The sequence below is a fragment of the Gymnogyps californianus genome, chromosome 1 (genome assembly GCF_018139145.2).
Source record: "Gymnogyps californianus isolate 813 chromosome 1, ASM1813914v2, whole genome shotgun sequence".
Classification (NCBI taxonomy): domain Eukaryota; kingdom Metazoa; phylum Chordata; class Aves; order Accipitriformes; family Cathartidae; genus Gymnogyps; species Gymnogyps californianus.
In genome coordinates, this window is record NC_059471.1 from 100,417,769 (window position 1) to 100,555,682 (window position 137,914).

At 38.8% G+C, this 137,914-nt stretch overlaps 1 protein-coding gene across 2 annotated transcripts; it reads right to left on the bottom strand.

Annotated features, from left to right (window-relative positions):
- Positions 1-39,892: 39,892 nt before the first annotated feature.
- Positions 39,893-99,659, bottom strand: DYRK1A (dual specificity tyrosine phosphorylation regulated kinase 1A). Of its 2 annotated transcripts, XM_050915191.1 has the most exons (11): positions 99,621-99,659; positions 61,807-62,012; positions 51,845-51,937; positions 50,787-50,975; positions 49,885-50,032; positions 46,166-46,452; positions 43,601-43,747; positions 43,088-43,228; positions 42,494-42,800; positions 42,023-42,147; positions 39,893-40,960 (listed from the first exon to the last, which is right to left on the bottom strand). In XM_050915191.1, the coding sequence occupies exons 1-11, from the start codon at positions 99,628-99,630 to the stop codon at positions 40,337-40,339; spliced, it is 2,277 nt and encodes a 758-aa protein (XP_050771148.1). In that variant the 5' UTR covers positions 99,631-99,659; the 3' UTR covers positions 39,893-40,336. The 2 variants fall into 2 exon arrangements, with proteins under 2 accessions (XP_050771148.1, XP_050771157.1); XM_050915200.1 differs by lacking the exon at positions 99,621-99,659 and having other exon boundaries at positions 51,845-51,978; positions 61,803-62,007.
- Positions 99,660-137,914: the final 38,255 nt, after the last annotated feature.

Genomic DNA, 137,914 nt, shown 5'->3' on the forward strand with positions numbered 1-137,914 from the left:
AACCAAAAGCAATGGGAATATATACAAGGGATTTAAAAGGAAAGACTAATTAACGCTTATCAAAGTAATGGGCCTTGGCTCCAGTTTTTATGTATTTCAGGACAGTTTCACAAACTGGGTGACAAGCCCCTATGAAATGGGCCTTGCAGCTTTAAGATGAAGGTGAGCAGAGGGATCTTCAATCCAACACGATAGTGTACATATGCCTTATGTAATTACTTTCTCTTTACATTTAGTAATAAACACCGCATGTACAAAAGTACTGTAGTAAAGAACTTCTAAATAATGTACATAGATGTGTAATTAAAGTAGGTTTAGAAACAGAGTTCTAGAAATACTGGGATGCAAAAACCAACTACCCATCGAGTAGGCATTTCTCTTCAAATATTTGGAGTGTAATATTGATTTTTTTCCCCCTATATCTATGGCTCTTCTAGTGCATGACATTTTCTTCAGTGTACCAGACTGGCAGCTATTTAGAGTACCTCACTGTTTGCCAAACAGATCGTTTCACTGACTCTAAAAAGCCATAAGTCTGGGAGAGGGCAGGGTAGAGAAATTGTAACATAATTACTGATATACTGTGAAAATGTTTACAAATAAGGCAAACTGTTCCTGGTTATTTTTTTGGCAATTCAACCTAAAATTTAGGCTGTGGCAAAGTCATGGCAAACCAGAATTTCCTGTATACTTTTAATATAGCGAGCATGTTTCATGTGGAGGTATTATCCTTTATGTGCAATATCTAGGGAAACTTCTCCCTTCTCCCCCCCCAACCCATGGGATTTCAGCAGAGTAGTTTGCTACACAAACAGCACAAGCCATTGAAAACCAAAAGTTGCACCTTAGCGAGTAGATTCTAGCTACTCAGCTGGGAAAGAAACAGCTGAATTTCATCTGAAGCCGTAATCAATGAAATTCATTTGTTGACAGCGCCAGTTCTTGGCCGGTCCAGCAAAGTCACGGATGGTGCAACATCCCTGGGTATATGCTTCAACAGAGTTTCTCAGCTAAACACACGGTTCCTGCCACCCGTGCTCAGGGGAGTGGTTCCCTAACGACTTTCTTCACCTTAGGTTAGCCCCTTGGCTGTTGTAAATCAGTGCAAATCCTGTACCTTCCGACTTGACAACTTTAAAATTAACGGGGCAGTGACAACTTGCATAGCTTACATGGCAACACTCACGCGAGTAGGGGAGCTGGTGTGTACAGTCGCAGTTTCACGGACATGCTCCGTAAGGGGCTGGTCACACGGTGCGGCATTGCTCAGTGCTAAGAACCACTCAGTCAGGCCCAGCGTGCATAAAATACTACCTGTTGAAAAAAGCGTTGCTTTCGGTGGGCTTTCGCTCAGGCCCATCAAGAACAGCATTTCTGTCAGCAAAGGAGGAGAAGCTGCAGCCTTAATTTTGCTTTTTTATACCTGCCTACTCCGGAAAGAAAGAATACACTGAAGAGAATCCGAAGCATTTTTGTACAGAAACATTTACGTTAAAATAGAAGAGAAAAAAAAAATAACCTCAGGAGAAACTTAGTGGGCAGGTGGAAATTTTGCACTGTGATATAGCTTTCACATTAAATTCACACCTATTTTCCATTTTTTTTGCTGAAACAACTGCCCCTTGCTAATCTTCATGGAGTGCAGCTAATCGGTGGGGGTTTCTGCAGGTCCTCTAGCTGTGCTTCATGCTGAGGTGGGCAGAGTAGGGTGTGGGGAAAGGGGTGCACACCAGGGACTGGCAGATCAGGCTGGATGGAAAGAGTTTTTTGCTTCAGCTCTGAACTTTTTCCCTAAAAGGCTTTCACAAAGCAGCCTGAGGTAAGGAATGGTGCAGAACACGGATTTTTGTTCCCTCCAGCCGGGATGGCTGATTCTGCCAACTCGGTAAAGGTTACTTACACTTAACTTTTGTGAAATAACACTCGTTTTGCTACAGACCTTTCAAAGTTCGTTCTTCTGCCCCAGCATCAGCTGCTGCCGAGTGCTCCAGTTCATCCATCCCAACCCACCTGTAAGGCTACCCATGAGAGGCACTGAGCGTTTTTAAGGAAGGGCGGCTCCACAGCTCCCCTGGAAGACAGAAGCCTTACAGCAGAGGAGCCGGGGGGAGCGCGGCATTGGTAGCGACGAGCCGCCCGCGCGTGTCAGTCCCAGCGAAAGGTGCAGGAGCTGAAAGCAAACCATTCCTCTGAGGATAAACCTGCTTTTTGCTCTTGTAATTTACTGGGCCGCTCTAGAATTCATTGCTGCAGTTTAACAAAAGTTTGCGTTAATTAGGACAGCAGCTCAGGGCCCTAATTAAACCTTTTTTGTGTCCTTTAGCACAAAAAAATAGACTTTTCGCCACTGGGGCATGCGCATGTGTAAGCTATATTTTTGTGAATAGGGCACTTAAAGCTTAAGATGTGTGTGTGTTCGTCCTTTCTCTCTCTCCCTCTGTATTTTATTGTCTTTGGTATTAATGTAGTATGGACTGTAAAGTTTATGAAATCTCATTTTTGTAACATAAGCTTAAAAAAAAAATAGAAGCCTCCAAAGCTTTCAACGGGGAAGCTTCACGTAAACTTTGTACTAGAATGTCCCTATCAAACACCTCTATTTTTCTACAATGATTGATTAAGCAGTTTAACAATGTATTTTGTGTCAATTATTTCAACTGAACTGGTAAAAAAACAATTAAGAATTGAATGCTGTTAATTAACAATGGATTTTCAAGCCGTATATACTGAGTGGTGTTTTCATTAACAGTAAATAACTTAACCTGGGAAATTCATCTCCCAATCCTAAACAATATACTATGAAGTAACAGTGCCCTATGGGAATATTTTTAGCAAATCACATTTAAGGAACATGAATAATGCAACATTTTAATATAATTGACTACATAATTAATCAAGACCCATTACATCTCTATATACTCCACTAATACATTTTGATGTCTTTTTCTCAGAGTATCTTGTGGTTTCCAGGAGCAAAAGAATTTACAGAGATAAATGTGAGCTCTCAGTAATCTACTGCAGCTCTCAATTCCTTCTTCCAATGAACAGAAATGCGGCAGAGGTGCTTTGTACAGACTTCATGCACAGAGTTGCACAGGCCTCTCTGGCTCCTTCTCACTTTTTTTTTCTTTCCTTTTTTTTTTTTTTAATAACACACTAATTGTTTCTCCCCCGCCCAAGTTTCCAAACCAGATCTTTCAGGTGTTGATAATAGACACAGACATACTGCTTTTAATGGAGCAACACAAATTTATGCTGGGTGAGAATCTGACCTTCAGCAAATACTTGAAGCTCTGGCTTATTATTTAGCAATAAATACCATCGTACCAGCATCAAAATAAATTTCAGAAATTATTTCAAAATAGGCACCAAAAAAAGCAAGCATTCTCTTAGCAGTATATAGCTGTTATGATCTAGATCTTTGCCCTACAAAACCACAGTCATTGGCATTGATGTGAGCCACCCCAACAAATTTAACTTCTGTGATCAAAGTTGAACATCTGCTTCTACGAAGGGCCTTGCTGCAAGAGTGCAGGCAGAGAGGATTGCACAGCCCTGAGTCAGAGCTCTGCGCGTCCCTTGCAAGGCGGAGGAAGGAGGTGACGTGCCAGAGAAGGGTCCCCAGCAGGCAGCTGCTGAACCAGGTGGGACAAGGTGCTGGCAAATGCAAGAGGAAAATGCTTGACGGATGGTTTGAAGTTAACTTCAAGACAGGCTCTGGATTTAACCGTGGTGCACGGAGGTGCTCAGATCTGGGGCTGCCCATGTTCCTCTCCTGGAGTTAAAGAGGAAACTCAGGCCTTTCAAAACCAGGGAAGAAATCCCTCGTCTCTTTTCAGCCACAGGGTAGAAGTTCCCATTTTGCTCAGCTGCACAGTATTGGGCTGCTTAGGAGAGGGAAGACCTGGATTCAGTGCTCTCTTCAGCCCAGGAGGTTCAAAGCCATATCCCACTTCTCCCAAGAAACTAACCCTGCCATAACAGTAATGACAGAGCCCCAGCCCCTATGCCAAGGGCTGACTGGCTCTTGAGTTCTCCCGCTAGCCCAAAGAAACTTTAAATCCTTGTGTTTTTAATGGAAGAATGGAAAATTCCTCATGCCCTAGGTCCATAGCAGCCTCCATCTTATCGATCAGGGTGCTCCCTGGCTAACTGGCAGACCTCAGGCTGAGGAAAGCATGCACGGTGCCCAGGTTTCTCACCTCCTGAGCCAGCACGGCCAGCAGTCAGCTGCTATCTGCAGAGGTGCAGCACCACGGCCTTTGCCTATGTTTCTGAACGCAACCAGCTACCATGTCTCCTAGGAGGGCAAATCCTGCAAGGCCTGGGTTTGAAGTGCTCTGAACAGCACCCACCAGACCAGCCTCGCCGGGAGGTGGAGGGAAGCCAGGTCGTTTTATCTCACCCCAGCTTCGCTGTCAGACGGGTACAGCAGCGCGCAGCCCCAGGAGGATGCACAATGTTATTCCCAGAAACCGTGGCTGGCAGGAGGAAGGGGTATCTGGGACTCCAGTCTTCTGCAGATTTGAGTTTAAGCAAGTGGTGAATTTATACCACTTCCTCCAGCTATTTAATGTGGATGTGAATTAGAGGCTCAGCGCTAAAAATGTAATTTGTCTATATGGCAATGGGAGGGTTGGTCACCTCGGGTAGGACATTTCTTAGCAGCTACCACCAGAGCTTCTGACCGTGAAACATAAACTTTTTACTATTATGGTACTCTCTGTCCATCAAAATATCTTTCTTTTCAGAATATCAGCCTCCTTAACAGCCACATTACCTCACTCAGACACTTTTTAGGCTATAAATCAGACCTAATAAAACAAGAACAAAAGTTGGCTTCTCTTAGACTCTTGTTCCTTCAGCTCGTAAACATGCTGTTTAGAAACACACACTTGGAAAGCAAGCATAAATTTGGGCTTTGTGCTATAAATAATTCTTAAAGGCAAGACCTGAAAGCTGTTATTTATTATTCATATTAAAAGATGCTTTTTTATGCTTCTTGAGTGAATTTTAAACTTCTAGGATTTGGCTTTTTGGAGGGGAGGAGTGGGGTTAGATATTCCAGGGCATACTTCATTTTGTGCGTTAGGTTCAAGCTTACTTCTACCGATTTTCATTTTTTCTGATCCTCTGGATTTCAAGAAATTATAATCTACTGGCAACTTCAGTGTCATGGCGTACTTATTTTACCACTTGCCATTCTCCCATTTATTGTCTGGATACTGATGCTCTAATACAGTTTCACACAGCACACAGACATCATATCTAAAGACAGCATTCTAAAGAGACCTGAATATCTTGCTATTTCATCTCAAGTGTGAAATCTGTTTTCTATTCCAAGCAAATTCACAAGTATAAACCACAGTTCTTCCCTCATCCTCCCTAACTTGTGTGTCATCCACACGGAATAAAAACTTAAGTTTCAAATAATACCAGCTGGTTTGAGGTTTTTTTCTCAGACGGCAGGACTGGGGAGAGCCCTCCCCACTTTTTTTCTTTTTTTTTTTTTTAAATCAAAGGCGTCAGCTCCAAACTCACAGCTGCAGCTCATGGGCAGTCCTCTGGAAGCTACAGGCACCATCCTGCTACCGGCTTGCTTTGAAGTCTGTATCAGCCACTCTTCCAAGCCATAGAGCTGTTTTCCCTCAAATGATTATAGGCAGTCACTTGCATTAACTTTTCTGGAAGGTTTAAACTGGGAGAACTGGTGGAGAACTGTTACCCACCACACTTTCCTCCACATGCTTTTCACAGTCTGTTGAACTGGAGTCTTCTGGACTTCTTCCAGATCAGGTAAGGAGGATGCCTGGCACACAAGCACGAATCCTCGCAGCCACCCTCCCTGGCCGCTTCCCCATCATCATGACCAGGAGGACCCAAATTCCTCACTGAAATATCTGCACTAAAGGATGTGTGATGTGGTGCTTGAGACGGCACCATTCTAGTTCAGAAAGCATGGCAATGCGACGTACAGCGTTCGATCCACTTCACGTGCACAGCACATCATACGCAGCCTTCTGCTGAGCTGAGGAAATGGAGTTGGAGCATAGCACTGCTAGCAGAGCTCTTTAAATGCCTAAGAAATCTTCCCAAGAATGTAACTCTAATCAAATTAAACTCAAAATAAAAAGGACCTTTTCTAAAAAAGATTATGATATCTTAATGAGAAATCTCTAATCTGAAAATATCAGTAAGATTGGGGGTGAGGAACCCAAACTGTTACACTTTTAAGTCATTATAATAAATCTTGTTCAGACAGTGATGGAAGTTATTTCCTTTCCACAGCAACACTTTTGGTTTAGATGGATGGGATGCTAGAGCTAACCTCCTAAACCCCTGCTTGTGATCTTCAGAAATGCTGAACATTTGCCAGCTCTTACCAAGATCAGTAGGAATTAGGAGGCATTTCTGTGAAGAGAGACCATCTGCTCAGATGACGACGTAAGAACTTGGTGCTGCCTTTTGCTCCTGCTTTTAGGCTTCCTGGGAGACGATGGGAGTCAGGAGAGGTCTCCACCTCACTGAAATACCATCCACATCAAATACATGCCAAACCCCTAAAGAACCCACACATGTTGCAGTAGGTTTTAGGCACACATTTTTAGGCACCCTAGGGATCACTAAAGGCACTGTCAAATGTGCTAAAGAGGCTACCAAACAAGAGCGAAAAATGACTTGACTCTCTTAATGGCATTTTATTGAAATCAGGTTAAGGCATGGCAGTGGGACAAGAAGAGGAAGCTGCACAGCTTGCACTTGTGCTGTAGCTTCTGTAGGAAAAAATGGAAGCCATCACTTAGCAGAGAAACCAGTAATCTTCATTTCTCATAAGCTCAATACTTAAAACACGGGAAAACAAGATAACGCACTTCTTAATCAAAAGGTAAAAAGGTTCATAGCAAATACAAAATATCTCTGGAAAGGGAAAGGAAGGAATACAAATAAGTGCAAAGACTACAGATGAAACCCAACAAAAGTCTTGGCCAAAGGGCAGGGCTACTGGAATAAAGAGTTCAAAGCTAAGCCATGCTACTGGCCATTTTTTACTTTTTATACACAAGTATCATTTCTTTGACATGCACAAAATTACTATTAATAAATATAATGAAGTAAAGCATGACCAAAACTATTGCTTAAAAAAGTTGGCTAGCCAAATCATCAAAATGATATCTGTATAATTAGAAGAGACAAGGGAGAGAATTCATCACTTAAACCCCATTCAGCACTTCCCCCCCCGCCCCGTGAAATGCATTAAAGTAATACCAGCAAGAGATGGCATTGTTTTTAAACTTACTGAATTCAAAAGAAAGGGGGAAAATGTTCAGTGCACAAAAACCATTGTGCCTCTTCAAGACTCCATCTTTAGGGCCTTTTGCCACCATCTACATGACAAGGAAGAAATTAGCTGCATGCTAGTTAGTACCTACAGTACTGATCGTAGAAAAGCTTTTATCCCTTGAGAGGCACAAATTCAAAACGAACTTGAAGAAAAATCACAGCAAGATCACCTAATATGACAACTAATACATGTAAAAGGAGTTAAGCTTCTGCTTAGCTTCATTTCCCAGAGAGGAAACAGCAGAACAGAAACAGAAAAAGAAAACTACACAGAAATTTTCCTGAAAAATGGCAGAGAAAAATGTGGCTTTATTTTATAAATTTAAATAACAATTTCCTTTTTCTTTTTTAATGACAGTGTTTGTTCTCTCTTTGTGTCAACACTCTGATTTGCTAACAATCTGCATGGCCATAAAAATATGACCTTTCAAAAGTAATTCTAGTTTTGTAAAGAAATAATTTATTTGGGGTCTTTAGTTATTAATTATTGAGTAATCTGTGGATTAGTACTGATAATTAGAACAAGATCAATATAGTGAACTGCTTCAGAGAAAAAATTCACAAAAATTAAAATACATCACTTTACAAATCAGAAGGGAATATTCCATTCACAGTTTTTCCCCTCACATTTCCAAAATAAAGTAATGAAGCATTTTGATATTAGAACAAAACGTTTTGTTCAGCTGGACACTTTCTTGAAATAGGCTGAAAAATCCATTTTTGCTTATCTTTGCAGATAATGAACAAATTCACACCGTTGAATTAATGTCAGTTTACCTACTGTAAAAATGAATAGGTATTAATTATTTTTTTAATAAAATACACTGCTGGAGATATCTAGCAGTGAAGAAATCTGTCACCAAGCTCACCCTTACAATATGAGTCAGTCATTGCCATGACTCTCATTACAGCTAAAATTAAACTATTCCCAATATGACATTCTGTACATTTTCAGAAAAATGGACTTGTGAAGGCTTTGGACCAAAATGTCAAGGACCCACCTGGGATTTGGGAAGTGTAGGCTCAACTTCCTGCTGTAACTGCCTCAGACAGAAATTTTTAATCTTAGATCATCTTAAATACGGAGTTGCAGAAGCTCAAGCCAGATCTCCTTCCTCCCCTGGCAGTTTCTGCCCATCAGGTTAGCAATTATCAGTCAATCTGTTGCAATCTCTGAAGAGCTATCCAGAAAAAAAAAAAAAAAATTGGGACTAAGTTGAAAAATTCTAAGCAGATCTACCATAAAATTCACAGTGAGACACAAAGACTTTCTCTAGTCACTGGCTGAAACTGGAGCTGTACCTCTAAAGGCTGAAAGGCAATACTCTATCCTGGTCTACCTGGAACAAGTGGATAGCCATCTAAGAAACGAATGATTAAAAAATGATCATAGCTGACAGCCTGTGAGCAGCAGGAGAAATGGGAAGGGTTACACGAGCACAGGGATGGAAATGCCAGCGTGTTCCAGCAACAGCGCCTCCGAGTTGCATCCGAAACACTGAGGAAGAACGGACTGCATTTTTTCTGCATTGTGGCTGTCCCACGATGGAAAAAATCCATTGTGGGACAAAAAAAGCAAAAAAAAAAGGAAAAAAAGGAGGAAAAAAAATGGGGGGTGGGGGGGTGGGGGGTGGAGAAAAAGGGGAAAAAGGGGGAAGAGGGGAAAAAAGGGGGGAAAAGGGGGGAAGAGGGGGAGAGGGGGAAGGGGGGAAGAGGGGGAAGAGGGGGAAGAGGGGGAAAAAGGGGGGAAAAGGGGGAAAAAGGGGGGAAAAAGGGGGGAAAAAGGGGGAAAGGGCTTGCTCCCACTTCTCCAAATGATGCTCTGAATGTCTCACTAACTTGTATCCTTTGGGTTTTGTTTGCTGGGGATTTTTTTTGTTTGGTTTTGGGGTTTTTTTTACCACCTCAGCCTGATAACTGTGTTCTTAATGTTGCTCTTGATAAATGCTGTGAGAAGCCCGCTTTTCCTAAGGAACAGGCACCTGTCTGATGGTGAATGCTGCTGTGACCTCAGAGTACCTTCAGCAATAATAAACTAAAACTTGTTATCAAGGTTTTTTTCTTGACAATTCAAGTAAGTAGTAGCAAATAATTGACACTTTTCTTGGAAGCCCTGGGTAGAGCCCTCAAAACAGGGAACTTTTTCCTCTCGGCTCGCTGGCCCTTCGGTAATCTGCGCTGCAGGCAGCCAGCGGGTAACAAGTCCTCGACGTTGCCTTCCTCTCAACTTTTTCCGTGTGGCACAGAATGAACCTCACATGGGTACAGTAAGGATGAAGGCAAACATCTTCAAAATGATGCGCCCAAAAATCTTCGTGGTATGGATCAACAACGTCCACTTGACACACAAAACCACCTGAAAACACTTTTCTGTTGTTTAGTATGGTCATTTTACAAAAATTAACTATGAAAGTTAATTTTTAATATCAAAATGGTAAGTACTTTAACTGCTGATCAAACCACCAAATGACAGTATTTTAATGGTCTGCGACAGTATTTTAAAGTTTCCTGTAAGTAACATGGCATTTTAATATCACCAATGGCTACAGTCAGAGCCTGAAAGGCAATTACTATCATCTTTTCTTCCATTTAATCCAGCAAATGGACAAACAGAAATTAAAGCAACTACTTTAGATAAACTTGAATAAAGATTTTGACTTTAGTTTAGAAACCACTTTATCCGTAGTCACAAATTCCAAATTTTTCAAAGCCTGAAGTCTGCTATATCATTCCCAGTAGAGTAAGAAATAATAATTTAAGCAGAACTTCAGCTTTATGGTGTTGGTGGAAATTTTATTCAGTTAAAAGTGAAACCTTTCCCACACCTCTTCATTTTGAGACATGTTTGTAACCTTTAGAAGCTTTTTACTGATAAGCAAAACATGCAGGTAAAGACCTTTTTTCAAAACCACTTCAACGCACAGTCCCCTTTCTTTTTATTCAAATATCAAACACATTTTGTCTGCATTTCTGCATAAATCTCAGGAGTTGAATGTTAACACAATTAGGTTAGCAAATTAGGAAATTGTATCTACCCTAAAATACTTACATAGAAGTTTATGAATAAAATGGTAAAACTGCACATGCACATGAACAAATCATCTTAGTCAGTAAATAAGGAGGAACCAGAAAAAAATTTCTTTGGAAGATGCAGTTACCTAATTGCTCATAGCAGTGTCTATATCATTATTCTGTCAGATAAGAGAAGATATGAGGTAGGTACGCAAAAGTAATCGTTTTGCTATTAACCTACCTTTGCATGCTTTTGTCTTTCCCTAGAAACAATTTCAATACACCTGTGAAAGGGTAATGATGAAAGCATACTTATTAAGAAAGCACAAGAAAATCATGTATTTAGACAACTAATTAAACTTTAAATAAAATATATATGAAACGGCTGTTCTAGGAAAACAGTTCACCCACTTTAAAAAAGGGGATACTAATAAATAAATTATTTCCTCTGGAACAATAAACAGCTTTGGACACTGTCTTGATTTAATTTGCTTATGTTTAATCTACTGAAATACCAGTGTGCTATTAACAGAAGGGACGGCTATAGGTGAGATCTGAGAATGAAGATCTGCTTTCCTTAGTTCATAGCCTAGAGTTCAGGCTCCCTTTTTCGCATCTTCGATTTTCCAGAGTATTTCTTACAATTCCAGGACCTAGGGGGAAAATTCACACACGTATTTTGAATACAATTTTTCACTGGACTTTGATTCATTGCAGTATTAATTAAACTTGGAGCCAAGTACGACTGGAGCTGGGTTTTCTTCCCGTATCACAGACCAACCAGTGGCATTGTGAGCCTGCGTTCACCTGCAGGTGGTGTACCTACAAGGCTCCACATTTTGAGAAATGATGGATATTGCAGCAGGTGTGGGTGAACAAGGACCTCGTTGCAGCCTCAGGTCTGGAAGTGGGCCGCATCTATCATTGACTCCCATTCTACCCACCTTAGCCCAAGGCAAGCTATGTTCCTCCTCAGTACATCACGTTTCACTCTTGGTTGATTTGGTAATTGTTTTATCGGAAAATTAGCAAAATGCTATCTGAGTTAACGTGCCCAGTTTGCCTGCAAACTCACTTTCATCTGGCCCACAAATGCTAGCGGCGTGCATGGCTTAAACACAGGCTGCGCGGCTCCAGAGGTCTCCGAGGGCCTGTTCCTGTGGGTCTGTTCCTGTGGGTACCCTGCTGGGACTTGAACTAGCCAGTTTAAAGCTGGTGCAACATCAGTCACTGCTTTTATGGCACTACAGGAATATGCACCAACGTTAGCCTGAAAACAGAGGATACTCGGTCACAGAAATTATCTGTCAGGAATCTACGTGTGGTCAAAACTAATGAGGTTTGTGTGTTGTGCTTCCAGGTCACGTTTCTTCTATAAACGTAGTTCTTCGTTGTTAGCCATTGGGGGTTGTATTGTTTCACATAAATACTAATAATTTGCTGAAAGAAAAGAAACAAGGGAGAAAGAAAGGGAGAAAAAAAAGTGTCACTCTCCCCCTAACACTTAAATAACCTTCTAGTAGCTGAAATACCACCTCTGTTGGTTGGTGCTTTTTCAATTATCCAGTATTACAAACTCCAGTGTTTAAAAAGGTAAAAAGTTACATGATTATCTTAACAGGCATAATATTTAAAATGGTAAGATACTTTTCAATAGGTCTTGTGCTCCTAAATTGGTAAGATGGCTATGAAAGATCAGCCTCCAAGCACTGTCCTAGTAAGAGCTTCATTATTGCTACTAGGATACGTGAAATTTAATAATGCTTCATTAGTTTATAGGACAATAGGATAAAGATATTTTCTACAGCCCATATGTCTGTGGAGTTCTGCTTTGCTTTATATGGGAAAAACAGCTAATTAACTGTAAATACAAAGTTTTAAATAATGAGTTTTGGTGGGTAATGGTCTCGGTCTCTGAGACATTTTGAAACTGCTTTTCAACAGTTTCAGGTAGCGCTTTCTCACATTACGTCAAAGTATATTTCCCTTTATACTTTCTCTAAATGTTACAACATGAGATTATCACGTAACATACTATAATCAGATTTCAAATGAACAGATATTTCTTTAAATATGCTTTATACTTAAGCAAATTTGAATTTACCAGAACTCAGTTTTCTCAGTGAGACCTCAGCTTTCTATTCTGTACCCTGTCCCTTGCCTCATCAGTCATTTTGCTATACTAAATCCTGGCCACCCATTGCACCACATCTCAAGGCAAATCTCTGCCTCTCGTTGCTCAGGTTCTTTAGAATTTGCTTCTTCTGAAAAGCCCATAAGAATTAACTCTAACTCAACCTTGTTTGATCATTATTTGGAGATTGGAATAAACGGAATCAAATTAAAGCCATTTAAATTTTGAGTAAGTGCCACAAACTGATTCTGTGCAATCAAACTAATCCACTTCAAATTATACCATTAGCTAATTTAGATTCATTTCCTAAGTAGACAAGTCTCAGTTATAAAGCTAGAGACAACAGATAAATATGAAGAGAAAAGGAAGTGATGCAGCATTATTGTTAAGTTGGGTAAGGCTTCAATATCAGTAAACATGTGGACTAACCAGTATTAAGGTTTTTGTAACTGTCACAAAAAAAATAGAAGCTACAAGGAGGAAAATTAAAGCTATACATGAAACTATTGTGTTACTATTTAGGGAGAGTTATTCTCAAATGCAAAAGAGAAACACAAGGAAGATGAGAAGACTTTTGATAATTTACACTTAAATTTATAATATAGAAATTTGCATTTAAATATAAATTTGATTTAAATTTTTGGGCCATAAACCTGAATTTTAGCTAAGTTGACCCTAGGGACAGACAAGGCAGGACTGGAGCAGAGAGGCAGATTACAGAGTTTTCCACACAGATGGCTGCTAATTTTTTGTCAAAGGATGGGATGGGACAGAAATGGGGATGGATAGGGAGAAGAGAAGGGGTCCAAGAGACCCGATAAATTCCCACAACAAGTTCTAGAGGGACTGAGGCATACCTTTGCAGAAATGCTAAAGAAGCAACTCTAGAGAGCTGATCTCTAGGAGACCCCACAGAAGAAAGCCAGCAGGAGGGAGAATTCAAGGTGACAGTGGTTTGGTGTTTCAAAGGCCACAACGTGCCTCCAGCGCGAAGGCTGCAGGCAGATGGAGCACCCTTCCGAGATTTGCCTGCAGAGCAACCTGCCCACATCCCTGCAAGGGTGCTTCAGCCTGAGGGAGAGGGTGGGACAAGGGACAGCACGGAAGGAGAAGGACGACAGTGACTACAAACAGCACACTCAGCGAGCTGAGAGATGAACAGAAGGAGAAAGGTGGGCAAGAGCGCTCGTGCTGTGACAAAATGTCAAAAAAAATGCGGTTAGGAAGAAAAAGGGGAAGATGGAATAAAAACATGTCTGAGAGATCAGAGACAGGAGCCCTTTTGGGGGGAAGGGAAGGAAGAGAACAAAAGCAAAGGTCTTTCTACCTTTCTATAAGCTGTTTCTTCTGTTCCCCAAAGTTCCAGCTGGTTTTCACCTTTTTTGCAAATATTTGGTTCACATTTGCTTTCCATATGACAGGGGAGTGGACTTCAAACTACTTGATAGCATCATATCCCCTCTAAACTGTATATTCAGATTGAATGATTGGATTCAACTATTTTTTATAAAAATCATGAAAAGTAGGTAAGAATTTAAGCAAATTCAATGTACCAAAATGAATGGAGAAGCAAAAAAAAAAAAAGCTGTGACTATGAATCATTAAAATACATACCAACTCTCACACCTGACTTCTAATACACATGTTTTCTTAAGTTGGTAAATAACTGAAAATCAGTTTCTATTATTTTATTTTGTTATGGAAACAAAGAAGAGGAGAAACAGCCTTAACCATGATTCAGTTCCCTGTTGGTATTAAAAAACTGAGTATACTCAGATATAGTATTATAAGCTATTGATAGATTATTACTCCCCTCATGCCAGATTTTACATCGTTAGATAACTTCTAGCAAAGGATATCCTAATGAGGGTAGCAAAAAAATTAGCTAACTCTTCAGAGAAAATTATGTTGCACAAACCCAAGAGAACAGTTGCTGTTAGACAAACTAACCACAAGCCTACACCCTCTAAACAACACGCATATTTTATTAGCGTAACATGCAGCAATAATGCTGTTTGTGTTTTGCTAAAATGTGCTGGAAGAAGAGCAAGACAGTCACATTTTCATCAACATTTTCATTTCAGTTCTGTGAATTGTGACACCAATTGAGGAAATTTCATCTGTAAGCACAGGAACAGAGCTGTGCGCTTAAGGTCATGGGTGTGCACAAATGCCTTTCCCAAATTAGAGCCTATGAACGTTATAGGAGCTACTCAGCACATTGCAGGATCATCTTAAAACCATTTGGTTTTGTAAATGACACATCATTGAATTCCATTTAACACAGTGAGCTGCAAAGCTGTTATATTTACTCCTCATTGAACAATAATAACCAGGGCGTGCAAGTTACCGGTCTAATTCCAGAGACACGCTCAACCTGCTGCCTATGTGTAGGTGTATGCTATCCAAGAGATCAGCGAGGGAAGCCACATCTCCCTCCCAGGGAGGGATGCTCTTATGCAATGACCAGCAGCCATCAGCAGAGCTGGCTGAAATCTTTCTAGGCAGATTTGCTTCATTTGGAACTGAAAAAAAACAAAAAAAAAAATCTTGCCGGTTTGGTAAGGCTCTCCTGGTTCTCAGTGAACAGAAGCAAATACAAGGAGTATTTATGTGAAATAAAAGGAGTATTTATGTGAAATAATCCATTTCATAGGGGGATTTTTTATTTTGCCTTGGTCTTGTCATGATCCATGAAAACTGATGCTTTCCTTTAAATTTCTTAAGACTCAGGTTACTTGGAAGCTGAAGGTCCAAGGGACATGGAGGAAGGCCTCTGTGCCATTTGGTACTTTATGCCAAATGGTCATGCTATCGCTGGTTAACAGTTTACCATAATGACATCCTGTATTTTTATATTAATGCTGAAAAGGAGAGGAATGATAATTTCTTTTGGTAAATGTTTCTCCTATAAACTGCAAATCAGGTCAGAGCTGCTCAAATGCATGCAAACAGATTTCTTTAACTTTCACTGTGAAGAAAAGAGGGAGCTATCAGCCAGACAGCTCTTCCTTCATTTGTACTTCATGGAAAAAAACCCGTTATCACTCAAGCCAGCCGGTACAGTACCTTTTCCGCTGAGCCTGCACTATTTTTTTTTTCCCTCCATATTCTTGTCCAGACTCAATGACTGGAAAAAAATGGTTCCTGCCCATTGAAAATTATAATTGCATCAGAAGAGTAGATGGATTTCATAGAAGTTTTATTTCTTTCTCTTTTTTCTTTTTTTTTTTTTTTGCTAGCTTAAATTCTTTACTTTCTTTGAGCTTTATCCACTCTGCTTTCTTCCTGTCACGTTCCACTTTGACTGACGTGTACAAGTGTTTCTGCTTTCCATGCTATATCAAATGTAGTCTCGCTGCGGTCATCTGATACAGCAGTTCAGCTATTTCTGTAAGGTTTTTCCTCTGGCGTGGATTTTGGTTAGCTCCAGAAATCTAACTTGCTTATGGAACTCCAATGCACCAGCTCTAGAAACTTGCATTTTATATTCCATTACTCCACCGACATGACTGAGAAACATCCCCTGCAAACATATCTTACTATTTTTACAAATCCTTCTAATAGCATTACGTTCTCAGATTTCTTCCATCGACGGCTCCGGGATTTTTTCAATGTCTCATTATTATTAATAGCTGTTCATCCTTCATATCTCTTACCTCAAATTCACTTTCAGTTATTTCTGTGTTGACAGTTGCAGCCTCTGCACTTTATCTAATCTACTGCATACGCCTTCCCTTTCTTGAATTATGTTCTCCTGAAGCATCATAGACTGAGTGAGCACTTTTGCCTTTCTGCCCCCAGAAATACAGCACAAATTCCACCTTCACTACTCTGTAGCAAATGGCTTTTTAAATTCCTTAATGAATGTCAAAATATCCTTTTAGTTTTCCCAAGTGGAGGAATTCAGCCTTCTGAGGTTTTTTTGCTCATGGTATACCTAGACAAAGTACAGAACTGCTGGACTCAAGTGCACTTTCACCGTTTTTCTCGTTTCCTCAGCAGACAGAGTATTGTAAGCTTTTGCTTTGCCTCTTTACTTGAGACTAGTCACAAACTACACAGTGCTTTTCCTCCATTTCCAGAGTGAATGAACAGAGATACCCATTCAGGAGAAGTATAATATTTTGCCTTATTTGCCATGTCATTTTGTGCCCAAAAGAGAAATTATTCAAACTTCATGAAGAAATCATAACCAAAAAGATGCAAGACTGAAACAATCTTTTACAAAAAGCTCCATTATTACAGATTTTTGCAGGGTGCATAACTCAGAGACAGAAGAAGTGATGTAGCTTGTCTAAAGCTACGCTGAAAATCTGGCACAGAGCTGGGTAGAGTGCTTAATTTTCAAGAATCAGCTTAGTGCCTTAACCCTCATCCTACACACACAAAGAATAACCAGGGGTCAACATCGCTTCAGGGCAGGTGGGAAGGGGGCTGCACACACATGCATTTACTCTCCCGTCTCATGCCCAGAGGCAGGTACTGCTCCAGCCACTGTTATTGGGAGAATGAAGAGAGTACTTGTCTGAAGACATTTCCTTCCCTCCTCTTCAAACCCATGTTTAAGAAATATTGGCTCCTTCTTCTAAATTAATACTTGAGGGGAAATCACATCCAATGTATGAGAGGTGTACTAGATTAAAAAAAATAGGCCTGTTCAATAAATGCATCTTCAGTGTACCATACCAAAATAAATTTCATTAAAAATTTCCCTTAAGAGAAAATCTTAAAATGGAGTTTAAAAAAAAAAAAAAATCAAATGCTGAGGCACTTGTTTTAATTGGCTTTAACTTCTGCAGTCTAAATGCAAAGTATGAGGCCCATTATAATTTGGATGGCTGGTGCTTCTAAACATAGTGTCAGAATTCAGTGAATGAAGAACAGGGGTGACAGGCCAGCACACACGCTGCCAAGCGAAACAGCTACTCCAGCAGCGCTGCAAAAATCAGATGCACACACAGAACAGTAGCTATAATTAGACATGAACAAACCATGTCAGATGTGTTAAGAACCCACTTTAATTCAAATATTTCTTAAGGTTTTTCAAGTAAGCCCTTCTACTGAACTGGACTGAAATCTATTTCAGATAACGATGAAGAGTTACCTTGTCAGGGATTTCTTTCCAAACTAGAGGAAAAACAAGTTGGTAGAAATGTGCATGCTTAGATCTACTTTTTCCTGGTTCTCCTATTACCCCTCCTAAATCCTTCTCTCTCTTGTTCGGATTTTAAAGCATGCCTTCTTGAACTCACAGCTGTGTGAGTTTGGCCAACATTCAAAAAAAAGGGACAAGGAGCTTTTTATGTAATACAACTGAAGCTGAATGTGGATTCGGTGATGAAGGAGAAGGTTGCAGGACAGACAGGCTTTGATAAAGCCCTTACGTGGCCACAGAAAAGATCTTCAGTATCTTCTCCCCAACTACAGCAAGCACCCATGTTTCAAAGAGAGTAGCTACAGTAGAAAGCAGCACAGGCAGCTTTTTGTACCAATAAGCAGCAAGGAAGTTTTCTCCTAACTTTCAATAATTAGAACTGATTAATGCCCCTAAGATTGAGGGTGCTTGTTCTCTTCAGTATCTGTAATTCATTTTGATCAAGCATTATCCATACAGTCTCTAATGCTTTCTTTTTAGTCCTTGGTTCCAATGAGAGTTACGGGAATGAGTTACATTGGCTTAGCAGAGCAAAGCATAGAAAAGCTTTGACCTTGTCACTTTCAACTTCAATTCAATTTCAATTTTTCAAGCAAAACAATTCCACAATATTTCACCTCATGAATAAAAAGGTGAGTAGAAGGTTTCACTGCGCTATACCGGGGTATATTTTTAAGTTCCTCTACACGCTTTTTGTCCCTTCTCATTAAATAAACAGCCTGAGTCTTTTCAGTCTCCCTCCATGAGAACTTTTCCATTCCCTTCATCTTTTCTTCTCGCTCCTCTCCGAGTCCTTCCCCCTGGACCTTTTCACTGAGCTGCAGATATCCAACTGCAGGCAGCGTGCCGTTCACTGAATTCCCCAGCTTGGTGAGGTGCCTCTCATGTTTCTCACAGCTTTCATGAACTTTGCCCAAGTTTACCACCCCGTGTCATTTACGGGATTTGCCATTGTGTTCCTCACCCTCTTTCCAAATGTCTAGTAAGGATACAGGTCCTAATCCAGGACCTTTTGCTTGTCACTTCAAATATTGTTATTGCTTTCATTTGCACTGTGGTAACTTCTACCCTCTAAACCAGAGTCCTGCTGTCCCTCCCTGCCCCCCAGGCTCCCATGGAGCGCCTCCTCAAGAGCAGAAACCATTTATGCAGGTGGCTTCAAGCCTTCTGTACACAGCCAGAGCTACGCAGACAGGGCAGGAATCATCCCATTCCTTTTGCTTTCCAGATGATGGAGCAGAATAAAAGACATACACTCCTCTGTCAAGAATAATGTTTGCTTGCTTTTCATTTAAATAAAAAATATGGTGATTACGGCTCAACTTTCTATTAGTTGGAGAAGTTCAGAGCACTTTTATTATTATTTGTTCTGTTATCAGACGCTATAATTTGCTTTGCCATTTATCTCCTCAGCATCACTTTGGGTGTTGTTTTTTTTTAACTTGTACCACACTCTGGTTTCTTTCCCCAACCAACCGCACCTTTACTAAGGAAGTCGAGAGGACATGTCAAGATTTTGATAGCTCTTGAAGCAAGCTGACCCAAACAAACAGGGGCTCAAGGTTTCTGGTCTGAATTTACACAGCAATGAAGTAAATGTCTAGTAAAATGATTTAGAGCATTAATCTTACTTTCCTTTTCCATGGTACACACTGCTTTGGCCACATACAAAATGAGTTTAAATGGGCCTTACTTCATCTTCAACAAGCATTTGCATCATGTCACAGGGAAAGTACCACTTATTACCTGAAGGCAGGAACAGGGAACGTTTTTGAGCAAGAGGCCCAAAACCTGCTTACACTGCAGATGATAATTGGTCAGCTCATAATGGAAATACATTGGGTTCAAGACAGTAATTACAAGACCAGTCATCAGTGCTAAGGACATACTATATTCTTTTTGCCTTGGACATAAATATATTTCAGCTGAGAAGAGTCACAGAAAAATGAGAATAGTCTGGACTTCAGCCCTTCCTAGGTCAGACAATTACAGACAGCTCTACTTTGGACCACAATGGATTGTGTATCCCGAGTTTTTCCCTGGGCAACATTGGCCTTTTGCTCAGGGAAGTTCAATATCAGTTCTCTGGGAACAGAGTTCTCTCAGCCTTTTACACGTCTGTAAAACAAAATGCTATAAAGACAAAACTGAACAGAAAACAGGGAAATATTTGAAAGAGAACTGGCAAGTATTAATGAAGTTTTTACAGTGCTCAGAAATGGACCTGAAATATGCCTGCATTGGCAAAATTGACAACACATGGAGGACCAAAGTCTCACCATTCCCAATCACCCAGCAGTAAAATTAGGTTCTTCTCTAGCTAAGACATCTTTACCAGATCTGCTTTCACATAACACCCTGTCAGACAGGAAAGTGGAACTATCTCCACTTCACAGGGGAAACAAAGGCGTGGAAAGTTTGTCGTAACATAAGCCCAATGCCTTAGACCTTAGGATGCTGCCTGATTGTTTAACCATTCCTCCCTCGGGGAAGGAAACTGGGTCCTTTTTGTCTTCCAATACTTACTGTATTAGTTGTCCTTGTTCAAATTACAGCCAGCTATGGAGGTCATGAGCTAGTTGTTCATACGCTTGAAAATTTTTATTTTCAGAGCAGAAAATAGATAGACAGGGCCAAGAAGAGGGATGAGCTCAGGGTAGCATCAGCACTCACCCACAAAAGAGGATGTTCCCTCCTTCCTCAGAAGAAATGAGAATTAAGGAAAGGGGTTTTAGATAGATGTCAAAACTTGTTTTCTTGTTACAATTTCCTGAGAAACAAGATTTTTAGTATAGTAATCTTCAAAGTTTCATGATAAAAGATTAGTATGCAAGCTATTAATAATTACTTTTATTTCTGACTGTGATGAAATGGGGTGATTGTTATCAATCCAGACATGCCTTCCAGAAATTACTTGTGCCTTTGCTTATCTTCTAAGCCTGCAGTTTTGAGTGACAGACAACTACTTTTAATAGTAATCTACAGAATTTCAAGAAGCCTTACAGAAATGGCACACGCGTACAATGAGTAGTGTATGCAGAAGGAAGCCAGTGCACAACGGCAATAACACACAGCGCATGCAATATAGTCAGTCTTTGCTTAAGTCACTCCTTGCCGACCTGAGGCATTCTGGATGCCCCCAGCTCTACTGGGCATGCAGAAATAACCGCACACCACACAAAAGCAAATGAACCTGTACAGCTGCAGCAAATCTGATGTGCACAGCATGGGCAACAGGACGAAGACACATGTTGTAACCTGACTCACTGACTCTTTACCGGCTACTTGGGCAACTTTTTGTACCAAATCACAAGGCATATAGTTTTAATATACGCCTTCCACCAAACTCCATCCTGGAGGCTTGAGTTTCTTTTTCAGAAACATTCAGAAAAGAAACAACCAGCAAAACATAAGTTGAGCAAGGCAAGGAGCCTTCCCAGCCAGACTCCCCTGTGTACTAGCCACATCTGCCTGTGACTATCATAACAAAAAAGGAAATTATGTACCTTATACGACAATTGTCACAATGAATTTTTCTTTACTTAGCAAAATAAAATGTTACCTCAACAGAAGTGGTAATAAATGATATTTTGGATTACATTCTTGTCTATTTTTCTAACTTTAAACACTGATGAATGATATGCTTGTCCCTTTTGTTCCCCTATTTCTTTTCCTATTCTCTCCTCCTCTTTTTAAAAGTCTTAAAAAGACAGTTCAGTGGTTGTACTTATGCTTGGAAATTATGAATACGTTTAAAAAGAAACCATTTATTTTACTTGATAATCCAATTTTTCTAAAGACTGATTGGTTGGAAGTATTTTGTACCATTTGAAAGATTCAACATTTATTCCAGAATTCTTATTTTATTATAGTTGCTGGCAATGATCTCGTTAAAAAGCAAAGTTATTGTTGGTGTCATCCATAAGAAAGACCACTTTAAGAAATGTAAATTAATTTCCTGCTGGTAAAAAAGATTTTAAAACTTGAAGTGGACTTTTACTCTTCAAGATAAACGGCTTACAAGGACACTGAATGGCTCCAACTGTCATATGTATCTTACAGCAGGATCGAAACTATTTTATTACTCCTTATTTGAGATTCCCATCTAAGTACGGTCACAGATAGCAACACAGTGAGCTGTTCTGGACTTCACAGTTGTAAAGCCAGAAGTACTAGCTTAAAAGCTGCTTCTCCATTTACAGTCATTCCTAACATATTTCTAAATAGCTCACTAAAAATTTCGTGGAGAAAAAATGCAAATTATCATATAAAGCTCCTCTGGAAATGCTGCTCCCATATAGACCTATTAGCTTTGATGGATAATCTCTGGAGAATCTCACACCAGCAACTAAGCACCTTTGTTGCAGCTGTCTGTCATAATGCTGCCAAAGCAGGCATGGCAGAAGGCAATATGTGCCTACATCTCTCTTACAGTTTACTGCCCAGTATCTTCATTTAAACATGACTGCATTAGCAGTGTGAGCACAGGTCCAAGGTTTGCTCTGGAAGAAATCTCCCCTTTGCTCAGTTCTGGTCCAGGAGCGACCAATATCTGGCATATCCTGTGGAAGTACCACCTAAAGATAGTATAACAACTGCTACAAGACTCACACTAGCAGACTTTCATCAGAGCTCTTAGGTTTTCACATACTGCTCACCCGCACGCTATAACATTTATTTCCACAGGCTGAAGAAACCTGTTCACTAATCTGCCAAAGGAGTGCTTAGTGCTGCAAGAAACCCAACAGGGAGTCTCAAGAGAGCCTTACCTCAAGATGGCCCTTTCACACCAGATTGAAAGTTGCCCAGTGCTCTATTTCCAGGGAGAAGAGTTACGCAAAAGCAGACCATCCAGACAGGAGCCATGCAAAAGTTTCCTGGGAACCTTTCACAAGACGAATGGGGCGAGGAGGGACCTCTTGGCAATAAAACAGGTAGAGTGACAGTCCAGGGGACTGCAGAGATTCTCAGAGGCGTTGGCTGGTTTGGAGGGCTCCCTAAACTACCCTAAGGACCACTAATATCTACCTGACCTACCTTTTCCCCTTCTGTAATGATCGTCTGCAGGTGCATCAGTCAGTCTCTTCACAATTTCTACCGCAATGAGTTCATAATCTTGGACACAGATGGTGCGACACAGACACAGTACCACAGGAGGCAGGTAGATGGATAAACTTTAATGTAATTAATTAATAACTGCTTGGTTTCTTCCTCCTTTCCTCTGCTCCTGCTTTCCTCTTTAGCTCTTCAGAACTCGGGTTCTGCGATGACTCCTCCCTGAAAACGAAAGTGGAGCACTCTGGTAAGTAGATTCATTGTGTCCCCCCATTTCTTGTCTTCTGCCAGAACTAGAAAATCTTGAGAAGAGGAATCCTTTGTAGAAAGGGAACAAAAGCAGTGGGCAGACAGCGCAGAAAGACTTCTAAGGTTATAGTAATGAGGAAGAAGATGTGAAGGCAGAAATATGATCCAAGTAGAGCATAGTTTTTCTGAGGGTGATCATGATAGTTAATTACATTTTCTTCTCTGTGTTTCTTCTCTTTGTTACCATTCTTAATCCATGAGAAGCATCAGTGATTATAAGCAGCTACATGAGGGCATAAGTTTTGCATCATAGTTAAAGCAAAAAATATATGCATTTCCTTGTTTCTCAACCACATTTTTGATTGTACAGCTGAAAGAAGGAAAGAATCAAATTACTACTTCTGCTCATGGAAATCATTACATTACCTCCTCAAGGTATTTTAGACTGTTCCACCAAAGCAACCTCTAGATGGCACATATGAGAATATTAGAACAGCTATCAGAAAAGGAAAGCAAGCTTGCTTAAATAAAAATCTCTTCAAGTGTTGAGAGGTATATTGTGAACACACAGTTACAAGTTGCAGTTGTATTACCAATATGTGCTAAAAATCACATCATTCTCGATCGTGTTCTTCTAAGCCAATGACTTCTGTTTACAGAAACTTTTTTGTATCTTTCTGAATTTAATTGTAATATTTGATAAGATAAAAAGTGACTAAACAAAACAGAAAACAAGATGCTATAAAGATTATTTCATTTTATGGCAAGATGATTAATTATATACAAGGCTACATAAATTACCTCTATCCTGAGTTCCTATTTTCAGTCATTTATTCAAATCATCAATAACTACTACATTTAGCAACTAAACCACTCAAATCATTTCCACTTAGAATGACTAAAATCCCAAGGTTTTCTGCTATGAGAAAAACATTTTCTCTAAGCATATGCTTTGCATCATTTTTAAAACACCCAAACAGCCAAAAAGTCTAGAGCCAAAAAACTTTTGAATATTTGAACAGGAAACATTTTGACATTTGAACCAGGAAAAGCCCTTACTGAAATTAAATTGCCCATGCTGTACTTCATGAAAGAGGCAATGAAGAGCAAGGCATAAAAATCACGACATCAGTTCTCTTGTCAAGGGAAACTCATGTCAAACTGGCAGAGATTTGAGCAAACAAAAGTCTTCTTTACCTTCTATAGGTCAAAACCACAAGCAAAATCAGCCCGGAAAGTGGGAGACAATGTTAAACTCGCTACAGCCATGGCCCATGCAACTGGTACTTGGATGAGAGTAACACGTCTTCCACAGGTTAACCTCTAAAACTGAATACTTTGGTTTTACAGCTGATTTCCATGTGGTATAAAGTGGCTAGAGTAAGAACTTTGGCACGACAAGCCTTTCACCGTTACAAAGAAAAACTACTAAAACTTTTTATTATTAAAAACATCAACAAGAAGAAATAGTGAACAGACAGATTCATTTTCAGAAAGACAAGACTAGATATGTTCACCTGAACGCACAGAAAGATGAGAGAAAGATAAAACAAAATGCATTTACCATAGATGCCAAAAGCCCTTGATGAGAGATACAGCACATAAAAAATATCAGAATAATTAGAACTGTGTAAATGCCAAAGAGTCTTTTCCACAATGATTGTTAGATCAGAGCAGAAAATTTGTTTCAGATGAGTTCGTGTCTGCTCTTCTTGAACATCCAAGCAATCAAACTTCATTCCAAATGTGCTCCTGGAAAGCAAGTTTTACGGACATATGCTCAACTTGTGTGAATACTCATCTTATGGAAAATATCTCATCCTCCTCAGGGATGAGATATTGTTGCAGAGGCAGGACTGAAGTCTTCAAGCACTTCAAGTAGAGACAAAGACTGAAATTCTGCGCTGCATCACAGGGGTAGAGAAGAAAGGCATGGGCAGGGGAAGGACTGTCTCCACTTTAAATCTCATTAATTCATAGGCTGCCTCAGCTCTTCAAGGTTAAGTAAGCTGTGGTGACTTCTCTACACTGGGTATGGGCCATAAAATTCTACACAATCTCTGTATCTCCCTTATACATTTTACTAGAAGCTGCACGTTTCATTGAAAGACTGGTACCAGGGGAGGATGCTGGAAGGCACAGAGTACTAATCAGACGCATACCATAAACCACAATTTGAACAAATACTGTCTTGCGCTGTCAAATCGTAATATATACATGAAAACTACCTTTAAAATAATCTTACAAATCTACCTAAATAATGGATTTTCTCAGGGTCTTCATGCTTCATTGGTAGATATCCTATAAGGAAAAAAAATGCAGGATAGCGTTGTAATATAGATAAATGTTGACTGGAAATATGACAGGGTCCTCCAGCATATTTTACTGGTAATTCAGATTATAAATCTGAACTTCAAGGGCAGAAAGCTAGTGTAATAATTCAACCACCATTTAGCAGTGCTCATTTCCAATTAAACCCAATATAATGAAACTTAATCAACAAATGATTTTATTTCAAGAATTAAAGTTGAAGTTCTCAAATTCATCTCATGTTCCCATCTCGCATTGCAAAAATCATGGTGACCAGGTCCTGAATTTAGGTTTTTGTTGTTACTATCTCCTATCATGCTTTGCTCCAGTTCCCGGTACTTTCTGCAGCCTAGAAAAAGCAAATTTCAACCTACTGACAATAGACTTGCTTCCCATGGTTAACTTTACAAACTTTTAAGTAGTTCAGTTCCAGGCGTCCACAGGTTGCAAATCTTTTATTTTAAACACATCAGCCTTATTGACAAACCTCTTTTGCTCCTTTTGCCTTTCTTTAGGTGACAAAGACGACAATGAGAAAAATGGTAGAAGATTGAATAAAGTCAAAACTTTTCTGCCCTTTTCCCTTTATTCTTTGCCCCTTTTTTAAAGACTAAATTAATAAATGAGTAAAAAAATCAATGAGCCTCAGGAATTAAGGTGGAAACAAGTTCTCTCAGTCATTCTCCCTTGTACTTTATCATTAATGTTCCTTTATGTATAATTACTCTCCTTTGAAAGTCTTTCCCTTCTTTTCTGCTGCATCCTGTCTCAAATTTTCATTTTGTTGTGGTGCTGTGTGTGACATATTCCTTCCCCAACAGTGTTTTCTATTTTTAAAAAACAAATTACGCTATATTTTTAATTCATTTCATGTTGCTTCTTTACTTCTTTGTACTACCTTTAGTTTTCTTTATTCCATCTCTCTCATTCTTCTTCCTTTAACTATATGGTTTAAATTCAAGTGTTTGCTTTCAAACTGTAACTAATATCATTTAGGGCCTATATCATGTTTATACTTTGATTCCTAATAAAAATACATTTTAAAAAATGTATAAGCAAATGTTATCTTCTGGCTGTTTTATTGGTGCTAGTTTTTGCAATTTGTTGTAAAATATACCTAGAAGCCTTGGGTTAATGTCTTTCTCCTTCCTTTCCCCCGAAGAAATTATAACTCAGAGAACATGACATTAGGTGTATTGTAAATATCGTGTGACGCTCAAATACTGTCATAACATGGTCGCTACAAAAAGTTAGCAATCCAGTAGTTCATGATGATATCATGATGACAGCCAAATAGCATGAGGTTAATGTTTCAGCATGTCTGAAAGGGTTTTTTTATTACCATTGTATTATTTCATTCTTTAACTAATAACTTGGATGCCTACTGCATTTATAGAAAAAGCAGCGAAAATGAAAGTTGCCGGTAAGTCTTCATGAAACGAACACCCACCAACATAAAACCGGTACGTGTCCATAGTCCCCACAGAGATGAGATTCATGCATGAATTCATGATGAGATTCATGAGATGCACATAAGCATCTGCACCATTTTGCCTGCGACCTAGACATTTGAAAGCATGAAGTGCTACTATAGAGAATACCTGGACATTTTCCCTCCCTTCACTGACCTAGACCCCTGCATTAACTCCCCACTTGAGCTTTTATCTCTTTGCTTTCCCTGCCCTTGTGCTAGCCTTCTGTTGTTTTCAGCTTAATAGAACATACTTGACACCCATTTCACATCACTCCTTTGTACAAATGGTCTTAATCCTAATCCCTCTCCTTTTCTAGGAACTGCTTCAATGCCACAAGGCTACACACTTCTCCTTTTGGATTCTCTGCCTGTCTCAATGAATATTGAGCCCTTAGCCCTCAATAAGATAATTTTAAGAGGTGGGGTGCACAGTGCCGCCTCTTCCTTTCCTTTCACCTTCTCTTCTATTCTGAAATCACATGAAAGAAGTGATGCCCCTACGGTGGTATGGGAGTATCTCTTCGAACCCCTTTGGACAGGCAAGATTAGAATCCCACATCTCTCAAATCTCAGCCAAATGCTTTATTCAAGGATGAAATGTTCAGTCGTTACATCAGACCTTTTCTCCACCGTGTGCCTGTCTGCTAATCCATAAGTATAAACATTACCATTATATTGTATCAGCAAACAACAGTATGCATTCTGACTCCTGAAAGGATCAACTGCTTACTACAGTCAAGTGATTGGAATGGATCTAACTGAAGAGAAAAACATGGCAATAGCTTTGAGGGATCAAAGTGACAAAGTAAGACTAGAAGTTTTCACCATTATTAGCACTTTATTTTTGCCTATATACTTTATGTGTGTATTTTATTTCCTTTTCCATGTACTGAAGCCAACAAGAGAGGTTGACTGGAATGCTGATGAGGACAGGAGAGATGTGAAAAGGGGGAAAAAAGAAGGGAGACAAGGAAGCGGAGGGAAAGGTGATAAGGGGAAAGAGAGGGGAAGGAAGCAAAAAGAAAGGAAGAGATGTGAAAAGTAGTGAAAAATGTGAAAATAATTTACAGACATTAAAAATAGTGAAAAGTGGTGAAAAGAAAAAACGTGAAAGAAAAGAAGTGAAAGAAGATACAGAAGTCAAAGTGAGAAAATGAGACATGAAAGAGAATGGGAAAAAAAAACCTGAAAGGTGCAAACATTTGAAAAGAGAAGTGAAAACAAAGAAAGGACATGAAAAGAAAAAGAAGTGATAAGGAGTGAAAGAAGAAAGAACTGCCAAAGAAAAAGTGGAAAAAAAAGAAGAAAGAAATGAAAAAAATAGAACTGAAGAGGAAAAAAGAGAAACAACAATTGAAAGAAGCAAAGCAAGAAAGGAGTGAGGTGAAGTCAAAACAGTAACAAGCAGGAAAAGAAAAGAAAATAAAAGAAGGGAGGAAAAGGAAGAGACCTGAAAGGCAGTGAAAAGAAATCAAAGCAGTGTGTATCTTGGACAAGCACCAAAAAATTGAGGAAAGCAGCAAAAAGGCTGGGAGAAGTGGGGAGTAGAAGGGAAGGGAAAAGCAGAAAAGGAAGAGAAGGGGTGAAAGAAGTCAAGGAGCAGTGAAAAGAAGTCAAAGCCATGACAAGCAGGGGAGAGCAGGAAGAAGAACGGAAGGGAAAATCAGAGGGGAAAAGACAAGATGTGAGAATTGGCAACATGAAGTCAAAGCAGGGAAAAGCAGTGAAAAGCAGGGAGGGAAAGGGGAAGCGGAAGGAGGAGGAAGAGGGAGATGGAGAAAGACTAAGAGGAAGGGGGAAGGGGAGCACAGGAAGAGGGAAAGAAGAAAAACAGGGAAGAGAAAAGAAGGGAGGTGAGGGGGGAGATAAAAGACCTGAAAAGCAGTGATAAGAAGCCAAAGCGGGGAAAAAGAGAGTAAGGGAAGGAAAGAGAAAGGTAGGAAAAGGAAGGGAGGAGGGGAGACCTGAAAAGCAGCAAAGCAGTGAAAAGCAGCAAAAAGCATTCAAAATACTGTAAAGCATGTATGAAAAGCAGTCAAAGCAGGGAAAAACAGAGAAAAGAAGTGAGGTGAGGGGAAAAAAACCTCACAAGACATGAAAAGCAAGGACAAGCAGTCAAAGCAGTGACAGCAGGGAAAACCAGAGACCAGAAAAGCAGCCTAAAGAAGTTACAGCAGTGAAAAGCAGGAAAAGGAAAAGGAAAAGGGGGGTGGGGGTGGGATGGGACGGGACAGACACAAAATGCAAAACGAAAACCACCTGAGAAAAGTGGCAAAAAGGAGCGCATAAAGTGAAAGCAGGACAAAGCAGCCAAAGGCAGCCAAAAGCAGGGAGAAGCAGTGAAAAACAGGGAAGGGTCAAGCAGGGAAAGGAAGCAAAGAAAGGAGGGGAAAGAGAAAAGATCTAAAAAGCAGCAAGAAGGTCAAAGCAGCAAAGCGAATGGGGGGGGGGGGGGGGGAGGGAACAGCCTGAAAAGCAGTGGAAAGAAGTCAAAGCAGTAACAAGTAATGAAAAGAAAGGAAAACACCAGACAAGCAGTTGAAAAAAGTCAAAGCAGTGAAGAGGCTGAGAAGCAGGGGGAAGAAGACGAGGGAAAACAGGGAAAAAGAGGGAAACCACCCCCCCATCCCCCAAACTAAAAAGCAGTGGAAAGCAGGGAAAAGAAGGAAAAAAGCAGGGGGAAGACCAGAAAATAAGTGAAGTCAAAGCAGTGATAAACAGGGAAAAGAAGGGGAGGGGGGAGACTTGAAAAGCAATGAAAAGAAATCAGAGTAGTTACTAGCAGGGAAAATAGTCAAAGCAGTGAACAGCAGGGAATAGGAAGGCAAAAGCCAGGGGGCAGCGGGCTGGGAAGCAGGAAAAGACCTGAAAAGCAGCCACAAGAAGTCAAAGCACTGAGAAGCAGCGAAAACAAGCCAAAGCAGTGACAAGCGGGGAAAAAAGGGAAAAGAAGGAAAGACCTGAAAAGCAGAGAAGTCAAAGCAGCATAAAGCTGGGAGAAGGGGGAAAAGTAAAACAGGGAAAAGAAGTCAAGCCAGTGAAAAGCAGGGAAGAGAAGGAAAAAGCTGGGAAAAGAATCAAAGCAATGAAAAGCAGGGAACGAAGGAGCAGGGAGTGGATGAAAGACCAGAAGAGCAGGGAATAGAAGTCAAAGCAGTAACTAGCAGGGAAAGGAAGGGAAAAGAAGTTAAAAGATCTGAAGGGCAGTGACAAATAGTCAAAGCAGTAAAAAGCAGTGAAAAATAGCCAACTGAAGAGAAGGGAAAAATGGGGGGGGGAGAGGGAGAGAAAAAACCTGTAGTGAAGATAAGTCAAAACAGTGACAAGCATTGAAAAGAAGAGAGGGGGAAAAGAAGTAAAAGCAAGGAAAGCAGAGAAAGATTGAGAAGCAATAACCAGGGAGAAGAGGAGGGGAAAAAGAAAGAAAAGACCTGAGAATCAGTGAAAAGGAAGTCAAAGCAGTGGCAAGCAGAGGCGGTGGGGAAGGAAGGGAAAAGTATGTAAAAGAGAAGAAGGGAAAAGCAAGGAACAGACCTGAAAAGCAGAGAAAAGTCTGTAAGTGCTGAAAAGCAGGGAGGGGGTGGGAATAACAGCATGAAAAGGAAGGAAAAGATGAGAATAGAAAAGCAAGGAGAAGACAAGGAGGGAAAAGCAGAGGAAAAAACTCAAGCTAATGAAAAGCAGGGAAAATGATGGAAGGTATCTGAAAAGCAGGGGAAAGGAGGTCAAAGCAATAAATAATAAAAAAAAAAAAGGCAGGGGAAAGCAGTGAAAAAAGTATCAAAACAGTGAAGAGAAAGGGAAGGGGGGGGGGGGGGCAGGCGAGATTAAAATCCCTGAAAAGCAGGGAAAAGACAAGGAGGGAAAGGCAGGGGAAAGGTAAGAAGGGAGAAGTAAGGAAAAGATGAGAGAAGAGAAGCGGGTAAAAGACAAAGCAGTGCCAAGCAAGGAAGAAACCTGAAAAGCAGGGAAAAGGCCAGAGAAGACCACAAAAGCAGTGAAAACAAGTCAAAAGAGGGAAAAGATGGGAGAGGAAAAACAAGTGAATGGGAAAGAAGAGAAGTCAAAGCAGGGAAAAGCAGGGAGGGGATGGGAAAATGAGTGAGGGGAAGAATAAATACACCTGAAAAGTATTTGAAACAAAGTGGAGAAGGAAGGGGGAAGAAACCTGAAAAGCACTGAAGTGAGGAAAGGAAAGGAAAGCAAACACCCGAGCAGCATTCAAAAGAATGGGAAAAAAGAAGGGGAAGACACAGAAAGCATTGAAAAGAAGGGGGGAAAGACCTGAAAAGCATTAGAAAGAACAGAAAAACAGTGAAAGTCAGTGAAGGGAAAGCAATGCAAAGCAATGGTGGAAAAGGAAGTGGGAAAGACAGGCAGGAAAAAACAAGCAGGAAAGATAGGAAGTGAAAAGAAGTCAACATAGTGAAGAGCAGTGAAGGGGGCCGGGGGGGAGAAACAACCTGAAAAAAAAGAATGGAAAAGAACAGAAGTCAAAGCAAGGTGGAAAAGTCAAAGCAGGGAAAAGAAGAGAACAGAAAGCACCAAAAAGAAGAGGAGGGGGGAACCTGAAAGACCTGAGAGGAAGCCAAAAGCGCAACAAGCAGGGAGAGGAAGGGAAAAGCAGAGGAGGGGAGTGAAAGACCTGAAAAGTATTGAAAAGAAGGGGCGGGGGGAGCAAGGCAAATGGGGAAAGCATGGCAGGAAGAACAGGCAGAAAAACAAAAGCAGGGAAGACAAGCATTGACAAGACAGGAAAAGATGTGAAAAGACAGGAAGAGAGCAAGCATGAAAAGGAAAGAAATACAGTGAACAGCAGAAAGACTGGAAAAGCAACAGAGGAAAGCAGGGAAAAGCAGTGGGAACAGCAGGGAAAAGACAGACACAGAAAAAGCAGGGAAACAAAAGAAAAGCAGGGGGGGAAAAAGGCTGAAAGATGGGAAGAGGAGAGAAAAGCAAAAGATGAAAAGTGTAGGGGAGTGGGGAGAAGGGTCAGAGTGGAAAGTAGGGAAGGGGAGGGGAGTGAGAAGCAGTGAGAAAGGACGGGAACATGGAGGGGGGAGAAAAGGCCATGCAATGTTATTGTTTCTGAAGAGGGAAATGAACTACAGTTTCTACTGAAAACAAAAAGGGTATTAAAATTATTTTAGCCAAAGTTACTATGTTTGACTTTTTCTTCAGACAAAAAGCTCTCATTGTCCCCATGAAAGAACTCTGAATATGACACTTCTGATTTTCAAAGCTCTGGCTCCTGAGATTCCTGGATTTGTCTTCCCAGGTCACTGAGGTTGTCAGGACACGAACCTTCGTACTGCCACTATATCAAAGTGACCTCTATGGACACACTTCATTTCAAGGCACTGCCACTGTAATGTTTCTACTTGTAGCTTGTTTTGTCTACAGAGCAAACGCCCCTTTACGTAGAACAGTATTAGCTCTGTGTACTGAATTTACCAGACTCATGTAAGATAGCATATATAGAGAAGAGTACAACAATAAAGTGAGTTATTCCAGTATAGAATAAACTTATGTACCTCATTTTTCTTGGAAGAAATACTAACTTAGCTAGCATACAAAAAAGTGATCATATATCCTCATACACAAGGCAAACATTTTGTAGGGACAGGAGACCAATTCAGATGAAAATAAAAATGCACGAGTGCTCTGGCGCATTGCAGCAAAGAGGAGGAATCCCACTAGTACTAAACTGCGCTAGCCCTGCATTGGGAAAGAAGGTAAGTGAGACTGAAGCTTTGAAAACTAAATTCCCTCAGCTTATTCTTGACTCAAAGGTCTCCAAATGGTTTCCTTCAAGTGCAAATTATGAAAGGGTGTGCTGCACTGAAAACGCAGTATAGCTCAGAATGTGCTCCATTCAGGACTAGCCTTTCTTCCTGCTTTAGGTAAAGAGAACTCCTCATCATCATCATCCTTGCGGTCTCAAAAAGATTTAACTCGATCTACCAACTGCTGACATTTGATGCTGGGAAGGAGTCATGAAGGGAGTCCTGAACGAGCTACAGGTTGGCAGGAAAATCTGAAGGAAAAGAAATGCTTTGGAACACTGCAGCAAGTGGTACAGGAAAGACCTCTTCTACTGGTGAGGGGGAAGAGAGATCCTGAAGAAGGCAGTCTGACTGGAGAGGTTTGCTGCTTGGTATCTTCAATTAGCTTCTTTAGAACAAAGTAACTCAGTTTTTATTTTTTCATATATCATTTTCCAATCACTAACCAACTAATTGTCTTTTGACAGTCAACATCTGTCAAATTAATCTTTCCTCCCACTTCTCATGTGGAGACCTACAGGAGGTGGATTTGCTTATTAATTTCTATTGTCTTATCTATGGTACTGTTCTTTTTATTAGTCAAGACCATATGGAATACCTGTAAGACCTGAAGTTTCAAGAAATTCTTAAAATCCATGAGATTTTCCAAGAGATTCATAAGCTAGTGCTCAGCAGGACTCATCTCTGTGATGATGACACAAAACTGGATTTGAGAAGCAATGTTTCTAACCCTTTCCTCCTCTTGCAGTTATTTTTTTAGTGACCAATCTGTGGATTGCCTTGAAAATTAAGTCAAATTTCTTTATATACACACTGCAGAAAGTCAGCACAGCAGTAGGAAAGCCAGAGTTCTTTTCGAAAAACCTAGAAGAAAGCTACCAAGCCAGATCTTCAAAATTATAAACTACTGCCATAGCACTGCCTTAAGCAGTGAGAACTGGCTGACACTATGCAGAAAAATTAATGGGAAAATGCACTGCAAACACGTTACGACAACAAGCGTGTCCTACAGTCAAACATACCAACTTTCAACACCCTTTAACAAATAAATGCTTTGAATTAAAACGTTGGTACGTGTACAAATCGTAAACAGCAATGCATACCTGATTAACAAAAATAATTAAGCAATGCTTTAGACTCAAATTGGTTTTTCTAGAAGGAATAAAACTGCTCATCTGTTGCTCCGCTAGCAAAACAATGTTTTCCCAGAAAGTTCTCATGATAGACTCTACCAGGAGGCTGCAACAACTTAGAATCCAAATGGCTCATGTGTTCAAGAGAACATTGCATATATTATAAAAGCATTCATATTGGAGACCAACATGTTTCTAGGAGACGCTGCAACACTGCCTTACGGTACACAATTGCATGAGATTTGTCCGTTTGCATGCAAAACAATGACGGAAGCAAAACGTCAAAACATTTTTGTACTTTCTTTGTTAACTGAACAGCTTTAAACTAAATTTGACATGTAAGATGCAGTGTTCAAGAAAATATAATGCCCTTATAACCAATATGCCAAGACATCATGACAATTCTATTCCAGGACGCTGGAGCTTGCAGCAGTGGGAAGCAGAAATTTCTGTTGAAGCTGTTCCTACGGAGTACTTGGAGACTAAGAGCTGGGCTGCACAACTTACCAGAGATGAGAAATGCCTCTCGCGAAGATGTACAGGGAAGAGAAACAGAAGAAAATTCCAGTGTACTACACAAGAAGTTTAATTGCATTGCCTTCTTTACCTAAAGCCACATTACGTTCTGTTGTCCAAAAAACATGATCTACGTGCGGGTTTCGCAGTACTGGCTCTACTGAAATTCAGACCAACTTGCCCCAGCCCAGGATGCATCTGCTCTTAAGGATTATTACAATTTGGTTTAGAAAGCCAAATCTGGTCCATACACTCCTCCTGAAAGGATTTATGACATTTTTACAATAATAGTAGTTCTGTCTTACCAGTAAGAATATTACTAGCCTTAATTTTCAAAAAATAGTGGATGCTTTTTGTTATTTAGACTGAAAACACTGGGGCTGTTTTCCTTACATGCCAGTTTTCTATTTGAGGTTTAGCAGCTTGTCACCGTAACACTGTTTAGCATTACTTAGCTGGGTTACTTTTCACTGTTGCTCACTGAGGAAAAATTGCTTGTTGTGAAACAGAGGAGATCCTGCCTTAGGAATGAGGACCTAAGGTGGATCCACAATAAAACACCTTTCAGGATATAGAGATCCTGTGCCCTTTCTACTCAATTTTTTAAAATTACATTAATTAAAAACAATTTTTTTTAAGGATGTCTTTGGTCAGTCTCACTTCCATTCTCATCCTACTAAACACATGTACAACTTTTAATAGATAATCACTCATTCAGTAACATACACTGCTTGGGTTTTGGGGTTTTTTTATTCCTACAGTTCTAAAACTCCATTTATAACATCTACTGTGGTTTGCCTCTTTTAAGGTCTCACTAGGCTCTGCTTTCAGCCCATTTTAACCTATACATCTCATCCCTAGTTAGTAAATAAATTAAAATCCCTTCAATTGCCTACACGCTGACAATCCACTCTATCCATTACTGCTGCTTCTGCCAGGCTGACCTCTCCAGCACATCCTCGTTTGGTCAGCTGTCAGAAATCAAATCCTCCTTCTTCAATTTAGCCTTTCTAAATTGCCATAAAATCATCCCAACTTTCATTTCTGGTCTCTTGCAAACTTCCAGATTTGACCGAAGTCTTGCCACTTGATAAAGTCTGGATTCAAATCTACCTTGGAACAAAACACAGAGCTACGTTCTAGACATCTCTCACATTAATTACTGGAATCCAACCTTCTGTGAAAAACATATTTTCCGCTCAAAGTAGAACTGTTAAGCCTCATTCAACATGGCCATGGAGTTTTTCATTTAGCTTCCTTCACATGCTTTCCTAGGACCAGGACCACATAAAAAAATTTCTCAGTCTCACTTTCAATTAAGGTCTGCACAATTCCACTCCAGCTAAGGGTATTTCTCTCCCCTCCCTATACTATCATTCACATTGGTTAGACTCCCTCCCACCCACAACATCCTTTCAATTCCAACACTTATCCTCTTCTAAATCTTCTATCCTCACTTTCCCTCTAGAATCTATCAACATTGCTTAAAGTGAATTAAATTTTCTCTCTGCCATTCAGCAGAGGAGCCTGAAGTTTAGAATTTTAACTACCACCTTTGTTGGGCTTAAGAAGTGTATCACATTCTCATATCATTCAGGTCCTCAAGGATAGTCACAGTGACCGTCTTGTGATCGAACTCTGTGATGGTCTGTAACAACTGGCATAAAACAAACAACAGAAACTACAAATCCTCCCAGGTCTAGGCAGATCATATATATTTGATAGGGCTAGTATGGAGAACTGTTGAAATAAAAACAAGGCATCTTAATCAGTAAGGAAAAAATAGTTCAACTATCATTATGAGGTGGAGAAATAAATACCAATTGCAAACTTTTCAGCATGAGGTTGCTTCTGTGGAACCCCACAAAACCAGGGATATATAACAGAAAACTACAATTTGGCAAGCTATCTTTCTTTGCTTGACAGATGTAAGATATTGTGCAATTCTAATATCCATCCTTCTAAGTAAAATAAATCACTTGCCAAAGTCATGCTGGATCACATACAAACTATCCTCATGAGATCAACACTCAGCAATAACTCTACTTTGCAGTCAGTTACTTGTGTAATTTTGACTAGAAAGATACTTCCATACTATTCAGAAGTTCCATATAATGATCTTATTGCAATATATTTGTTCTATAAATCAACACAACATATTTCCACTGTGCCAGAAGGTTAGAGTTTTAGATTACTTCCTCATTAAAAAAGGATGTTTCTGATGGGTTTCAACAGGAATTATCTTCAAAAGTATTTAAGATTTTTCAGTTGTCAAGAATAAAATATAAGCACATTGATGGTTTAATGAAAATAACGATGGTAGAGTGACAGACAATGAAGACAAGTCACATCTATAGGTGAATCCAACCCTTCTGTAAACCAGTCCCATTCAGACATCATTATACTTACAGGATGGAAGACTACATCCTGGAAGAGCAGCAGTTCTGAAAAGGACTTAGGAATCATGATGGATAATCATCTAAATTTACAATCTTTTAATGCAAATAACTGAGACTGAAAGATTTAAAAATGCAATCCTTGGAGGTATAAACAAACAAGCAAAGATATAAACTGAAAGGTTCAAGAATGTACCTGCACATACTACACGCACACAGCAATACTGAAATCACTACCAGATGCTGTATGCAGTTCTTACGTCCATGCTTTAGAATGGATTTTAAAACATCTGAAGTTTCAGAAGAGCCGTAAAAGCTTTACAGTTAGAGATTTAAGGAACTCCATCTATATAGGTTATTAAAGTTAACATATTTTTATGTGAATAAAGCGAAATAGTTTAAAACTAGAGTAGTTATTTGTTATTCTAATAGGCAGCTAGCTATCTGATGGCCAGCAGCTGTAACTAAACAGTCCTAAAACTGAAGGAGGACTAGGAGTATGGAAAATAAACTAGCTGAATCACTCAAGAGACACAGAAAAATCCTCACACTTGAAGAAGCTATATGAAAATCAGCTATCTTTTTCAAAAGTCTGTTCTACTGCACCCAAAAGATACGGACTTCATGAGGCAGAAATAACTAGATTGAATTCTAGGGATAATGGCATGCCAGTCAGATTATTTCATTACCATGGTCACTTCTGGCCTTAAAATCAGCTAGTCTGTAATAGGTAGAAAGCTGCAGTGCATATAAGAACAGTCAAACTAACAGATGATAATATAAAGAACTCAAACTACAAGTACAGTCCATCAGAATCAAGCAGAGCTGTGTTCATACATCAATGATTTGTATACCTTGCTGTTTCAATTAAAAACTCAAAATTATCTGTTATGCCTCCAACTTTTACTTCCATATTTTTAAGTCTGTTTCAATGTATCTGATATTTACATATTATAGTATAATTATACCTACCATACCATGGCTTGGAGTAGGTTAATTGCATAGGAAGATTTACTATGTTTACATTTTTTCTTAAATTACTCTTTTTTTAAAAAGCACAGTAAAGAGTCTGAGGACAAATTATTCAACTGTTTATCATACATAAGACTGCATGACTATAATACAAAGGGCTTGTCTTTTCATTTAACGTTACAATATACACAGCAAGTCCGGACTAGATCTTACAATCTGAACACAGGTATTTAACCTTTTCCATGCTGTTTATGTTTACAATGCACAGAAGTCCTGTAACCAAACTGTGTAGTAAAGCACACAAAACTGGACTGTAACATAACACAGTATGCAGAAGCACTGGATTTTATGATTTCTTCTTTATGTAGATTTTAACTGTTTCATTTTTTGGCGCTTGCTAAGGTGTGGCAACCTGCGCACACAAAAATTACCCAGATTTCATATTACCCTTATATTCCTAGACAGCAGTAAGTACTGGATTCCTTTTCATATTGCTAAACTCAGCACCCTGTTTCTAAGGTGACAGCCTTCCAAATCCCATAAACTTCTCTGAATTACTGAGTTTAAAAATAAAACCAAAAACAAAACAGAAAAAAATCCCACTTTCTTCCACAGGGTTGACGTGTCAATACAAAAGAAATATCCATCGCTTGATTAAAAAAAATGATGATTTACAAAAAAATGGTAATCCCAAGTATTCACTCCCATTTACATGGTAGTCAGCTGCTGCGTTGCCACTGTTAAGTATAAAAAATTTCACCTTTTAGTCTGAAAAAATGACTTAGCCGCATGGAATTGGCCAGTATGAACTCTGAATTTGCTGCTAAATTAACTTTTGAAAGGGCTTACTGGCAGAGGTAGATCACTGCTTCTGTAATATGTAACGGGCAAACAACGTTAATCTGGGATGGGCAATTAATGAATTACCCTTATTCTTTCAAATGTTTTTCACGAAGCTTTTACTTTTCATACAAATAAATCTCTGAATGGGCCCGTAAATTTTGCAACTGCCAAGCTGACTGTGTTATATTAAGGCAGCATTACCCAAAAATTAGGCACCTGTTAAATACAGCCTGCTAACCTCAGGTCTCATGTGAGTGTTTTGCTTTACTCAGACTATTATTTTGGACCTGTTCATGCAATCAAGGTCTTGCCTTCAAGTTTACAATTATGTTAATAAGGAATACAAGAATCAACTGCTGGTTTCATAGCTTCTGGATCTAGTGTCCCTTTTACCTTCAGAAGCCTGAACACATTTATAATGTAACAGATGTTATAGTTTCGAAGTAGATGTCAATCTATTATGTTCAGTACACAGATTGCTGTAAATGTATTGGCTATGAATTCAACAACAGTTCCAGTTTTGTTTAAGCAATAGTACAGCCATAATTTTCAACTGACATTTAAAAATGGTCTAGTTACACCTTGTGTCAAAGTGCAGAACTGCTACATTATTGGTTACAGACATCTATGTGCTATAAAAACAGCTTTGGTACAATAAATTATCAAAAAAGAAAATAAATTTTTGTAAAATTCACAGCATAATTGTGAGGCAAAAAAGCAGTCACATAAAATTCTGCATTTTTAAAAATGTTCAGGATGAACAGAAGACGTCTTTGTGCAGAAGTAATGGTGGAGAAACCACGTGCCGAGAAAAAGCAAAAGAAAAAAGTAAAAAGCAGGAAGGGACACAGTTGTAGCTATTTCCATCAAACGCAAACCACTACTCCTGTGACCTTCAACCAATAAGGAAGTCAACTTTATGACACACGCAAAGTGACCTTGCAATACCTTACAATAAGTGGGTCACAAAAGTCTATTTTAAAAGAAAGGCCTCTTGAATTACCCATTCTCTGTGTTTTCAGCATTAAGGACTGTCTGCAAAAGCATGTCCAAAAGTGATTGCATCTGAAATGGTAGGCTCTTCTAACTTAAGAGTCCAAATCCATAAGGCCAAAGGTTATCCCAAAGACCACCACTTAGACCTCCCCAGGACTGGCCAGGACCGACCCGTTGATTGCTTCTCAGTGCACCTCAGTTATGAAACCAGTCATATTTCAATACTAACTGACTGTGGTCTCCAAAATATGAGACCCACAGAATCCCATTACAATTGCTGCTTTGATCCTCAGTAGATTCAGAAAAGGAGAGTTCTGATCACCGCCACTTAGCATGCTTAATGTGCCTGACAAACTCCATGACAACCGTCCCTTTTTACAGCTGAAGAATATATATTTGTGTAATCTGAAGGTCCCTCTTTCTTACAGTACTGCATTTCTGTGCCCATGTTTGTTTGGGGAACTAAAAAAAAAAAAAAAAATTATATATATATTACTCACTCCCCTCCCACCCAAAAACTTCAAAGGGCCTTTTTATAAATCATGTGCAATGCCTTTAAAAAGAAACTAGTTTGCAACTACAACTAACATTTGAACACCAATCCCTGTTGAATGAGACCAAAAAAAAAAAAAACCCTCCCCCAAAAAACCAAACTATGACTAGGTTGCGGCAAGTTAAAATGGGGAAGCAAAAGGTGAACACCACTAAGCTATCCATTAAGGTGGGTCCAGACATGGCTCTTAGAAAAAAAAAACCAACCAAAAAAACCCCCCAAAAAACCAACAAAAAAACTTCATTGTCCCTTTGCAATCTTTTCAAGTTTAAAAAAATAGTCAGCTTTGCCCTCCTGTAGCGGTTCAGTGAGTTTATCTCCTTCTGATTCAAGCAGCTTTGCACTTTGTTTTTGGAAAAACACCACTTCTATAAAAACACACAAGAAACAAACTTAGTTTCAGTTTAGTCACGAGCTAGCCACAGGACTTTGCTGAACACAAACTCCTGTCATGGGAGACTCTTCTCTATCAATTCCTTGCCTCATTGCAAGGTGTCCTTCAGTCATGTAATGAGCAGGACCTGTATTAGCAGAAAACTGGTATGTTGGATGTCCAGCTATGCCAGTTTCTTGGCGCGGATTAGAGTAGACTGTTAAATTCATGTCCATAGCTCCATTTTGTCCAAAGTCCAAGGTATTAGCAGCCACTGGGCGGTTCTGATAGGCCTGATTGCCTTGGTTACCAGTAGAGGAGGAAGATGTAGAGGAAGAAGTAGTTGAGGAAGACAGGGATGTCATGGAGTGGTGACTGTGGCCCACCTCCATAGAATCCTGGGTGGAGGAGCTGTTTGTTGGAGAATTGTAGACTCTCGGCCTGGTCCGGCTACCCAAGGCTTGCTGTCCATGATGGTGGTGGTGGTGATGGTGGTGGTGGTGGTGGTGAGAGCTATTTCCGTGATGATGATGTAATGCATTCTGTTGTTGAGGGGTTACATGGAAGGTGGTTTCTTGAACTGGATGGTTTTCAACAGTGACCTGTGTAGGAGCTTCAGTGGCTGTCCAACCGATTGGAGGAGGAAACTGTTGTCGAACCTATGTTAATAAGCAAAATAAAAATTAAAATGCTTATTCAAATCTGTCCATTTGCAATATATGAGAGATTAAGTTATTAATGTTTATGCTTTTTAAAAAGTTAACCAAACCTTGCAGTTGCAAAATTACTCTAGAAATGTAAGCATGTAGTTAAGAAGCATTTCTAATACACTTTTCTAAATATACCTTAAGAAAAACGAGTTGACATTCTGGATGCTTTTTTCAAACAAACAGTTAATTAAGTCCAATATGTGACCTTACTGTCAAAATTACAGAAGCAGCTTTACATAATAGTAGTAATAAACAACATAGTATTTGTACAACACCTAGAACAATAAGGCCCTGATCTCTGACTCAGGCCTCTGGATACAATAAGCATACTAAACTAAATTAATATGTTGTAATTCATGTCTTGAATGGTGTCAACAGCATTAAAGTACTACCCACACCTCTGGAAGAACACAGCTGATTAAAGATTACTAAGATAGCAAGATCTAGCTACACACCAATTTGTTGCATAAACTAAATTGTCTACTTGGGAGAATTTATATTTTTATCTGCTCTGTACTAAAATAAAAGTATCACTGAATTATTTGTAGTTAATGAATGAGTTGTTGCTTCTTTCCAAGAAGTAGTATTCAATAAACACTAATTCATCAATGATAATGTTGGTGAAGCACCTGAACACCATAAAATGGAAGAACTCCAGCAGGAGTCCACTGAAGTACAAGCTAGGATGCATAGTTCTGTGTACCCTTATGCCCTGTGTAAGGTGAAGCACTGACAGCTCCACCTGACTTACTGCTACTAATACAAAACCTTCACCTCTGCAGAATCTATGGAAATTTTTACAGCTACCTGCAGTACTTTTGCCTAAGTGACTGACCTAACGTACAAAGGACTATGCAAGAGCTATTTATACAAAAATAAACCAAATCTGATGGCTAGTCCCACGTCTAAACCACTTCAATCTTGAAATGAAAGTGTTAATTAGTTTTAGGGATTTAATATTCGCAGAAAATTCATATAAATCAAACAGACAAAAGCTCTACTTAAGCATACCTGTGGGCTGTGTGTTTCACAGTCCATAGCCTGAACAGCAGCAGTGAAGTGTCCACCACTATGTCGATGCTGGTGTGTGGGGTCTGACCGTGCCCTTCCACTGTTGCTTGTTCCAGAAGATCCACCTATAAAATCATAACATGCACAATAACTAAAGAGACACAAAATTTAAAGCAAGCTGTAAAACAACAACAGCATGAAAATATTTAAACTGCTTCAAGGTAAAAATACAAGGCCTATGATAATCACCCACATTTGTGCCTATCTACTTTTTATTTTTTGTTGGAGCGGTTACCTGTTCCAGCTGATTACAATAATTGTTTTGATGAGCATGACTGACATATTTGTTTTAAAAAAACAAAACAAACAAACAAAAAAAACCAAGAGAGAGAGAGAACACTGATCTGGGAAAGACTCCTTTCATGTGATTAGGAAATACAATTTTGTTATTTGTTGACAAGAAAAACTTACCTGAGCTTGAAGATGTACTAGAGGTGGTTCCTGAAGACTGTGACTGCTCCATGGCAGGACTTGTAGACACACTGTTACTTGTGTTTGTACCTTCGTCTGCTGTTTTCTTAAAGAAACTATGCTGTAGGGCATAATAAGGTTGAATTCGTGTCTTAGGGTCATAATCAAGCATCCTTAAGATGAGGTCTTTGAACTTCAAGTAGTCAGCTACAGTATGACCCGATTCCCCAGCACGACGTCCACCTGGTCCTCCTGTTTCAACTCCTAGTATATTGTGAAGTTTACGAGTTCCGGGCGGTTTGTATTCCTGTTGGGAAGTCAGAAATTGCTTGAAATCAAGTTATATATTAAGCCTTGGATGAGCACAGTTTAAACATGCCATAAAAGGAAGTAAGTCAAATAAAAGTAAGAAACTATTCAACACTACCAGAAGTGTTGTTTAATCAACCTGTCTTACAACATGGAACAATAATAAGCAACAATAAAGCTACATTTTCAGTAAGGAAAGCTGTAAAACAAAGTAACATCTCACCATTTTTTATAGTTTTTTTTTAAAGAAACAGTCCATATTATCATCCTAGTTATGTAACCTACCCTTTTTCCATCTTTGGTCTTCTTCAAGTTCCAAGTGCCATCTGGCAACTTCTCAAAGAACTTTCTTGCTTTTGGTGCTTGGTCAAGGATGTGGGTAGGTGGTATCCCCAAAACTTCCACTATTTTGTTCATTTGATCCACCTGTTCCAAACAAAGAGTATTGGTGAAGAACATGTGACAGAGCGCTGACCAGTGTGACAGAGTGAGATTCTAGTCACATGGGATGCAAATGTTAACTACCCAGACAAGTTCCAAATTAATTGTGAGTTTAAGAAAAATCCAATACGTACAAAACAAATTAGTGAATAAGGAGTAAGAGCGAGGACTCAGAAAATTATCAACAGTCAATTTAGAGTTCTGACAAAAGACACTGCTGTCATTGATGTTTATGCATTTTAGAATTACTTGACTTTCCTAATTTATGCACTACAATTAAACAGATGAAAGTCATGATGAGAATGAACAAAAAAAATAAAATAATCAAATTACTTGTACCGTAATATAGCTGCATACCTCATTTGCCCCACTAAAAAGAGGCTCTCCAGTGTGCATCTCAACTAAAATACACCCAAGGGACCACATATCAATTGCAAGATCATAAGGCATTCCCAGTAGCACCTCTGGTGATCGATAAAAACGACTCTGGATATATTGGTATATCTGAAATAAAAGCATCTAAAGGTAATACACAGCATCCAACAAGCACTATTGTGATTCTGTATTACAAAACAGAACTACAGTGAAATACATTTTTGGTGTAGGGAAAGCCAAGGTATCAGTGATACTAAAAAGTATCTAAACATTACATTAATAAAAAGATGTAAATGTTAATTCTTAAGAAAATACTGCATTCACACTCTCTTGGGGAAAAAAAAAAGAAAAAAGTGCAGATTCACTCACGATGTCAGTATTTTACACTTTAGGATTGATGACTGTAATCTCATGCAATTACAGGTAATCATACAACAAAATTTTAGTCTGATATCACCCTAAGAAAAACTATTCCACAAGCCACATCAGAATCACATAACACTTCATACAAAACCAACAGTAAAAGATCAAAAGCCACAATTACAACGTGATGAAATGAGGTGAAATTATCAGGTGATTCCAGGAACTAGAAAACAACACATGGGAAAAAGCAACCTCCTTCCACCCCGAACTATCCTGCTCATTTCACAAGACAGATAACTCTCTTGATTCTAAACCTGGAGATTGGCTTAAATACAGGCATATTAAAAACCAAAACAACCCAACAACTTAACAGAAAACCCCCCAAAAAACTCCAAAACCCTTAACAAAAAACAACCAAACAAAAAAATACCCAAAACAGAACTGTACTTTCTATTCTAAGTAACATGCAATTTCATCCAGCACTTTCGACAAAGGTACTGATACTTCCTTACTGCTTTTTAAGTTAACTTTAATAACTAATCACACTAGGTTTTTGTATTTGTGCTTCTTAACATCTCAAAATTATCTTATTATTGACCTAAACAATCTAGATCTCATTTCACGTCCTGGTGTCTTCCTTCACTCCTGGCTGAAAAGTTTCTAGTTTATAGCAAAAAGTCCTTTTATTAATCTAAATATATGTCTCTAGTGCTTTCAATACAATATTCAATATTCTGACCTGCTCTTCCCAAACTTATTACGGGAAAAGGTGACAGGGTGCTACTGGCCAGTGCCAACTCCTCAAGAGAGAATTGGGGGACTTCTGTTAAAGTTAGTCCATGAAGTTTCTTAATTCTTCTCATACAATGATCCCATCTTCAGTATTACTAGTCATACTTCTGAAACGTCATCTCTTTTGCAAATGTTGCATACTTTTGGGAGGTTTTCTGGTTGGTTGGTTTGGTTTTTTTAACATCCAGCTTTCTCAAAGCAAAAAGGTATCATTCACAAATTTATAGGTAAAACTGCCAAAGGTACACGATGGACCTGGAAAGGCTCAAAATCCTTCTTTCAAAGAAACTAAAGTCTAACTTCTATCTATAGAAGTCTTCCTCACCTCTCCAGCTAACAATTTGTTTTCAGCGCAAACAACTAAAGCAAAGGTACCCTAAACAGAGGTGGTCACTTGCTCAGCCAAATATAATTCTTTCAACCAGGAAAGAGTCCATTTGTACTAGGACTATAAGGTGCACGTTGAACAGGACATCCTGATAAACTTTTCAGTGAGCAAATTGTCAGTACAAACCAAACACTTGAGGAATATGATTCAAAGCTCTTCCTAAAGAAAACAGGCTTTGGCATCCAAGCAGAATTATTATGATCTTAATATCTTAATAGTTATTGTATATATTTTAACATTTCTTAAAGCAAATATAGAACTAATTGGCTATGCTGGACAGACTATGCTCAACAGATTCTAACAGCTCAAATAAAAAAATGCACTCATCTTCAAAGTACATGAACAACAGCACACAACTGCAAGTTTTTGGACAAGTATTTAATAGTACAGTTCTATCCTAATCTGAAGAACTGTCGACAGAAAGCAATTCGGCCCTTTGTCCCGGAAACGCTTTGTACATAAGCATCTTTACTCATAGTAATATCACCACTAAACTCAATTTAGTCTTTCCACAGTTGCTAAAGTGTTTGTAAAAACGGATTAGTTATAACCAGTATCTTTAAAAGCCAGCTACTGCACTGTCTCGACCCTCAAATATCTTATCTCCAAGGCACACTAAATAGAGGACACGCTAAAGTGGAAGGAGTAATACATATGGAATAAGAAAATAATAAAAGAGTATTCTATTTAATAGTACTGCAGACTTCTACAATCAAGTGCTGATGCATTCTGCATTAACATAGCATAAAAACATAACCAAGGAGAAAAGAAAGATGGAAAGTTTATCACTAAGGTGAAAGTTTATCTACTATGACACTAAAATTCATTTTTAAAGCTCCTATGGACTGTTGATCTCTAACACCCTATGTAAAAATTAGTTACTATTTCATTTAAGTCATCATTAATAAAGTTTAAATTAGCTATCTAGGTATTATGACTTAAAAATATTAAATTTTTCATATGTATCCAACAGTAGCATAAATAGAATTTTTACTAATACTCACCCTCTGTCCAAGTTGACACGAACTGCCAAAATCAACAATCTTGATAGCGCTTCGTTTGGGGTTACAGAGCAGGATATTCTCTGGTTTTAGGTCACAGTGAATGATACTAAGTTCAGGAGTCGCCAGAAAAAGCAGTGCAGTGCACATCTGCTGTGCAAATTTTCGTGTCAGGTTCAATGAGACACCTCTGAAGTTGGTGTTCCGCAACAGATCATAGAGATTGTAGGACAGCATTTCAAAGACTAAGCAGAGATGGTTTCGGAACATGAAGTGGCGCTTCAAATGCACTTTAAAAAGAGGAAGAAAATATTTAACATGTATCCTGTGTGGTAAATGTTAAATACTAATTACAACACAATGCTTAAATTTTTTAATCAATATGTAGGAAGCTGACCTGTGAGTAAGATAATACAGTGTTACTTTTTTTTTTCCCTACATCTATGGTTATTTACAGAATATCGCTGCCATGCCTAGGGTACGGGGGGACATTTTGCACCTCTGAAGTGTCCTCAGGTGTACCCCAGTAAAGCTATGTTAACCAAAACATGATTTAAAAGATAGAAGGGATATTTTTTCAAAATAAGCTATCACTCCCCATTAGCAAAGGCAAACACATTTGTGGGTAAATAAAAATGTCAGCAAAAAGGACAAGCAGCGCAAACTGTGTGTAACACAACCTTTGTCACAACACTTCTGATCTTCTTCAGGGGAGAGTTCATTTTTCCACCCTCCTAAAGCTAAAATTGCATTCAATCCCAAGCAGATTGGAAAAAAGTGCACATACAGCGGCATTCTCAACAGTGAAGCAGATATTGCACTTTAGACTGAATTATTTATTAGGAATTTCCCTTACATTTACAGAGAAAATATTTGACTGTCAGATTCATTTAAAATATACTAAGACATTACTGCAATTTATAAGCTGTGACTTCAGCTGATTACTTCAATTAATAAAACTGATCAATATCCCAAAGGCATTATATTCATTTCAATCAGGCATCATCTCAATTTATGAAAGCAACCAATCCAGTCCAAATCCAATCAATTTTTTTCATTAAATACGTGAAAAATTCATCACATTAATCTGTTTAGAGGCAAGCAGGGGCTACCAGTCTGTCAATCATTCAGGTTGGTTACCACAAGTAAAAGAAAACTGAAATAGGAAAAATACTTCAGCCCTCAGATAAAAAGCAACACACTCCCCTTTCGTCATAATAAAATCTTGAACCAATATTAGCACAATGAGAATTCAGACTTCCAATTAAGGTCATTACTTGGTGTCCTATGGATTTTTTTTCCCTCCATTACCATAAGCCAGTTCTTCATGTGTCCCTTACAACTTACCTGTAGCAATATCATTTCCTTCCACCCTGATGTCAGTTCCTGCAATACATCATTGTCTAGACCTTTCGTATTTTCTCATCTTTGCCACATTTCCACTATCCTCCCACCATGAAATCACCAGCACCTTTTCATGTCCTTGTGGTCTTCCTACACTTGATTCCAATTCCTCCCCACAACACCTAAGCTTGCTGGGACCTGCCAACTTGGCAAGAATCACCACTTACTTCAACAGATTTGTAACTACCAGCATGCTACTGGCCAGCTAGTACCACTTGCAGCCGCCACACAGCTCAAATAGTTTGGATAAGAGCTGAACTTGCCACATCTTTCCTTCAGTGAAGACATGACATTTGAACATTTCTCCTCCACTCTGCCACCACTTCTCACAAAACTTGAAGACCTTAATGCATTCTTACACTTGTGTTAGATCTCAAGGAGACCAGTCAGAGGTTTGAAGGTACTAGAGGAGATCTGACAGAAGTGTAAGCAGTTAAACTTTATGTCTTTAAAAATCAGGCTACTGTGTATTTAACCATGTTCTCCCTGAAGTCTACATTTTACATCACACAGTATATTGTAATACTTGAAATGCTTTCAGCTTTATTCAGCTATTCTCAGCGTCATGTACCTGAAAGCCTATGCAAGGGTGAATTGTCCACATGTTCTACAGACAACTTATTTTTTACATTAATATGCTGAATGCTTCAATTAAGTCTTGTTGCAAAAGTATGTTCATAAGCAACTGTTCCTATACTTGTAAGTATTTTCCAGCGAAGTGCCTGGAGATCTCAGTTTTCCATGGTCAGTTTTTGCACAGCATCCAATACAAGGTATTCATTCAAAACATTATTTATTTGGTATTTTTGATCTTTACTGATGCTGTCATGTTCATTAAATACTGCATTAAATAAAAGGGGAACGATTCAAATACACCCTAAGAGATTTGGAAATCAGCTTGAAACAAGCCTAAAACAAGCCTAAAATTACCTGCCTAAGCAAAGGCAGTATATATTATTTCTCCACTGTTCAAAATTATCAGAACTTTTTTTCCTTTTTGTGTTTCGGTACTGCTCTTTATATAAAGCCATCCTGCCTTAACTCACAGAGGGAGGTTATACGATGTTTTGCTCTGTTCTACCTGATGTTACAAACAGACTCTCTAAAAATTTAAAATTCCAAGAGCTTATTTGATTATGCCTATAGTGTCTTTATTTGCTGCATATTAATCTGAAATTGGTCATGTCTCTAACGTTCCCAAAACATCTTTTGACGTAGTATGCTGTCAAGTTTAGTTTTTATTTTATGTAAACATGTTATTAATAAATTTAAGTTAAAAAATCTTAAAAACTTTTACACTGAATACATAAAATGTATTCTAAAGATAACATTCTATAAAACAAGTTAAAATGTAACTGAATACTCATCAGATAATTTAATACCAATGTAAATTAACATTATGTCAAAGGTTTCTTTCTAAACTACAGAAAGAAAAATTCGTAATCCAATATATACAGGCAAATCAGAAAAGCATAGCCGTTAGTATTTCAGCCTCTACAAACTAAAGGATGCTTAAAACCAGTTTCATTTTCCTTAATCACTCTTTTTCATACTTCTCCATCTCTCTTTACAACATGCTGTTGCTTTCCTTCCATCATCTTTTTGCCCAATTCTCCACTCCAGAGGATAGACAGGATTTAATAAACTTTTTCGAGGAGCTGACTTAATTTCATCATTATTATGAAGTTCAAGTAGCATTATAATAATAAGTCAAGGGAACAGCATTCCAATCTACAGGAACCACCAAAATTATAAGCTTTAAAATATCTTCTGAGCTATAAATGGGCAAGTCTTAACCTTTACACAAGTCTTATCTCAGTTCTGTTATACATAATTTTGAGCTTTTTAAACACACACGATCAAAAAAAATGATTAAGCTAGCCATAAAACTACTGTATGATGCTGGTTTACATTAAATATGCATGCTCTTATCCATGACAGTTCTGAGATAATTTAAGATACACTCAAAGTAGTGACAGAGATGCAAACTACCACAGATCACAGCTTCTGTGGAAAAGCCGGTCCATGGCAACTTCTTCAGGTGTCCATATCATTAACTGGAAAAAAAAAATTCTACAAAAGATCTCAACGCTACAAAGTAACAAGTCTGTTATCCCAAATAATTTTATATATTCTTCTTCTGGATCTGGTCCTGTTGCAAAGCAAACTGGAAAATTTGCACTAAATAGGATTAATAATTTTAAAAGTTGTATTATTCTTTTCATTTCTTTAGCACCAGAAGCATCCTACACTATACAGCAAGATCCAAAATATTCATAATTTGATTAAATAAAAATGAAGAATAACTATTCAAATACCTATGTAGTACTTCATCTCAGTGTCATGTTTGTTCATAAGCTCAAGCAGTCGCACTTCAATCTGGGCTTGGTTTAAGAAAGCCTTCTTGTTTTTTATTATTTTGATAGCCACCCACTCCTGTTCCACTCGATCATAAGCCTTTACAACCTGAAAAAGTCAAATACATCAGTAAAATCTCTCGAGTTTTCAAAATACAGCAAAACTCACTTTCTAAACTGTCTTCACTTTCTGAATTCAGAGAAAGCATTTTTAGAACTTTTGTTCTTTCCAGTTAAATTTCTTTTCTTAAATTTCTTCTCTTACTTGATACCACAATAAAGCCACAATTGATCATGTGACATTTATTGCAGTGATGTCACAAAATAGAACTGAGGCTCCACTGAGCTTCACTGAGGCTTCACTACGGCAAGCATCATATCCAAATGCAATTACCAAATCATCAAAAACAATACCGTAAAACGACCAGCAAAATCTGAGAAAAACTAACAAAAACAACAAAAGAAAAGCTCCATCCTCCTTCCAGCCTTTTTCTTAAGCCTTGGCTACAGCTACAAACAGTCAAAACAAATGTTACTAAGTAACATCTGTAATAGGTGAAGCCTAGCACTAGACTATTGTTTTAATTTAAAAACCCAAGCCAAACAGCTAAAAATGTGAACTGACTGCAAAAGGCTGAGGATCTGCTCGTTGCAAAATGCTTTACCAGATCTACATACTGAAGTATATTCAAATGTTATCTGTAGTAACAAGAAACAGCACAATACGAGTGTCTTGAGGAGGCACTCAGTATAATATGATTAAGAAAAAAGTGTAATTTCAAAATGAAACAGGAATACCACTTCAAATGAAATGCATATTATGATTCACATGAATTGTAGGTTGCTCAGCTGATACACATTACCTGCCCAAAGGATCCTTTGCCTATTAAAGAGTCAATTTCATAACGATCCATCCACTTCTCCCCATTTTTTACAATATAGTCATAGTTGTCATCATCATAGCCATCATTGTAAACTTTTCTCTCCTTTTTGTGACTGGAATCATCTCCTTGGCCCTGCTGATGCCGCCGTTTTTTTTTTGCATAGTAAACCTAAATGTGGAAAGTATATTGCTTAAGAGCACTTCTTAGAACATCAGTTCAATAAAGAATAGAATCACCTTTTATAATCATCGTACCTAATCCTGTGATTTTAAAATGCAACTTCTACTACTGGAAAAACAAACAATCCTCTCCTGCTATTTGAAGTCAAGTCATTATACCAAAGCAAAGTCTTGATGAATAATTTAAAAACTCAGAAAGCAGATCTAAATAAATGTACTAATAACACTGATCCCTAGAGTTCATAGGTGCAAAAAGAAAAGATACATCACAGTACACTATACACACAGCAAAATTAAAAATTGTAAGTAGCCTGGAAACAAGAGTTATCAGTTGCTCTTTCCCCAAGATTGGAAAAGAAGAATTCCAAGGAAGTCAGTAATCACTGCAGAAATCCCTTCACATTCCCTACAACTGCCAAAGAGTTAGAAACTAACTGATGTTTTCCTATATTAACCACATAATTTTTATATTTTACTTTTGCCAATAATATTTAGTTAAATAATTTAGGGAAAACACTTTACTATTTTCCTTAAAAGTCCTTAGATACATTCATAGAGGTTTATAGCATGAGCTAAAAGAGTGTTTGTGCCACTCATATTTCCTTATCATGCAACAGAAAAGCTCAACATTTGTTTACAAAACAACAGAAAATAAATTCCAGGATAAAAAATTTCTTATGTGCTGGACAGAAAGCAGGACCATGACATCAATGATCTCAAACAAGATGTGAGCAACAGACAGAAAGCTTGATTTTTCTTATCTCTTCACGAGATTATTCGTAGAAAATATACTTAATAATGTATTGTAAACAAAAACTTCACATCGATACACATTACAAAGATAGCCGGAGCCATTACCTCATTAATATGCTTGTATGTTTTGATCAAATCTACGGAGAGTTTCCTCAATGGAGCAGTGGCTGGATCACGGAAAGTTTGGGGCATCCGCCTCTGTAACACAACCACATCATAACTTAGAAAAAAAGCTAGGACTTTAATGATATAATTACTACACCAAATCATGACATTCCTCATAGAATTTGCAACTTTTTGTTATTGTTATTTCATTGCAACTTTTTTTAAGCTGACATTAAAAAAAGAAAAACAAATATAGGAATCAAAAGACATTAACAGTTTAGTTAAGTTACTTTTTAATATATTTAATTAATAATTTAAAAAAAGAACTAAATCCCAAGATTCCTACTTCTCCTCCTATTGTGCCTAACAGGTTTCATCCCAATAAACAGTTTTTTCCCTCAGTTAAAAATACAGCTCCTTTGACAATAGAGATTCCTGCTGACATTACTCCTCTACCTCATGACTGATACATGAACTGTAACCATATTTAATGTGTAACTGCATTAAAACCACAAATGGAAGTTAACAGTAATAACTACTGGAGAACTGGGGCAGTTTGCCACATTTAAACTGTATTAAATTCCAAATAAAAAAACCTCAGGTCTACCATGCTTTAAAATATCCAGGCCTAAATCTAAATCCTGAAGAAAAGCTAAAGAAATCTAAAGCATGCACATGAACACCATACCTACTTTCAAAGTTTTAAAACAACGTCCCTGAAAAGGTAGTTATGTTCCTCATTTGTGTTTCCTAAAATTGACTACATTTCGAACAAAACCATCTTCAACAGCAGGCCATTTTTCTAATTGGTTGCCTGAAGAAACAAGACTTATGTGTGGTAAAATTATCTGTGTGCCTCTTTTATTCTTTGCACACATATGCCATGTAAATTCTGGATCTACCAATCAACTTCTATTCCTCCTTAAGATTTGTTTGAAATCTCAGAAGATAAAGTTTCTGAAAAGGTAAAGTTCCAAGTGGCAAGCTGGAGGTGAGTAGTATCCCCATTAAAGAGAAGGCAGAAAAAACTAAGTCACAAACCATTTCATTTGGCTAAAGCTGACTATCTGCTCAGCAGACACTTAAAAGCACAATTGTACCACCAGACAAGCCCTGGCAACTTCTCTGTCTCACTCAGTGAGTGTCAGATGGGGAGTTAGGAGAGAGTGGTGAGGTTAGTGTGACTGGTCCCCTAGCCTGCCTCTTTCTATTCCCTCTCTTCCCAATGGCAGAAAACCACAGAGCAAGTTTAAGCAATTCCATTGGAGCAAAGCTTGTTAAAGCTTTTTCTACTTCCTTACTCATTATTAAGAGGGTTAGGTGACTGAGCGCCACTACAGTCAGCCTTACAACTCTCATCTCCCATTATCGCATCTCATGCCATCAAATATGCTCATGCCCATAACTCTCTTCACTTCCAAGTGTTTCATCTCATCTGCTGCCTCCTGTTACAACTAAACTGATACGCAGCCTCCTGCAGAGCTGAGGAAAGAGCATAAGCCATCAACAAAAACAATGAAACTGATTTTTATATCAGTATTGCTGAACTAATAAACGAACTGGAAAAGCGTAACTGCTCCTCTATCTTTTATGGTACTACTTAATACAATGGTGGCTGTGCAAAGAGCTCATTTCTTTTGCTCAATGACCAAATAAAAAAAAATCACGCTGAAGTGACCCAAAAAAGTTCTCATAAACAGAAGCGATAAAGAGAATTTGTGCTTCTGAAATTGGACCTAAACTCAGGTACTCAAGCAACCATACCAGAAAGCTAAGCTCAGGCTCTCCTCCAGTGGATGCACAGACTGCAGGGCGGGGGGGGGGGGGGGGGGGGGGGGGCGGCGGTGAGAAGAGAGTGTGAGCAAGAGTGAGAGAGCAAGACAGAGCGAGAACAAGTGAGAGCACTAAAGAGAGGGGGAAAAGGCAAGACACTTCCAGTAAGCTTACTGCATCTGCGTGAGGCCAGGACTCCCAACAGGTACAAAACTCAGTGGAGCTGAAGGCTCTCAAGAAATGGCAATTCAAAGCTTTGATGCACACCACTCCAAATATGCTCATATAACATTTTTACACCCTTGCAAGACGGCTGACTTGTGGTCTTTTTGATAGGGAATGTTTCCCGGAAGATGATGCAATACAGTTAAACTTCCCTCAGGGAATTTTAACCCAAGTCAGGCCCCAAGTGTTTGTTCCAGTCAATTCACTTTTGGATATGCCTACTACCATCAATTTCCCTCAAGCAGGTTTACCAAATTAATTCCTTAATTCTTTTTTATTACAAGCATGACCATTTTGTAAACATCAGGAAAGTCTGTTTTAAAGTTTCCTAAACAAACTATTTGACATTTACAAAACATTTTTGTTCCTTCCTTTCACCTGTCAAACAAATGTGAACCATTAAACAAATCACACCTAAATATGATCTGTTTTGGTTCTCTCCCACAGCGCCGTTAAACAACTAAACGGCATCTAGTCCTTATCCCAACTGTCGCTGTTACAGGCTTTTCAAATGCAAGTATTTCCTTTAAATTTCTTAATCTGACTTAGATTATTGGAACATGTGAACACTGGTAGATTTTGCTGGTGAAAGAAACCATGCTGTGGTGCACAAATACTGGCAGGGACTAGTCTCTGTCCTAGGCTGACATGACAAGCATAGGGTCTCTGTTACACAGGTTACGAGTTTTGAGGAAAGAGTCTCAGTGTAGAAGAACTCCACAGTTCAGATCAAATATTCAGACATAAGGTTGCTCTAATTTGGAAAGGGAATTTGTAGGACAAGTATTCATGTTTATTTTCTAATTTATAAGTCAAATTTGCTTGCTTGCTTAAAAAAAAAATCTTCTAATTTCAACTCTGACATAAGCAGCCTGGTAAAAAAAAAAAAAAATAAAAAAAAAAAATCTAATATGTAGCTGTTCCCTAATCATAAATAACTAAAATTCTGCAGGCTATCCCTATGTTGCTTGCAGCCAGTACCTTATTTGAAAATTGTGCTTTTAATTGTGCATTTAGACAGTCACACATTTCTGAGGACACACTTTAACCTGTATGAACTTTTTAACAGGTACTATTTTGCTATCCTGGGTTCATAAAATTTTGGGTGGGAGAGGAGAAAGAATTGACCTTTTCTTTCTCCCCCTGTTATATTGCAAAATTTGTAACATTCTCTTCTTTTTCCAAGAACCTTCTGGAGACTCTTGCTCCCTTCTTCCTGATGATGGAAGATTATGAAACAAAGTGGTCATTATCCATTTTATACAGTAACACTCTCAAATTCTTTATCATTGGGGTAATACTGATTTCCCTCTTGGCTTCAAAGAATGCTCAATCACAAAAGGAAGAAGAAAAAAGGAAAGAAAAAGAAAAATCCTATTGCACAAGCTTCAGTCTCTATCTGGTGGCCAGACAGCAACACTGCAACCTCAGATCTTCCTAAAGATAGAACACAAATCAAAAGATATGCTTGTATTTCAAGACTGAGAGACAGGAAACTACTTTCATTACAATTATGTATGTCAGTAAATACCCATCACATTCTGACTGGTCCACACCTATGCCTCAGTGGAACAGTATAGCTACCTGGGATGGTACGATGATGAAAATTACATTACAAGTAAGGAACTGAAATTTTATTTTCTTACCTATTAACCAAACACACATGACATAGTGCTGAGAAGCAACCTATAACTAGTCTAAACAAAGAAGAATCAAATAAACACAAAAAAAAGCAACGAAGAGCCCCACTTACGTGTACACTTACATGGACTCAATACATTTGAGACAAACCATGTTTTAAGGAACTATGACTTTCAACTCAGGTATGTTACTTTAACTAACATAGTTTTGGAGGTTTAATGAATGAAGAGACAGACAACATATTTCTCTCTCTTTGGACATATGCTTTGTTATCTAAAAAATAGATGGCACTGTTCCTTACTAAATGGATTTTATTTTGATTACAGGAAATTCTGAGCAGATATATATATTCTGTTAATGGAATGCTTTAATTCAGATTTTTTAAAAGAAAGATCCATCACCATCCACATTCATTAAAAAAAAGAAAGAAAAAGAAAGATAAATTCTGCTTGCATATTGTACACGTTCCATTTTACAAATAGAATAAATAATGAAGATTTTATATTATAAGGGTAACTTTTAGCAAGAATTCCAATTGTAATGACCTATTTAATGGACTCCCATATTAAAGAACTGAATGCACTAGTCTCATCTCCTACGCCACTTGCTATTCAAAACCCTTCTTGCATTAGAATAATATAGGATAAGAAGTCAATGCTAATCCCATATTGTGGTGGGCAGCCACATAATAGATGGTGTCTCCAGAGGGTCAACAAAACAGATGTTTAATTGCTATAACCACAAGTCACAGTAACACTTCCCCATAATATACAGCAAACTTCAGATTTTTAGAAAAATGACCAAAGAGAAAAAAGCATATGTGCCAGAGAACGGAACACGAGAAATCCAAGACTATTCTTCAAACTGACTGTACTCAGAGCCAGAACTGTATGCAGGTAGGGACAGAATTTAAGTCCAATTACTTTAATCATTGACTTGTGTTCTGTATTTCCCTCCTATTCTGGCTTCCTTTCCCAACTAAATAAGGTTGCTGAATAAAAATAATGGTTTAAAGTTAAAATAAGTTTAAATAAATAAATAAAACCAGCAAGGAAAGAAGGGTCATTTGCCAAGATTTTATCCTGCCTGATTCAGCTCAACCGTTTTAAAAAAAAGCAGTGGGGAGCAGGGGGAGTAAGAGAAAGGGAACAAAAAACCCCACTCTGAAATTCTTGTTGCCAGAGCATAAACATATTTTTCTAAAAAATGTCTGAGATAGATGGAAAGTGAGAGAAATGCTTTTACTAAAATGAATTGCATGCTCACATTCATGACAGAGTCTGGTGAAGTCTGATCATCACTAATAATAATGTTGCTGATTAGGTAGCCGAAGTAACTGAACTGAGGATTTGCTACTGCCTGCTAGAACACATTAACTTTGCAATGATTAGTTGCAATCAATAAAATCTCTGGCCAACACCTGGTCAGTAAAACGTAGAATTTTGCAGGTGATAAGTGATCTTGGATACATAAGGTAAGAAAGATGTTTAGCAGTCAGCCTGACCTTTGAATTCCAGGTGCTTCGTGAAAGCTAAACCGTTGGAATTTGTTACCAAAATCTGCCCAGGAATCTCACCCCAACTTCTTTATCAGGTAAATCAATTTTCTCATCTTTTGTACTTAACTGAAAAACGTTTCAGGCAATCTGAGGATCTACGATGAAGATAAACATTAGCACAGCACAAAAGAAATGCTTGTTTAAAGTTGTGAAAACTTTTAAGCTCTTATCTTATATTCACATCAGCCTATGTTGAACTCTCAAGATGCAACCAGTTGAAACTGGACGAAGAAATATTACTGTTTCTTACTGCTAAAGGAGAAAGGTCCCTCATCTTTTCTATTCATTCTAGGCCACACACTCTTACTGCTTTCCTGAAGCTGGCTCTGGCACTCATCAGAGAGGTAAGACCACACAACCAAGAGCAGGACCCCATTCTGCCAGCAGGCCCGGCACTTGGTGAATCACAGATTTAAAGTAAACCCTTACAATCCAGCAGTTTTCTGGAAATAAATGCCTTAAGCCTAACCACTGAAGAAAAAAAAATAAAAAAGGACAGAGCTGGAAGTTTTTAACTGTAATTTAAAACCTCATAAATAAGTGAAAAACAAAGCAATCTGGCTGGCTTTGAAGTATCTTCCTATTATTTGTTCCTTCCAATGATGAGATGAGTAGGTTTTGGCGACCACAGCCATAAAGCAATAGGTACAAGAGAAGATTATGTAAATAATATTTTAAGGGTAACGTATAATATAAATACACATAATTTATATAACTTTAATATAAATTGTCATTACTGTTTCCTAACCTTTAATCTGCAACTGTGAATGATTCACGAAATACCAGAGTATGGTCTGCAAGCCATTACAAATCAAAAAACAAGCAGGACAGAGTGGGAATAAAGACAATAAATTAACATTCAAGGCCTAGCTTCCCCATTATTTGGTTATGAATTAAAATCATTACAGGAACTTGAACAAGACAATACTCCTCCAAAAAAGGAGTCAGTCCTCAGCAAGACGACACAAAAATAAGCTGAAAAAACACAAGGCGGCAGATCATCTTTGCTATTTATCAAAGTGACATCATTTACAGAAAATGCTGCTGTTCTACATGCTAAAACTTAACAGCTACTCTTAGCAATTGACAAATAGTATCCTTATGTACCTTGCTGCAGCCTGAAGAAATTTACTTTCAGAGAGGAACTACTTGGTATCTATTATTTCTATCAGAAATCCCAGCATTATTTCTATCGGCATCCCAAAAGCTGACACTTCATCCCGGGTTTTATTTTCAAGCAAGTCAATTTTGTCTGGATTTGGACAAAACACTCTGTTTACGAAGTTCAGCAAATGTAGCAATCAAGAAAGTAACCTTTGTAACATTTGTATTCTCAATTCCTTCAAGGAAAGATTCACTCAAAGATATGCTAAGCTGCTCCGCAAATTATTTCACAGAAGTGAGTTTATTCAAACGACGGAATATTTCGGAGAGGAGAGGGCAGACCTTCCTAGCAAAAGGCAATCTGGCTAGGCAGAGCACCGCCTTGCAGTAAGGCAGGCAATGCAGTGCGGCACTCTGGCCAGCAGATGGTGGCTGGAGCTCGGGAAAGAATTTTGCCGGGCGGTCCCGGCACAACCACCGCCGGCCCTGGGAGACTCCCGCTACACCGACCCATCTGGCTACTGAATCAGCAAGGTAATGGAGCAGTCTCAGGAGCAAAGGGACTGGCAACTCTCTACTAATCAACTGTTGGACGCTTGCACCCAAACGGGCTACTTTTAAGCTGTGGAAACCGGTAGCACCACAGCTGACCCAATCGTCTAGGCTGCTGATGACCGCTGTTGCATTAGGGAATTCTGGGAAACTGAAGCTCAGAGACCTAACTTCTTGTCTGTTTGACTGAATGCAAGACATTGCATTAAAAGGATCTACCCTTCAAGAATTACACTTCCTGCATCTGCCAAAAGTCACCTTTTTCTTCCTCCTATTTTTTATGGCTATATTAGATCAATCTATCAAGCCTTCTACAACAGACATTCAGCCTATTCCTTTTGCTGCCCAGGTTAAAAACATGATCTTCTTAACTGTATGTACTTGAAAACACAGAAGTATGTCACCTTCTCTGACTGAAGAGAGTTTGCCATTACTAAAAGGTTAGTCCGGTGTTAGACGCTTTAGTAACAGACAAGCACATAACAACAGAAAGAACCAGTGGTGGGATTCCAACAGAGGAATGAAACAACCGCACAAGGACGGTTCAGAAAATGATCTCTGCAAGAGTTTTTCAGAATTGACATATACAGGACAGACCTGCTTTTATCAAGGACAGAGAGAAACAAGTTGCAGCATATTCAAGGCAATACCTTGAATAAAAAGGATTCCTGTAGAAATGTCATAAAGAAAGAATCTGTAAGATGTATGTATTATTTAGACATGAAAACCTAGATGGTATGCAGATTACATCTGGAGCGAGAGGCAAGATGGTAGCCCACAGCAATGGAGAAATGTAAGACAGCACAAAGCCTTCAACAACAGAGGGTCACGGCTTTTGTAAGAAGAAAAAAGTAAGAGTTGTGTTTTAATCAAGATGAACTAGAGCTGACAAAAGGGCTATTGAAAGAGAAAAAACAAGAAAATTTTTTTGCACAGAGACAAGGTCTAGAGCGGATGATCTGACTCACTAGCATAAAGATGTTAGCTGGATTTGGTTTTGCAGATAAGATTAACCAGAAGTGCAGTGCAAAGGCAAAAAGCCATTGAGACTCCCCAACAGAGGCTCATATAGAACCTCCATACCAACCTGGAATCTGGTGAGGAGAACTCCTTATGGGACTTGTTGATGGGAGAAGCACAAGAACTCAAAGGAGGAAAGAGTCATGAAAGGCAAGTATTCAGAAGACTTCAAAAAGTTGCCCACCACCAAAGTCAAGGGTGCTGAAAGCAGCTCACAAAGGATAAGGGAGTAACAATTCTGAGCTGCTTAGGCAGAGGACTATAAAGACTTCAACAATGCAATTACAGTAAAAGAGGAAGACAGAAGCTACAACACAGAAAAAAAGATGGAACTGGAAAAATAAAAACATTGATTCTATAAAATAGTGTTAGTGGTGCAAAGACAGGTTGATTTCCATTACCAAGGTGGCCAGCTGATCATTTCTTCATATGGATAACTTCCTGGAGCCAACCACAGCTTTTTCCCTACATTTACATCCTCATCTCAGCGGGCTACATTCTTGGCTCAACAATTCTTGGCTATTCTCCGAAAACTATTCTTCAGCTTTCTATTATTCAGCTACCATTTTAAAGCCATTGTGACCACAAACAGCAATGGATGGTGATACATCCTAAAGTTCCTTGATTTTGCTTTTTGGTTTGAAAACATGAACAACTAAGCACTAATGTACACTAAAGTTCACAAATGTGATGCCAGATTGTAGCGCTTAGATAAGTACCTTGAAAGGTTTAAGGAACACAGCAACTTTTCTTAATTGGCAGACTGATTCACTAACCTCATTATGGAGGTTTTAGGGGACCTTTAACCTAAAAAAAGTCACATAAAATACCTTTGTAGATTTCTCAAGCTAAATACTATTATATATGAGCAGATTTACTCTCCCTACTGAGTGGCTCTCATGAAAGTAAAAACATCCTTTGTCAGCTCCATTCACTTTGCCATTCTTCACAGAGCCCTACTGATTACAGATCTCCAAATCCTTGTATCAAATATCCTGGCACTTAGTTTGACCATTCTCATCCTCTCTAATCCTTCCCTCTTTCTGCGTAAGTGCCTTCCTACAGAGCAATGCCAACAGAGTATCTCTTGATGGTACTGTAGAATTTTCTACTGAAGCCATCTTGAACACAAGAACAGACCTGAATCTGGTAGCAGCAAAAGACTTCACTCTCCATCCTCTTTAAGTGGAACACAGCTTCATCAGTCTGCACCAAATTCTGAAGCTCTGACTTACAGACCTCTGGATTTTAAGCTTTGAAACCTATCTGCGTTCACATCTCCACAACTGGGCTGTACCATTTTTAAGAAAGCAACAGAATTATCTCTTACACAGGGCAATACTAGCTCGTGAGGCTAGCAACCTAGCACTATTAGTTAGGAAGCTACTTCAGCAGTTCTAGCAACTCAAAAGGAGTACGGAAGAAACACTGATCTTGACAGCTCAAAAGCATCCATAATCATCATCATTCCTCTGTTCATTTTACATCCTTGCAACAGTAAGTAGTAAATCAGTAGCAGTAAACCCACAATGATAGCATAGCTTTAGATTTTGCTTTTTTTTTTAAACAAAAGCATATCTTCCTTAATAAAATGTGTCTTTTGTGCAAACCTCTCTATTCCAAATACACTAACCAGTGACTCTGCATTAAAACACTGTCCGTTAGAACAAGTAATAAAGCAATCACATTCTAACATCAAACAGCCCTAAAAAAAAAAAAAAAAGCTATTATTAAACTCTCTTTCCAACTCTCCACTTGGACAATCTTTCTCCACTTGGACAATCTTTCTCCCCTTTCATTTCAAAAAATGTTAGAAGTAGAATAATCACAGTAAATATGTACCAGATGTTTAAAAACAACTTCCAGAAACTTATTCATCCACCCATCCTTGAAGAGTCAGGAGTTAATTAGTTAAAAAAAAAAAAAAAAACCAAACAAAAAAAACCAAACCAAAAAAAACCACCACCAAAACCAAACAAAAAAAAACCAAACCACAAAAACATATGCCCTGATCCTGTAATTTATGGGTGTGTAATATATTTAGAAAAAGAATTATTACATCTAAAATAACTTTTTTGTTATCACTTACCTGGTTTGTTAATGTTAGAGGTTGCTGAATCTGGTCAGCATATGATAAGGCAGAAACCTGTTGGTCGTTTATGTTCTGCTGCCGACGATCACTGTACTGCTGATGCGAATGGGACATCTGTCCAGCCATCTGAAGGCCAGCAGCATGGAATGAAAACGATGGTGCAAGCCGAACAGATGAAGGTTTGCATGCTGAAGTCTCTCCTCCTGCAAAGACAATGTGAGTTTTTAATGCAGGTAATGGCTTGAAAATATTTACCTCAGTTAGCCTCAGTCTCCTAGCTTACAGAGCTTATGAACACTAATAGTTTCACCGTTGCAGCATACACAAGAGTTTTCATACACAATGAACCCAGAAATCATCCTCATGTAAAGATTACCTAGCTGAAGTGATTCTTCCCATTTCATTGTGACAAATTATTCATTAATCATTTATTCCTATTTAGCCTTAACATCCCTTTTCTAACATCTTCACGTATGTATCATAATGGAATCGGAATTTGACAGGGGTTATTTTCAAATATATGAATTTTGTGTACGGATTCCATGAAAGCCAGAAAAACACACAAGTTCTGCCTTTCAAGGTTGCTCACAGCAACTTTCTGGACTGACTGTACCAAAAGAAAAGAAAAGCTAGTGCTCGGCCTCAGCAGCTCATCTTCCCTGGCCTCAATGGTTATGCCTTCCTACAAACTGCCTAGCTCACTAGCCTACATTTTTAACTTCCACCCTTCTTCCGATGCACACTACACTTCAACTCAGCTTCCTGACTCCTACTGCTGAGTTTCATCAAGCTATAGGTAGCAAGCACTGTAACTTGAATTAATTCCTTTTTGGGAAGGTGAAATCAGACTGCAAGAAGCAACTGCAAAGCAAGAGACAAACAAAACACTTGGTGTCAAGTTGCAGGAGAATGGGAAACCATATGGCCAAAGTACTAGATTCCGTAACATCCTGAAATGCCAAATTCCACAGGCACAGAATCTGCCTCTAACCAGGACAGATCCCGCACCTCTCAACTCTCATTTCAGACATCTGTCAGATGGCATTTAATTGGTTCATAGTCTACTCGTATCTTCAACGTCCTCTAACAGTGGAGGACAGATTGAAGTACAATTTGGTTTTCTTTGTTTGCTAATGAATGTTTAGCATGTTCCACATTTAACATCCATCCTTTTGCTTTTTGCTGACTATGCCAGAGGGGGAAATTCTCTAAATGGTTGCCATGTTGGCACAACATAAGAGACAGAGCAGGATGGGACAAGCAGCCAGGCACACTGAAGCCAACATTGCCACTGAAGGAATACGTGTGGAATCAGAAGCTGAAATCTGGAAGCACAATTATTGGTAAAGATTAAATTTCGAAAGAAGATGTGAAATAATCAAGCACCTAACCAGCAAGGGAAATCCCCATTTCCTTTACAATCAAAACCTTGCAAGAAAACATAATCAGTAGAAAACAGTAGATGAACACCAACCATCAATTTGACTTTCTTAAAAATAACTGACTGCTCAATTCGCCACCTATTCTAAGTTAAGAAAAAATAAAATATTGAAAATGATACTGCATCATTGACTCAGCACCTATCAGGGCAGCAGCAGAACTGCATGGGATGAAATCAAACACCCTTTTACATTAAGATCATTTTAGAAAAATATATTCAATAAAAAAAGTCAAAATAATATTCAAACAGCTGTAAATAACAAAGCCTATATATAGTATAGTCACTATTACTTTAAAAGGGGTGAAGTAAAATTGTACAGTGAAATACCCACTGACAGACCACTGGTATTCTCCAGTGTTACAATTCAGTACTACTAACAGAACAAACTGCTCCAGAAAATGAACTGGTTGCCCACAAGCACCCACGTATTTTCATAATGTTTCATTAAATCTTCAAACATTTTACTTAAAAACAACAACAATCACCACCACACAAACACAAAAAACCCCCCAAACCTTCATGAAATAACTATGATATATGAAAACACCTTTTTTTGTGTGCATTATGGTGCCTCTGGTAACATGATAAATAATCAAGATGGCCTTACAAATAGAAATAAAATAAATTCCTGACCTAAAACCATTATAAGCTAAGACAACTTAACATTGCACAGCAAATTGCTCTAACTCTTCTGTAAAATGTCCATTAAAAACTGCTTTGTGATTTTTAACACAAATACAGCTCCTAGTAAGCTCTGAAACTGTCCTCCAACATTTAAAGATACAGTGAAAATATTAAATATCCCACTGTAAACTTTTTAAAATATTTGCATCTTTTTCTGTTTTCATTCCAAGTAACATCTTATGTTCACCTATGAATTGGGAAACAGATTGTTGCCTTCTTTTTAAAATTTAAAATTATGTATTATGAACTTCACAAGTTCACATGTAAATACAGGAGGGAAATATGTGCAAAGATTCTAATGCATCAGCTGATCTCTCTCAAAGATATCATGGTTCCTTTATATATTAATGCACCTGTCACTTAGATCATGTAAAAACTGTACATAATATTTTTTTCTCACTACTGTGTTTTCTTAATATCTAAACTCCATTTTTACTAGAGAATCAGAGTTAATCTTCCATCTGTACAATTTGGTAAATTTAGTGTACGTTTACTTTTCAAGATATACTGAAAACTCCTCTAAGAATGGGTGAACACATGTAAGACATTATTTGGTATGTCTACTTTCTGCTTAATTTCTGCTGATTTTCTGCTTAACCTGGAGAAAAAAAAGAAAAATCTCACTTAGCAACATCATGGTGACTGAATTAAAAGTCAAAACAATATCTAAATCAGATAGTCAACAAATACCGTTAATTCTAAATTGCAGAGCCAATCACTTTAAAACTTTTAATTTCTTGTATTTTTTTTACCCTAGGCCAGTTTCCCAATAGCATACTAAATATCTAGCAAATTAGATAACTTAATAAAACCAAATTTTATTTTAAAAAAATTCTACACTTGTATGTGTCCCTAAAAAGGCAGAAAGCTCACATACATACACACAAAAATCTTGGTAGCATGGAGTTCTCATTTACAATTTGACTTCATAGTATCTTCTGACACTCAAAAGATCACAACAAATCTGAGGATAAACTGAATAATGCACTATACACACTTTTAAAAAAAAGTAGAAAAAAAGTAGAAAAGGATTAGAAGTATAATTATCCTACAAAAGAACAGTTGTAATACCAATGTTTCAGTTCAGCTTTAAACTTTTCAGGCTTGCACACCCTTTGTCTTGCGAGTCCACTAGCAGGACAATGAGGCTGTAAGCTTTCCTGGTCTTCCAAACCGACGATGGTCAGTTGGACCAACTCAGTTAATTCAACAGCAATGCCCCAGAAAAGACAGCTTCATAATTTATAACAAGGCAACTGGACTGCAGAATCACAAAGAAACCTTCTCTAAGAACCACAGTTTGACAAATAACTTATTTTATTCATTCAATTTAAAATTTTTTGGAGACTCAGTGTTTGCGATTAACCAGCAGTTACCTATTTGCTTGGAGGGAAGTCATACACAACCTATGATGTCAACATACATGAATCAAAACTGTATCCGACAAGAAACTTTTTATAAACCATTGTTCTTTGGTAGAAATGTAAACCGGTTTCACAGAGCAGCACTGAATCTCAGAAAAAGGGACATTATTAAACACAAGAGCCTGACTAGAGTGTCATGACGTGAAGTCTGTTACAAGTAGATGGATAGAAATTGGCTCTCTCATACAGCCTGTTCTTATACCAAATAGAAAGGCATTTTAATAGTCTCTGTGAAGATGGTGGTATCAACCCTCAACCATGTTAGCAATAAGCAAGAACTACCTGGGCAAAAAGTTCAAGAACTGTAACTACAAGGCTCTGAAAGATCAGTAGCCAAGTAATTTTCATCTTTATGATTTCTTACTGTCACTGAAACAGAGACGCAAGAGTTCACAGACTTCTGTTGCTGAAAGCAGTCCTAGTTATCAACAAAAATAAGTAATGTTCAGGATATGGCTCCTGATGAAATACCTGCCCTTGCCACATTTCACACTTTGTTCCATGATACCTGCAATCTTACCTCTGTACATCTAATTCCAAGAGAATACTCATAACTTACTATTATGAGCCAAGAAACACCTAACGACACGTTAGGAAGAAATGAGGGGAGAAAGAAGAATTGGCTAGAACAGCAATCTTGACCTCCTTTAGTTTTAGGCCGAGAAGTCAGTCAGCTATAGAAATAGGAACATTTGTGTACATCCATTAATTGACGTTCACAAAACCCCTGGTGGCTGAAGTTCATTTGGAGAGCTCTAAACATTCAAAAAACTAAGTGATGTACTGACCACCATGGGAGTACTAAAATCCACAGAAGCTTGTTACCACACCACATCCATAACTTCTACAGGATAGAAATATCTAAGGAACAAGGTCTAGTCAATCATCAATCTTCCTTTCTAACCACTTAAGTTCAAATGATTACATGTGAATCACCTTGGGAAGGAAACAAAGTGACAGAAAACAAAAGGTATGCCAAGATCTCTACGCATGAAGTACATTAAGGGAAGAGATTACAGACTGGGAGTGGGCAGAATTATCTTACGAATGGGACTTACCTAATGTGTTAGTTCAGGGAATGGCATAAAAATATACACCTTTATGTATATTTGCAGCTTAAGTTGTTACAGTTTACAACAAATATTTATTTGCCTGTGACGAGACTAAATCAGAACTTGTCATAAAGAAGGTCCAGCTACAGAAGGCATCCCTTATTTCAGCCTTGAAAGCGTATGTCCCTTTTCGCCTACAGTCATGAACCTAACAGCTCTTTTGAAGTGAAGCTGTACAGAATACTCTATTTCATTAGTGACATTCCATACACCATAATATAAGCAAAATATAATTGATAACAATAGTAACCTGACTTTTGTAAATTTACTGTCTCTGGAAAGTAACAAGTGAGGAAGAAGCGAGCATTAATAAAATGCTACACTACTGTATGAGCAAACCACTGTTAACTATAACTGTAAGAAAATGTTTAAAAGGGGACCAATAGTATAAATGTGATGATAGAGAAAACTTAAATTATAACCTCAAAAGAGGTTCATAACTCAGAACTATCTGAAAATACAGATACTTCAAAAATTGATTGCCTTACCACATGGAAGAAGATAGGGTTTATTTCTTTAAAGCATCATCTTAACACAGTGGAAGAGTATGAGCTCAAGAATATATTTCTTTATTTGGTGAGGATGGGAAATACTTCCCTCATTCAAAATAACTTTGTTTTAAATGACTTTTCCAAGTATCAAAGAAATTAGTAACTCAAAGTAGAAAAATACTTGAGATGGTAGTTATTGAATAGCCTATAAATGAACTACAGATGGTTTAATATAGGAAAATTTTTGTATGATTTTGCATAGATTTTTAAAAACTCAATGCAGTTTCAAAATTCAATTTCCTACCTCATCCATTTTAGATTCTGTTATTCCCATTTTGTCATCAGTCTACATAATTGATTTAGACATTACCTCCTCCCCCAAAAAAGTATCATAAGGTAACCAAGTGATGCAAGGCATTGCTGGCCTTCTCCTTTCAACATAAAGCAAGGCACAAATATGCACCGACTGACTGTAAAGAGTTGCAGGTGACTGTGTGCCACCCCAAGAGTGGATCACTGTTTCTGAAAAAAATCTGTGTATTGTGCTCATTTAAATTTGGTATCTAAGAATATGAAAATTTCAACTAATGTTTTCCCCAAAGCTGGGCCACTGTAAAGTCTATTCTCTGGACAAGACTGACTGATGTCTAATAAAATTGGAAGCCATGCTACAGCCTTTCCCAAAGTCACTGACTGAGCACTGGCACAGCTTGCCCAGAGAAGCTGTGGATAACACATCCTGGGAGATACTCAAAACCCAACTGGTCACAGTACTGGGCAACTGGCTCTAGGTGGCCCTGCTGGAGCAGGGGGAGGCTGGACCAGGTGACCTCCAGAGGTCTCTTCCAGCCTCAATGGTTCTGTGATTCTGTGCCACAAATGTGAGCACGAAGCAAGTGACAGGATTTCTCTCTTTGAATCAAGTTGTTAGATCAGCTCCTCTGCCATGTGGGACTGCATCTGAAAATCCCCATACCAATTAGATAGTTTCTTTGCATTTCTGTCACCCAGCTCATTAAATATATACTCTGCTTCTCTAGGTATGTATGTGACTCTCTTTGTCCCTCTGTCACAGTTCTACCAAAGTATTTTATTTAGGTATACTCATAGTGAAGGATAAAAAAAGGACACAAACTCAGACATTAAAATCATTAGAACATTAAAAGAAGTGACATTTCCTTAATATTTCTTCACACCTACTTACCTCACAATTAAAAATTAAAACCAAAAAAGAACCACTGTAACACTTCTGACCCTGAGTTATACAAGCTTGCCTTCAAGACTGACGAAAGCATCTTCCAGTGCAGCAGCTGATCTTGATTTCATGACACCAGGAGATAGAGAGTTCTCTACTTGATAACATAACCTTTGCAACAGCCTTAAAAATACTTCACTGTCTATTGACTGTTGTGCAAGATGAAGTAGGTAAAAGCAGTGAAAGTCACACCAGCATTCTATTTCATACTTTTAAAAGTTCAAATGTAGTCATTCCCCATGTTTGAGAACTTAACCTGCTATCTTGGTAACTGATTTCTTTTAAAATTGTAACAACTTCATAGCCCCTTCTGTACCTAAGTCCTCTGCATCTGGCTTCCAGGCAGTGACTACTACTTCCGCAGAATGCTTTGGCTGTTTCCTAATAACATCACTGTCCCCATTTTCCCCATCTCTTTGTTCAACTCAGCTCAAAGAAGAGGCAGAATTTCTTATCACATCCATAAATTAAAGACCTGTAAAGCATGGCACAACAGCATTTAACTGGCAGAAATAATGCAGAACTAAATTGGAATCAGTGGCAATATTCCTTGGGGTTTTATCCTGGACTGTGGGGTCATCTCATTTTGAAGTATGAAACTTTCTCCTCTGCACAACTCATCTTTCTCTCATTCTCTTTGCATTGCTAGAACTCTTCTTCCTGTTCTGCAACATTTTCCCTACAAAGATCATTGCTTTGACCCTTAATGTTTTGAGATTCCTTTCACCTCCTCTCCCTCCTGCCCCATCCTCCCTTTCCCTATTCTATCTCTGCTATCTACTATTTGGGTCATTCAGCAATGTGCAGAGGTGTTCCATCTCAGTGATATGTTTGCAGCTGAACGAGAACCTGCCAGAAAACACGACCAAAGAATGAAAGTGTGAACTGTGTCATTCACCACAACGAGTATTCTCATTTCCACACTCAGAGTTCAAGAGCTTGTGGGCCTATACCACAGACCAAGTATGGTAGTTCTTAGTACTGCATATGACTGGTTCAGACTTCAAATCTTTTTATTTCCAGTCCCTGCTACACCACCACAGATGAAGGCATCCACCTTCTTGGTTTTGGTTGGGTTTTTTTCTGTATTGAAATTACTGAATGTGAAAACAGCCAAATGTCTCCTCAAAGAAAATCCTTTATTAGTTGAGGAACTGTACAGCCCTCTTCCTTCACATAAGATCCACTTTTTTTTGCAAAGTTAATCGTTTTTCAGAGTTCTAGTCAACCTTGTTTTTCAAAATCCATGCTTGGAAATGTTCTCAGTACCAATGAGCATTATGATACCTCAGCTGTTACATTGAGTGTACTTCTAAGAAACGAGTCTGGAAAAGTCAGAAGACTAATCTCTGCATTGCTTTAATATCCGACCACCTCTGCATTGTATTAGCACATCCTAAAACAGACAGTGAGCAATTAGTAACAGAGACAAACACTTGTATCTTGAGAACTCTCTGTTCAAATAAACCCACATTTAAGACAAGTTACACCAACACGAGTTCTGCCTAAGTATAATAAATGTCAAGCACTTGGGATTTTTGAGTTTAGAACAATCATCTTTTAACCAATAAGCAAATGCCAACCTGAACTCTAAGTGAACTACTGCTCTCCTGAAACATTGCTTTGCCTATTGTCCTCATGCACTGCATTTAAAATGACTGCATGAGAATGTGAAGGTACATGGACTTCACTCAACTTGCTCTGGAATGAGGAAAGCGGTAAGAGAATCCAGGGAACAAAGGGAAATTACCTGCAGCAGCTACTGTAGAACAAACAACTCCGTTATTAATATCCCACGCTAGTTCCTCCTCTGGAGGAACTGTATTATTGTGAAGGAATTATATTATTAAGAATGGCTACTTCAGAAGCTATTCTACAATAACTATTCAGTCAACTTCCCTGTACAGAAATGCCAAACACTACCTTCTCTCAAAGCAAAATTAAGCCCTAAACTTAGAAACAACCACACTCTCAAGTCCTGTTCACCAGACCAATACACCCAGCCCACAGAATCCTCCTGCTTGTGCTCTTTCCTAGTTGGAGTAAGCTGAGAAGACGAAGTGCTTAGGAGGTGACATGAAATTACTTCTGGGTGCCATCTTTCCCAACAGTTTGCAGACCTTTGACATGACTTGTCTGTCACATGTCCAGTCATATGGCTGAGACAGAGCAAGATAACCTGGAGAAAAGACAGGCCAAGAGCAGGCTTCATTAACTGTTCTGACAGCATTGTGCCTGTCTTGGCTATCCTCTTCCCTGGATGAGCTGCAGCCAGGAGGAGGACTTTGGACAGGACTTGCATGCATGCACTTTATTGCTTTTGTGTAGTAAGGCCTGTACACAGGGGACACTACTTCCCTCTACTGTAGAAATACAGTGGCTAAAACTTGTGATGGGGAGAGATTGTGGTACGTATCTCTCCCTAGTCACTTCAAAAATCTGGTACCAAAAAGACTAAACACCACTGCTCACTATAATCCTCCCACAACAAGAGAAGGAAATTTCTAAAACTCATGAGCAATTTATGATTTAATCCACTGGCAACACTATATAAATCTGTATTTCCTTAACATATAAATATTACTTTGAGTATACTCTGGAGAATCTTAGAACTAAGAAAATTTTGTGAAAGTGAAACTACTTTTTTTATAAATGAAGCCCAAGATTGCCAAAATTCTCAGCTAAAACCTACAGGAAACACAAGTACTCTAACTTTCAAAGTCAAAATCTTAAGCTCTATGAGAACTCTGCTTTCACATTTCTATTCTTGAGAAGCAGGCTGCCTAAGAGCACATCTGAAAAAAATCTACAACCCCACAAATAAACAGTGAGAACTGAACCTATGTACAGGCCTTCACATAGACCAGAAGCCTTCACCTAGGTATACGGTGGACTGAAAGAACATTAAAATTGAAGAGTACTGTGCACAGAAGTTAGGAAACACCAGAATACTTCCACAGTTTTAATTTAGTGCCTCTATGTAAATAAATTATGATACTATTTAGTTACATGAATACCCTATTTATTTTAAGGGACAGAATGGAAGTAGCGCTCACTGAATAGGCTGCCATACAATAGATCTTTTTATTTTCATTGTATTTAACATAATATCCCTTAACACTTATCAGATTGTGCTCCAAATAAAATTATTACTGTCTGCATATAAATTCTATAGACTAGTCGTTGGTTTTATACCCATATAATTCACAAACAACAATTTTCTTCTGCAATATTCTTACAAGACTGGATGTTATTCTGTCCTGTAGAAAAACAGGGAGACACAGGTTAAACACAAAAGAGTTCCATGATTTTAAATTTCTAATTTTGTATATACAGAATTTGAAAGACTTCAAAAAGACAAGGAACACACACTAGTAGGTAAATCTCTGTTTTAGAGGGCCATAGAAGAACAGCTTTACAGAAGGTTAGGTTTCAAGAATTTGGGAAAAGTAAACCAAATGAAAGACGTCTGAAATGCATGTTCATTTCTGCTCGCAAACAAAATCAAACAAGAAGGGGTAACTTGATTCATGTTGGACTAAGAACTGAAAAGTGGCAGAGTTCTTTCAAGCAACAGGGCACTAACGTAGGGATTACTCGTATATCAAACCAACGATCCATTCAAATCAGTGTCCTGCCTCTGAAAGTGGCCAACAGCAGTCATCTTGGAAGAGAACAAGGCAAGCATATAGCAGTAGGTGCCAGGCCTATTCGTTTAGCGTCCAGTCCAGGAATTACATGACACAGTCTTTGTGATTAACGTGTATATATACACATATATCATGCATCCTTTTCTTCCATGGACTTGCTGAACCACTTTTTGCATTTCAGCTTTTAGCATTCAGAAGATTACATGGCAAAAGACTCCACAGCTTACTCACAGGCTGCATCAAGCACCACCTCCTTTTGTTTGTTGTGAATGTGCAGTTTTCATCTGATGGCCTCTGCTGAATAGTAACAAAAATTAAGGCTGCCCTCCTGGAAAGAGGCAACGATACTGACATGAAGAAATGAATGAGAGGCTTCACATCAGCAACTTTGTTTATTGTACTATTGGGGGTTGTTTTTTTTTTTTTTAAGCTCCCTTTTGACATACTGCCTTCCTGTGATCCTCCAGGAGAGGATAATCAAGTATTTAGAGAAGAAGAAACATTCTCAACTGTGCAACTGTATACACGCCAACATATTTATTATTGAAGGTTTTATCTTTTTCTAATACACATTTAATCTTCTTCAGAAGTTTCCTACCACATTGTAATTCTGTCCAACTCTTCATCATAAACCTGTTGCTTGAGAAACACTGGTCAAATTCAAGTAGTTTGGCTGATAATTCAGCCCAACATGGTATTTATATTATGCCAAATGAATAAGTGAAACCGAATAGCTGAGCAATCAATACTTACTTATTGAATATTTAATAAACCATATTTAAAGAAGAGAACAAACATGTGCTTTAAAACTGAAAAAAAAAATTAAAATATTCAAGAGAATAACACACTCATTTTTCAGAGGACACCAATGCTGGTGAAAATGTGCCAAGACCAGAGTTCTGATACTTCTTTTTTTGCTCCCCCTACAAATTTATGTTTATTTTATTATTTTATGTGATTATGTCTAAGGTTATACGGTTTATAATTTTTCTAATTTAATGAAAATCCTGTCATTTAAAAAGAGGGAACATAAAGACAAGGGAAAACGGAGATCTACTTTTCTTATGATCATGGTGAAAGTTCATAACAGCTCTTAAAATAGAAACAAAGACTGAAGTGTGAATATTATTCCAAACAAAGGTTTAAAAACAACTACTTAGTTGGAACTATGTAAGTATATTTAATCTAGGTGAAAGGCCCACACCTGTCCTTCAGTTCCCAGTGCAACCTGTGAAAAACACAAACACAAATAGAAAACAGTGTTTATAGAGAAAGTTCTGTCAAATTCAGTAAGTGAAAAAACATAAAAGAGAAAAATACTTTCTGTTTATAAGTCATGGTAACTTCATAATACAGACAACAGAAATTTAGTGACATAAAGTTCAAATTGACATGATTTTATGAAAGTTGTTCCATTAAACACGCTATAAAAGAATCTCTGCACTCACTTTTCAGAAGGCTTCCAGCAAACTCCACTTCAAGTGCACACAAATTATATTTTACCTTAGTTTTTTAGCTTCTAAAAAGCACTAGAGATCACCAAGTTTCCCTATTAAGAGGAAATGTCTGCTTTATTCAAGAGCAATTGGATTTACCTCTGCTGCCAGTTTTCTGAAGGTTTACAAAACAGTCGAAAAATTAAAATTCCAAAGTAAAAATCACATTTAATCATGGGCTGCTCTTTAACAGTAAGCTTTGGTCTTCATGGTGAGAGCAACTTGTAAACAGCTGCCAACTATCGCTCATCTGAACTAATATGCTCCAATGTTTAGTTTAAAAACCAAAACTTTTTTAGTCCTAAAGTACAAGCATTAAATCATGAGAATGCTGTCTGTTCTCTTGGTATTAAAGTAGCAGTTAATCCAGATTTGTAAAAATTAAAAGAACGTTTTGTGCACAAAATATAAATAAACCAAGAATATTTTGTGTTTTCAAAAAAATATTTCACAAAAAAATAGTTGTCAAATGGGACCTCTTTTACCAAATTTCAGTTCCAACTGAATTCAAAGGATTCCAAATCTGCTGACACTAAGGTTATACCTGGTCAAAAATATGCCAGTGAAGCAATGTCCACCGTTACTAGTAAATGCTAGGTAGTATCAAACCTCAGACATATATTGATACCTATGCGAAGGGGAAGGGGGAGGGGGAGGAAGAACACAGAACCTATGTAGATGGATTTACTCAGTTAAATAATTCATTAACCCTACAATCAGTTTTACTGAATTGGACAGAAAGCCCACAATTTGGACAGCTAAGGAAGAGAGAGGGAGGGACTGGGGAAGAGGAGGACTGAAGAAGGTAAACTAATCCACGATTGAACAGGAGAAAAAGCAGGTTTGGAAATCAGCAAAAAAGAAACAGACACAGATTTAAGCAACAAAAATATTTTAAGATCAGATTTCTCAATATTCTTAGGCAGGAATGATATATAGGACAGAAAAAAATTCAGACTCAACTGTTATAGCTGAGGTGGGGTTTGCTTTTCGGTTGGTGGTGAGGTTTTTTTTTTTTGGCTGGGGGGGACGGGGGCGGGGAGAACATGTGAATACACCATTTTTAAAAGGCAAGTGTGTGTTCTAGAAATAGATTATTCTATATTCACACCAGCTACAGATACTTATCTCAGATACAGAGGTTATTGCATTTTAGGAAGTACTGATATTAAAGCTGACTGTATTAACGTTCCATAGCCACGCTTTCTGCATAAATCTGGTTACTTCAATATAAGGCACTTTAAATTTAAAAAAAAAAAAGAAAAAAGAAAGAAAAATTAAGTGTGGAAAGAGCGAGAACAGTCCTCTTCCATCTACGCAGCACTCCTTCCTGGTTTCAAGCTATTCCAGTGATGATTTTTTTTAATTAACGTGGCGTATATATACACATATTTTTGAATACACATATACACACATACGTACACGCACACACATATGCACACACACGGCCCATGCAGAGAGAGGGCGAGATTGAACAGCAATTAAATCCTCCTTTCGCTTCGGTTCTAAAACCTGTGCCTGCCCCTTCTGCTGCTGCAGATCATTAACTGCTCATTTATCAACGCCGCTCACCAGGCAACACAATGCAGCAGAACGGCGCGCGGAAACCACCCCGAACCCCAGCAACAGCGGGTAATTAGCATAGCCTACCACTAAAACCCCGCCGCCTGATTGGGCGAGTTCGTCAGCCAAGTGGCCAATCAAAGGGGGCTATGCAAATCACAGCCCTCAGTTGCCAGGGTAGAGCTGCTGCCTATTGTCCAATCGGAAAACAAGCAATAAACAAGAAATGCAATTGAGCTTTGTCACATTTTCAAGTTGTTGTTAACACTTTCAAGTTTAAAGCAAAATTAGCTCCATCTACCGAGGATTAGACTCATGTTCTACATTTCACCCCCACAGCAAGGGCAGGGCAATGCAGTAATGATACACGGGGATTACAGCTAAGCGCTGCATTAGGATTTAAACTTCCCTTCCCGCAAAATAGCTCTGCTCCGGGACAGCCTGAAGAACGCATTTTGAAGGGCTGAGATGCTAAAATAGCCGAAGATGATCGTATGCGAACACTCTCAAGTCTGATATCTCTCTGCTAAAATTCTTCAGAGGCTTTTACACAACAGTTAAGGGCAGGGAAGTTCCCTCTCACTGGCTTAGTTAGATCACCTTATAAAATTACGTGGGCTGCTATACTGTATCAGATAGTACGTGCTACTTACAATAAATGTATCATTCCCTTTTTCACAGGTACTAAATTTCTGTTTGTTTGTTTTTAAGGAAGAGGAAAAACACTAAAGAAAGACCATCCTTTATTATTTACACCACTGACAGATTTTAAGTAAATGAATTTCAGTTCATTTGACCAAACTGAACCACCAGTAAAGACTGAACATAAGAAATTGAAGGATCGTATGAGAAATAAACAATTTTTTTCCCACCAATTTAAAAAATTAAGATTATCTGAAAGAATATTTGTCATTAAGTGTCTCTGCCTGTGACAGTGTGAATACATAGGGGAGTACAGCAGCTACTGACCATCACCACTTCCAACACTCCTCAAGAGGTTCCCTTCCCACACACACAGATGTGTATTTTGAAAACCGGCATCGCTCAGCCCCCTTCAAATGAAGTCTCTAAATGCAAAGACTGACAGACTTACTCTGGAAGCAATTGCCTCTCTCTTCAAAAGCAGAACGCAGCTGCACAGCTTCCCTCTACACCGTGGCGGACGCAAGTGATCCTGTGCATGTTTTACTTCACTTTCCACAGCCCGACAGCAAGGTGAAAGTGCTACTGCAATTCACTCACCTGGGAGATGGGTGTTCGTGTGTTTCCTGTTCTCGAGTGCTCGTGGAAGGTGCCTGACACTGGCAACCGACATCTCCTGTCCCGGTACACACCAGGTACAGGATATAAAGCGACGGCAGCAGCAGCAGCAGCCCCTGTGTCTCAAACCCTCAAAGGATCGTGACACTATTCTGCCCGCCGGTCGGCTAAAGGAGGGCTATGACTTTCTGTCAGCCACTAACCTGGGTCATTGCTGAAGAGGAGAGAGGATCTGTATTTCTTTATCAACCCCTAAGACACTCAAAACTTTTCAGATCTGAGTCACAGAATCTGCTTTTTAAAGGTGCCCAAAATGTCAGTTCCACTGCCTGATGCTAACAGAAATTGAAGTTTTACTGGCTCCCTCGTTCAGCAAATTCAACAACTTCATTTTGGAAATTTTATCGGTAGTAAAACTACTAAAATATTTCCTTATGTGTCCTAAAATACATACAATTATCTTAGTATGTGCACTAGCCCCTCTAACACATACAAAAAATCAATTCCATCTATTCTTTATCTCATGTTAGCTTTTTAAACTAAATTACTGCTTTTTGATTTATGCTCATCTAGCAAACCCTAGAACAGCGCAGCAGCAACAGCAGTAAGCAGCAGCAGAGTGTTATCTGACCATGGGCTTACAAGATTTTCCAAGCAATCCAGCCTGGGCCAGTACTTTGCAGCACTAATCCTTCTCCTAGTCTGCTCAGCTGTCCTCTCAAAGTAATACTTTTATCAGCAGTTAAGTAAGAGTTTCTTGTATAGGTGCAGTGCCTTCTCTTCCCCCCACCTCCAAAGAGAATATAAATAACATTACTTACAATTTTCAGTTTATAGTGCAAAACTAATTAAAGACTGAATACAAATTACCTGCTGCATGGCAACACATCAAACCATACGATCTGTACAAGAGGTGAAAAACACCAAATATTTTGCACCTAATCAATACCCGTGGCTAACAGCTAGCCTAACGTCTAAACTTCACTTTTCAGATTCCACATGCATTTCCAGCTGAACATAAGGTTAGCATAAATACCTGAATGATTTTTAAAGCTCTCCTTTAATCTATTGTACAAATACATATATACTAAAAAAGGAATCTTTTCCTATGCATAAAAACCATCAAGAGAAATAGAATAATTCAAGTCATTTCCCATTTGTAGTTACTGAGGCACAAGATATATTTAAACAGTTGGTACAGAAAAAATGGAAAGCATCTACCATATCAATGTACAGCTAGCATGCCAAACCATTAATGTAAGAGCTAAATAAGGGATGAATACATCATGTGCAATAGTCTCACATGATATAAATTATTCAATACCTGACCAAAGAAAACAGCTTTCAGGAGAGAGGGGGAGGATCTGGAAGTACTTTTGTAGTTTGAATAAATACAGTATTATGAATTGATGCAAAATCTTTCTAACTCTACACCACAGTTAAATAATCACATGTATTTTCAAACTATTTCACTATGCTACGTCAATCCAACTTGCATTCTGATGTTTACCGTAAAGGTAGATTTCGTCTGATACAGTGCTGAAAATTTTAAAATAAAACCAACTGTAAAAATGAAATTACTTGGTACATAGGCAAGCATGTATTTTCAGAATTTATGCTATGTCCCCTCCTTCCACTTGCAGGATTTGGATAATGCACAGCCCTATTGATAGCGCAAGTCCTTTTGCTTTACTAATTTCAAATTGGCTATACAACACTTTATTTGGGATTGCTATGCTGGCAAAAAATTAATATCATACACTTAATTCATGTCAAACAGAAGCCTTTTGTAGACTTCGATAAACAGACAGAAGGCTTTTTAAGTGACAAACTGAACAACAATAAAAAACCTACCATTATAAATTATACCTCAATTATGGGAATCTGCTGGTGTGATGACTCCAGGGAATGCCTTCAATGGCTGATTTCATATATGATCTTAAAATGGTTAATTTCACTCAAACAGAAGTTTATAGTACATAGTTTTGGCAACTAACAGAGCACTTATGTTGCATTTGGAGCCAGTACACTGTTTTTATACTCTGTATTAATAACAGAAATTCTGATATAGTTTCTAAAAAACAGAATACTTAGAAACTCCTAGGCATGCTGTCCTTATTAATCCATATTATAGATCATAAAAATAATAACATTCAAAAAGGTTTTTTCCTCACTCCATAGCAGACTGGAAGCACCAGAACTATTTTCTTCTATAAAATATTCACAAGCTGTAAATTGTAACTAAATCATTTTTCTGCTGTGTTCTCAACAATTTGATAACTGATATTCTGACACCAGCATTTTACAATAGATGTCTCAAACCAGTCCTTACTTCCTGACAAACTGCATTCAGACTTCTTAAGTCATTAAACAAAAAGTCATTCCCCAGTAAAGTTATAACATTTCCATATCTAGCTACTGCTAATCAGAGAACTCCAACTAAAATCAGAAATAAAACCAAGCTTTCACAAGTACAGTGAAACCTCACAATTCCAAAGCACTTATTTGAAAGACCAGTTTCCTGCCTTTGTAATAATTTCTGTATTTAGTATATGCACTTTTAAGTTTAAGTAATTACTTCTTTTGATTTGTTTAATTTTGAAGTACTAGCTTTCAATGAGAAAAAAAACTTAGGTATGGTTGAATACGTACTTACAACTAGCAACCACCAAAAGACAGTGATGCCAGGTTTCATTAATCCAAACAACGACACGACCCCAAAGCGGGCCTCACTGTAAATTGCATTCATTTCTCTCAAGTAGCACAAATTTAAAAACAGAAGAATTTAAAACAAAACAAAAACAAAACAAAACAAAAAACATCCACAAAACAAAACAAAAAACTGTATCACTATTCCTTTAGGATAATACTATGAGCTAAGAAAATTATTTTTGAAGTGTAACACATACATTTCCTTCAAAGGCTTTACTGTTTCTAGTATAAACTAAGCAGTATGTATTAAAAAATTACAGCTAACTATTAAAATTGGTTTTTTCTCCACACCGATAATAATGATGAGAGCAACACCATTCAAGTACCAGAGTTGTGCAAATTTAAAACCTTTAAATTTTGTCTACATCTTCAGCTACATGCATCTATAAATCTTACTCCTCAGTTACGAAAACTCTGTAAGCAGAGACTGGAGTTCACGTTTGCCATGACTGGGCTCCTCCTTTCCAAAAAGTGCCACATCTGTCCTCTAGGGACATTATGGAAGATGCGTAAACCAAAGACAATGTGTTCCAATTGCCATGCTTAAACTGTAACCTTTAAGCCTCTCTTTCCATCAGTCTCTGGTTTTACATGCCAATTCTCAGAGCAAGCTACTGAGAGAGTTGCCTGTCACATGCATCTGCAGCATCAATATGGGGAGCAATGCAGCGATAGCGAGGTACACTCTGGCCACCAGAAAAGACAGGTTATTTCAAAGGGGGTGCAGAAATGGGGCAGGGAGGGAAGAAATCTTTCCACCATTCCCTGAAGGATATATAAACTATGCCAAGTAAATCTGATGAGATGGTTAGACATGGTTTGGGGTTTGGGTTGGGTTTTCTTGCCTCCACAGAGGTGCAGAGGGAGAATAACATTCCACCTAAGGAAAGAGACTTGAATGTTTTTAAGAAAAAGGGATTATGTAAAAATATTAATGGGATCCAAACACTAAACAGACAAGCAATTCTTCCAGGTTCAGCTAACAACTGTGTTCTGTGAAAAAAATCATCACAAGTTCAGTTCATAGCATAAACGCTAACAAAGTTTAACCCCTGCAGGCTTTTAATTCTTACAGAGTTTCAAACACAACTGTGCCAGTGGTCTGGTCAGAGTATACTTCGAGTTCACGAGCACATACTGAACATTACATTTATAGGCACCAGACACAACTGTACTGTAATGCAAAAGAACCACGATCTCCTAACATGACATATTACCAAGAGTCTAGGCATTGCAAGTCAAGTGAAACAATTAAAACACCATCGCTTTATCTTAAAAGGTTAGGTATCAATGCATTTCAAAGCTTCAGCATTACGGTAAATTTTAGAAGTGTGTTCCCAGTGAAGTAAGAGAATGAAACATAATTTTACCTGACTTAGAAATAACAAAAGTGCTCATTACTTTTTTTTTTTAAAAGGGAAAAAAAAAAAAGAATATACAGAACAGGAAGCTTTCTAATCCAAGCATTATTGTAATAAGGCACGTTAATCTCTTCAGCCCTATGGAACTAATGGGCATATATAGCCAACACTTATGAAACACCCTGCTTCATGTATGGGAGGCAGCTACCACAGTAAGGACTCTGGCAAACATACACTTGAAGATGTGCATTTTAACAGCATGACTCTTCTCTAGCAAGTAGATGCTAAGATAAGAGGGAAGAAGTTTGAAGTGCCCTCCTCCCCATGACTGAAAAAGCAGACATATTAGACTGAGGGCTATGTTAAGCTATTGTGGGAAAAGATGCTTGAAAAGGGGTACAGAAGGAATGTTACCAACGGCAGGGCATAAACTAGAGTGGTTATAAAACAATCTTCAAAGTAATAGGACTTTCTGTTACTACAGTGACGAATTGGGGGGGGGGGGGGGGAGTATAAAACATACATAGTATCTGTCACCTGTAAGATGTCTGTAAAAGAAAATGAGAGCTGAGTAACTTAGTATCCTCATCCAGTAGGCTGCCATTGAGCCCAACTTTTTACCAAGTGCATCTAAGAGTTTAAATCCTTACCAGAAAAAAAGAGCAATATTGTTTATCATGCTCCAAAGCCATTGCAAAAAATAGGGACTTGGTGCAGAATGAGCAGAAAAAAATCCAAACCACCTGCTACTGCTTTGTAGCATCAGTCATTATGCCAAGCAGTGGCAACACATGAAGCTGCTATTTGCCAAAGCATCTGGGTTGAAAGCAATACGGTGTTGTTCGCTGGCATTGCTGTACCAGCTAGCACAAAACTGTTTCAAAATGTCACTCAGACAGGCTCTTCAAGACTTCTATAGGAATTTGCAGAAATGCTACAATTCTTAGCAACTTCAGAGAGCCCTATCATGTACAAACAGAAGGTGCCATAGACGACTTCCCCTCTTTTTCTTTTTCCCTCCCAAAAGGGAGTGAACAGAAACGGAAAAATGGCCTTTGCCATTATTTGCGAGAAGGAAGCATGGTAGACTCTTGAGAGTGTCATGGTACTGGCCACCTTTAGCCAATAATCCAATGTTTCAAAATGTCAGCAATGATTAAACTTTATGCTACCAAATGGGAATCATATGGTAGAGCTGCACAGAGACTAAGGATGAACAAACAAGTATTAAAAGGACTCAAGTCAGAGACAGCCTTCTTCATGTGCTGATAATTATTTCATTGTGGGTTCCACAACTGTAGAGAATAACCTGATCTGTCTTCCTACATAAGCCTGTCCCAAAGGCCATGGAGGGATTTCTCTGAAATGCACATGGTATCAAATAGAGAAAGCAAGCCAAACCATCTTCTTGGCTATGAGAAACAAGTTTGTAGTAGCAATGAAGTCCCCAATCAGCTCCACTTCAACCTCCATAGATTTTCCAAGGGAAGCGAAGTCCTCAGTAGTGAGCCACTAAGCACATTCATATTTGGCCATAGCACTGTGTTTTCTATAGACACGGAAACTGTCACAAGGTTGGCCCAGAGTTTAACTGCAGAGACTGTGGTTTTGGTTGCATATGCTCTGTTTTTCTTACAACTTTTCTAAATGGTCTGTCTCTACCGTACTCATAGGTAAGACATTATGGTGATGTCATGGTTTAGGCCCAGCTGGCAACAAAGCACCACGCAGCTGCTCACTCACTCCTCCCCCCTGGTGGGATGGGGAGGAGAAAATACAATGAAAAGGCTCCTGAGTCGAGACAAGGACAGGGAGGGCTCACTCACCAATTACGGTCACAGGCAAAACAGACTCGACTTGGGGAAAAAATAAATCAATTTAATTTGTTACCAATCAAATCAGAGTAGGATAATGAGAAATAGAACCATATTTTAAAAACACACCTTCCCCCCACCCCTCCTTTCTTCCTGGGCTCAGCTTTGCTCCCAATTCCTTTACCTCCTCCCCCCCAGCAGCACAGGGGGACAGGGAATGGGGGTTGTGGTCAGTTTGTCACACACTGTTTCTGCCGCTCCTTCCTCCTCAGGGGTGGAATCCTCACACTCTTCCCCTGCTCTAGCGTGGGGTCCCTCCCACAGGGGGTCAGCCCTCCACGAGCTTCTCCAGTGTGAGTCCTTTCCACGGGCTGCGGTCCTCCACGAACTGCTCCAGCGTGGGCTTTCCCACAGAGTCACGGCCTCCTCCGGGCCCAGCCACCTGCTCCGGTGTGGGGTCCTCCACGGGCTGCAGGGGAATCTCTGCTCCGGTGCACCTCCTCCCTCTCCTTCTTTACTGACCTCGGTGTCTGCATGGTTGTTTCTCTCACATCCCACTCCTCCCTCCACTGTCACTCTTTTTTTTAGCAGTCTTTCCCCATCTTAAATATGCTATCCCAGAGGCACTACCACCATCGCTGATTGGCTCGGCCTTGGCCAGAGGCAGGTCCGACTTGGAGCCGGAGAAGTTTCTAGCAGCTTCTCACAGGAGCCACCCCTGTAGCCCCTCCCCTGCTACACAAACCCCACCACACAAACCCAACACAGATGAACATCTCTGAATTCTCAGTAGGCCTGAAAAACTTGGGAGACACCTCACAGGAGAAAGGGAGATTATTCTTCTGACCACAAAGCAAATCAAAGGCCTGCACCTGGGCACACTCCAGACTAATGATGAGGAGCCAACTACCCCTTCTCAAAAGGCACAGGATTCAAGACACTCATCTATCTGCTTGGTTCTGAGACTGAAAAAAGTTATCTGTGGAGAGAATCTTAAAACTTGCTGGTGCTCCTGTCTTGCCTAGGGTTTAAAGCTCCAATAAATAGAAGACTGAACTAGATTGTGCTCATCATCCAAAAAGAGGCAGCGTATCTTCCTGTCATGGGGAGAACCCTTCCACACAAGAATGTGACCTGATAGGTTCCTACAGCCTTGTTTAGTCTATGTTGAAGCATTTCTCTTCACATTTTCTCTTCAAAGTTTCCAATATCCTATTTGAAGAGGGAATAGGAAAGAATTCTGCTGTGGGAAGCTACAATTATTTTATTTACAGAAATGCAGGGTCAAAAAATTTCAGTATACTGGCTTAGTGATGACAAAGGAAAAACACTCGACTAACCTTTGACATGTTAAAGAAATAACAAAGTAAGTGAAGATGTCTAGGCTAATGTGTGCCAAGTAAGAATGTAAACTTTGTATTAAATACTATTACAAGGAAATGGGGGCGCGGGGGGGGGGGCACGACACACGACACCAAAACACAACACCAAAAACAAACCCCCCAAAATCACAGACCAACTAAAGTCCCCCAAATGAAAAGAAATGGTTATACTTCCAATTTGCCCTTTGCACTTTTATCTCTCACTGGACAGTCTCCTGTCTCTCTCTTTCTTTACCAAGGACAATATAGCTATCATCATTTTTAAAGAAATCATGCAAACATGTTTCTGCATATGGAACAGAATTTTTAGAAGTTCTCAACACTGACCAAAATTCCTACTGATATAATGTGGAGCTTTATCATTTGGTTATCACAGATGTATAGCTGGGCAAACAAAGCTTTTGAAAAGCTCTTAAATAAGAATACAAATTTATGCATATATGTCCCAATCTGTTTCTACTTGCCTTTGGTGTAACTGAATATGCTGCCAAGAGTTAATCTATTTACTACTACCAAATATTTTGAATAGCTATCTGTGCATATAATCTGTAAAGTCTGCAGAGCTACTCTAAAAACTAAACTCAATTCCAAAACTGGGGAAAGACAGAGGCCTTCCCACCTTCTTTCATTTTATATGTTAGCTTGAGTTTCCCCAGCAAAGTTCAGCTAGTTTTTGACAACTCTGATAAAAGAAGCTAATATTTCTTAATGGTGCTGCTTCATACTCCACTCTACTCTGTTCAAACAAATAAGAAGACTTCAAACAAACACTAGAAGACTTTCCATCCTTCTTCAGTTTACGTGTATCCAAAATGGTGGATATCTGAGTTCAGCTCATCCATTGGGAACAATTCATCCAAACTATCTTCTCTGTGTTCATCAGCAGAAGGGGCAATTTGCCTGGAAGAAACGTGTGTGCATGTGGGTGCGCGCCTACTACTTTATTTCTGAATTCTGAAGGAATGATCACAGAGTCTCAAAGAATAACGTTGAGAATCAAGGAATGTAACTTGAAGAAAGATCAATAGTCAGTGGACCCATGCACACAACCCCCTTCTGTAATCAAGCAGGTTAAATGCTACAGTCATTCTGTCTACTCAGATGACGCACTAGACAGACAAGATTTAATTACTGAAGACCAGAAGCATGTTACACATACAGATTCATACTTAGAAGTTAACATGCTTGTCCTTTCCCCTGTAACTGTACTGAGGACCCCAGAATGAGCCAGAGAAAAGAGACTCCCTGGCTCTTCAAAAATGAGCATATTGATGCTTCTCCATGGAGCATCTTACACAGATGCTTCTAATAACTTTCTAAGGCATTTATTATTTTCAAAAACTGATCAACTCTTGCAGATAGTTCATATCTTTCAACAAGGAAAGACAGAAAGGAAAGACAGACCTCTGTCAGAGGTCCCATTAATTCAAAAGCTGCAATAACTGTCTAAACTGGTCTTTGATGAAATTCAGCTGATTCATTAGATAAATAACCATGAAGCTAATCTTGAAAGGAGACCAAATCACTTTAAGTAGCCCGCTACATAGACTTGCTTATAAGACACCAATTCACTTTTCTCTAAATTGATCAAAAGGCTTAGATAAGAGGGAGATTAACCATCTTCCTAATGGTTTACTGCAGCTTCTTGGAAAGATGAAGCTACTGCTAATCTGTTATCGAGGATAATGTGGATTTTTGATGGCAAAAAGATACTGCTAATAAACTCAGATCTTTGGAAAAAAGTGTGATACAAAGTAAAACAACAAAATACTGTATTAAAATACTCTTAAACTATAACCAAGCTGTAAATCATGAGCAAGTGTATTTGTGCAAAGCAAGAATTCCATTCTCTTCTCTACCAACCCCTTCCTCTCCTTCCCCCCAAAAATGGTGAAGTAGATTTTTCATTCATATTATATAGGCTATAGATCACAGAGTTACAGGACAAATTATTCCTCAGCTGTCTTAACATACATTGAGTGTTTACATGCATCTGAGTTGAATACCTGTAGCCAGAGTGAAAGACTTCAAGAAAAAAGATGGCACTATAGATCTGGCAGTGTTTTTAACCCAAATCATTGCTCTAGACGAAGTTAGCTCCCAAATTCTATTTAAGGAAACTGCCTTCTATTGAAAAAGTGGAGTATTCAGCTAGCTATGTTTTGGTGGCACTTTTTCTGAACAGAGAGTGTCAGAATTTTTGCATTTGGACGGCAGCCTATAGAGTCTGGATTTCTCCCAAGAAAAAATGAAGTTTCGCTTCTTGCCTTCCCCTGGAGCTCCACATGCCTCCAGACATAGATGAAAACACCAAACAAACAAAAAACACAACAACTACTTTTTGCCTTTCTCAAGATTCAAACAGTTGTTGCCTGGGGCCTTTTGCTACCAGTATCTTTGTAGGAATACAAAGCTGAACACAGCATTCTAAACTGAAGTTGCAGAATCCTCACTTGAAAATTGACCAATTGATTTGGGTGTGAAACAGCCTCTTTTTCTGAGGAAAATCTCTTTTCTTCAGAACAGAAGTCGTGAAGACCCATAAAGTCCATAAACTCAGCCTAAGCCAGAGGACAAGAACAACTTTACAGATATAATTTGTTAGAAGATGGAAGAAAAGAGAACTTTCGAAGAAATCCTACAGGAAAACAACACAAAATTCTCTCGGGCTTTGTAAGTGAGAAGGAAGCAAAGGAATATTCCTGCAGCTCCAGGTCAGGGAAAAAAGTTACATACACACACATATATATTTATATATATATTATGTATACATAACAAAAGGTAAAACAACAGTGTTTTCTTTGTTTTGACCAGGAAGAAAAATAACAATCTTCTTCCAAGACAACAGTAAGTCCAAAGGGAAAGGAAAAAGGATTCTACCAGTCCTCCTTCAAGGACTAGTAGACAACAGCGGACTTAATAGTTCAGTAAACATGGAACTAGCAGCTCTGTACATTTATACTAACAGATTCAGCTGGGCAGAGGAAGGTTCCTAAACACAGAACTATGATCCACTGTGTTCGTAAAACGTTAGAGCATTCATAGCATCCGTTCCAACTAGCACTCTTCCCCAGTAACTCCTGGGAATGTGTGGCAGTCAGCATGTTCCAGGAATCCTTCCCAATAGGCAGCTTTCAGGCAGCCACCCAGTTTTACAGGCTAGGACAGTTAACTAGCACAGATGTGTGCTGTTCCATGTGATCAGATTCAGTGGCTAGGAACATTCAATTTACTAACAGAGAAGTGGGCCTTTTTGTCTGTGAAATTTTATTCTTAAATCTCTTCTGACTACACCTGCTCTTGCAGCTCTCTTTTGGCATATTTTCCAAATAGTGTCTTCTACTTATCATGAGAAAATCTCCTTCCAAATAGTGAAAATGGCAAAACAGAAAAGGTTCAATTGTGAATGCATTTTTTGTAAAATACCGGGGTGCAAAGAAAGAGGAAGGAAGACGTCAAAAGCTATCATCTAAAAACTGCACTGCTTGCTTGAAGATTTTGGCCTGGTGAATCTGTTTCTTTGCTAGGTGCTTGGTTTAAAAGAAGCTAGTGCTCTAATCAGACAACTGCACAGTAAGATCAAAGGACAGGAACAATTAGTTGGTATTGAAGATCACCAAGTACAAAACATACACACACAAAGATCTTCACAAACTAGTCTAAACTGAAGTACGCAAGACTACCTTATATTTTTTCAGTTATTTACTTATCAGAATCATCTTAATGCTAGAATCAAAGTTTTCCTTCAACACCTCAACATGCCAATTTTGAAAAACTGAATTTTGGAGAAAACTCCAGAGATGTGAACATTTAGCTTAAAAGAAACACTAGCTTTTGTACACCACCTTCTGAGACTAAGCACCAGAAATACACTTAAACTATATGCTCTGAATACATCATCCTCCTCAGGTAAGTCTCCAAGAATTACTCAGTACTGTAAAATGATTACTTAATTTTACAGCAGAAAGTTTTAGAAATGTATAACTTAATATTAAGAAAAAAGAGTAAATCAATTAATCGATTACTGCTTTTTTACAATCTTTAAGGAGTTAACACATACCCACTTAAAGCATCATCTTAACATAAAAATATGGAACACTACCTAAAACAAAGTTGTAAATGAAAGTATGATGGACACCCATTGCTTTTCACAGATATTTTGATAAACTTTAGTAAGTTAAATATTTCAAAGGGCAAACTCCCCCTTTCATTCCAAGCTAGCACAAAGCCTCCGTATTACTCGAAGGTACAAAACTTGGTAAACATACTTGTTTCTTTTTTTTTTTTTGTATTTTTTTAATAAGCTGATCTAATACATGTAAGCCAATATTCCATCCTTACATGAAGATATCACTTACCAGTTTTATATTCAATTCAACTCACAGAGAAGGATCTGATCTACTTCTGAGAGACATTACTAGCAAGTCAGAACTCATATTAATATGACAAGCGAAATCATATATACTTTTACTAATAGATAAAAAATTGCAGTCTCAGTTCAAGCCATCTAGGCATATTCACTGACCTTGGAGGAGCATGAAGATGGATGAAATTCCTACTACAGATAAACTAGCATTTAAAAAAGAATCCATCAAAATATGGTTGTATTCATTCCACTTCTTGGGCTTCTGTCGCTGCTGTCTGTACAGGGATCTTCACGTATTGCCAGAAACGGTTATTTATTCCTCTGGAACAGTGAGACAGCCCTGAGGAACTGTCGACTATAATCACAATATTACAATGCTGCTTCTCTATTCAAATGCCTTACTACCTACATAACCAGGTAACACATCACTTGTGTCCACAAACCAGGCAAGAATGAAATCATCTTCACCCACCTTTGCAAACACGATCCTTCTACTTCATTTCCTGGCAGAGCACATCTATCGATCCTTCTACATTACATTTCAGAGGCAGTGCAAACAAGTGGCAAGTTCACTCCAAGATATTGACCTCAAATAGCCAAGATGCACAAATATGAAAATTCTCTGTGATGTTAGTAAAGACACTGCCAGACAAGGTAACACTGTTGGGTGGTGTACCAAACTTTAGGTTGGATTCTCTGTTCGCACATAAAGTGGATTCAATAAGACAATGAAATAGAAGTCAGGAGTATGCAAAAAAGAAAGCAGTTAGAAGAACCAGAACTAACCAGTACAAGTAGAACTTAATACTATGCTTGTATCCTCAGTTTTTTAAGGGACCCTTAATAACCAATTTGTTAGGAAAACGCAGGCACCAATAGATTTCCATGGGAGAGGAGGAAATCAAGAACAAATCTCTCTGCTGTGTCTGGAATGAAACTGCTGCCACGTGTTCCACCTTTATAGCAAATATGTTCAACAGCTGTCTCTATCTGCAATATACTAAAATCTAGATCTTCGAAAGATGTTTAGGTACTTAACTCAGCAAAATGTCAACAGGAGTTAGATGTAAGTATCAACGCAGTGCTGGGCCTCAGAAACAATGGTTCAGAATATCACTTTGGTTGATCAGTTTATGTTGTGCTGCGTATTACCCACTGTTGCCAGGATAACTGAAAGGTCAAAACTGCAAATTTGATGTCTCACCACCACTCATAAAAACAAATGATTGTTTCTTGCTCTCTAATCTAATCATTGTCCATAACAGCTTATCAACAAATACGTATTTTTGAGAATAGAGTGTCAAGATGAAAATCTGAGAACTGAAACATTCTCAGTTTTACGACATTTTCCAAGCTTAATTATGTTCCTTAGTGCAGAAGATTTTAACTAGACCCACTTAGATTATGTCTGAACTGCATCTAGTGACATAAAACAGCTGACAAGTATGTCCTTAAGTTGTCTTATGGAAATATCCAAGCTAATAAGCATGGATAGTTGATTGCATATTAAGACATGCAAACTATCGTAAAACCTGGTGAGAGGAACATTTACTCCCCTACGTATAATTACGCAAAAAACTCCGTCATCAAGTCTTAGCGTATTGTATGTTGCTTTGACAAGCTGGTAATATACCGGCTTGGCATACCAGTTAGGCATCAAGGTAACAGAACATGTGGTCACCACTGTCTGGAACAGCATTTAATATAAACGTATTAAAAACCATATATCAAGGGATGAATTGAACTGAATAGGAAACAGCAGGCTGACTAGAAACAGAGAAATAACAGTTTTTAAGAAGTCACAATGTTCAATTTCAGCAAAATTTATGAACAATATTTGCATAGTTCTTGCACCCCACCTACCTGATAAAGTATTATCAACAGAATTCCTACCAAGAACTATCAAGAACTGGCTGTTAAGAGAGTGTTCTGGTTTCGGTTGGGATAGAGTTAATTTTCTTCCTAGTAGCTGGTACAGTGTGCTTTGGATTTAGTGTGAGAATAATGTTGATGACACACTGATGTTGTAGTTGTTGCTAAGTAGCGCTTATCATAAGTTAAGGATTTTTCAGGTTCCCATGCGCTGCCAGCAAGCAGGTGCACAAGAAGCTGGGAGGGAGAATAACCAGGACAGCTGACCCGAACTAGCCAAACAGAATGTCATTCCCAGTATATAAACAGGGGGGAGTTGGCCGGGAGGGGCAGATTCCTGCTCGGGCATTGGTCAGCGGGTGGTGAGCAACTGCATTGTGCATCACTTGTCTTTTCTTGGGTTTTATTTATGTCTTTTTTTTTGTTATATTCCTTTTCATTACAATTATTATATTTTATTATTATTATTAGTTAGTATTATATTTTATTTTACTTTAGTTATTAAACCGTTATCTCAACCCACGAGATTTACTTTTTTTCCCCGATCCTCCCCATGCCACTGGGAGGGGGGTGGGGGGAGCGGCTGCATGGTGCTTAGTTGCTGGCTGGGGTTAAACCATGACAGAGAGCCATCCTATGGCCTCTCTCTCTCTCTGTATCTTAAAACCTAACCCCAAAAGAATATAACTGTTGAGGGATGGAGGGAGAGGTCATTTACATCTGACTGCATGATTTATAAAATAGGATGCCTCCTACAAACATTATTCCCCTGCTTATGGATTCTACATAGGATATGCTAAGGAACTAGAGTGGTGCATGTTTAAGTTAAGCCATTATTAAGCTTGTTTAGTGCTAGGGCTGGTCAAAACTGATGAATTTAGGGTATTCTGTCTCCACAGATAGCAAATCCAAATAAAGCTATTGCTGTGTGCAATGAAAGATTTGCACCCTAGGATGTACTTTAGGAATGCAAGACTTCAGATGTGATTCTTAGAAAGCTGTAAAGGGCAAGCTCCTGAACTAGTGTTGCCTGTTGCTGAGTTCAAGGGAAGAAGCTTCCTCTAGATATAAACCCATGGCCTTCCCCCAAGAGGCATAAGGCTAAGATTCACTTCAAAGCCCATCTCCGCTCCTAACTTCACTCAAAAATCTCCCAACCCAGGCAAACAGTATCACTCTGTGAACGCAGTTTGCTACTAAAAGCACACGAAACAGGACAATAAAAGCTGTCTGCAATATGATGCACAAGATAGGAACGCTCACACTAGCAAACACCCGAGCCAGTAAGTCAACATTATATAGCACAATGCCGAGACTATATTAGCAGCTCTAAATGCAGTCTAGCCATTCTATTACTGCGTTACCCAAGAGAACCTTTACTTTTCATTCACAGACTGAACACTCTGACACCACAGGGGCTTTTTCATTACAGCTGCTCATTTGATGACTTTAAGGGCTATAAGAAAGACTCTATATTTGTAGTGTTACGTCATTGTAGACCTTGGGCATTCTCAGTGGACTGACCAATAATTCTGGAAATGTATAATATATTTTATAATAGTTAAGATTTTAATTCTTGATCTGATTTTGATTTTTTTGTTCAAAATCAAATTTTTCTCAAGTCTAAGTGAGTCTTTGCTCTTAGAAATAGGTAACAAATAAATTTCAGCCTCGCAATATAGCTGCTGGAGCTCTACTGTTCATTAAAAAGAAATGTCCTCATCACTTAATACTTCGTTGAAAGTTACCTCAAAAAAAAGTTTTGGAAAGAGGACCACATAAATCAGGATACAAAACGAATAGAAATTACTTTTCCAAAATATTAAAACTAGAGATGCGTACCTTTAAGGTACTTTTATTTCAAGCATTATGCAGCAACGTAATGCTTTTGAAAGTGCAAAGCTCCTCTGAATCTCCTATCTCGATGGTCCCCTGAGCTGACATCATCTCAACTCTGCCAACACAGGAGAGGGAGACTCGGCTGCAGTGGCTGGAGCTCTGCGTCCCTCACCTCTCCCTGCCCTCCTAAAGAAACAAGCTGCTGTCGACTACTGCCACCCAATGCCCCTGTGAGCCCCACTGAGCACTCTTATGAACAGCCTCAGAAAGAATATTTCAATTACTTTTGCTGCAAAACACAAGTGAAGCTTCCAGACATGAAAAAAACCTAGACAACTACTAAGAGGGCTTTCTACAGGAATTCACACCTATCTCTCTTAAGAGGAGGAGAGTTGCTCTTTCTTAAGAGGAAGCAAATTAAATAAAAACAGAGGCCTCTCAAGATTTTCTGGTTTAGATGTTTCAGTCTGTTCCTGAATAAGAAAAGTAGCATTCTCCACGAGGCTATACTTCCATGCCAAAACCCTGGAACAGAATTTTTGTCATTTGTTTCCTCTGACTGAGGTTGAAAACTTAAAACTTCAATATCACAAGTATTAAGCAATTTCAGAGGAGGGGAAAAAAAATCCCTTTTCTTTTAAATAGGCAACTTCTTTTTAAATATGGATGCATGAATCTAACTTTAGCTGTCCAGGTTTTCACATTTCTGATCTCAAATACAGAAAGTAGAGCATTAATCTAGTCTCTTGACTTCAAGGTTATCATTCATTGAGGTCAAAGACTCCATCTCTGAAAAGCAGAACTTCCCCTTTCAATATGGTAACTGTTGCCCTTCAGTAAGCAACTGTGTTCAACTCGTTCCTGACTGCTTTCTCACAACTGCTGACAAAAAACTAACAGGCAGAAAGACAGCACGAACAACTCCTGCAAAGGGAGTTATCTATGTAAAAATAGTGGTTAACCCTAAAAGCATTCTTATTCATGTGAAGTGCTCATTAGCTATCTATATTTAAAAGTTCCACTACTAATGAGCAACTCTGTCTCTTACGTTATTTTCTTGGTATCTTCTGTTTATGTTAAACTTCTGTTTATCCACCCAGCCAAGACCTGAATATCCAACAAAAACTGCCTGTAACGACACAGTCAAATATGTGAACAAGTTACTGACAGAATCAGTCTAACTGGAATGAAAGTCACCAACCAGAAACAAAACCGGAACCAGCCCATACCGTGCTTCAGTACGGAATTAGCACACGGGCCAAACGTCTGCTCCTTTACAACCCAGTTCTGGTTTTATGCCAACAACATACATCTCTCAAAAGACACTCCAGGTATGCAGTTACTTAAGTGGAACCATAGATAGTACAGTCATCATTTCCACAAGAAGATACAGGTAAGTAATAAAAAGGTGATGCCCCAGTAAGTTTCTGGAATTCCCTGGTAAAACTTAAAGTAGCTCTCAACCAACTAGTTCAAAAGCATATCAATAGATCTGGTATAACGTAATACAGATGAACTTAAAAATGCAGAGCAGCAATATTGGACACAGTTTTTTCTGACTACAGAATAACAGTGGGGCTTTTTTGCTTTGGTTTGGTTTTTTACTACTGACACATAAAAACATTCTTCAAAATAGCTACAGGATCAATGAAATCAGTAGCTAAAATATGAGGAATGAGATGTAAGAGACATGGCCCAATTCTAAATTTTCATTCTACTCTTACATAAAACTAACACCTGAACACTTGCAAGACTATAAACTCAACCCAATCCAAGAACTTCCCAGAAGTCTTTACTCTGCATGCTATATTTTAATAAGCAATGCAGCTGGCGGGGGGGGGGGGGAAGGCAAGTATCTATGCAAGTATTTATTATTTCATTATTCTTGCACTATTCTTATTGAGTAGTATTAAAATGGCTTTTTTTCCTTTTCCGAACATGAACAATATTTTTTTAAAGTTGAGAGCAATATGATCACTTCCAATGTTTTATCAAACTTGAATATATCATTTTCACATTTTATATCAGTTGCTTGATTCTCAACATCTCTGGTACATTCAACATATTTTCATGATGAAGAGAAGAATTTGATATACTTATTATTTTGATCTGTTTTCTACATTCAAATCTACCCATGAAAATGTGAATGTGTTAAAAAACATAAAGTTAATACCTGATAAATTCTACTGCACAATTAAAGATAAAATAACCACCCTACACTTCTTTTTAATGATTTTACATGATCAAACCTCTAAATCAGTTTATATAGGCATAAGAGTTGGACAAAAATACTATAAAATTTATGTACTATATATGTCTATTTAAGACGTAACTGGTAACAGTTATGGCTGCAGTGAACATGAAATGGTGGTGTTCAAGATCCTTAGGGCAGCAAGGAGGGCGCGCAGCAAGCTCACTACCCTGGCCTTCAGGAGAGCAGACTTTGGCGTCTTCAGGGGTCTGCTTGGTAGAGTACCATGGGATACGGCCCTGGAGGGAAGAGGGGCCCAAGAAAGCTGGTTAATATTCAAGGATCACCTCCTCCAAGCTCAGGAGCGATGCATCCCAACAAAGAGGAAGTCAGGCAAAAACACCAGGAGGCCTGCATGGATGAACAAGGAGCTCCTGGACAAACTCAAACACAAAAAGGAAGCCTACAAAGGGTGGAAGCAAGGACAGGTAGCCTGGGAGGAATACAGACAAATTGTCCAAGCAGCCAGGGATCAGGTTCAGAAAGCCAAAGCCCTGACAGAATTAAATCTGGCCAGGGACATCAAGGGCAACAAGAAAAGCTTCTATAGGTATGTCGGTGATAAAAGGAAGACTAGGGAAAATGTTGGGCCCTCTCCAGAAGGAAACGGCAGACCTGGTTACCTGGGACATGGAGAAGGCTGAGGTACTCAATGACTTTTTTGCCTCAGCAGAAAGTGCTTCACCACAGTCTTCACCAGCAAGTGCTCCAGCCACACCGCCCAAGTCACAGAAGGCAAAGGCAGGGACTGGGAGAATGAAGAACCGCCCACTGTAGGAGAAGATCAGGTTCGAGACCATCTAAGGAACCTGAAGGTGCACAAGTCCATGGGACCTGATGAGATGCATCCGCAGGTCCTGAGGGAACTGGCAGATGAAGTGGCTAAGCCACTATCCATCATATTTGAGAAGTCGTGGCAGTCCAGGGAAGTTCCCACTGACGGGAAAAGGGGAAACATAACCGCCATTTCTAAAAAGGGAAAAAAGGAAGACCCAGGGAAGTACAGGCCAGTCATTCTCACCTCTGTGCCCAGCAAGATCATGGAGTGGATCCTCCTGGAAACTATGCTAAGGCACATGGAAAGTAAGGAGGTGATTGGTAACAGCCAACATGGCTTCACTAAGGGCAAATCGTGCCTGATAAATTTGGTGGCCTTCTACAATGGGGTTACAGCATTGGCGGATAAGGGAAGAGCAATGGACGTCATTTACCTGGACTTGTGCAAAGCATCTGACACTGTCCCGCATGACATCCTTGTCTCTAAGTTGGAGAGACATGGATTTGATGGATGGACCACTCAGTGGATAAGGAATTGGCTGGACGGTTGCACTCAAAGAGTTGCGGTCAACGGCTCAATGTCCGAGTGGAGACCAGTGACGAGCGGCGTTCCTCAGGGGTCGGTATTGGGAACAGCGCTGTTTAACATCTTTGTCGGTGACATGGACAGTGGGATTGAGTGCACCCTCAGCAAGTTTGCCGACGACACCAAGCTGTGTGGTGCGGTCAACATGCTGGAGGGAAGGGATGTTATCCAGAGGGACCTTGACAGGCTTGAGAGGTGGGCCCATGCAAACCTCATGAAGTTAAACAAGATAAAGTGCAAGGTCCTGCACATGGGTTGGGGCAATCCCAAGCACAAACACAGGCTGGGCAATGAGCGGACTGAGAGCAGCCCTGCAGAGAAGGACGCGGGGGTATTAGTGGATGAAAAACTGAATATGAGCCAGCAATGTGCGCTCATAGGTCAGAAAGCCAATCACATCCTGGGCTGCATCAAAAGAAGTGTGGCTAGCAGGTCGAGGGAGGTGGTTCTCCCCCTCTACTCCGCTCTCATCAGACCCCACCTGGAGTACTGTGTTTAGCTCTGGGGCCCCCAGCGTAAGAAAGACAGGGACCTGCTCGAGTGGGTCTAGCAGAGGGCCATGAAGATGATCAGGGGAGTGGAGCACCTCCCCTATGAGGATAGGCTGAGAGAGTTGGAGTTGTTTAGCCTGGAGAAGAGAAGGCTCAGGGAGACCTTATAGCAGCCTTCTAGTACTTAAAAGGAGCCTACAGAAAAGATGGGGAGGGACTCTATCAGGGAGTGTAGCGATAGGACAAGGGGTAATGGCTTTAAACTGAAAGAGGGTAGATTTAGATTAGATGTAAGGAAGAAATTCTTTACTGTGAGGGTGGTGAGGCACTGGAACAGGTTGCCCAGAGAAGTTGTGGATGCCCCATCCACGGAAGTGTTCAAGGCCAGGCTGGATGGGGCTTTGAGCAACCTGCCCTAGTGGAAGGTGTCCCTGCCCATGGCAGGGGGGTTGGATCTAGATGATCTTTAAGGTCTCTTCCAACCCAAGCCATTCTATGATTCTATGAACAGTTACCCTGTTTCCATGCTGCCCTTAGTATGCAGAAATGTCCCAAACAATTTGTTCAATGGTCTTGTGGGAGATCTAAAGCAGGAAGAGATATCTGTTGTGCTTTCATATAAAGTGCATCATCATCAAAAAGCAGTTCAGAACATGCAGACTCTTCTTCCTTCCTTTCTGCTTTCAAGAACAATACTTCAACAATAACTGCTACCAGTTAATCTCCTCTGAGAGGATCAGCATGTGATGTTAAGGAATGGATCCTTCTGGAACTTGTACTTTTGGTTTAGTTGATCTATACTGGTCCCTTATACTCTCAACTGAGATATAAGTCCTTTTCTTACAAAGGTTAAGAAAAGACAAGAAGCTTTAAGCTCTTCAAAAGCTCAAAGATCAGACAACTAATTTTTTTTAGTTACATATTCCTAGGCTGCAGCTGACTAGAAAAATCAAAGCCAAAACTAGGAAGTTCTTTGTTATAGAACCGATCTGTTTTTATTAGGTAGCCTCCACAAAGAGGAGGGAAAAAAGTAACAACCAACCACACAGTTATACTCTGTTTAACAGGTACAGAACAAGATGTAGCAATCACTTTGAAAACATGAACTTTTAAACACAAGATGAATCCTTGCTTGTAAGTACACAGCACAATCCCAAATGATGCTACTACACCATAAAAAGTAAACTCTTGCTAGTATGATTATCAGCGTAACAACTACAACCATAATGGTAGTAATAGCATTGGCACTTATGGTTCCTTCCTTTCACAAAATGTCCTGGAGAGACTGACTTTCAAAGTACAAAGAAGTTAAAAAGAAAAATTCACATTCTGAAAATATTTTTTTTAATCAGAAACCACATTTTAAGGCATTAACTTTGTTATCACAACATGCATTTGTAATGCACAAGCATGTCCGAAATATAAATTCAGCTCTTCCTATAATGAGCTGAACCCCCATCTTTGGTTTTTGCAGTGTTTCACAGAAAAGCAGTATAGATCCTATAAAATCTACAAGTTAACAAGATTGACAAAAAGCAATTATTGAAAATCTTTCAGTTCTCCAAACAGTATCTTAAAGTGCCCTTCTCTATATATGTCCTACATATCATAAGTGCTAAGAACAGGGCAAAAAGAGAAGTCAAACATGCTGCAAATCTGTTTTCCTGGTTAGCAAATTGGAAAATAAGATTCAATATCACCATTTCTTCATATTTTCACTTTTTTTTTTTAAACAGTGGACCTTAATACATTTCTGTGTTTTCAGCTTAAGTGGTGATCTAAAATTCAAGTATTCCAAGACAGAAAAAGTGAAAAAATCCTCTTCCTCAAGAGAATTGTTTCCCCCAGTTATGCTGTGGTTAATTTTAGGGTTTTAGAGTCGTTCAGTTTCCAGTGAAATGAAATGATGCCCATTATAACAAAGAATTTATTTACCCTATACAAGCTTTCATCCTTTAGCCAAAGGTAGTTTAGACATTAGCAGGCATCTCTGATCAGTCACCCTCAGAAGCCAAGCCTTGTTGAAAATGCAAAAGAACCATCCTCAATAACCACAAAACCTTTCAATTTCTGGCCTGAGCTCTCACTAGCTACTTTGAACTTGAGAAAGATATCAGCAGAGTCATCATATGACTCTTGCTGTTACGGCATTACAAAATAATTACAGTACATTTTTTCATTTTAAGGCATCCAAATTGTGTTTATTCTCAGAACCTCAGCATACTAATATTGGCTCTCCTAATAAACAGAAAACTGCAAATAAATCTTACTTGTCTAACTTCCGACTTATATGACACGACAGAAACCTGAAAGTCTTTGTCAAGGTACCACTGTTCTTCACTCTGTATTTATCATGGGACTTCTAAATAAAGAACTGGGGCTTTAGAAGATAGAATTACTACTTAAAATTCAAAATCTTGTATACATTTCCATTCTTTAAGGTCGTAATTCTACAAGCCTACCATCATCAGAAATCCTGACCAAAACTGAAAGTGCTTAAGTTTTAAATCAGATTAACATATTACAATATAAAAATTTTCTCAAACAGTGTAAGATACATAAGGTACTATTTAATAATATTCTCTCTCCTTTCAGTTGTGGGATGAATACTTTTAAAGCTTTCAAACCATTTTCTCAATATTTAAGTTGGGCTACATTTTAATCTGTACCGCAACAAGCAAATGACCTACAATGTTATCAATTGCAATGACTGCCTACTAGACAGAGCTCCACAAATTTGACAGGACATCGAAAGATTCAATTTTGAGACTTTAAATGCTATTCCTCTAGATTTATATATTTAAAACAAATGAAATATCCCTTTGGAATATTTTTTTCTTTCTCCTCTTCTTTGCTCCACCTAATTTTAGAATTCTTTAGATCCAGTTTTACTTGAGCTATCAACATACAACTTACAAACATTCAACTGAAATGAACGAACGTTTAGTTTTCACAGAATGAAATATCCACTTACAGCATCTTGGTCTTAATCCAACATGCTCCATGTAAATATACCCTCTAAAGCTGTTTATGCATGAACAGCTGATGCAACTGAAAACTGTCGATCAGGAGATGATCTGCATGCATACGTAAATCTATCTAGCTTTTTTCCCAGCCCCAAGGATTCATGGGTTTTAAAGCTGAACAAGCAAATGAAAGATCTGTCTTATGTGTACCTCACTGCTGTAGGCCTCAAAATGTAAGTCACAGAACTGTTCATTGCTTTAATAAGGGCATTTGGGTATAAAGAACTACCCCAATGCTCCTGTACAACCTAAATTTTATTCTACTTCTGCTGGTCATGATTTTTCATGTCAAAATATTAACCATATTTCCAGCAAAACAGTATCACTAAAAATAAGCTAATTAATCTGCAAATACCCTTGGCACTTAGAGTATTTGATTAGCAAAAAATGGAAAAACTACCTAAAACATCAATTTTAAGAATAGCTAGTGACTTTCAAAGATGTTCAAAGATTCTACCCTCAGTTCTTGAGAAATCTTACAGTAACTGGACATAAGCACGTAATAAGGCATAGTGAACTCTTAGCTATTGATTTGTTATGCTCTTTTTCAGATGGATCCATAACATTTCTTTAAAAGAAAGTTAATGAATGACTGAAATAGTGTGTCACTAAACAGGTGACATACATCTGTTGGCAAGTGGGGGGCATTAAAAGAGGATAATAACAAACAAGACAAGACTAAAAGCAGTACATTTAGTTAGTATCTTTAAAAGCAAGCCCTTTTTTTGCGTAAGACTTTGGAAACAATATTTCCATTCAGGGAAACCATTTTCTTCCTGGACAGTTGCAAAAGAATTTTAAAGGGCAAAGAAAGATTTAAAAATTCTGAAAGTTCTTAAACATTCTACTGAGGTTGGAATGACTTAATTTTGGGGATACACAGAATGGAATAGAAACAAAAAGTACATCAAGAACATCAAAGATTTTCCCTTCTAAAAGCCCTTGAAAATAAGATCACCTGTATGCATCGTCTTCTTTCAAATCTCATATCATCCTGCAGGGGTGTGGGGGGCGGGGGGAGTCCAGCAGCAAACAACACTGCAAAATGAAGAAAAAAAGTAGTAAATGTAAACACCACCTAATAAGATACCTAAAAAAATGCAAACCTCCATTCTACTAGATCCACATAGTGCTTAGTTCAACCCTAGCTCTCAGGTATAACCACAGAGCTAAACCAAGGAAGTTCCAACAGAAAATTAAGTCTTCCAACAGTAGAGACAGACATTACAAAGACTATCTTCCACTGTCATCTATTTTTAGAAAAAATTATCTAAGTGTCAAAATTTCAGGGATTAACTTAAATTTCAACTCGTCATTGAACAATTCTGAAAATTAAGGTCATCCCAAAAAAGCTCTTCTCAAACCTGCAAAAGTGAAATTATTGATAGTTACCCATCTTTGCAAAGCCCTTAAATATGTGGATTTTTACAGAAACTCAGGACAATATTTATAAAACACGACTGAACTTCTGTGGGATTTTACCAAATCAACAAAACTATAGAACTATAAGTGCACATAAATCCATAAATCTCACATGAAATTGAATTAGGTTCACCTTACACCAAATTAAAATATGCTCTGAAAAATAAAATTATAACTTTCTACAAGACAAAGAGATATAAAGACATGAGTTTCTAGGAAGAAATCTCTAACAAAAGTTAAAAAGAATGGTGGGATTATGCAAAGAAAAAAAAACAAACCCAAAAACACAACCAACCAAAAAACCCAAACCACAACACCCAACGACTAACCAACCCCTGGTCAAAGTATTTTTCAAGTATTTGCTTATCACTTATTCTCCAACAAAATATCATTGGTACTGTACAACCTATGAAAATATCAAACCCACTTACAAATTACTGAGAATTTTAGAGAACCTCTGCAAATTACCTAACAGCTCAAACTGTAGAGTCTAGATTATTACACCTCCCAATACATGTGACTCCAAGAAAGTGTGTCTAGCCTAAAATGCACTTAGCTACTGCAACTTGAGCAGAAAACGTTGCAGTTCACTCCATTTCTTCATCAACAATGACTGTTCAAGCACTGCGTATACCCTAAGCCCAGCCAGCTTTGCTGCCACCACACTGGCTTCTTCCTTGTGCCATGGAAATGTGACATGCACGCACAGACACACACACACAAAAGGGGGTGGCGGGAAGACAAGGAAGAATTCTCTTTTTTGATACATGTAAAAGCATATGTTGCAGCGGTTCTATTGTTATTTTACGAGCAGGTGAATTCTTGCTGTCATGCCTCCAAAAGATGGAGCGGGCAAATAAAAACTGGCCATCCCACATCATGAATCAACAGCCTTAGTTTTTTACTGCTGAAGTTCCACAGAGACCTAGAATGTCACTGCGACATCCACAGTAGCCATGAACTTGGCAAGGCTGATGAGTACTGCTGACGGCTACACAGGATCCTACAAACTAGGCACTCTCATGCCTAAATCACTTCAATTTGGATAACAGATTCAGTCTGGTACATATGCTAAGTGTATACATCACACAGACAGACACAGTGTCTTGCACTGAGCTTAGTCCCACTAAACTTAGCAGAGGCAGTCACCTGCATTCAAGAATAAGAAAAAAGGAAGGAAGAGCACACTCTTCTCTTCTTACACTAAATAGTCCCTGGATTTAAACAAATAAACAATAAAAGGCCTGGAGCACCAGATATGTCCAGCCTACATGGGTGTCTTAACGCTACAGAGCTATAGTCTCATTTTTGAAAGCTCTCTCTGGCCAAGATACTGCAGTTTTTAAAAAAAAAAAAAAGTATCTATGGACACTAAGATTATAAAAAGCCTTTTCCAGTAGTAGCTGCAAGGACTGAAAGCATCACTCTTTTGTCTTTACCACCTTGTAGCTCAAATACAGCAAGGATCACCTCTCATTTGCATCAGTACAAGGCCAGTTTCAATACTAAGCCAGCTTAGTTCAAACTATCAACAAACATTGTTTGAGCAAAGCTAGCTGATTTTCAGCCAAAATAGATTGTAGAGTGTTCATACATTGTCTTCTGCCAGTTCTACAATGGGAATGGTAAGCTCCAAAAGCAGCACATTAGCACATCTCTGGCGCTTTACAACAGCTTAATGTCGTATCAAACTGACTGCAACGCTAGCAACATACAGCACCGTCATGGGCAACAGACTGCCAACTCTATTCCAAACCATAAGAAGAGGAAATCCGTTGGTAAGAACATACTATCCAATAAACACAGAGACTACCAACCTATAGCTACAGAACTTGAAATCACACAGCTGATTTGGTCAAAGCAGTAAAGCAACTTCATACATACGGGAAGCTATGCTTTTTGCTGATTGGAAATTAATCTAGAATATTTTAAGATCACTTATAATACTAACTCTGAAAAAGTATTTATCTTGCAAAGAATTCACAAAGGTATAAGAAAGGAGAAACCAAACTGGAAAGGTAACACACAGACCTGAATTATTTTAGAATTTAGAAGATGACATTAGAGCTAACGACAATAAGGAAGAGTTGCTGATGTAACTAGAAAGTCATTAACAGTTTATTAACAGGGAATCAATACATCCGCCCACTTCGTAGCCAACCAGCAAAACATATCCATCACTAACCAATGCGTTTCTTCAGTCTCCTTACAACTCTCCAACAATTATCACATTCTGAAGAGCTGGACAACTAGCATGGAATTAAGACCCAGAGTGGAAAGGCAGGTTTCTACGGTAGCGCTGTATTCTAAGAAGCGATCCACAACATAAAAAGTAATTTTAAAACATTAGCGGAGAAGAAAGACAATGAGTTACTGTGATGGTAACACACAGACACACAACATAAAAGGGTAACAACTTTTTTTTTTTTTTTTTAAAGTAGATACAACCAAATCACATATAATAGCTGCAGGGGCAACACATTAAACTCAATAACTGAGTGTCTTCTGTTGTGCCTCTGCATTGCCAAGTTCTGAAAACCAAAAGGCCTTTTACACAGCCTGTACAAGGGCCTTCTGGTTTAGATAATAAATTGATGATAAGAGGAGGCAAGAACAAGTCCCACTCATCGCACAGTCTGTAAGATCATTACTAGAAGAATCCCCGTAGTAATAACATTTACTGGGCTTCAAGAACCCAGTTTGATCTACTTACTGGTATAGAACAGAAGTGAATTGGAAATAAAGGAGCAAAGGGAAGAAGAGACGACTAGAAAGGTGTTGAAAAGCAAATTATTGAAAGTGGAACAGCAAACAAAAGAATAAAAGCTGAAGTCTTTCATTTAAACAAAGAGAGCAGTTCTTAGAAATCAACTGTGTATGAAGCTACCATGCTAAAACTTTACTTCATGCTTTTCCTCTTTTAATTACTGTTGCTTTCTACTCTTCATCTTTCCTACCCACACAACGCTCCTCTGATCTACTCAAAATACAGATAATGGGATTACCTATCCAAAGCCACTCCATATTCATGAATAATTTCAAGTGTAGAGTTCAGCTTTACTACAAAATGTTTAGTTAGATAAGCCACAGATGCTGAGCACATTTTATCCCAGGTTATACTCCACCACGTTATAAAGATGGTGACTGTGAAAAACATATAGCTTTCACATGTCTCTGACTTTTCCTTATACCATAAGCCTAGTTTGCCTGTTAGCCTCTGAGGACTAATGTTTTATTCCACTGTATTCCTTAAGAGCATCCACTCCTTCCTTCAAAACACTCAATACCCAACTTATGTCAATAGGTTCACTATAAATCAAAGTTGGTTTCAGAGCAATCATACTTCTAAAACCCTAAAAGTTAAAGTGCAAAAACCATTACTAACATCTCTCTGAAGAAGTTTCATCATCCTCTCCTATTTTTCTTTTTTGTGTTTGCCTGGATATCCATCAGATTGTGAGTTTTTGCAAATGGGGACAATTTTATTACATATGAGCACAGTAGGAAGCCAGTTCAGCTGAATCTAGATGCATCAGAGCAGTAAGACTAATTTTTTTTAAACTATATTATTTCATAAACTTAAGAATGTACGTAAGTCATATGACTTAATATGAATGTACGTAAGTCATATTTAGTCTGTATAACAGACATTAATTTAAAGCATCTAGAGTTAGAAGATTCTATACAATTCTATCCAATGCAAGTTTGCAAAGTGTTAAAGGCAACTATCATGAACATCTTTAAAGAAAGGCCACATTTTCACTACAATTTTGCTTTAATTTTAAGCATATATGAAGAATTCTTTCCATGACAAATTTAAATAACAATTGTCAGAATATCAACAATAGCACACCCAAGAGCTTGAATTAAAAGAAAAGTTTGCTGGGAACGGTTTTACTTTTTACATTTTACTAATTAAAACTCTTTGTATATAGATTTATTTTCCTTATTCTGTATCACTGTATAATAAGATTCAATATGACACCTTTCGTAAACTAATCACAACGAAGTTCTTGAAGTTCTTCCTCTGTGAAAAGGTTATTTTGTAATTTCTAAAGTCATATTCATTAAGTACCAGAGAAATCTCTGCATATCTCATGACTACACACACTGTTGTCAGAGATGAACATAATTCAGGTCACTGACCTTCGGTAAATGCAGGCAGGCCTGTTGCTAGCAACATAAAATATAAATACTTACTTAGAAGGAAAAATGTTTATTTATTTACTAGGAAAATTATCCTGAGGTATACACCATTAAATTGAGACTATTAACATACTGGAATATAATGGATCTAGACCTATATAAATCTATACAATAGCAATTTCTTAAGCTGTTGTTATTCTGCATCTCAACAGCCTATTCTTGAAACCACACACAGACAACCAATGCTGTTGCTTGACATAAGACATACAAGGGCAAAAGATTCACCAAATACACCAGATTTGGTGTATTATTCAAAATACTGCATAATTAAATGTGAAATACAACCAATACTACTGGAATTTAAAATAAATAAATAAATCACATAGGGTGCTAGTGATTGTCAGCTTCCAGGACCAGTTCCCAGAGAGACACAATTGAGGAATTCCAAAATCATTGTTTTTACAGCACCTAGCACATACAGTGTGTTTTGTTACTAGGTAAAATCCCGTGTGTTTAGATGTACGAATTAACACACATCTGAAAACCAAACACGCACACACGTATTTACTGCTTCTGTTCCACTTAGGACCAACAGATGTGACGTTATATATAAGAAATAATTCACGAGAATGAAGAGAAAGAAAAACAAAAAATCAGACTACTTCGTATATCCAATGTACAAAGCAGAAGTCACTACATCATCTCAGGTTCACCCACAAAATCACACACATAAAATTAAAAGCAGATACAGTTTCAGCATGAAAACCCAATATATCCCTCCACTTTTATGGTCACCTTCATGTTTCTATACCTGATAGCCAATATACTGAGTACTAAGCAAAATACGAGTAATTCGTGATCAGCATCACATTTAGCATGTTCCCAAAGAAGTCACAGATCCCTGTCTCCAGGTTTAAGTGCTTTGGTATTACAGAAAACCTATTAGCTGAATGTTTTCACTGAAATAGTCAACAACTACACTACGACTCTCTTCAGGTTTTAAAATTCATAATTCAATAAGAAAAAATAATATACCTCTGTTCAGTTTAGTTTGCATATTCAACGAAACTATGAACACAGTCACCTTCACATGTCAGTTTACCCCATGCTTAAGAAAGGGAATGTCAAAATTTTGGGAAGAGGGCATTTTTGTACATGACTGGTTTCCAAGTTAGGATGAAAAGACAACAACAATCAAAACTGAGTTTATACTAGCTTCACTGATACACCATTCATCCTAAGAGCTTGTATTATACTTTGTACTCTCAATGAGTTTTAAATGCACACTGCTAAACTAGAAGACTATGCTAGTTTCTAGATCAATATTTGTGAGATGCTTATGAAACAATTGCGTTTAAAACAAAACACTCTACCATCGTTTTTCTTGTACACTTTAAAATTATTTTCAGTGTTCCAAAAAGCACTAGTTCCTCTAAAAAGAATACACTGTGAATGACTAGTTTCACTCTTATGTTAAATTTACAACATGTGATGCAAGAACTCATCCTTTAAGTGTGAAAGCATGTACAAGCAGCTTTACTGAAATCACAAAGTTTCTCACCCAAATTCAAACCTGGCAAAGGCAGAACTACAGTTGCAGCAGAGCAATAATTTCTTTTCAGCAGCAGTACAGCTTAAGCAGCCTGTACCCTTTCCACCGCTACCTGCTTGGCTGAGACAGTGCTATTATTACAGGGTCACTCAGCAAACTGCACTGGGGAACTGACCCAGATGGAAAAACGGGGAGCAGGATTAAAAAAAAGACCACTATTTTTTATCCCATATCAGTCCTCTAATCTGGTCCACTAGATGCACAGCAGCCTGGCAGCAGGAACAAACTGCTGAGACAAAAAGGGGCTTCTTCGGACAGTATTGGTGTCAAAATACTAAACATCAAAATCCACATAATTTTATCATAGAAGGACCTACAATGGTGTCACATCAGTATTAATTCAGTAAGACTTCAGAGTGCAATCTAAATCTCTGAAATATCTGATTTATAACATACAATTTTTTAAACTTATCTTTTTTATGAAAAGAAATGCATAACAAAAAAAATGTACTGCTTTCCTTGTATATGAAGGAACTGAACAGTGTAAAACTTATACTTGGCCCATACAGCCAGACAACTTGGGATTTGTTTTTTTAAATATTTATTTGTTCATGTGAATCCCAGAATAAAGCCTATGGTTTTAGGAAGAATTAAACTGACACAATTGTAGAGGGTGGGGGGGAGAAAGAGAGAGAAAAAAGCCCCACATTTATGCTAATATAAAAGTTCAAATACTTGAGATCTTGTAGATAATTTGCATATGCTTCTTCTCTTACTTACTAAAAATATTAATTTTAGAAGTACAAACTTAAAATTTCTTTCAGTATACTGACCATATAAGGAACCACAATATAGAGGGGGGAGTGGTTATTTTTTCCACCCATTTAATAGTGTCAAGCAAGAGAGATGTGCTTACGTTCTAATTGTTTTGGAACAGCAAAGTCACACCACTGTATTTACATTCCCCTCCCTCAACCAAAAGAAGCAAACAGATGCTACAGCAGGAGTTGCCAATCCCCTGCAATATCAGCTAAAACATTCACAACTGTTGTGATGGCACCGAACTCTTATAACCAAGTACTTGCTTCTGTACTGTTTAATGGCCTCACTGAGTACAAATGTGATTACTAAAGAGTCCCATTTACATGATTCTTGAAAATAATTCTACCTCAAATTCACATAAGCATCAAAACAACAGAATCCCAGGAAAAAGGAAGGGTATTTATGAAATCCAGATATTTTTGAATTATTTCTATGTCATCTTACAAAAACAGATGTATGTAACAATTCTTTTTCATGTTAACACACGCATCCTACCTATGATTTTCTTAAAAAGTGACAACTCATAAGCAAGGATTTCTTTTTTTTGAGAATTAGAGCCATTTTAGTTGATATGTTAAACATGAACTAAACAGTAGCATGTGAGTCAAGTCATATTTCAAAGTAGAACATTCATGAGGGCTGTAGACTAGTTTATCCAGAGTAAAGTGCTCTCACAGTTGTGAAATGCTTTTCAGAGCTGAGATTTTTCTATAGATGTCCTCAAAAAGATTGATCATTTCATTTACAAAAACTGTTTCTGTTCCTTGTGGTTGAGAAAAGAACTCTAAAAATCCAAAGCAAAACATATGCCACTATATCTTTGCATTCATCAGTTTAGAACTTTAGACCTAAAAAGTCTCAAAAGACTATAACCTTCCTACTTCTCCCTGTTTTTTTTCCAGCCATAAAGCAAGCAAGCAAACAAAGAGTTAAAGGAACGCCTAAAATTTCCACAGAACGTGGCCAAACATCACTCAATTTACAGATCTTTACTACAATCTTGATATTACTACAGCTTACTAGTCTTCCACTTTAGTGGTCACTAACTACTACTTCCATTCTTTGTCATACCCTTTATTTACAAAACGGACTCTCTACTTCCCAGAGACCTGGCAAGAGAGGTTACTCGGATGCAGCTACTTCAACTTTTTAATCCTAGACTAGAGTTGGGACAGCACTTGTGCTCTCCAGACAAGCAATGCGTACTGAAATGCTTTTACCTCTCAAAAACTGCAAGAACTCAGATGCACATTACACATACGTATGGATACACATGCACACTACATAAATATGGGAGGTAAGGGCAGTTGTTCTTCCCTGCAAATATAGACTATTTTAACTGCAATGCCTTTATACTGATGAAAACATAAAATCTTATTTTTCAACAGGCGAAAACAACAGTTTCTGTCCAAAAGTTTGCTAAAACAGCTATTAAAAAAGAAAGAAAAGGAGGAATTCCAAGAAATGGAAGAAAATAAAGTGGGCATCTGAATGGTATTTTCACAGCTACCAGGGTTTTAAACAAAATACTGTGACACATTCAAGAGACTTCAGCTTTCTAAGTGACCCATCCTTATCAAATTCAGATGTTACTGGGTTTTGACATTATTACTGTTTCCTTGTTTTAATTGTTTGCTTTTTCTTTTCCCCTTTTAATTCTGCCCTGAAGCATGACAAATTCCATATCATGCTGCAATGCACATGTAAGAGGAACCAGAAATTGATAAATTCATAGGTTATCATCATGTTTCAGTAAACATTACTGTAACAGAATTGATTAAAAAGAAAGAGAATGTAGAATCTTACTCAGACCACAACAAACTCTGTTACAAAAATACTTTATATACTTATACAGATTCCTGGGAAATTATCTGTAGAGCTGCTATCATACGTCTCAATGAAATAAGACTACTTCTCCATTTCAACTTTGGCAGCAGATAGTTCCGACATTACTTTCAAAGACGATCTAAAGATACATATTTCAGGTACATTTATAACCACCTAGATGTTTGTTGCCCTGAAACAGTAGTACCTTTAATCTTGAAGGCTTCCAAAATATTTTAATATATGGAGATATGCACACCTATAGCGTTCCAAATTAAAAACCAAAACAACCAACCACACGCAACTTTAAACTGCTGGCTAGCTCCATAAATAGATGGTGCTTATTTATAAGACTTTGGGTAAGTGGCCTGTTTCAGCCATACATTGGCTTGTGTGCCTTTTTAAATGCTTTTTAACCTTTTCAAACACACCATGGACTAACTGCTGTTTAATTGATTCCCATATGACAGCTTCCATTGACAACTGCAATGCCACAATCTAGCTCTGCCTTTCATTATTCAGGAGATTTAGACTGGATAGGCATACACACAGCTAGGTACTCTCTGGTCATATGTTTACCACATGCCTGGGTGTTAAACCAGACTTCACCCCATAAATCCCCATACCTTCTGCTAAAGCAGGTACACTTCTGATATGAAAAGTGATAATGGAGAAGTACTGCTGATATTCTTTCTACTTTAACATGATAAGTCAGATTTAACTGCCCAAGCTTCAGTTTAGGCTGAAAAACTGAAGCTTGTCTACTTCCACCTTGTATCCAAAGAAACTAAATGAAAATATTTAGTTCTTAAACATCAGAATTTTCCTTAATGCATCTATCAGAATTCACCCACTTAGATGGGTTCTTCTGGGGACACTTGTTCAGAGATGTTTCTGAGCCACTGCATCTAAAAGGAGCAGAAAAAGGAAGAAATTCCTTCAGTTACAAATACATACTTTTCCTGCAGAACTCAATGTAAACCTTCTAAAAAAAAAAAAAAAACAACCCTATCCCTTAAAAATCAATCAACGAGCTAGCTAAATCATAAGTCTTTCCAACAAGACTTCAGCTACAACATCATTCTGATGGTAAACTCACCAGTCACTAGGAAAAAATATCAAAATTACTATATCTAGAGCACAACCATTTAAGAAGTCTGCCATGGAGGATGGCCTCAGCTCTAAGCTTTCTCATTTTTTTTCTTCCAGGGAAATAGACAAGACACAGTCTATCTTATCATCAGGTGATGATTTTTATGCAGGACAAGTTCACAGGCTTCACATTTATATTAAAATGGTCAAACTCAGTACTTCAGAAATAGGGTACACACTGCCTCTCCAGAAAGGTGAGGGGAAGAGGCTGATTTAGCAGGTTGACAGCAGCAACCAAAGCACTTCTGGCTCACAAATGGCTATTTCTAAAAGTAACTCTAAACACACTCTTCAAAGTGGAAGGATATCCTTTTTCTCTATTTGCACAACTCAAAGTCCCAGCACATTATTTCTCTTTTTCTACATATCCCAAGCATAGTACTAAAATGGAATATGGAATAGCCATGCAAGTGTAGTAAATGGGGACATAACCACAATTTAAAGTATGCTTGCAGAACTCAGATTTGCCTTTTAATTAGCTCTATCAATATTAAAGGGCACTTGAAGGGAATTTTAGGATTACTTCTAGGATTTCAGGATTCTGACAAAGTAACTGGGACCCTAAGCTCACAGATGGGAAAGAGAAGTTAGAATTTTTTTAAAGAAAAAGAGGAGGAATCCCTTATTTCCAAAACTACATATACCACAACTGCTCTTCCAGTTCTTTTTAACTTGGAAACCAAAAACCAAGCTCCAGCTTTCACCAGACATGTCAGTACAGAAACACCGTGTTTAAAAATCTTGTTCAACATGCTTTCAAATAGCAGTTCATATGAAGTTCAATAGCTTTGGAAATTGACAGTGGTCAAGTTCAGGCTCCATGACAACCAGATGCATTCAAAATTGATGGTGAATAAACTGAGTTATTTCATGAAAGTAAGAATTCTCAGGCTGCAGTTCCCCAAAAGCCAAAGCTGATTTAGATTTGGCTGCTGTGCTCCCACCCACATCCCTCCTTGCCCTCAACCACTCAGTGCAGGCCCATCTCTTGCACCACATCTGGCACCTGCCCCAGTCTCGCTGAGTCAGTTCTGCAATTTAGCATGATGTAAAACATTCACCTTTTTTGATCAGTTTTCTGCTGACTGCACAGCTCCAGAGCCTGAGTCTGACTTTCAGCTTAAAAATCTACACACTCAATAAGAACCTAATTGTTCTTTTTAGCGCGTGCATACAGCATAATACTATTCAATCACAGAGAACTTCATTTGCATTTTTGTGTAGTCTTTGATGTTCTGGACCTTTGAAACTGACAGTTCCTAGGTCAGGGCCAGGAGTCCAAATACTTACTGATGCTGGAAGTAAGGCAGCCATGGTCTAGGACTGTGCTTGGGTAATAAACAGGGCATTCTGCTCATGGAGGGAGAACTTCATTGCATTAGGCATTGTGTGACACAATCAAATGGTGATCCTCACCTAAAAAGCTGACTATCTAAACAGACCAAGTTTGTCCACAGAAAGACAAAAGCAGAGAGCTCACAAACTTTAGCTACCTATAATAAGGTTTGCTGTATAGGCTAAGAATACAGTACAAGAGAAGTAAAGAGCAACCTAGCTGAAGTATTTCCAATAGTTCTTGCCAAACAGCCACAGGGAACCTTGAAGACCACAGCTAACATCTGGTTTAATATCGATAGTAATAGACCCCACCTCTACTTCAAGAACACAAGTGAAATGTTTACAGGCTTTTCTATATATAGTTTCCGTCTGTCATAATAGTCTACATAAATAAATTTGAAGAAATAAATTTAATCAGGCATGCCAACTACAAACTTCTCTGATGTTGGAAAGCAAAATGAACAAAAAAAGACTTTTCGCCACAGTAAAATCCAGCATCGTTACCACTCAGCTCTCAAAGTCCCAGCCCAAGTATATACAGAGACTTCCATGATATGCTTTAAGTCCTAATTCAGGCTCAGGTTGACCAATGTAACAGTAGGAGAGAAATCTGAATTCTAAAGCAAAAATAATTCTATTTTGGATTACTGCAGCAATCACATAGGGAACATTATTTCTATTATCTTAGGAGATTCCAATTTAGAGGATGTAAGGAAATGCACTGTTTTCAAAATTCAAGACACCTCTAGCATAAGCACAATACCATCTATTTCTTATGAATTGCATTTACTACATACACTCAAATAGATTTCAAAAAATAACACGGAGTATTTTTATTTCAACATATGAATTAACAAATGCAAAGACACACAATTTATTAGATTAAGTCCTTCAGAAAATTAAATTAATTTCACTATAAAAAAAATTAGTGTTCAAGCCCCTTAACAAATAACTGAAGAGTGAGTAGACTATAATCCCACTGATACAAAGTATTCTATGTTCCATCTATACTCTCCTACACTCTCTCCACTTTATTTGCATATCATTCCTAACTTGGTGGTTGTGCTACATTTCCATAATTCACATAATATCTTTCCACTGAGAAAATAAAACATTATCCAGGAGCCATTTCCTGTAAAATGTGTAAGCACTGATCACTGATCCCAGAAAGTTTCTTCTTCCTCTTCCCTTAAGGTAAGCACACTAATCACTGGATTGGAGAGTCATGTTTCCTTTTCTCTCCTTCTGTCCCATGATTCTTTGGTTCTTTTTTGTACAATAGTACAGATTACATGGGACTCGAGGACAGTTGCCAAGAACATCTGAAAAGTCAGGTGATCTAGGTATTCTCATTGGAATTGAACAACGTGAATTTGGATTCTCTCCATCTGAGGAACACACCAAACTGCCAGGAAGGGCAGCAGTCCCCCTCCATCTTTCCCAACTCTCAGGTGCACAGTTGTGGCCCCTTCCTTGGAAAGCTTCAGTGTTCGCACCGAATATACAGTAAAACAAATCAACTCAACGACCCATTTAAAAACTGTTCACATCTTTGGCTGGTTCATTTCCTGCCAGTTTAGTAAACTGAACTGGCTCAGCAAATGTTAAGAAAAACTTAAAGCCAAAACAAAAGGCTAAGAGGCCTTTTTGTGCCAAAAAAGATGCTAGCTCAGTTTATGCCACGTAACTTCCCACCAAGCGTATGCCTTCACAAGCCGACCAAACTCAGGACTACTACTTATAAGAAAAGAGCAAGTCACAGACGAGGCTCATCTTCCTGGCACTCTTCCACTTCATGATGAAACAGTTTAGGTAGCTAAATTGGCAGTAAAGTTTTTACCTTTACTTGCATCATTAGGTTTTTGTGCTTAGCTTCTTAAGCTGGCCCAACACAGAAAAGTAAAGCAAAAATGCCAACAAAGAGAACTTGCAAGTATGCTTAACCAAGGGAGAAAGTGGACAGAGACAGTCTCTTGTGATCCAGTTTAGGCTGCTGTCAAACAGCCATGTCAAACTCCCCTGCAACATCCAAGCACCAAAGAGGCAGGGGTTGCAATGATGAGGGCTACAAGTCCATCTGGGGCTCTAACTTAATTCCTCTCTGTCTCATAAGCCATCTTTGGAGAAGGAACTACTGTAACTCTTGTATCATGCTCATAAGGTAATCTCCAATGCATATAACAACACAAGGTACTCCAAAACTATGGTAAAGAAAAGTCTCCAAAGTAGATCAACAAAAAATGCACAAATGGGTTTTTCCCTTCTTTGTTCCTTCGATGTAGTAAATAAATACATGAATAAATAAAGATTCCACATTTTCCTCACATCATTCACTCCAGAACTACAGCCCTAACATTTCTCAGAATACAGATCACTGTCAGCTCCAAAAATTTTTCACAAAATATGAATCATCCTAACATAGTATTTTTTAACTTAACATAATTCAACATGGTTTTAAGTTCCATCTGCAGTTCATTTACCATGGCCTTATTCCCCGGTTAAGGAACCACTGACCTAGAAAACTCTCGTTGAAGAAGGAGATAAATTAACGAACTTCAGTAAATTTTCACATAATTTAGTGATGAAGTCAAAATACCTTCTTTTTCAGATTTAAAACTCTGAGGTCTTGTTTTATTATCTTGTTTGCCACCATCCCTGCCATTAAGCATAATATTAAAGCAAATCTTGTTATATCCCAAGATACATCAAGATACTACTGCAGAGGTAGTAGGCTGCAAAATTTTGCTGAGTTTTAAATGGTATTATAATCCATTAAGAAGAATTCAAACACCCTATTCAAGTCATATATGCATGTGGATGCATGCACACACAGGGAGAAGAGCCAGTACAGACAGTGGGTACACATCAACCAACAAAAGCTTTACTGGGGTACATTTATTATCACATTGAATAGAGATTTCATCAAACTTTCATGGCAGCTCTGTATCTCTACAAAATATGGTTACAGGTAGGTCACTGGAGACTCTAGAACACTTGTTCTGCCAGATAAAATAATTGCCTTTTCTGTTATAAGTTTAAAAAACAAAAAAAGAAAACCTAGACAAAAAACCCACACCATTAATCCCAGAATGTACTCATCATAATCTAATTTGATCTTCTACACAACTTCTTTAGAATTTCATCCAGTAATTCCTCATCAAGCCTTCATCAATGTATGGAATACTCCACAAAAAGATTTAATCATTTAAAAGCCTTCAAAGACCAAGAAACCATGACACTTTCATCAAGTGGAATGGATTGCCAATCACCATTAAAACTGTATTATTTCCTGCTTATCAATATAGAAGACAACGACTTTCTGGCATGGAAAAGGTTTTATGAATCTAACAAGAGGTTGCAGATACCCTGCCATAAGGTAACTCAATCCGAATTTGACAGCTAAGAGTTCAAATTCAAAGTCATGTTTACAACAAGTTACCTTTTGTCAGCTTATCCTCAGTAACTGACCACATACCTACCTACCTACACGCACACTTCTTTAGCCCACAACAAATGTGAGAGACTTTGCTTTCACTCAGACAAGAGAAAAAGAAGGTTAAGGCTAAGGATGAAATAGCACGATTGCTAAGCCAATCTAATAATTTGCTGCTACAAAAAAAAAAAGGAGGGGGGTAAGGGGAACTGTTCTGCCCACATTCCTCCCCTTCCCAATCCGCACTGCTCTAGCACTAACTGACCCAAAAGAAAACCAACTTTTTTCAGGTTTGCTTACTGGCTTTCTCACACACACAGACAATGTCAAATTATTTGAATATGTCATTTTTTTGATGTACTAAAGGTTTTAAAGAACTCGGGACAATTTTTTTTTTTAATAACTATGTTATATTATGGTCCTGAACATGTAGTTCAGGCTTGGTCTGTCAACTTGGGATAATGTTGTTTCGAATCCCTTTTTGAGTACAGTCACTATGGAGATGTATGGAATTCATTTTTGAATATTCTCTGATGGCAGCCATAAGACAAAAGTCTAAAAGACATCTCTCATCAAGATAAAAGCCCAGGAAAATTCTCTCTAACAGAGGCCTTTCAGATTAATTTTGTCTAACTAGACTTTTATGAGGCTAATAGAAAAAGTTGAACCTTTGGGACAGTTTATATGAACTTCACCAATTCATCCGAATACTGAGTATAAACTGATCAATCTAAGGCTGAGTTACTTGTCATTTGTTCAAGAAGCAGACATTGCACTAAAACTTTGACAAAATTATCCATTTAAGTAATTCTAGGACATGGTAAGATCATACAACTTTCTGATTATTTAACAGTACCTCTGCCAGTATCAGAAGTTGCTAGGGTACTGACCAGAGGAGTTTGGTTTCCTGTAGCATTTTTCCTGATAAAAATCCTAAAATTATTTTAATAAGGCAGGTTGCAGGAAGGAAATGAGGACGAATTTAAAAAAAAAAAAAAAAAAAAAAAAAAGGCAGCTTTTAAATCCTGACCTTACAGACCTCCAAACAGTACTCAAGATCACATCTGAAGTATCCAGGAAATAAAAAGGCAAGAAAATCTTTAGTGTCCCACTGAAGTCTTTGCAGACTACCACGAATAGCTCGCTAGATGGAAAGACTCCAAAACAAAGCCACTTTTCCAGCAGATTTTTTCTTTAATTTTCTACTAATGTTACTGAACTGGTGTATTTCATGTAATAATGTCCTGTGCTTTTTAAGAAAGATTGCTGTAAAAAGGTAACTTTTGACATACACCTGCTCTTTTTCCCATTTTGTGAAAGAGCTCAACAAGAAGGTCATGAGTGTGATCTGACACGCTCTATGGATGATGCCAGCAGAGGTATCCTTAGGAAGAATACAATTTTTCTAGACACATCTGAAACAGCAGAGCAACATATGAAATCACAGGGGCACAGTAAAAGGGATAAGAAAAGCAAGATTCAGAGCTCATATCAGGTGCACCAAATGGACCGATTGCAGCCTAAAAGACTCATCTCTACAGCCCTTCACACGACCAGTTTCCAGTGCAAGGCAAAAAGGAAACACTGAACATGACAATGTAGTCCTCAAGATTATCACAACAGAGAACTCTGTCCCAATTCATAACACCATACACTACACTGACATCTTCCTTTCCAATGTAAGTTAGAAGCAGCAAAGCCACATGTAATGGCTTCAAAACTGGAACTTCCCTCTTCCCAACACTTTTTTTTAACAAGAAAGCACCACCTTTGGAAATAAGCCAGAACTCCACACTGCTAATTTGAGACTTTACTTGAACTGAACATAAAGGAGACTTAATAGCTTCACAGCTTGAGAGAAAGAGACCTCTACAGAGTTCAGTGGTGCTACACTGAACCTATCTGAGGGAAGATGGATCCCCACATGGATCTAGCAGCCAAGGCCTACTCTCCCTTTTTTGCTCAGAGAGATTTTTATTCAAAATATTTCAAGTTAGCTTCATACTGGATTTACAGGAATTACTAGAAAGTATGGAGACATTCTTCATGGTGCCTCTGTGTTCAGGAAAGAGCAAGAGACATGGTAACCTGTACAGATTATATCTGCCACAGACACTGCCTGAAAACACTGAGCAGTCTTCCTCCCTTTCCTGAACGGGGCAAGGAGATGGATGACATCCTGAAGGGCAACAAAGACAGCCAAAGTGGGAAGTTCTGAAATGCAGAATAGTCAACCCAAAGCAAATTAGGGAAAAAGAGAAACAAAGTTTTATGAAAAGTGCAATGGACTGCTCAAGAAGGGGATGGGAGGGGGGAAAGACAGGCACTAAACATCAAAGTAGCTAAACCATTATTTGACTAAGGAACCTCAACTACGCCTAGAAACTGAACAATGCCATGTTGTTTATCACAAGCCAAAAGTCTTTAGCCATGAAAAAAACCCATGCATAAAACAAGTACGATGAACAAAGTTTACTGAAGAGTAGACTGGAACAAGACCCAAAGCAGAAGAGAAGATAGATGGGATTTTAAAAAAAAAATTAAAAAAAATAAAAAAAAAATCAGACAAGCCACAAGGCACTGAAGAGATACAGCACGAGTAATACTTTTATTTAATAACCAAGAAGGAACCGACTGAACATTTCCAAAGACAACTACTGTAATTCAGAATAGTGTTTGCCCTATTAGCTTGTACATCCCGATAGCAGGCTGCTTGATAACCTGACCTAGAACAGCTGGCCTAACGAAACAAAAACCTGCAAGCTCAGAGCGGTATGTTTAAGTGCACTCTCATATAAAAATGCAAAAGATGTTGTCCATCGCATTTTGCATGGAGAAAGCATGCCTTCCAAGGTACTTAAGGCGCTCCTGCACTCAGTCCGCCCAAAGGCTTAGAGAAGCAAAGGAGATGGGCAGAAAAATTCTGTTGCTTTTTTCCTGCTATAAAGAGTAAGTGTATTGTCCAATCTTCCACATTTTTATTTGAAGTCACTTTGGACTATTAAAATATGGATGGATATTAAAATATGGATGGATATTAAAATATGGATGGATTCAGACGTTAAAGAATCAGCACTCCTATCTACTTTCCCAACTAACATGTAAATAGTTATCAACAAAATTTAAATAACTTGAACAAAAATATTAGGTATCTGAATACATGGAAGTGAAAAAACAGCATAATCCCAGCAGCTCTGGTCACTTGTTTAAAAGGACAAGCAAGTATGGAATTTCCAAAACAGTTGTTTGTTTGTTTTTTTAACATAACCGGTCCAGCTGGTGGTTATGTTAAAACCAGGCTATCAAGAGAAACATTTTTTCACGTCTCCTTTGTATAGCAGGAACAAGAAAACAAAGCATCTTTACTTCACAATTTAGCTTCTGGTATCAATAAGCTATGCTCACATCTTATAAAGACAGCTGAAAAATACCTTTTATTAGAACATTAACTTTAGAAACTTCAATTCATCTTTCAGTTTCTCCAAACAGGAACAATATATATTTTCTGTGTGCATATCTATCTTAAGACAATATAGAATTCAAGTAAAAATTTCAGAAGTGCATGAGAGTGATAAGAAATTTCTATATTGTATTGTTTTGTGGTAATATTTGGGAAAAAAAACCCAGAAAATTAAAAACTTTGTGTTTCTTAACAGGTTTTAGTCTTTAAAACGTGGATATTTTTTTCCTTTCAAAACATTGTTCTTACAGGGGGTAAGAGAAAGTAAGAACAAGTGAGAAAGAACAAGCAGGAGAAAACACTAAGCAAGCAAGAGACAGCAAATGACAAAAAGGAGGTGCTTGAGAGACCGAGCACTAGAAAGGACATGGGGAAAAAAGGGAATGAGCAGAAGTTAGAAAATTGTTAAAAAAGAGCAAGCAAGAGTGAAGAAGAACTAGAGGATGACCACAAGTGAAAAGAGAGCAAGAAAACAGATGCATCAGAAGTAGGAGAGTTATACAGCAAGCAGGAGAGTTAGAGAGAGAACTTGTTAGACGGTGGTAGCGCGTTAAGAGTGCACACAAGCAGGACAACATCAGAGTGGGAACATTAGAGAGGGAATAAGCATGGAAGTTTGAGATAGCAAGCAAGTGTCTGAGAGAGGCAGAGCGGGGGGGGGGGGGGGCGGGGACACAGAGAGAGAGAGACTGACAGGAGAGTGATTTACTACAGGAGGGGTGGCAAAAATTCCTCAGAATTATGTTCTCCATTAAGTAGCAGTGCTACCAGAGCCCGTTAACCAACCCCTGCCTCTTCTAGGCACCCTGCTCCTGTCCACCCACACAAACCATTCCATTATCTTGTTAAATGTCTGAGCAGCAGCACAGTGTACTGGGTCTGGGAACCAATCTGACTGAAAAGTAACCTGATTCTCCACCCCCTCACACACCCAAATGTTATATATATAAAATTATATATTTCAGCCAACTCAGTTTCCAAGTCTGATTCACTGGTTGGTCTTACAAACAGCTGTACCAACACAAAGCAGGTGGGAACAAGCAGCCAGAACCTGGAGAGAAGGGGAGCTGCTTAAGCGGTAATTGCTTTCAAAGAACTCCTTGTTGCACACTTTGCCTTAGAACAACTCTTTCAACAACTTCCCTCAAAGTGCTTCAGTGCCTCTACATCTTGCAGCATGAACTTCACATCAGTTTGCTAATACTTACACTGTAAAACAAACACATATAACGTCATCAGGTTAAGTACTATGCATGTCCCACACCCCGTGTAGATGAGACACAAAAATGAAGAGCTGTTGCTTTTCATCTTTTTGCTTCTTTTTTATCAATTATTTCAAATTTGGCATAGGTATAGTTTTGGGGAGAGCAAGGTAATTTTCACTAGCCCCACGAAAACGTATACAGATTTGGGTGGGTGGAAGGAGAAAATGGTTTAGGGTAGAAGCAAAGGGGAGAGAAAAATCAATGTTGCTTGTGTTTTTCTCTGAATATACTGTTCTTTGCTGTGCTGCCCTTCAGCATTCTCTCAGCACTGAAATTACATACCAGCCTATGGTCTTATCTCATGCTAGAAGATGGAACTGATCTGGATGAAAAAAAGATAATGAAGTCTTCTCAAATTTCCCCCAAATTTAAGAAGGTATAGTAGCAGAAGACCAACAGCTTCAATCTTTACTCATCAACTTCTGTCAGTTTGCTTCCCTTCACTGCCACTACTACCAACCAACGTCTCAAGACTCTGTGACAAGTTTGATCAGCTGAAACTAGAACACAGATTATTATTGTACAAGAGTCACATTTAAGACATTTAGCCAGTTTTCCCTCATGAAAGCCAACCAAACCCAAGCATACAAAAGTGTGGTTTACACACCTGGTATGTGCTTGCACAGGTAACCCATTGTTCCTCAAATTGTTCGCTCTTAAGTGGCTGACCCCTCAGATTGAGAATTCAGCCCTGCCATATCAGGTAGGAGAGGTGGGAGCTTCTGTACGAATAAGATGGAGATGTTGCAATCATACAAACTAGGCAAATACCATATATGACTCTTTCTCCTTCCATGTGAAAAAAAGTTTTATAAATGTCATAAAAATCACAGACTAAGTTAGGTAATGTTTAAGGCAGGCCTGATACACAATTCTGTCTCTTTTATATATTTTGCAATACAATCTTTACTTACACAGTCAAATGCTATTTTATTCATTGAACAGATGCTTATTGCATCCATCAGGGGGACAGCACATAGAAAACAAAGCTATACAGTAAATGCCAGCTATACCATAAATGATACTATTTACTGAAATACTCCATCAGTTCTTTCTGAAATTGAGGTATGCATATCAAATGGAGAAAGAGGTTGCAAGTAAAAAATTGATTTTTTTTTAAAGACAAGCAAACTCCCTTTGGAAAAAATGAGTTCGAACTCTAATTCCCCCAAATTTCCAAACAAATCCTAAATTCCTTGAGCAGACCTCTATCTGGATATGCTGAGTCACTCTCCAACCTTAAGAGACTGCTTCTCCGAGTTACAAAGCACTCAGAATATAAACTCAAGTCAAATGCAACTGCAAATACATAGCAACCTGGTATTAAGACATAAGACACCTAAACCCTTAACCTCAGCTCCGCCCGTTGCGTCACTGTGTAACTTTCGGCAAGTCACTTTACCTTTTTTGCTTTCATTCCGCTTGCTAAAAAGCACCTTAGTAACATGTATTTATCTTCTGTTAGCAAAGCAAAAACTGCTGTGTGTATGGAAAGCAAAATGAGGTTAAGTGCTATACAAAATGCCTAAAATCTCTGAAACCCCTCTCCCCACCCCAAAAAATGGGAATTCAGTGCCTTAGGTTAGGCTGCCAATAAGCAAGATACATGAACATTTCTAGGTTTGGTGGAGGGTTTTTTCTGTATATTAGATCCTAATCACTGAAAAACATTTCTCTTCCACAAGATGCTGAAAGAATCTGTTAGCATTTGCTAGATTCAGATACTAAAATGTTACATCTGTGCACAAGCCTATGAGAAAGTCACAAACCTGAGACTAAGTGCAAGCTCTGGACAGTGTGCAATTATTAACAACTTGTACCTAAAAAAAATTATATTTACTGCATGATGAAAGATAGTTCAGACCACCAAAAGCAAGAGATAATTTTCCCATTTTTGTCAGTGTTTGAGTGCCTTAGTTTGAGAATTTTTATAGAAATAACTAATAAAGTCAAATACAACTCTACAGAGGTACCCAAGATTAAAATATAAGGAGAAAGACCATGCTTACAACATATGAAATATAATGCATACCTGTTTCCTCAAATACATAAATAAACTGGCACTGTCAAGTTAGGAGCTCGTAGGTTTCAGAATATACATAATGACTAACACATTAACTTAGAAATTGTATTCTGGGCCCACTCTATGCTTGCTAAAAATGTATCTTGAGCTTCCGCCTCACCTCAAACCACAGATCTCAGATGGTTTTGTTTTATGCAAACAAAACTTTGCTTTAACATACAAAGATTAAAATTAAGATTTTTTTTTTTTAAAGTAGCAGTAGTCCAGAGAAAGAGAATGAAAGCAAAGCATATCAAGAATCCTATATCAGAAAATACCAAGGGAAAATTTTTCAAATATGGAAGTTTTAAAATTAAACTCTTCATCCCATATTCATACTCTTGTATAGAAATAATTGCATATTCTCACATTTCAATAAAATTAGGTAGGAACTACAAGACTCAAAATCTTAACAAAAAAGAGTGAGGCCAATAGTATGACAAAATACTCTTTTAGCTATGTAGGCCTAAGATGCTACTTTTGAAGTAAAAAAAAAAAAAATTAGTGATAAAGACATATAAAATGATGAATGACATAGGGAAGGTTAGTTAAGTCCCCCCTCTCTTGTAACAGACTTTGGAAATACACACTAAAGGGCAACAAATGTAAACTAAGGCCAAGGAAATCTTTTTCACATACAAAAAAATTATTTACTGATCTCAATCAGAACATGCCCCTGATAAAAAAAAAAAAATTATTTTTTTTTTTAAGAACTAGAAATTATTACATTAGACAGAATGGGGAAAAAAAAGAAAAAAAACAAAAACCAAAATCAAAATCAAAACCTCCTATGTTTCAGAATGTAAGTCTACCATGAACTTCTCAGTACTAGGAAAATATTTAATGACATGAACTACTCCAATTTGGTGTTTCTTTTATCTTAAAATGTTTTTTTAATAAGCATTTAGAAAGCTTATTGAGATTATTTTTTTCTGCTATTAAAAGCCCCACACCCTACAAATACTGATAGTCTATATGCACACAAATCATGGATACAGACTGATCATAGGTCACCGATCATCTCTAATGTTTCCAAACGCAATGCATCACATGCATACACTGGCAGAGCTTCAGAAGACCTCTTAAAAATGTCAGTTTGTCACATATGTACACTCCTTTCCTTCACATACAAAACACTGAGCTGAATGTCCCTGTGTATCACTACATACATTTTACTTCTATATTTTACTTCCATTAGAACAGCAGCTAAACTGAAACAAACATATTTTAAGATATCTCCGTTCACTTAGAGAAGTAGCATTTTTATAAATTGTGCAGAAGAGAGAATGATTTCAAAACACGATACTTGAACCTTGTAAATTATAAGTAGAACTTGTTTTGTCGTTTCTTGAAATAACTAGATGCTGGTTAAGATTATCTAGCAGAAAACCATAATTATATACCGGCTTTATGCAGGTATATAACTATTTCTCTGCATTGTAAGAAGAGAGAAAAAACCAAATTTTTTTAAACTATACTTTAAAACAGAGAACTCAAGATAACACATGTAACTTGGCCAATAATACACGTAACTTGGCAAGTTCCTTGCTTTATTAACGTCTGTAAGAAATTTAACAGAAATATTTTAGCAAAAACTTGTATTTTGGTTTACTGCAATTGTGTGGCAGTATGCAAATTAAGTAAAGGAGCACTAGGTATTACCTTCAAATCCACATTCAGAAATTGTCTCCAATTCTAGTGGTTCCTTACACAAGAAAAGCATTACATAAGTTTCTAGTCCCCATCACATGCAGCAAAGCCAATCTTGGTTCAAGAATGACAACAAAAGTTGTCAGGGTTATCATTAACCATTAAGGTAAGGCAGCCAAGTACTTGTATTCCAACAATCTGTATCCACATGTGCAACCGGATTTCTCAAGGTTTCAAAACTAAGCTCATAAAGTTTTAAAACGTCCATGCTGTGAACATGACTGGTGAATTTAACTCCATAGAGATACTTAACACGAATGTTTTGATGGGTAAAAAGACTGAAAGTAGATTCATATGGACACTGTGAACTGCAAATCGTGATTGCACGCTGTGTAAAATACACAGGTGAAAATATCCCCAAACAAATCCTACAAAGACAGGATAAACCCTCTTGTAAGGGCCACATGAGATATCATTAATGATTTCCATTCATGCCCCTGGATTATTAGTTTTTAGACCTTCTATCATTAATCTTTTCTACAACAGACTATCAAATTACAATAGCTCACAACCCTTTTTATTTACCAGAAGAAAAAACAAACTACAAACACGTATGCATTTACACAATGCCGAAACAAAAATGCTACATAGGAGAACATTAGGAATGAATGGGTATGCATCTCAAAGTCATGAAATCCTGATTAAATGGAGAAAGAAATAATACTTACTTCATGTTGTACAGTACAAAACAAAATGGAAATCAGACCCCAGCTAAAGTCTCTAAGTAGTACAACAATGCAAAACCAAGCAATTTTTAACTATGCCCTTATACTACAAACTTCAACTATAGTTTATAACACAGTATCATACATACTTTTTCCACTCAGCCTTCAACATAAATGAATCATTTATGATGCTGTCTCTAGTAGACATAGTTCACAGATCACAGAACACATTAATTCACTTAGCAACTAAGTTTGTAAAATGCAGTGTGTATTAAAAATAATAAACCATCAGGAAAAGTTTGAGGAGATACAAGGGTCATTCAAAATGAAGCTGTAGTAACTGCATAGTTAACAGACCTCTCCCCAGAACTGCACCTACTAGTGCTTCTGATTTGGGGGGAAAGGAAAATGTAACTTAAGTTTGTAGCCCTAATATATATACAACTCTACTTCAGCAAAAATCTGATTTCAGTGGGAAGACATAGACAGATACGTGCAATCATGTACACGTTCAGCATCTGCAGTAATGCTCATTTTCCTGCACAGGGCCTGCCATAAAAATCTCAGCTTCTGAAGGCACACTATGACATCGACAGGAAAGTCACCCTAAATACAAGAACACAGAATTCTAAGCTTATGAACATCTGATCATGGTGAAAAATGTACATTCAGCTGTGTTACTCCACAACTACGACGCAGTATTTGTAGTATTTATGAGTAACTTCTACAGAAAGGGAAACTGCCAAGATCTGCATGCAACAATCACTTCTTGTAACATTAACAAAGACATCAATATATTTCAAACACTAACTTGCAATTTTTGGCATACCATTAAATTAATGCCTACTTATCCACAAGTTAGAAAGAATAACAACAAAGAAGCCAGAATCAGACATGATCCAGGAAAGTTACTGAGCTTCCAATATCAATCAGATTTTGAAAGAGTGTGTTAGAAACTGATTTGTCTGTAATCACACACATACCCTGTATGTATTTCATGTATAAGTCCTGTTAAAACTGTATTTAAAAACCAAGAATATATATGGTTATAGATTTATAAGTAGGAAAAAAGCTGTAGTTACAACTGGACAGACCAAACAGAGATCAGTGTAAGGAAATTCATAGTGTTCAGGAAAATACAGAACTGAGTAAGTACTAACACATTAACTTCCCTACCTGACAGTATTTTTTCCCTCTTTTTACCCCTTCCTTCAGTTTATACAGTAAACTGATAGCATAGACACAAAACTATTTCCTCTACAAAGGAAGTGGATGCGCTATGCTCCAATTGGCTCCTCAGTGACAGGTCCACTGGCAAAGTAAATCAGAAGTTATTAGCAATTGACATAGTTCATAGGAACACAAATTAAGATTTGAGCACATACATGTAAACAGGATTTTGAATTAACAAAAACATTAGCTACCTGTGTTTGAAGCCAGGAAGCCAAAAACCAATGCACAATAGGTTTTCGGGACACTAGGATTTAAAAGTTTCACTGGCAAGTTCGATTTAATCATTAAAATGTATTTAACTATGATTGTGCCAACTAGTCATTCTACTAGTTTGATTTTTCCAGTAACTCATCAAAATTCATTGTAATTTTTTTCAATAACATTTTGAAAGAATAACTCTGCCATCAGAAATCAATTGGTACATTTTCATTCCTCTCTTATTTCACCATCCAAACAGTTATTAAAAAGAAAGAGGAAACTTTTCAGCACGTAAACGTATTAATATATTATTAACTATTCCTTTAACTGACTCAAAACACAATCTATTTTTATTTCCCTCTGGGGGAAAAGTAAAGGGAAAAAAAAGAAAAATAGAAGGTTTTGGAACTGTACGTAACACATAAACTGAAAGCTTGGTTTCTCACAGCTGGAACAAAACTGACACTTAATGGAGTTAATTTCACTTTCATTTACTCAGTTTCACTTTCAGGTATTTAGTGCTGCTAAGACCCTGGAAACTTTGCAAGGAGTATGTTTACAAATAAGTGCCAGCTCATGTTATTTTAATTACAGAAACATTTTCACTGCTTTTAAGAAATGCTGTATTCAGAGCTGAAATTACACTGATTATGTCTTCATACAGGGTAACTGAAATAGCTACTATCTAGACTTCAGAGGCTCCAGAGTATTCACACTGTATGGACGTAAGCAGAGCTGACTGGAAACTATCTTCCACACTTCCCTAGCCCTTCAGTGGGTATTCTGCCTGTAAATTGTACGGACAGGACATTTTGGAACAAATGAGGATATGATAACGTCAGTACCTTTCATATTGAGCCACCCCATCTCCAACCTTTTCAACTGTGGAAAAACTCACCTATCCTTTAGAGATTGGGGAGGGGAAGGAAAAAAAAAAGGGGGGGGGGGGAACGAGAGAGGGGAAAGGAAACCTTATGAAGACAATGGGACTTAGCCTGTCTCTTCACTATGTGCTTTCTAGTCAAAGAGGAGCCCCTTTTTTGATCTGTGCTCTCAGACAAGTAAGCCATAATGAAGCACCCACAGATACTGGACAAGACTCATATATATGAGTATTAGGGGAAATGGAGCCAAACTCCAAATAAAGCTGGGGTAAGTGTGAACTAGAGACCTATTCTAAAATAATGAAATACATTTGTACTAGCAAAAGCAGTTAATTTTTTCAGTCATGCTTGGATAAAACAGAATCAAATGCAGAATTTTACCTTTCTTCCCCATAAGGGAAAAAGATAACCAATGGATCTCAATTACAAGCTGTTACATTAATTGTTACATGCAACTAATGATTAGATCACTGCAATTCTATTGGTATATCGTGTCACCTCAAAGACAGAGTACTAGATAACTCTACATACAGAATACGTCTTTCTAGAAGTAACAATTGTTTCTAATTATCAAGTTTCTCCAGTGTTTTTAAACCATCAATAGACTACATTTCCCATAACTCTTCTCTTGAAGGACCCATGGAGGTGAGGAAGAAAGAGGAGAGTATTCCCCTTCTCAGAATGTCTTGTTTACTTTTTTCTTCACTCCTGAGCTTACGAGGCAGGCATGTTTGCTCAGAAAGGTTTTTTCTATTATTTCAAATAGTCTTAGAGCAAAAAAGAAGCCTCAGTGCATAAACATATCAAGTCTTTTAGACTTCTTAAAGTCTGATTAGCAAAAAAGTTATTACATAAATTTTTTAAAAAAGGTGTTCCTTACAAAACTCTTACTAAAAAAAGATGAAACTGTAAACTTAACAAATAATCTATTGTACTCAGTTATAAAGACAAAAGCAGCAGTTCTCTGTAAATAATCCTATTCTACAACAACAGATCTACTTACAAAAGGATTTCAGAAGTTATACAAGTCTCCCGTGCTCCCATAAAACAAAGATATCAGAAAGTTTTTTACTTCACTTCGGAGAATAGTTCTCCAAATGGCATTAAAAATTACCATAGAAAGACTAAACATATACCAGTCTTCAATTCTTACTCAAAAACATAAGCTGTAACAACAACTTTCAAACTGCAGTCCCACAGCCAGGGTTAAAAACACCTGAAATAAAGAGGTTTTAAGAGGAATGCTGAAAAGAGAATCTAATTATAGCAACAAAATTGCTTCTTTGGTAAGAGTACGTTTTAGTCTTCAAATCACCACCCATTTCAGTTCAGATAAAACTGTAAAGTGCTATCATAGCAAATAAAGGTACAGTTTTTCATCCATTTAACTAGGCTTTTCGCATACTACCACATGACCAGGTGGTACAGTTTCAAACATGTTAGCATAAACTAAAAGGGACTTTTTCACTTTATGTTAAGGTGTTGACTGACTAATTTGAACTAAAATGACAAAAATATCACAGTAAGTCCATTAAGGCAAAGCCTAATAATAGAGTTAACCCAGACACATGTTTCTTTGCAAGGCCCTATCACAATTAAGATTTTAAAATGTGGTATACGTGTTAGCAAATATGTCGTAATTAAATGTAACTTAAAAAGCTTAGGCAAGGCACACAGTTTTTACTAGACACCAGTCATGTTTTTCTACTTTGTTTAAACTATCAACCAGTTTGTTAGAAGTCATTTATGGTCATCACGTGTTAATTCCCAGTCTACACAAAACCCACATACTTTAAAAATTGATAAATTCCCAATGACTACCTCATTATTTTACACAAGTAAGAGAATACTACCCATAAATTGACATTGAAATAGAGAACCCTTGGCTGCTATTAGGTAAAATTATCCTTGTTGTGGCTTCTCCGTCACTGTCCAATGTGGGGGAGGGGATTCCAATGACAAGTTCTAAATCCACCCAAGTACTGATTCAGGAACTGTAACATTGCTGCTCATGTAAGAAATTGTCTTTCTTACCTATTTGCCTGGAAACAATATTAAACTATTGTCATATGTAAATGCATACACAATAATTTAACAGAAGGAACTGCCCTCTTTTCTTGATTTAAGAAGACCGTGCTCTTTATTCAATTTTGAATGAGATACACTTGCTTTACTCAAAGAATATTCAAAAACCATGAATTAAACTCGATAAGCCTCATAAACTTTGACAGAAATTTTAATTCACAGCAGAAAATGTAAATCTAACACATCACACACATATTCTACTTCAGACTGCAAATAAAAACACTCTAGTTCTAAATAATTCATATAAGCCAAAAACATAAAGCATAGCCTACAAAAGTAGTCTATATATATATACACGCACCAAGTTCACCAAATATATACAGATAATAGTTAACAAATACTAGCTCATACTCAGAGTTCTTTTCAGTGTTATTATTCTAATTCTATAAAGTATAATTAATTTTCCAAAAATATCCAACCTACAGAGGCTGGGGGGAGGGAGGTGTGGAGAAAAAGAGAAACAAGTTTACCAAAACTTTTTAGGGCTACAGACAATTGCAATGAGGTAAGTTAAATTCTGCTTGGTTACAGGCAGATAATTAAATACTACTACAAACAAAATGTTTGCTTATTTATCATCAGATATCATCGACGTATTCTTCAGCTTCACACACCTTTTCTTAAGGAAAGGAGAATGAAATACCAACATGATAATAAAACAAGTTATTAACTTCTACTTATCTAGACCCCCCTATGATACTATATCCATGTAAGTGTGACTATATATACCTACTGGCAAAAGTTAACAGCACACTCTCATTCGGATTAAAACAGTAGATTGTCAAAAACATGCTTGTTGATTTATTTTGTAGTCAGATATTCTGTCTTTGTTAATTTTAAAGAACAATGAATGTTTATTTCCCCTGATGACTGTGGAGTAATAGGAGAACTAAGTAACAGCAGCAACCTAGACACATGATCAAAGAACCCCTACATAGTCTTTGGACAGACTAAACTGAAAACTTCAAAGCTGACTGAGATTCAAAAATGCACCAATTTCGAAATTTCAAATTACAGTACTTCTAATTGCATTTTCTGATTTTGTGGCGGCGGGAGGGAATGCCACTCCACAGAAGAAGAACCCTACGTATCGGATGAGGTCTCCAATTTCTTCAGCAACACAAAGCTAAACAACTAAAAGACTGCAGCCAGCTATTAAAATATAGAAGTGCCTGTGTGTCCCTGTGCCTGTTCCCAACTGCTTCTCCCTCCTCTTCCCCACCCCACCCCCCGCCTAGACGACAGTCATCTCACACAGGTACTCCTTCTACATCAGCCTCCAACTTCCCCACCTACCACACAAGTCCCTCACACGCATGCAGGCAGGGGCACCTAAAGCCTCCACCACAACAGGTGCCTGCTCAGCTGACGGTTCAACTCCTGATGCCCTACTCGCCTCCCTCTCCCTGCTCCCAGACCGGGGCGAGACTTCGCACCCGCCCACCGCAGGGCGTTGCGCATAAGAGCGAGAGGATCCAGGCGAGATTCCTTCCTCTGTCGCCGGTCCCGCGGCCCTTCTCGCCGCTCCGCTTCCCAACCCGGCAGCGACAGCCTCTCCCGGACGCCGAGGGGAAAAGGGCCGCAGAGGCCGCGGCCGCCGCCACTGCCCCCCCGGCCATGCGCGGCCTGCCCCAGAAGGGGGCGGCGGTAGGGAGGGCGGGGAAGGAGGCCAGGTCCAAAGCCCGGTACGGGTCCCGGCCCTGCCAGCTCCGGCCCGGGGCTCGGCGGGCCCCTGCGCTCTCCCTACCTCCTCTTTCTAAGATGGCAGCGGAGCTGCCCCCTGCGCTGCGCCCCCCTCGACCGCGCCGGGCCGGGAGGTGGCACCAGCTCGTCCCGCTGCGCAGCTCCCCGCCACCGGCTGAGGCGTCTCACTTACCCGTGTGGGGGGCGGCGGGCCCTGCGCTCCGGCCCGGCTTCTCCCGGTTGAGGCCTCTTCCCTCAGGCGGCGGGCGCAGGCAGGGCGAGGAGCGAGCGCTTCCCCCGGCCTCAGCCGGGGCCCCGGCGCGGCAGCGCCTCCCTCTTGTGCGCTCCGCAGTCCGGCCGCCCCGCCGCGCTCAGGCCCGCACGGCTGGCGGGGGTGCCGGTGCCGCTCGGGGCGCGGGGGGCACCGGCCGCGGGGTCTGTCCGCTGCGCGCCTTCCTCTCTGGGCGGCGAAGAGGAGGGGGGGGGCCCGGCCCGGCGGGCGGATCCGCGGCGCTTCCTGGCCGGGCTGGATTTTCTATCGCTCACAAAATGGCGCGCGTTCCAAACCTGCGCAGCGCCCGGCGGCGGCAACGGCAGGGCTCGGCCTCACCTCGGCTCGGCGCGGCGGCGGCGGCCTGAGCCCCGGCCAGGCAGCGCGGGGACAGCGGCGGGCGGGCGCGAGCGGGCGGGGGGAGGAGGAGGAGGAGGAGGGGGGGGTGGGGGGGGAAGCGCAGCGCCGTACCGAGCCCCCGGGAACTCCTCGCTCCCTCCCTCCCTCCTTCCCTCCCCCGCCTGCCAGCCTCTACCTCCTCCCCCTCCCTCCCTCCCTCCCCGCCCGCTCCTCCTTCCCCCTCGCTCCCTCGCGAACCGGCTTCGCCAGGGCGCCGCGCCGCCCCGCTCCCCTCCCGCACCGCACCGCACCGCTGCTGTTGCCGCCGCCGCCGCCGCCTCGAGCCGGTCCGCGCCCGCCCGCGCGGGACGAACTTCTCGCGTGTCCCCGCCGGACCCTCGGGGGACAGTTTTTTGAGGGTGTTCTTTCGTTTTCTTGTGCGATAACGTCTTTTCGGGGTGGAGGTGGGAAGGAGGAGGGGAAAAAAAAAAAATAAAACCCACGATTCAGGCGGGAAGAGGTTTTTTTTTTTTTAAAAAAAAAAAAGCTAACTGACAAAATGGCGACGGGGCGAGCCTGTTTCTATGGCAACTGTCAATCACGCGGCCCGGCTGCCCCACCCCGGCCGGGCGGGAGACGGCGCTGACGTGGGGAGGGCGGGGGAAGAGAGCGACGGGTGAAGGGCGGGCCCTGGTCGCCTGGGCAACCGCTGCCCCCACCGCCCTCCGGCGTGTGACGGTATCCGTGCGGCCGCGCCGCTGCGGGCCGGGATGGCCCCGGCGCGCCGGGGCGTGGGGGAGGGGGAGACGCCGAGGCGGGGCGCGAGGCCGTTAACGGCGCTGGGGGGAGGGGAGCGGAGCGGCCGCCCTTGCCCCTACCGCACGGTGGGCGCCCGGGAGGGGGCGGCCCGCCCCGCCCTCACAGCCGCCCCACAGGGCTGCGGCGGCGCCTTCCCCGGCCCGCAGGGGGCGCCGCCAGCGCGGCGGCCGGGCCGGGCGGCGCTGGAGGCGGGCGGGGGGAGCGGGGCCCTCCGGCCGCCCGAGGCGAGGCAAGGCCAGGCCGACCAGGCCGGGCTTCCCGCGCCGCCCGCGGTGTGGGGAGGCCCCAGGAGGGCTGCGGGGTCGTGGAAGGCCCGCCCTCCCGCGCGGGAGGAGCGGTGTGGTGTGTCCGGGGGACTCGGGTGGGCAGGGGTTAAACTCAGGCCTCATCCCCTCTCTGAAAAATAAATGCAGTCCCCCAAAAAGAAAAAAAAAAAACACTAAGAAGTTGCCTCGTCTGGCAGGCGCGGTGTGGGTGTGCTCTGTGAAGGGAGCCTCGGGTTGCCGAGGGAAGGCTTCCTTCCACCCGTAATTGCGGAGCGGAGTTGCGGCGTCGGTGCAGCTAGCCTAAATCAGTGACAGGGACTTCTTAATTTTTTTTTTCTGGAATGCCCACAAAGATCAAAAAGTAGAGTATGGCCTTTATCTAATACTTTAATTCTAACATGTGATACCTTAATCTAGTCATTTTAGTTCACAGCCAGCCTCCTTGAAGAAATTAGGACATACTACTAACACTTGTTCCATTTGCTTTTCTTCCTATTTTAATATTTTTTATCTCAGCTTAAAAGGGGGAAATAAGCAGCCAAGGAGAGGGAGACAGGTGCAGCCACAGCCAAAGCTGTAGGTCCCCCAAATAATCTAAGCATTGCTTTACAAATGCAGTATCACACGCAGTTCAATCAAGCTAAAATTTTGTTGCAGCTGAAAATAGCAGTCCAGAGTCCCTCCACCTTCAGCCACGCAGTCCCTCTGCCTCTTTTTTCTACGTCAGCAGGAATGCTAGCACGATTAAACTAACTGAAACACCCATCCAAAAGAAAAAGTTCTCTGTATGGCTAGGAGAAATACTGATGCACAGGAGACAGCAGGTATATGTGGCGAGGGAACTGTGGGACCACCCCATTGAGTAACAGCACAGTGTTAGGTTAGATTAAATCATCCATGAAATTGCACCTTAAAGCTGTGGTAGGTGTCTGAGAGCGCCATGATTTAAGCAGTCATTTCTCATTCCCCTCAGCCCCAGAAAGATTGAGAGGTCATGTTGAGCTGCTTTTGACACTTCTCTGCCTTCGAGTATGACCAGAATGCAGTTCTTACCCTGGGATGAGGAAAGCCAACACTCATGTTCTGCAGCATAACAAAGGCCCACAGGATCACCTGCTTCTACCCAGGGACTCCCAAGTTAGTATCATCGTATTTTGGCCTAGGGTACCTGCACGCCCAGTGTATTGTACAGGAAATCCAGAACATATAGAAAAGCATTGGCTGTCTTGCATATGCTCTGCCCAATTCATCAGTAAGGAAGGGCAGCTCTTCTCCTGGGGACACTGAGGTCTGTCCCCATGAGGATTTTGTAAACCTTGCTAAAATCTCTTTGCTATTCTGTGTGAATGGTGACGTGCAGCGGCAGAATAATTTCTCTGTTTTTCAATGTAGGTAACTACAAAGCTCACAGAAAGTTGTCACACCATTTACTGTATTGGAGTATGTAACAGCGTGTAACTTGTTGAGGTTTGGGGGTTTTTTTGAGGGTTCTTTTTTTGCTAACACTTAAAAACATTACAGAGTTTTCATGAGTTTGTGCACTTGCTCAGTAGTCCTCTACTTTTATTTTGCTGGCTATACCCAAGCTTATGGTATGTGGCAACTTGGGCTGAGATAAAATGTCCTTTAAAAGGTGATGGCCTTTTTTTTATTTTATTTTCCAGCACAAACAACTAAATATTTTTGTCTTGTTAATATTATCTTGATAATGAATAACCTGTATAGTTCTTCTCTTGTACAACAGTGTTCTCTTAAATGTCCATCTCATTAAAAGCATGTATACACACTACAGATGGTCTACAACATTTTCTGCTTAGGTCCTCAACAGCTAAAGTGTTGAAGCTGGTAATCATTAAAATTAAGGAACAAGGCCGTTGCGAACTGCAGTTCTACCAGAACCCTGCTCCAGCCACAGAACCTGGGATTAGAGCTGGTGTCAGGATGGACTTGCTTGTCTGTAGGTGCTGGGAGGAAGACTTGTTTCCTCTGCTGCTGGTAGGTTTAGGGCTAGGGTTAGGGATCTGAGCATCTTCCAGGCTGGGACTCTACCAGAATCCTGCCTCACCTGGAAACCTAGCGCACAGGGCGGGAGCAGGACAGAGCTTTATCTTAGCACTCGGAGCTAGGAGTCCTCTTCTGTGCTGCAGATATGGCTAGGGTAAAGGTTGGGTCTAGTGTTTGGGAAGTGAGGATCTTCCAGGGTGGGACTCAGCCAGAATCATGCTCCATCCAGAGAAGTTTTGTTTTGATTTTAAAACCAGGTTGGCTTCCTGATCTGTTGTGTAATGCATCCCATAAATGGTTGTACTGGAGTAACCAAGAAGTCGGTATTGCATAGACGTGGGGTGGGAGTAAGGGGTAGAAGATGAAGGTACACTTTAATTGGTTTTGCTAGTGAGCTCCATACAACAGGCCAAAAGTAAATATGACAGCAAGAGACATTACCTTCTGAGAGATCAGCTTTGGAGAGAAGTAGCTGAGATAATAGAGACTGAAGATGGAGCAATGAGAAATAGTTTGTGATCTGGAAGAAGGGGATCCAAACACTTGCTAATTTCTTCTACTTTGTTCAACATAATAATGAGTTATCATATCTTACTTTTTTTTTTCTTTAGGAGGGAAGGGACTGTCAAGAGAGGAAAGACTGGGAGTCCTTTTCTTTTTTAACTCTTCATCAAAAACCACCTAGAGTAGGTTGACAGTATTTCAGTATCACACTTGAAAATAGGAGTTTGCATACATTCTTTATGAATTAGTAGACAGGCTCCTAGGAAATACTTCGTTTTCTCTTCCTAAGAGACTAACCCCTCAGAAAGCTGAATATTTTGGGCCAAAAAGAACAATAAGCAGAAACCTTGAGAAAAAATAAGGAAAAAAGTACATAAAAAATGAGGACGAAAGAATACAGTATGAAGAAATACGATCTAAGAGAGAAAATAATATACAACAGTCTAGAGAAATAGAACAGATGTAAAAGAAACAACAAAGCAGTATAAAAGTTTTCTTAGTTCAGTAGGTACAAGGTGATGTGACACACAACATTCAAAACATTAAATTACAGTATCTTAATGGAACAGAAATTTACCTTACAGTCAACCTTGGCTGACTATTCTGCCTCTCCTATCTTTCAGTATGATTATGCTGAGAAATATAATCCTTTCTGTTTTCCTCTATGTTTTGGTGTGCATTTACATCTATGCTGTTAACAAAGCAGACTTAGGACCAGTACAGAAATGGTTGTAATTGGAACTTAAATAATTCAAGAGTTCCTGAAGTTGCAGGACTACCACAGAAAGTATGCTGTAGAAACAACGGGTTTCCCAGACTGATGGCTATTATTACTATTGGTATTAGGGGGAAAAAACACACACTTTGTCATCTAAGTGAAGAACAATAGGATACAGCATGGCAGATGAATATAAAGTCAGAAGTAAATATTTGTGTGTTCCTATTCACCTTCTCTTTTATCAAAGAAATAGATTAAGGAGATCAATAAATCAGAGGGGAAAGCTGAAAATTACATAACATTACTTTCATCCTTTGAGGCTTCTACCCAGTAAAGATTAGAAAGGAATTACTTGTTAGGTCTGCTTGTTTTGTAATTGTTTTTAAAATTTCTGGTAGTGAAAGGATGGACTACTGGTGTGCTAAGCGTGGCACTTCCTACATCCACAGTGGCCAGTTCTGCTCATTTATTTGTTGGTTTATTTGTTTGCCTCTGATTATGGGCATAGTCTACAAGTCTGCATATGATGCCAGATTTACTTACCTGGGTTCCCAGATGTTGGAAGCAACAGGTAATTTCAGAACCTTCCTCACTTCCTGTGGAAGATTACCAGGACTTCATAACTCCTGAGTTAGGAATGTCTACTCACATAACTAGTATTTTAAAATAGCTTTTTAGTTGTTCAACCCAGAGTTCTGCCAGTCATAGAATTAAAGCAGTATAGTTATGTCAATAGTAATTTTTGTGGCCTTCTGAGTACACATTATATCAGTAAGACCATCTCTACCATTCTGGGGATGAAGACATTTTCCTAACTAAAGGGCTAAGTACTTCCAAAGTCTATGGAAGCTGCTCAGTATCTTGGATCCATCTCTTCCTGCTTCAAACTATAGATACTCATTTTGTTGTTTCAGCCACACAATTGCCTGATAGTGGAGTGTGATTATGGGTAATATGTTCCAGTTTTTCCCTTTTCAGTCTTCCTACATTGAGTAGAGGGGTCCATTTGCCTCTTCACCGTATGTTCTGGAAGTCTTCATTCTGTTATCCAAACCCTAAAAAGCCCTTTTAGGCGTGCAGTTTTTCTTTTGGAGAGTGTGCATTTCTGTCTGAACTCCAGGCTTCCTTAGCACCAGTCATGGGCACTCTGACCTTTCCAGGGCTTAATATTTGTACTTTTAATAGATGTTTCAATCTAGATGATGCGTTGTGCCAGTAGCAATTCAAATAATCCCTGGTATCCTGCACGTCCTTTGCAAGAGTGGCCTTCTTAGGCCAGCAGACCCAGCTTAGATCTTCAGAAAGGATTTCTTCATAACATAGAAAAAAGTTTATGATGTCAACTGTTATATTACCTTGTGTTTCTCAGGCAAAGCCACCATATAGCTCAATCCCTTTGGTACTAGGCCACAATCTGAAGTTAAGTCCCAAAAGAAGTTCGCTCTCGGTTACATCATTAACACTTCAGAGAACGCCACGGCAGCTCTCAGACAGACTTAATTCTAAATCAAACCATCATCTGGAGTGAGCAGCTTGTGTTTCGCCTGTCAAAAAGGTGCTGCTAAGTAACTAATGTGGTCCATCTCTTTTTAGGCCAGAGAGGTTGCCATGGTAACCTATTCGAATGTAGATAGATAGGCTTTTGAGTCATCATCAGAGCCCGGCTTTGATAGTACAAGGTTTGGATTGACAGCCAGTACTGCATATTGTGTAGGTTGGCACGCCTCTGGACCAGAAGGTCCTGGAATTGCTGCTGTTGCTGCCGGATGAGGCTTGCTATGAAAAAAAATGTGTGGCTCCCTGAGTTTTCTGATATTCTCTTGAATGGCAGTCATGTATTCCTTGGTGTTCTCACTCTATAAAGAGGCAGGTTGAAGATCACTCTCCTAAGTATGACCAGTTCCTCACTCCAGTTTAAAAGTCCTTCCCCAAAACAATGGAGTTTTTTGGGGAAGAAGCCTCTGGGAAAGAGGCTGTGTTACTTATTTTAGGGGAAATGTATACTTTAAAGTTGTATCACAGAAGGCCTCCTGAAACCACTTTCCATGGTAAATACATTTGTAGGAGTGCAGAACAGTTTTCTGTTAAAGTCAGGCATCCTGAAGAATTGTGATTCTTTAAAACTTTTGCAAATCAAGTGCTAGAATGTCAAGTCTTTCCCATCTGGGAACTCCTCTACATCCTCAATTTCCAATTTCTAGAGGGATCTGGTTTCCCTGTGTTTGAAAAGATGAAAAAGACGTTATGTTAATTTAATCATAAAGTTTCACTCACATCCAAAAGGACTAGTACAACACAATTCATGCCTCTTAAAACTTTGTATTTGGTTCTGCTGATTGTAACATAGCTAAATTGAATCTACCTACACCTGTTCAATGTAAAGCTTGTGCTTCTCTGTAGGAATTCCTGGAAGAGTCAAAAACTGTCCTCAATCCTGTTAAAATTAGGTCCTTCATTGGCAGCTTCTTTTGAAGCTTATCCAGCGATACAAAATACAATTTCCTTACTCTGTAGTTGTGCAGTAGAACATATGTCTTTGCTGGCTAAAATGAAAACTTCGTTCTTGATGTCAGGAGAAAGCTTCTTGTGCTCCCTCTGGAGGGATATTGTCTATGAAGTTCCAACACATGATATTTGCAGTATCCTGACTTCACAAATCTGTTAAAGAAAGTTCTTAGAACTATGTTCTTCTAGGTGCCTACGTGACCACAAAACCTCCTGCTAGCTAAGAAAAAGAAATTGTGATGCATTTTAAATTACATTTCTCTAAACTTGCCACTTACGGCATTTCACCATATTAAGAAATCATTCCTTGAGCAGTAGAAGCAGGAATGCTTGGTTGTCCATCCCTTTTTCCTCTCAGATCCTCTATCTCCTCCCAGTCCAATATATTATTTCAGGTTTTCAGATTCCCTTTGTACCTCAGACACTGAATTACCCCAAAGCACCAGCATGTGACCCTGCACTATCTGTTGAGCAAAGGGGACTGTGAACTGTGACTTATTTGGGCTTACACGTGTGCACCTTGGCCAGTTAGCCGACCAAACAGAAGCATTAACAGTTCAGCTTACAGTTCAGCTTTTCCCAAAGTGAGAAACAGTTAACTAATTAACTAGGATGAATCCTCGACCTAGCCACCAATTTTCACAGAGCTTCTTTGAACCTCTTTTATTCAAGATCTCTGCCCAAGACGGGTCTGTCAAATCGTGAGGTGGCCGATGATTACTAGGAGTTAAAAAACTATTACGAGAGATGGACTGAGGGTCTAATCAAGAGGCAGTCCACTCAGCCTTATGAAATCAGAATAAAAAGTGTTTGTTTCTTTCCAATATGCATGTAAGACAAATCAGTTGTGTGTACATTACCTTCCTATAATGTATTTCAGACTCAATTTTCA

Coding starts and splice junctions, on each gene's coding strand:
- DYRK1A (XM_050915191.1), bottom strand. Junction 43,748..46,165: donor CGTGTCAACTTGGACAGAGG/GTGAGTATTAGT, acceptor CTTTTATTTCAG/ATATACCAATATATCCAGAG. Junction 43,229..43,600: donor TTTTTAGTGGGGCAAATGAG/GTATGCAGCTAT, acceptor TGTTTGGAACAG/GTGGATCAAATGAACAAAAT.